Source organism: Corvus moneduloides, chromosome Z, assembly GCF_009650955.1.
Source record: "Corvus moneduloides isolate bCorMon1 chromosome Z, bCorMon1.pri, whole genome shotgun sequence".
Lineage (NCBI taxonomy): Eukaryota > Metazoa > Chordata > Aves > Passeriformes > Corvidae > Corvus > Corvus moneduloides.
The window spans coordinates 43,403,912-43,548,090 of NC_045511.1; the positions used below are offsets into that span (position 1 = coordinate 43,403,912).

Sequence of the window (144,179 nt, forward strand, 5' to 3'; positions counted from 1 at the left end):
CATAGATTCGCACATTGTTCAAGTCTACAAATGCACCACACTTGGGTCTGCAAGGCTGGTACTCAGTGCTTGCACTGGTAGCTAAAGGGCAGCTCTCAAAACCCGGAGCTGCTGCCCTTTCCCAGCACTGTGTGAAGGCAGTGCCATGTCTGTGATACTCTCCTAGCACTGCCTTCTCCTGAGAACTGCAGGCTACATAGCAGCACTGTCTGCATGTACATAGAACCAAACAAGAAGGGGCTATATTCTTTTGATACTCTCCAGTTACTCTGCTGATATGTCCTCAGAGAGCATTCTGCATCCTATTTCTGGAGGATTTAGAAATAATGGAAACTATAATGAAGTTGTGAGCTAAGCAAGCTCACAATGCAAACTGAGATAAGCACAGAAAATATATTCCTGGCCAAATAGAAATGATTTTATTGGAGGGCAGTAAGAAACAGGACACAGAATAGGTACGCTGGCTTTCAAAACTGGCACATGCAGTGTGACTACAGTCATTCTGCAGAACTCATACCACTTGGCACAGGACTGAACAACTGTACTAGTTTGAAAACAAACCAGCGGGAGGCACCAAGTCAGAATAACAATTTAATAGGGAAATTAAAAAAAAAAGGCAGAAAACACTGGTTCAAACTGACAGAGGATACAACCTGACACCCTGTTATAATACACTGCAACCCAGGATAACAAATAACTGTACAAGTTTCAGAACAAGGAACTTGATCAGTACACCTTCTCAGGGCTCCTCTTCATTCTTGCATAAAAAAATCACCTCCTAACCCCAAGTATCTTCTCCAGGATTTCAGGTGCTTTTTCAATTACATTAAATAGAGAAAATATCACTATTAGGAGGCAAAATATTACTGATTATAGAGTAGACAAATATGAACTGTTTGGATCAGTATCCAGATTAATTCCAAATAGAATATCTTTTGGGATTTGTCCCATTTCTCAGGGAATTTCACAACTTTTGGATAGCCTGGCTTTATTTGTCTTGCCTTAATTCATTTTTCCCCATGGCACAGTTGCTAAGTATTTCTGAAGGTGTTTGGCAGTTACTCTTGCCCATATTTTCAGTAGATTAAATTTGCAGCTCATTACACTGCTTGACAGGACCAGAGAATCAACCCCAAGGATATGCTGACAAAAAAAGCCCAGATGTGGTGTGTGTAATTTTTCATTCTTTCTTCCCCTTTTAGTTGTGAAGGAATTTTCACAGCTATACTAATTATGTTATCAACTTGATACAAGCTTCATAAAAGCACTTTTAGCCCTATCACCTGTAGCTCAGAGGAATCCTCTTTTTAAATCATACAAGAGACAGAAAGAAGATCAGATGAGAGATTGTACATGATTTCATCTACCACGTTGCACAGAGCAACCAAAATTGGCAATCCACAAAGAACGTAAGGTTTCTGGTGGGATTTCAGGCTATGCTGGACCCTTTCTTTTTTCCCATGCACTTCCATATAGATTAGATTAGGCCTTTGCTGTTCATGACATGCTGCTTTGGTGATGATTAGCACCACTACTCACTCTCAGAAGACCTTGTTATGTTTATGAGATTATGGGATCAATCAGAATGCAAAATGGGGATATGGACAGTGGGAGACATGAAGAGGACCCACATCTGCCAACCGCTGTCTCCTTGGGCAGTCAGTGGCTATTGAAGTAGTTTTACCTTAGGTGCTGCCACTTAATTTTCTAGGCGAAAACATTCACTGTGCTGGCAAACCATCCTAATGTATTTTTTTCTGGATAACAGCAGCAAGTATATTTGCTATTCTGTGCATAAATTTTGAGTTTGAAGTTTGCTTATACTTTTATAAAATGCAAGAAAACTTCTTTAAAATTATGTGGGAAAGGAGGACAATTACACAATTTATTACTATTTTCTGCTCCTCAGGATCATGCCACAGCTTCCCCACTATTTTTTTTTTGCTGGACCTGACTATGCACTTAGCATGCACACAAGCCAACCTAAGCCATTTCAGTGATCTTAATTACATGTGAACCTGCTCACAAAGGGCTTTCCCTGCTCTCCTTAGCCTGGTTTTGTCAAAATTATTCAGCCACCAGCTGCACCACAATTGGACAGCTTTGGTGAGTGGGACTCAGTCCTAGTGGTCCTCTTAGTCACTGCAGTGCCTTTTCTAAACAGTGTCAATGCTGAGAACAAAAGAGCACTACTTTCAGATCTGAACTGGCCTCCTGAGTGAAAGAACAACTTCACCTGTCGAGCTGTGAACACTTTGGTAAGTAGACACCTGATAGATGACATTTTCTCAGCCTGTCACAGGTAAGAATACTTTGAATGCTATGGGCAGTACATGCCAGGCACAAACACAAGGAAGCCATCAGTTTCTGTAAATGATCTTCCAAGCTGCAGGTGAGTCACTTCAGGTATCTCCTAGAGCTTGTGCTCCTTCACTTTCCAGACAGACTGCCAGTCCTCTGTGTTTAAGCATTCTTAAAAGATATTATTTACTATAAATACTGTAAAAGCTATGTTACTGACTCTAGATTGCTTGGGTTATTTTATAATCTTTATATATGACGATGGCACCAAAGCAGGCGATTCACATCCATTCAGCCTATTTAAATGTGATTAAAAAACATATATGCACGGTTATATATCTGCATCTTTGCCCTCACAGAATTCATTAATAAAGCTCTCAATAATTACGGTAATAAATTTGAACAAATTCCAGGGGCATTATAAATACATTATAAATACAATATACAAATACTGCTAGATTTTATTCCAGTGTACTTTGCTATATTTTTAAAATGCACTCAAGGAAATTCCTTGTTTTGATTAGGAAAAGAGAAAGAAAACTCTTTACTTGTGTTTTAGCTCTGCTTCCTTTTGCTTTATTGTAGTTCTGTAAAGTGTTTCTTTGGCATTTGACACATGAAGGTTTTTATTGATGCGTGGAAGTGGCTACCTGAAAACCGAGGCTAGACAAGAAGAAGAGAATAAAAGTAGGTTTTTATTTGAAGGGCCTTCAAAGGTACACCCTGGGCAGTCAAAAAGGCTACACCCAAGACAAACGCAGGGTCACTGGTTCTTCACACTTTTATATGTTTGGTCCATTTGCATATCCAATTGTTAACTTCAGCTAATAATGTAATTACCCCAAGTTTGCCCCTCTTCAGAGGCTTTCAGTTTACACATTTTGGGGCCTGGAACAATCGAGGTGTCCTTGAAGAGCAAGCCCAGAGAGGCTTTGTTATGCCTACCTAGCCTGAGAGAACAGAAGTTAACAGGCTATAAGAAACTTCAGAGTTACACACTAGGCAGTACAGGATTTGAAAAATATAAAAGTTAAAGCCTAAGGCATCATCATCACAATTTGGACACTTCTGTCATTGGAAGCTACTATGATCCCAAGTTGTTACGGAAAATAATTTCCTGATAAGAATTTTTAATGAAACATAACAAAGCAAACAGAATAAAAAGAAGTCTCTCAGAGAGGATTGCATTACAACAACAGAATTGTTTTTCAATATCAAAAACAACGTCTGCTCTCTTTATGTTCTCCTTAACATTGTGAAAATTTCATTTGATTTAGATTTGAGTACTAAATTACTTTTAGATTACTTCAGAAGTAGTTTTCAGCTTAAATGTGTCTGTATTTTGTGGCATAATTTATGACTATGTTTTCAGATATCATGGTTTTTATTAAGATCATTTTCCATTTCCTTTCTTTTATGAAAAAGGAAAGGTACTAAGTGATTACAGAAAAATTTATTCCTCCTTACATTTTTTTCTCTTAACATAAACACTCTATAAAGTAAATAGAGACATGCTATGAGACACTTCTATAAAATAACCTAAAATGATAAAAAATCATATAGTTTGGGCTTTACAGAATCAAAATAGTCAATAACTTAACATTTGCTGAAAATCAAGTTTGCCTCAGCACTCTCATACATGATACTGAAAGATACTTGCTTGTTTTCCTCCTATGTCATTTCAAATCAGGAAGGTAAAGGTGAGGAAAACAAACTTATAGAGCAGATGAAAAAGACTTCCTCTCAGAGGTCTGAGTAGCGCTTTAGGAGGAGATTCACACCACAGTCAGAAATCACCAAAATCCAATGGTGGGTGAGTGCAGGGGAAGGAAGTGCTCACACAGTTTACTGCTACTGTAGGAAGGTACCATAAAGGTACTGTAGGAAGGTACCATCCTCCTCCCTTGTCTGGAGTTCTAGCAGCAATCTAGCTCCACTGAGAAGCATGACAATGCCATTCTTGTCCTGAAGCTACTGGTAGATTCTCATGGATGTCAGAGATCCTGGGCATGTACAAAAAACCTTAAAGTGTACACATATATACATGTGTGTGTGAGTGTGTTTGCGTGTTTATATATATTTTTTATATATATATATATATATACATGTATGCATAAAAATTATATGCATCTGCTATCACAAGGTTATCTTGAGATCGTGGTGTGATGAGGGATGAATACTTCACCTTTTGTAAATCAATTGCATCATGGTTAACAGCGTGGCTACCCTCTTTCAAACTGGATCCCTTTCAAATTGTTTCAGCATGTGTTTTCCCTGACCCCAAGCCAAAAAAAGGCCCTGGATTTTAACTGTCTGAGTCCTTCAATCTTCAGTGAGGCCTGTCTTTACTTTAATTCCCCTAATATTAAGATACCAATAAGAAATGCAAGTACCCAAAGCATCACAGCAAAGTTACTGGTTTGTAAGTCTAGTGGTAAATGAACATAAGCATGTTTTCAGTCTCCCTCAAAGAATCGCAGCTTAAATCACCATGAAGATAGCACTGATGAGTTACAACATGGGAGCCCCAAAGGAAGCATTGTTTTTCAAAGTATTTAACTTAGGAGTCTCAGTCTCAGTCTTTCTTTTCCTAAAGCTCCTTTATCTCACCACACCACACAACAACCATTAGCCAGAATACTCTAACATTTTCTGACATAGTTCATGTACATCACTGAAAAACTTCATTTAATAGTAGTTCTGGAGATTTTTTTCCTTTAAGTCCAGTATGTAAGACATTGAGAATGCATCTTTCTAAAGTGACTATTACCTTCACCAAGTCATTTAGCTCACAGCTTGCCTTTCGATACATTCAAGACTGCATTTGTTCCCAACGATAGCATAAGATGTATGCTACTGTCAGAAGGCAACAGGTATGTTAAGGTATTTTAAGTAATAAAAGATAATTGTTAGTGTCCATACAATGTTATGTTAAGGGAAGGGAAGGTGTGGGAAGGGAAGGTGTGGGAAGGGAAGGTGTGGGAAGGTGTGGGAAGGTGTGGGAAGGGAAGGTGTGGGAAGGGAAGGTGTGGGAAGGTGTGGGAAGGTGTGGGAAGGTGTGGGAAGGTGTGGGAAGGTGTGGGAAGGGAAGGGAAGGGAAGGGAAGGGAAGGGAAGGGAAGGGAAGGGAAGGTGTGGGAAGGGAAGGGAAGGGAAGGGAAGGGAAGGGAAGGGAAGGGAAGGGAAGGGAAGGGAAGGGAAGGGAAGGGAAGGGAAGGGAAGGGAAGGGAAGGGAAGGTGTGGGAAGGGAAGGTGTGGGAAGGGAAGGGAAGGGAAGGGAAGGGAAGGGAAGGGAAGGGAAGGGAAGGGAAGGGAAGGGAAGGGAAGGGAAGGGAAGGGAAGGGAAGGGAAGGAAAGGGAAGGTGTGGGAAGGGAAGGGAAGGGAAGGGAAGGGAAGGGAAGGGAAGGGAAGGGAAGGGAAGGGAAGGGAAGGGAAGGGAAGGGAAGGGAAGGGAAGGGAAGGGAAGGGAAAGGAAGGGAAGGGAAGGTAAGGGAAGGTGTGAGAAGGGAAGGGAAGGGAAGGTGTGAGAAGGGAAGGGAAGGGAAGGAAAGGGAAGGGAAGGGAAGGTGTGGGAAGGGAAGGGAAGGGAAGGGAAGGGAAGGGAAGGGAAGGGAAGGGAAGGGAAGGGAAGGGAAGGGAAGGGAAGGGAAGGGAAGGGAAGGGAAGGGAAGGGAAGGGAAGGGAAGGGAAGGGAAGGGAAGGGAAGGGAAGGGAAGGGAAGGGAAGGGAAGGTGTGGGAAGGGAAGGGAAGGTGTGGGAAGGGAAGGGAAGGGAAGGGAAGGGAAGGGAAGGGAAGGAAGGGAAGGGAAGGGAAGGGAAGGGAAGGAAGGGAAGGGAAGGGAAGGGAAGGGAAGGTGTGGGAAGGGAAGGTGTGGGAAGGGAAGGTGTGGGAAGGGAAGGTGTGGGAAGGTGTGGGAAGGGAAGGGAAGGTGTGGGAAGGTGTGGGAAGGGAAGGGAAGGGAAGGGAAGGGAAGGGAAGGGAAGGGAAGGGAAGGGAAGGGAAGGGAAGAAAAAGGCTAGGCTGTGAAGGTAGAAATACACTAGCACAAATCCTATTGTCACTGTTTAGCATGTGGGTTTCATCCTATGTGAACATGGCAATTCTTAAATGTAGGACCTGGCAAGGCAATTACTGATGCAAATTTCTGTCACATTTGTTTATTGAGTCTTATGTCTGCCTTCTATTGTATGCAAGATTATATTTCACTGCACTGAGTCTGGGACCTCCATCTGCATTACAAAACACAACCAATTCACCCAGTTACAAGCATGCAATTAGAAGACACTGCTAAAAACTAGCACAGGCTTCATATACCTTTACTGTGAAAGCAAGAAAATACCAAATTTCTCACTTTCTTACAGCTTTGACCCACTAACTACCTTGTTACATATGCAGCTGCTGGAGTTCAACAGTCAGAATTGCAGATGGTCTTTCACAGATCTTTTGCATAGCATCTCTGTTTCAGGTGTTTTAGTCACCTCTTCCTTTTGGTCTTAAATTCAGAAATATGTTCAGCAACTGGGTCGTTATATCTTGACACAAGCACATTGATTGAAGATATTGTGACTAACACTTCTGCAAAATAAACACATGATCAAAAAAGTAATTTGGATTTACAATGTTTAGATATTTTTCTAATTTTCGGCATATTTCAGGGAGACAAACACAGATAGATAGTTGGAAGATAGGCAGCCACTGTTCAAATACATTTGTTTTCTGACAGCTGGACAAAAATGTCATTGCATGTGTTGGATAGCTTTTCTGAACTAAATTTGCACTGTAATACACAGAGCAGAAGGAGATGCTTACAAATTGTACAACTGGCATCTTTTTATACACAGGAAGGTCTGGAAACAAAACCATTTAATGGTTGCTTTTTTTGTATTTAAATATTCTTTCACAATGACCATTAAGTTCCCTGTTCTGAGTACCTTTTTAAACAGTCATAGTGTATCTTTATCTCTTTCTGCAAGCATATATGAATGTAATGTTTTATTTCTGTATCCAAGTTGTGACAGCCCTTGGCTTTCAATCCAATTAACTGAGTCACACTTTTATAAAACTCCAAGGAGAGAAAAATGTCAGCCCCATAAACTTAGAAATAACAGGATTGCACACTTTTCTTTCAACTATATTACTTACTTAATATTTTATGGTTTTGAAATGACAGAAAAAAAATTATTTTGAATTCCACTGGGTGTTATATTTAGGAAGAGATACATACATATAGCTTGTAGCAATTTTCCAAATATATGTGCCCTGTGTGTAAGGATTGAACAGATGAATATTTTTCATTTTACTTATCCTAACCATATGGTCTCTTTATGTAAAATAACAGGAAGAAACTAAAACTTTTTCTCATGTATCATTTAAGCAAAACGAGGGAAGGTTACTGAGTATTGGTATTCAAAGAAACCTAACAAAAGTGCCCAAGAACTATGTGAAAATCCTCTTTCTGGAAGTGAGGATGGTGGTCTGGGAAATGCAAGCTTCTTGCAAGTCCTTTAATTACATCGTGTTCAAAATCATAACCATTCCATTCTACTTACTCCTGAGGGCAGCAACACTGACTGTCACTAAGGGATATATACGAGTCCCATGCATTTCCAAAAAGAGACCATGTGAATGGGCAAGGATGTTTCGAAGATTTGGTAGTTTTCATTTGTTTAAAAGTCCTGCCTAATCCTAACATGGAGCAGTCTAGGTTTGGACAGAGGTGGCATTCAGCAAGAATGTACTCCAAAACAGGGATGTTCTATGCAAAATCATAACTAAATGCCTGCATGTGAAGCAGAAATTTGACATCAGAAATGCATTTTGAGAAAAGGGGAACTGAAGGAAATCCAAACCAAGGCATTACTGGATTTGGAGTAGAAGTTGATGAAAAGTAAAAAACAGAAACAAGCTACCAGGTGCAGAGCAGGAGAAATTAAAGGGGTACAGTGAAATCCATTCCATTGCAGATATTCATTTCAATAATCGAAAAAGGTGTTTTGGAAGACTCACCCTGGCCAAGTGCATCCCTTTTACCTGAATACTGACAGAAACAGAATAAGAAGCTGATTGTTAGCCTGACGTTACTAAAGCCTGATTCATGCTTTGGTCATCTTTGCAGTTTCTCTTGACAGTAATTTTCCTTTTTTCTTTTAATCCCTTTGCTATTAATTAATAACAGAAAGGAAAATTTTCTTTTTAAAATGTGTGGGTTTGTATAGAATCATTACCAACCTGTAGTTTTAGAAGTAAGCACAGCAAGGATTTCCCTGAAAGCTCCTGCATCTTTTCTATCCCTTCAGCATTTCAACTTTTTCTGATCTTATCATTTTGTATAATACTTCTAGTACACACAGGAAAAGATAGGATCTGCTGTTGGTTTGTTTTTCCTGAGGACAACTTCTGTAAGATCTCTCCTGATATGAAGCCATAAAGAAAAAATGGCAAGAAAATGAACACTACAGACAAGAGTTCTCTGGCACAAAAATAAGGTGTTTGGAAGAAAGAAATAACAGCTGAAAAGAGTGAAGGACTAAAAGAATATTCTCCTGGCACCACTTGAATTGACTTGACATTTGTCATGAGCCTTATAAGTAGAAAACCTATGTATTCAAGTACAGAAAGGGTGACGAAATGCAGTCTGTGGACTCAGCTTCATCTAGGACTGAAATGTGCTTTCAGAACCAGCACACCTGCATTTAAAAATAAGAAGTTTCTTCAGCCATTAAATAATGAATTCTTAAGGCATGCATCACATGGTTGTGCCTAAGTTCTTTCAAAGCCTAAAATCCAGTGTTTTCCTTTGCATGCCTTTCTGGACTGAAAAGTTAAAAGTTAAAATAACAACTCTGTAATAAAATTATTCAGGGAAGAGCACAATATATTTGATGCGTACTTCATGTACGTGAACTAACCCTTTTACTAGTTAACCTTGCTCTTCTTCTTTTAGATCTGTGGTAAGTTATAATACACCCAACAACAAAGGAGAAGAGGCTTAAACAACACAAGCTCTTTAAGATTTGCACGATATCATCCTGTGTGGACTGCGTTAACCATTTCTCTAGCACTCAGCTGTGTTGCAGTGGGGTGTCCTGCAACATGCATTAGACAGCGAGGCCTGTGGAAAGAAATAGGGAGCGTTTCTTGATAGAAGTTTCAGAGATCTTTATTTTCCAGCCACATGGCCGGGGACTGCCCTAAGACTCTGGAATCACTGGACAACCAGGGTCCTCCCCTGGCTGGGGAACACAAAATAACCAATGGGGAACAAGATTGACCAGGGAGTAGGGGAACCCTGTAGGCCGTGCCTCTACTCCAGGGTGCCCTCTCCCTGGACCCCACGCCAGGGGGAGGAACCCCAACACAGCTGGCTTTTGCGCCTATTCTCTCTATCAGTTGCCATATCTCTGTGCCATAGTTTTGCAGCTGCTCTTTAAAGAAGAATGATAGCTTTGTTTTTTTTTCCAGATCTAGACTGTATTGTTATTTCACTTTTGCAGAAATTGGCCTCTACTATACCTGTATTTAAGCTGCAAAATGTTATAAAGAGAGAGAGAATTTTTAAGGTAAGTGGCTCTGGACTCTACAAATGATAACAATGTGAAAATAAAAATGCCAAATTTGATTATGGATTTCTCCATGTATTCATGTCCTTGGAGTCTCATACAGTCACTAGACAACAGTGGATGCTCCTAATTAAGCAAGTTTTGACTGGCCGACCCAGTGGTCTACATGTGAAATGCTCTGTAACTCACGACCTCATACAATAAATTATAGTATATTTATTTCAGTGTGTTTAAGTATATGTATTCACTAAGGAATTAATAAAGGGAATAAAATTCTGGTTTGCTATTCCCAGGTACTTTGTGCACTAAAAGTTACTTCTAAGTCATTATTTTGCATGGTGTGTGAGCAAACAGCTAGAAGGCACTTATAGTTGCAAAGCAGAGATAACTAGCATGCTTTTGTGAGTGAAACACAACATGTAAATCTCTCTCATACACCTCAACCATCTCTTGGTTTACAGCCAGATCTGCAACACAGTGGCAGAAAGTATTGCATTTTCATTTCTGTAATAAAAGATGTTGATGCACAGCTGCTGATAAAAAGAAAAGGGGAATTTTTTGAAGGAACATTGTTCGATTTTTTTCAGTGGAACAGTGATTTTTCAGATTGCAGTGTAGAGCAACAAAACTAAGTGTTCATCTAAAAGTAGGTGTAGTGGATGTCTGATCTGGTCCAGGATGGTTAGCTCTTCATCAAGACCAGCAGGCTTGGTCAGTTGCTCTACTCCATGAAAAAGGAAAGAAAAGAAAAGTTTTTACTTTTCACCACAAAGCCATAAATTCTTGAGTCAGCATTTTCATGTCTGTGTCTTCTTGCAGATAATTTTTGGTATAACTTGATACAAATGTAGTTCTCATTTATGTATTTCAGTGAATGAGAAACTTCTTAAAACTAGGGAGGTAAAAACGTTAAATAGAACAACCAAGTATTAATACTGCCAACTTGCATGTAGATGTACAAGCATAGGTAACTCCACTTGGAGATCTGATATCCAATCAGAGGCACTGTTATTATTAAAGCAAATTAGAAGCTTTAAAACATAAGTAGCACATTTAATTTGGCTTCAGACTACATTTCCGTCATTTATTTTGACCACCTTTTCCTTAGGCTCTTTTTGCTGTTGAAAAGCTTAAAAAATGGAGAAAATTATTACTCTTATGTAGTAATCCAACATCAATGGAATTTTATCAGCTCTGGCAGAAGAATTTGGCAACAATACTTGGTCATATACCATAGAGGATTCTATTTTTCTGGCCTAATTGAAATGTAGACATTGCCTTGCCACTGTTTAAAATTCTGTGGGATATTCTGATAGACTGTGGGAGCTGGACCTGTTTAGTCTGGAGAAGAGAAGATTGAGAGATCTCATTAATGCATAGAAATATCTCAAAGGCAGGTGCCAAGAGGATGGTGCCAGACTCTTAGTGGTGTCCAGTGACAGAATGAGGAACAATGGCCATAAACTAAGCCAGAAGATGTTCCACCACAATGTGAGGAAGAACTTCCTGACAATGAGGGTGGCAGAGCATTGGAACAGGCTGCTCAGGAAGTCATGGAGTCTCCCTGTCTGGAAACATTCCAAACCCACCTGGATACATTCCTGTGTCACCTGGTCTAGGTCACCCTGTCTTGGCAGGGGGTTGGGATGATCTCCAGAGATTTCTCCCAACCCTAGCAATTCTGTGATTCACACATATCCACGGAATCTGCACAAGGTAATGCAGGACAAACTAGTTTACATCATCAGAGCTAATTTCATATTTGTTTTCTCGTTTTTGATCTCAAAATATTAAAATGCAGCAATAGTTTTTGTATTGATTAATAATAATTAAAGCAGCAGGAAAAAAACACCATAAAACTTATAATCTGGTTGTTTGAATGTAGAAGGTAAATCATATATTCTTAAGAGGAATGAGCTAATGGTCCATTCATTGTTAACTCTACCACTGAAAACAAAGAACATATTTAATAACCCAGCTTTCAGTTCCCATGTAACTACAAACTCCCCTTTACTTCAGAGAATATTTCGCTTTTTTGGAACTAGTCCAGAAGCCGTGGAAACCACGGACAGCTGTAATTCTGACAGTACATTCTGATTAATTTTGTTTTGTCCTGTTTTCTGGTCTCAGTTCTGCAACTTCTTGTTGCTGTGGGGATGATTGAAGCTATCTGCTTGTGTCAAGCACCAATGAACACAGTGGGCCACAGAAGTGCATCAGTTTATTTTAAACATGCCTTTTAATAGAGTATTTTCAAAGGGTGATTGAAATACTAGGAGTATCATCCTGCTTGCTCACTAAGTGAAATCACAGACAACAAGAACATATGGTTAGTTTTGGAGGGAAATATACCAGGGGGCTTTGCTCTTATTTTAGTACTACATGTAAACATGAGGGAATCAGAAGCTATAGTCTGGAAAAAGATTTGATTTTCAGGAAGCTTAGAATTATCAGTGTACTGGCAATATTTTTAAATAACTAGCATGTGATATGAGAGGTGTGATTAATGTTCAGAATACATTATGTCCCAAGGTATGCATTGTAACAACAATAGCTTTCATAGGTTGTTGGGATTTCTTTTATAATTTTATGATAGAAATATACAATTATGTAGAAAATTGCCTGAAATTTAGAGTGGTAATTAATTAGTAATAGGAAAAAGGCCAAATGTGATTTGAATTTGGAGATCAGATAATTAGACTGTATTTACATTTAGGTCTGTGCTTAATTTTAAAACATATAAAACCAATAATTTATAGTAAAAATAATAAAAACCAAAGAGGATTCATACACCAACTAGATTGAAAGCTTTATGAAAGATCAGGGGAAAATTGTAAAAATTGAAAGAGAGAAGATATTAGGAAGAAATTTTTTACTCTGAGGGTTGTGAGACACAGGAACAAGCTGCCCAGAGAAGCTGCAGATGCCCCAACTCTGGCAGTGCTCAAGGACAGGTTGGATAAGGCCTTGAGCAACCTGTGGAAGGTGTCCCTGCCCATGGCAGTGGGGCTGGGACTAGATGGTCTTTAAGGTCACTTCGAATGTCTTAACTTTCTATGATTCTATGATTCCATGTGACGACCTAGTTTGTCAAAAAGATGCTTGTACATCTAATTAGTGCTAATAAAAACTGCCTTAAGTTACTTTACATTACAGAAATTATTCTTATAAAGAAAATAATCTGTCATTTTTCATTTAAGCATATAATTTAGCATAATAGTGCCTGTCAAAGGCAAAGACACAGACCTGCCCATTTATTAGTGCACTGTGTACTTGAAGCACCATGTGCTCTGTCATGTTTTTTTTTCCTTTCTCTCATTGTATATTCTTTCAGTTTTGTTTTCTTTGTCATTTCGTCTGAGAGGTGGATTTAATTCCCAGTGACAGAAACAGAAGGACACTTCCTGATTTCTGAAGGAAGTGTCTAGGATCTCATTGTGTTTCCTCTGCCAGCTTACTCTTTTGACCTGCTAAGCCATAGGTCAACGTACACCCCAAATTTGCATTCTTTAATGACCTTCTTTATTCCTAAATTCTTCTTCTTCTGTCTTATAATTCCATTTTTAATGTGAAAACCAAACTAAATAGCTTGACTACTTCACTGTTTTGAGCTAAAAATCATGTTTTCATTTACTCCTCTTACCCAATCCATTGTTCATTTCTTTTTAAGAGAAATAATTTCAAGACTTCAAATATTTTATATGAACAAATCTTTCTTGACCCCATTAGCTTAACCAATGTCTTCTGTAAATGTATTTTTCTTTCCACTCAGACACTGCAATTTAAACTTTTCTTAGCTTTTAGTTTACTTTTCCTTTCTTTGTTTTACTTTCCCAAGCTGTGTTTTTTTCCCCCCTTCCATTTGAAATAATTAACTTTCATATTATTTTGAATAAGGCAGGTGTGGATATTGGATCTTCCCTCCTGTGGTTCCAAGGTACCAACTAGACATGAGCCGATGAGTAATGAATTACCTTGTTGCAAAATGTCAAAATTGTCTTAGAATGGATATTCCTTATACATTTTAAGCCGGCTAATTAAGGCTTTCCTAATCAGCATGAAAGGACACTTCATCAGGGGAAAAAACAGTTAACATCCCTTGGTCAAGTACATCTTGGAAGTAGTAAATGCAGTAAATCAAGATGTCGTTCTATGCCTATATATACATTGTTAACTTGGCAAAAGACTTAAGGTCCATGTACCCCTTAGCTGAATTATCTTCATTATAATACCAAAACTCACACCTACAGGTCGAAAAGACCCCTGTCCAGGTAAGGACCTTTCCCTTCGGCATAAGTCAGCTGTGGGAACTACTTGCATGGAAACTACTCGCATGGATACTAACCAACCATGATAGAAGGACTGTACTGGGAAAGTTACCAACCCTGAAATTCTGAATATAAATAATGGTGTAGAAAGTCCTGTTGGCATGTTTGAGTGATGGAAAATCACAGAGCACTTAGGCCTGAAAAAATCTGAAATAAATAATGTCTCTCTAGAGTGTGTAATTGTTGTCTTGTTGCATGCTGGGTAATGAATCCAGTTTTGCAGACAACAATGTTGTCAACAAAAGATGCAGCCCCAAGAAATCTCTTCTCTTTTCCATATTAGTCAAAGTAATTGGCAAGATAATTTTTAAACATGCTGCACTATTAGCATAGTAATGATAGTGCAACCCTGTCTATCTCACTGATTCTGTATTGCAGAAGAATGATCCACCCGTTGCACCTTCTCTGCACACCCTTTCTGCATGGAAAACAACAACTGCCTGTCGTGAGTCTGCCCCAGGAGGGGCTGTTCACTCCCTCTTGCTCTCTATGTCAGAGAAGTAAGACATTGCTGGACACAAAGCAGCCTCTTTTCATGCTGCTCTGTGACAGAAGGGAATCCATGAAGGACCTTGAGCTTCTTTTCTTTGAAAATGGAGAGCACTGTCCCATGCTACAACAAGTTTTCTGATAGTCCATTCTTATTTTCTTATGCATCTCCAAGTCCTAGGTATTAAGCAATTGCATAGGCTCAAAATCTAATGCTTTTGAGGGAAAATTGCTGGGGGAAGATGAGTTGATTCCTATAAAGTGGAAGAAATATGGGGCTTGAGTCTTAAATGGTCCCAAGGATTATTAATCTTGATGGCATTTTAGGAGAGAAGAGCAGCTCTTCCCCTTACCAAATTAATTTTAGGTCTCCTGTGCTATTTTTCAGGGTCAGTTTCAGATTCCCACAGCCTTAGATATAAAACTTCTAGTGCTGAATGTATTCATGAATTCATAATTGCATGCTGAAAATACTTTCTTCACGACTTCTAGACAGTTGCTTGGTATTAAGAAGCTTGGACTACCCACATATACAGGAGCAAATTTTGCCCTGCTGCCGTGTTGTACTGAAAAGCCCTACCTAATGTCCCTCCTGACAACTCCCAGCAAGTCACCGGAATCCATTCCCAGTTGCACCACCCTCTGAACGGCGGCCTACCACAGCCTCTTGTGCGCTGGTGACAGACAGCACTATCACAAATGGCAGTTCTGCAGCAGAGCTGCTTACCTCTCTGCAGCACGGTGCCCCGAGCCCTGACAATGTGCTGCATGCTCCCAGTGTACGGGGAAGACCATGCACCCATACATAGGATGGGTGAAGGACCAGTTTGCGTTTAGCCTTATCATTGCAGGAATCTTTAGGGGACTGGGAGGAGTAGCTCCATGTACCAGAGGAACCTGAACCAGGCCTGATCCCTGACAGCTCAGTTTTATCTCCCTAAACCATGTCTTAGAGTTCATGATACCCTTCTCCAAGCTTGAAATAAGTTCATCAAGAAACAGACATATTGTAAATCAAACAAACAAGCAAACATACAAGCAAGCTAATATTTTTACCTTCCTTCCTTCCTTGTTGCACCGTGCAGATGTTCATGACAAGCGCAATGTCCAAATGAACCTGCACCTTACATATTTAATTTTCTACCATCTTCTTTCTTACCTGTTGCAATAGGTACAATAGAGTATTCACAAAGAGGTTCTTTCCTAGCCAAGTAATACTAATGACCTACGCGCGTGCCGCAACTGAAATGACTACTTTCATGCTGCTCATGTATGTACAGACTCATGTGTTACAGAAGGGTGTGCTTCTGGCATGGATTTCTTTCCAGGTTTCTACTACACTTCTTAATAACTCAAGTGCCTGATACAACCACAAATCCTTTCTGGAGGCAACTTTTCTGAGAATAGGAAGATTTGTGTGGTGGCACACATGAAAACGAGCTGGTAGCAGAATTAGGTCCTGGGGAAAACCCTAAATCTATTCCTCCAGGTATAAAGGAGGTTTGTCATTTGGCAACCAGTTGGCTGAAGTAAATTATGTTCAGCAGCAATGCATGACCCAAAAAGAGAAAAAAACTTGGAGCAAGGCTGAATGAGGAAGGTAAAGGACTTGTGTCAGCTAAAAATGGAAAAAAAAAAAAAAAAAAGATGATAAAAAAGTTTTTTCCATTAACACCAAGAAAACAACAAAGAATGTGTACTTATGCAAATATGTACACATTTGGATTGGAAGAATTTCCTAATCAGCCTTTCCCAATGTAGTGTTTTTGCCAGCATTGGAGTGATTTTTGGAAAAGAATAAAACTTCCTGATTTTTTTGCGTTCAATTTGTCACCTCTTCTTCAGTTACACTGCTGAAAACAATGAGAGATCCAGAGGGGCAGGAAAAGTCAAACAAAAATACCAAATAGGAATCTCTCAAAAAAGAAGAGAGGAAGAACTGAATTAAGAATTAAAACTAAAACTATTAACTTTTCTTTTTAAAGAAAGTTGCACCCCTTTTTGATTCAACCCCATCAGAAATGTTTCTAAGTCACTATAATTTATATTGTTACAGAGAGAACCGTCTAAGGGGATATCAGCAGCAACAGCAAACATTCCCTAAGCCAGGATAACCAAAAATGGTACAGGTACGTCAAAAGGTGATGTATTTTTTTAAGCAGAAAAATGCAGAGCCTACTTCAGAAGTATTAGTGGGAAACAAAGAAACAAGCAAAGAACAACAACAACAACAATGAAACAGGTTAAAAAAAAAAAGGCAACGTCTGGTTGGGGAAGGAAATGCTTCTGGGGAAATGATAAGGCGCTGAAAAGGAGAAAGGAAACTGTGTTGCTTTATAAGTTTAAAAAGTCTAAATTTTGTACTCTTGAAGAAATATCTTTACAGAATGCCTTCTAGCTAGGTCTTTCAATCTCATTCTTTTCAAAGGTCATTCCTCATTATAATGTTAGATTTTATTTTAATCATACAGTAAAATTGTATGCATATGGAATACGTGAATAATAACTGTATTTTATTAAGATTACTTAGTGTAGCAGAAGCCATATCAATCATTTAGATAGGGAAATGTCACAGATGATATCTTTTCTTTTTCTCTCCACCATTGCTCAAAGTCCTGACATAAACCAACAGAATATGCTGAGTTGGAAGGGACCCACAAGGAACATCAAGTCCAACTCCTGGCCCTGCACAGGACCATCCCCAAGAGTACCACCAAGTGCCCAAGAGCATTGTCCAAATGCCTCTTGAACTCTTGTCAGGCTGGTGCTGTGACCAGTGCCCTGGGGAGCTGTTCCAGTGCCCAACCACCCTCCAGGTGAACAATGTTTTTCTAATATCCAAAACTGCCCTGACACAGCTTCAGGCCATTCCCTTGGGTCCTGTCACTGTCACCACAGAGGAGAGATCAGTGCCTGCCCCTCCTCTTCCCCTCACAAGGAAGTTGTAACTGCAGTGAGGTCTCCCCTCAGTCTCCTCTTCTCCAGGCTGAACAGACCAAGTGACCTCAGCCACTCCTCACACGGCTTCCCCTCAAGGCCCTTCACCATCCTCGTGCCCTCCTTTGGACACTCTCTAACAGCTCAGTGGCTTTTCTGTGTCGTGGCACCCAGACCTGTCCCCAGCACTCGAGGTGAGGCTGCCCCAGTGCAGAGCAGAGCGGGACAATCCCCTCCCTTGCCCGGCTGGTGATGCTGTGCCTGATGCCCCCCAGGACACAGGTGGCCCTCCTGGCTGCCAGGGCACTGCTGGCTCATGTTCAACTTGTCATCAAACAGGACCCCCAGGTCCCTTCTCACAATGTTGCTCTCCAGCATCTCATTCCCCTTTGTTCCTTCTCTCTGTACATCCAGGGTTGCCCCATCCCAGTTGCAGAATCTGGCACTTTTACTTTTTAAACTTCACACAGTTGGTAATTGCCCAGCCCTCTGATTTCTGGAGGTCTCTCTGCAGGGCCTCCCTGCCTTTTGGCGAGTCAACAGAGTCGACAGCTCCCAATTTAGTGTAATCAGGAAACTTAGTATCTCTTCGAGTCCTGCATCCAAAACATCCTAAGATGATTTCCACTTTTGAAGAGAACAGCCAAGTCAGGCTTAGAGCCACCTCAGATCATCTGATTTGCCATTTTGTTATAAGACAAGACCAATTTTTTTCCCCATCATTCCAGGTCAATTAAGTCCTTACTAACCTCATCTGGTGGCAACACCATTATGTCCCTATGCTTCTTTGTTGCATCTGTTAGAAAACTTTTCATATTATCGAATTTAATTTTTTTTCCAAGGCGATCTTGGTACAGTTTTATGCCCACCTTAGTAATGTTCCTATGACTGTTCTCACATTACTCCTCTTTTTTTCTCTACCAAAAAAAAAAAAATTACCAAATTATTCACGGTCTTCTTATTGGTCATGTTTTCTAGAACTCTGTTGCTCTGTTAGACTGCTCTAGACTCTTTGGCACTTAAAGTGTAGTGGCTCAGATGAGACTTCCTTAATAATGCACTATTTAAAGACCCCATTTTTGTTTTTGAAGAGAAATATTTTTACAAAAGAGTAACTCATATCCAGCCTGTCATTTATTGTAACCCTTCAGATCATTTCCTGCATAGCTGCTTCTCCACAAGTCTTCCTCATTTCAGAATTTGACTTTCTTGTTTTATATTGAAATTAATGCTAATTTCACAACAGTTTCTGGTGATCCTTCCTATTTAATAGTCTTGAAGTCACTGACTGGCAATCCCTTACAGGCGTCTAATCTATCTGTCTAGATGAATGAAATCCTCTCAATTTTTTGATATACACAGGATGTACTTTACTCTCACTTTGAATTTTTTTTGTTCTATTTTTCTCTGTCTTTGGCAGCTCCCCTCACATATGGGGGTTTCCAGCTTTGCTTTCTCATTCTGCAAAGGTTTGTGCAGCTTAAAAATTTGTATTACTGGGAAAGCTCTGTGCCAAATATCAAGCAATCTTTCTCATATCACAACAAATATTCTCACATGTAATAAAACCTCACATATTTCTCCCCTGCACAACTTAGAGGCCACATGTCCTTAAGATTTTTCCAGTCCTTTTTGGGACACCTCAGTTGCTCCATCAGAATATCCCAATTCCTGCTACATTGCATTCATGTCATATTACTATATAATCTCAGCTACAGCCATAGAAGACTTCTTTTTTAAATATTTTATTAATATAAATAATTTTTAATATTTTATTTTTTACCATTTGTGGAAAGTCGTGGTGCATTTCAGTGCATGCAAGTGTGTTTGTTATCTATTATTCCAGTTAGAAGAAAGATTCTTCCATTTTAACCTCCTTTACCTGACTAAGTTCCCTTTAACATTCATAAAACAGACTGCCTGTAGATGACAAGAAAATTCTCTGGAAGTAAAGCCTGGGAAATAATCGCAAATGATAAGAGGTTGTCTCGACAGTGTCGTAGCTTTTTGAAGGGAATAAACAAAAATACAAACAAACATTTTTCCAATTTGTGGTTTTCAGTTGATAAAGAGGAAATGCTAATCATTCTAATTTCTTCCTGCTGGGGAAGCAATGCATAAATAATCTATTAACATGCAAGGACCAACAGGGTTAAGCTGCTCAAACACTGCCATTGATTTCTTCTCTTTTCCCGTGTGCTTCCTGCTTCTCACTCAACTGGTACTAAGTAGCACTTCTTTGCAGTTATGCTGTAAAAGTTTGTTCCCCTGAGAATCTCTCAGAGCTTCTGCTGTTGAAACAATAATTACAAGGAGGTGAAGTATTTGACTAATCAGCAGCAGGAGTCTGTAGGGGTCCAAAGCTGAATGACAAATGCCAATATCCACTTAAGATTTGTTGGATCAACAAGCCAATATGATGAAACCGATCCATCATCTTGTCACCAATTTTCCTTGCAGTGTCAGAAGCCTGCCAATTTAAAAAAAAAACAACAACAAACTTGTAGTTCTTGTAATTACTGTACATCGCTCAGCAGTGATTGCAGGAACATGATAAATAGGATCTTTTGCTTTCCCTCTCCAGCACCTGATGTCTTGTGTTTTTACTTGTGGATTTTCTGAGGCTGCTGTGGATTCCAATCTAAATTTAGAGAGCAAAAAATGTACCATAAGTATGGATAGTTTGGATTTTAATCATCGTTCATTAAAGAAAGTTAAACTTCATGGCCAGTTTAGAGAAGCAGCAGGCAAAATATGGAGTGATATAATTCTAAGTACCAAACCGTGGGTTATTCCACTTCTTACTTTTCACTGGCAATGGTCCTGACCAAATTTTGTCTCAGTCTCAAAACACAGTCTCAGAACAGGACACAAATCAAAGCAAAACCAGACTTTTGGGAACTCTGTCATTCCATCACAGTGTTCCAGCTCCAAACCCAACAACAGAACACTGACACCTGCACAGTTGGAGTATAAATATTATTACAATAATAAAACAGCTAGACCCAGTGGTTAGACTTGGTAAAATCCTTGCTCAAGTTTAAGTGCACAAAATTTACCAGCCAGTAAAATCTATCCCTGGCAAAATCTGTGCTTTCCCCTTTTTTTTCCCTTAAAGAAATTGAGTGCCTTGGGACCACCATGCAAGAAAGCATTTCTTTGAATATTTGCTCGTTCTTTGCACTTTAAACTCCTGATGGATTTGTTCCTTAGGTCTGAAAGGCTAGATATTAGCAACATGAACATTGTAAAAAGAGGACTTTTCTATTTAGTAGGGTAAGACCTTTTTTTCAGATGCTATTAGATAGCATTAGTACAAGGCAGGAAGGAAAACAACATGTGGGTCATGTGATTGCTGTCAACTAAACAGCACATAAACAGCTACATACAGTCAACACCCACAGTTGTTAACTAATTGTTCCATAACATCCTCAGAGGAAATCTTCCATTCTGCAGCTTAATTTATCAACAGGTTAGTTTCAGCCTCCTTCATTAAAGGGTAGTGCTGCCTCTCTATACATAGTTCAAACTAAAAGTAGTTCAAAAGGAGAAAAGTGAGATGATAAAGGAGGCTGAATTTTTCACAAATGGAAATACCATTGTAAAACTGATTTTCTAAATATCGTTTTCCATTGGTATCCCAGACTTTGTGCAAGGACAGGTGGTATATGCATTTAAAACACATTCTTGGAGGACTGGAGTCCCTAATGCAATTGTGAGTAATGCTGCTGATGATTTGGTATTCTTCCTGATGTATTGAATTGAAACAGCTAAGCAATTGGAAATTATTCATTTTTTTATGTATTTATGTTCTGGCTGAATGGGAGTTTTAATGTAAGAATTACATTAAAATTCCTGCTGGCTAATAGGAATCCAAAACCAAGGAGTGGATTCTAGGTACTGGGTTTTTTGTCTTTTATCTGCTTAACAAGAAATTATCAAGTCAGCATAAAAGATTTCCTGCTCTCTTTCAAACATCTGAAAACCAAAGCAATAAGCAGGATTTTCTTTTAAATATGTAATAGTACATACATACATTCATTTAAATATCCACTATAAGCAGATGGTAGCCTTAGAAAGTCAGAAATCCTCCATTCTGAGCTCCTGATAGTTGTGTCATTGCTGCAAAGATGGTATCACAGCTGGATACTGGAAATTTTCTACTGTTTTCTGAACCTCTGCTTAAAAATTTCAAAAAGGAAACAAATAGGTAAAAAAAAAATCCATCTACTGAGGTATATGTTTACAGATTTTTTGCTTACTACTCAGCACATTTTAAGACAGCAAAAGAAAGAAAAGAAAGAAAATATTGCTAGTGCTTTACCATTTGTCTTGTTTCACAGGAACTATTGAATAGGATCACAGATGGAATAAATAAACACAGTTATAATTGAACTTAATAATATTTTGCCCCACTACAGTTACAGAGGCTTATGGATTTCATATTGAAGCTTAGATACAAGATTCCAAACTTTTCTCACTGGATTTAACCCTGCAATCAAATTTTGTAATACCTTCTCCTCAATTATCTTCTTAATTAATTATAAATAAGTACTTTAAAAATGTATGCTCTCTATATGCATGGAGACTTTGTATCATTAATAAAACCTACAGAATCAAACTTTCATTTTCAGTCTGTACCCTGAAGTCAAGTAGGACTTTTCTGCTTTTCAGTGTGTTTCCAAATATCACTTATAGATCTAACACTAGGGCAAGACATGAGCACAGCTGACACAAAGTACAAGGAGATAGTGTAGGGTTAAAAGTCAGTCATTAGCCTGGAGGAAGTCACACACCCAAGTACTAAAGCAGACAAGATCCCCATATTTCTTCACGGCAGTGCTGGTAGTCTGCTTTGCCAGCACACAGCTGTCAGTTCGCTTCTTTCCTCCCTAATGCACCAGCCTGTCCGAAACCATGGTGCATCACAGTTACATCTTAAATGCATGCTACCCTTTCATTTTCAGTGCTTCATTTTCATATAAAGCTTCTGTGTTCCTTTTCCTACCTCCCTTCCTTCCTCCCTGTTTTCCTTCCTTGAAGAAGAGCTGTTGCTACCACATTGCTTTTTGGCTGCTTCCTGGCTCCTCTGTGTAGGCAGCCATGGTGTGATTTTATGTGTAGCATGTTCCCAGGAGCATAGAGTGACTGGCATGGCCAGCAAAGGGCAGAGAAATTCCAGTAGGTTCAAATTCCAACCTGTGTCTTCCTTGCAGTTTTATTAAATAAATGCACTATGCTACAGTTGCATTTTGGGTGGGTAAAGGCATTGTCTTTCTAACTCAGTGAAAAGAAGAGAGTTTAGCAGTTAGCAGTGGAATGAACGGTGAAGTGCCCTGGCTGAGAGACAAGAACTAGCCTCTTGCTAACCTTGTGATGTAGAACTAGGAAATAAAATTCTTCTCCTACTGGTATTCCTAATTGTCTTACTGTTACTACAGGGACTAGCAGAATGGTTTTAAAGAACATGTTTTATTGTTGTTGTTCTTTGTAGTTTTTTAACCTAATTTTCAATAATGGTGTGTGGACACTTAGGCTGTTTACACTAATGTGTATTTAGCTTTTGTCCTATTGTGGCAATAGTAATGAATCTTCCCCATATATGTGACCCAGTAAGTCACATATTGGGCTTCAAAACTGGTGAGAACTTAAAATAATCCCAGTCTGTACCATGAGCCGTGAACTTTGCAGTGGAAATGGCAGCTCTGCTAAAAATTGTGTGACTCTGCAAGAGCCCACTACAGCAGTGCTTGTGTTGTACCTGAAACACAGTGTCTTGCTACCTTATTATTTGAAAACAGAGCGGCTCAATTGATTTATAGAAATACTGCTCAGTATTCTTGTCATCAAACCTGGCATATGTCAGTATGTTGCACCATGAACACTTTCCTTGCTTTTCCTTTTTCTTCCCCATTTTTTTAGCACTGATGTTACACTACTAAATGGCATTTCAAATAAATATGTGTCGTATAATTTAATTACTCAGCTGCGCACATGATTTTAAAATCTGATACAATGATACATGCATTAGCAACTGCATTAGTGGTGCTTACACCTAAATCTTATGGCAGAGCAGACACAGCAAAGTTTCACATTTGCTACTGTGTTTCTAACTCTTGAATGATGTCCTTATGTGAAATTAATTTTGCACAGTAGAGATAACTCTTCCACTACAGTTAAAAAGACAGTCACACTTATTTTTGAGGTATTTTTAGGACCTTAGTCCATTCAGCAATAATAAAAGCTAATAATGCTGGTAATATTACTGGGGTTTTTTTTGTTAGATGTTGTGGCTTTTTTTTAATTTGGTGGTGGGGAGTTGTTTGTTTGGTTTGGTTTAGTTTTTATTTTTAAAAGATTGTTTCTATTTGGAAAGGTTTATCTGATCTGACTTTCAAACGTGGGTTTAAAAAATATTTTCTGGTTGTTCAGCTTTAGAGCTGAAAAAGCTAGTAACAATGAATAATTTATTGAATGAAGTTAACAAGTGTTTCAGCTCACTGAATATTTAGATAAAAATACATTCCTCTTGAATATTCTCAGTATTTGAATTTACTCGTTGATTTAGTGTGGGCTCCCAGTAGTGTAATTTTTAATACTCAGATCCAAGTTATGTTACTTATAACTGATCAGATAGCATAATTTCACTTTGGGTTCTTTAAGCATGCATTGAAATGTTTTTCATGTGTACTGTTTTGTACACAAAATGCAAAATTAGCCCTTTGAGGCTTCAGCAACACATTTTGCTACTTTGGCTTACATTTCCCCAGTTCATAAGGATTAAGACCTTTACTGCAAGCTGAGCTTCTTAGAAAGTAAAGTAATGGTCATTACCAACCACAACTCAGGCTGAGAGTACTTAATGTGACACAGCTCTGAAGATTGTCAGCCCTCCAGCTTGGCAGGGACTGTGCATCTAGGTCCTCAGATGCCACAGCTACCAGCCTGATGCATCTGAATAAGCCACTTCCATTTTTCAGTCAATCCTACTGGAAGGACAGGGAAGGTAGTGACTGATGAGCATATTCTAGTCCATGTACTCTCTTTACACTGGGGACAGATAGAGATGAGAAAGATCCAAGTAATTTCACACAGCTTTCCAGGACTTGTCAGTCCCCAGTACTGCCTGCTTGTAGTAACTAGGAATACATTTCGTAGTATATTTTGCCTTCTTGGGTGGTGATGAGAATTTAGGTTGAGATTTTTTGTGTCAAGGCTCACCTTAATAAATGGAGATGTTATTCAAGCATGCTCCCAATTCACTAAGAAGATATTTTGCTGTTGCCTAAAGGACTGGGTGTAAACAGGACTTCCTCTGAGAACTGTGTTCCAGCTCGACCAGACTGCATCTTATCATTGAAAGCTGTATGATTGAGAAGAAAATGACTGTGAGTAAAAAATCATAGAGGTATAGCAAAGGAAACTAATCCCAAGGTTACCTGAGAAAATACAAATTTTACTTCTAATTTTTGTTTTGGAATATTCTTCTTTGTGAAATGAATGTTGCTTCAAATTTTACCAATGAAACAGTTTTATTAAAAAATACCTTAATAATAAAAACCATAGGCAGGTTGGTGAGATTCAGAGTAACACTTTGAACTGAAAAGATACAAACCCTTCAGCTTTGTAAAGTGTGGCATATGTTGTTCACTCTATAACAGATTAGTTCTAATTTTTTATCAGGAACATATTTTCCATTTATTTTAGTTCAAGGCAAGACATAGGTAGAAAAAGCTTCCTGCTTGCATGAAGATGGGTCTCTGAAGAATAAAAGTTGAATGCAAGGAAGAAATGGTGAATGGAGCTTTCAAATATTTTCTATTCATGTCCTTGTACACCTGCAGCTATGAGCAAAAAAAGCCCCAAATTGTATATTGTATAGTATGTACTATATATACCATATACCATATACTTAGCAGTAAAGTGGTTTTTTTCTATCAACTGCTTAGCAATCAGCTTTTCTTGAAAAAAAAGGAAAGAAACATGCTTGTATAGACACAGATCTGATGCAACAGTATATTACCTCTGGAAACAGGGTTAAGTCATAAAAGATATACTGCTTTGTAAGTAACATGCCTCATTCTATCCTACATTTTTTTTTTATTTCACTGACATATTTTGTTCTATTCAGTTTTACTGGTGAGAATTTAGAATAATTTTCATTGGTGACAATATTTCATCAAGTTTACAGTGGAGAAACTAGGATCAAAACATGAACCCTATTTTTATTGCATTTAGCAAAGAAGAATGGAAACAGAAATGCGAAAGATTTAGACAGATGAGTTAATAGTTTTTTGTAACTGCCAGGTAAGTTACCACACAACCATCAGTGGACTTCCCTTACCTTCAGCACAGGCCAGCAGAAGTCACTGCAGAGAAGACTGTTTATTGGGTCTCAGAGAATATGAGATTCTAGTTATTAAACACAGGCTGAAGTCAGAGTTTCAATCCTATGAAGTAGTGATTTGTTTTACTTGTTTGATATTTTCTTGGGGAGTTTGTGGAAGGTTTTTGTGTTCGGGGGGAGGACTGTCTGCATGCTTTTCCACTTTTGATCCTGCTTATTAGAATTCTTGTTCCCTAGATTTACAAGTATCACAAGTAAATGACATCTGGCCATCTCCCCACAGAAACTATCCCATGGGTCTCTGTGTATTGTATTGATTTCAGTTACTTTCACATAGTGTATGTGGATATGTGTGCCTAATTGTGAGAGTTTTGGACACAAAAAGTCCTCAGAATGCACAATTCTGGTAAAAAAAAAAAAAAGCCATTTTACTGTCATCTTCTTTCTTTCTTAGTATCTTTAACTTCCATATGTCTTTCACGATGCTCAGGATTCAGAATTCTGTGTGTATTTTAAAATATAAAAGGTACAAGGAATTTCAGCTCTTCAGGGAGCAAGAAAAATGCTATGGCTTTGTCCAGACTCTATCAAAAATATTGATGCTCACATCCCTTTGTGTTCCACCACCTTTTCAATGTGCAATTGTTTTCATGTCCCCAGAATAAATGTAGCTTGGCAGAAACAATATGATGTACTGAATTTTCTTCTAGGAAGGTTTTGTATCCTCCTGTCTTACCTTTGAACACAGAGACCCAGTTTTTGAGTCTGAGTGATTCACCTGGAAATACAGGTGTGTATACATTGCAAATGGAACTGCCTACCCTGTGACATAAACAGATACAGGTTATTGGAGGATGGACTCCAAACAAAATACCCTGATTTTGATGCTGCCTTCTAAAAACTTCTGTCAAACTACTTTTACAAGTAGTGACTCAAGGCTTTCATTCAGCTATTGCTCCTATGGCAACTTCTCTGATAATACATTTGCATTTTTCCTAGTATGGTGCTAGTTCTGGTGAACCAGAACACCGACATGTCAAAGTGACTTTCTACATTTCAGAGATATTTGATAGAGGTTGTATCAGCCTTCATGTTACCACCTTCCAGAGACTACCAGAAAAGCAGAAGAAACGTCAGAATGAAGAGTATTTATCAAGTCATTCCAAGTCAAGTTTTTGTGAAAATGAATTATTACTTGTGCCATGCCACCAATTCAAAATATCAATTAATTTTCAAGCATCAATAGCAAAGCAACTATCTGTAAATTCATCCTAACCCTGAGCATAGCAGGGAATAGGGAAAGACAGCAAACTTAATTGCTGCAATGCTGCACAGAGGGGGAAGGAATTCCTTCCTGGCCACTGGCATTGATTTGCTTGCTCCTTGGAAAACAGTTATGCTTATCTCCATCTTTTAACTTTAGTTTTTGTTACTGCCCATGCTAATAGTGCACATAATCTGATTCATTAAAGATCTAAAGAACCATACTTTTGGTGTTTCTTGTTGCATTAAATTTCATTACAAGTCATATACTCTCCCCATTCCCTTTACAGGGTTGCAAATATGTCATGGTGGTGATGGTTTTAAACTAAAACCAGGTCGATTAATATTAGATATAAGGAAGAAGTTTATTTAATGTGGGGTGGTAAAACAGTAGAACAGGTTTTACAGAACGGTGGTAGATGTCACATCCCTTGAACCATTCAAGATCAGATTGGGTGAGTCTCTGAGCAACTTGGTCTACTTGATGATGTCCTTATTCATCTCAGGGGAGCTGGACAAAATGACCTTTAAAGGTCCCTTTCAACACAAACATGATTCTATGGTTCTATGATAAGTGCATTTTACTAGAGAAGAGGTTTAACCTGCCTGTGTTTATTACTTTGTTTTTAACCAGGCTGTGAATATATCCTCTAAATCTCTAAGAGGATGTACAGAGTGATCATTTTTTTCACGTAATAAATATTTCTTTATTCCTTCTCTTTTTGATTTCCACTTAAAGCCGTTCTAACTATTGTCTCAGCAGAACCTGAACACAAGTCCTTAAAATCTTCAATCAAACATCCATTTTGACATGTCTTCGGAAAACAAGATACTAAGAAACACTCATAGTTCATAGCAACATGTCAAACATTTATGAGATTCATTACCTGGGAAGAGAAAATTCTAAAAAATCCTCTGTACTTATGTACAAATGCAGGAAGCAGGTAGAGGGGAAAGAGAGTATTACTAAGTGATTGTTTCTGGAGTGAAGATAAAGGTCACATTGTACATTTAAGAACACAAATCTGAGATACAGATGGGTGAAGACCTTAAAGCCCCAGTTAGGATGCAGTCATCTATGTTCTAGGTAAGAAATGGCACATAAAACACATAATAAACAATCATAGCAAAACCAAAACAGAAAAATGTTTGAAAATAAAATAGCACCATTTCAAAAGCCAGTCATTCAAACAGGGTTATTCCAGCATATAAGCACCAGTCTTAATTCTCCCCCTACCCTCCTCCATAAAGTAATAGTATCATTAATAGACAACTTGTTTTCAAGCACTTCCAACAGTTCCACTTGTAGCAGGGTCCCATTTAGCTTTCTCTAAATATACTGCTAATTGCATTACATCTCCACTGACAGTCTCTCAACCAGGCAATCAACAGCCAACGGCTTGAACTTCCCTGGAGTGTAACTCAGGAGTACCAAGCAGTTTTTCCAGGGAGAGAGGTGACACCAGCTATTTTATGCACTGTCCATTTATTGTTGGTTCTGTCATTCTCTGGTTTTGTTACTTAGACTCAAAATTTAACTCTAGTTCAGGAAAGTTTATGATAATTAACTGAAGATATTTTTGTAATTGCCATGATAACCAAACAAACTGTGTTCCATAAGGTTTTTAAACGTCTCTTAAATTCAGAATAATTTATTTTGTCTTTTAATGGCAAGATTTCCCTTTAAAAAACTACTAACAAAATGGTACACTCACAACTCCTTCACAAATATTGGTGACTGCTTCTTTAATAATTTATTTTCATCACTGCATCCAATATTATTGAATATGTTAATGCTTATGTAAACAGTGAACTTTTGTAATAGTTTTAATTTCCCTTAAAAACTTTAAGGAATCTATCTGTAGTATCTCTGATCAAAGTACTGCCTTTTCCCAGACATTATTTAATTCACATAGTGTGTTCATAAAACTTAATTACATTAGCATATTTTTTGTGGGTGGCCTTTTACAGTTCTTCTCTGAGCAGATTGCTATGGGCCTTTATACTGCTCTTTTTTTTTTTTTTTTTTTTAGTGTTTTAATGTTTAAAAGTCATACAGATATGATAACATCATGAAAAGATGATGGCATCACTGATAGCCCGAAAGAAAATCATTATAAATTGCAAAAAATAATGTAGCTAGGATTAGGCTGAAAAAATAATCAGGAGCCTACATAAAATCTGTTTTTGGGATATATAGCAATATCTGAGGTGTAATCTGTTGACGAGGACCAGCAATTTCAAGGAGTCCATGATCCTAATGCAGAAGACTTATTGGGTCTTCACACTTGTTTATCCCCTGTGTGACCTTATATACATCGCAGCAGCTCAACTTTAATAAGGAAGTTCTCCTTTTAAGTTCTTCTGCTTTGTGACTCCCATAGGTGGTTGATTTCCAAGAATCCTGAGTATTGAGAGAAGTCATAATTCAGCACTCTCATTCACTGTCAGCTGCTGTAGGCACATTCAGGTATTTCCAGGTCTCTATAGCTCAGAAATATTTTAGTCTTCAGGGCTGAGCTCTTAACCAGGCACATGAACTGAACTGCAGAAGTCCTTTTACTCCTGGCCAATCTCTTTATGCAGTGACAATCTTTCTGAGTACGCAGCTTTGCTCTGTCCTCTCACAGCTGGTGCTCACCTTCTTGCTCTCACACCTGTTACACAAGATTCCTTTGCAACTCCACTGCAAAACAACTCATGGTCTCGTCCAACAACACCACCTCTATTTGAAAACTGTCTTTGAAAGAATTTAAATACTGTAGTTTAACTTCTAGGAAAATATCCTTCTGTCTTCTACAAAAATTACTCTCAAGGCAGTCACCATCTTCTTATTTCACCTGAATTCAGCAGCTCCTACTAGGATTAAGGAGCTAAATATGACTGCAGATGGGAGAGTAAACTCTTAAGAGTGTCCAGAACACTAAATTTGTATTTTTACTTAACAGAAAGGATTGCAAAAGAGAACAAGCTAATAGCCCCAAGCACATCTTCACAGCCAACAGCTGCAAGCTACTCCTTCTGTGCATAATGGTTTGCAAAGACTGATTTTGTTTTATCAGCACACTGGAAATCCATTGTAATCTGCACAAATGGTGGAAAAATCTATATTTTTATGTAAAAATACTCAATTAACCTAACCCTCTTAAATACACGTTAGGAAAGAGAGCAGTTCTGAAAGTGATGGAAGAAGAAGCTTTCCTGTGAGGAAGTTCTTGTGTGTTATTAACTTGCCTTGTCTTTATAAAAATTGTCATATGACTGCATTTGGTGGAACTTTAATGAGCAGGTAGAAGAGCTCTTTAAACTGGCTCAGAAGAGACAGTTTCATCGTACACCCTTCACATGTTTTCAGCTGAGAGGCTGACCCTGAGGTTAGACTGTAGATGAGAAGGCTCTACATATGAAGAAGCTGGTAGGACATTCCTTTAACACCTGGCCAAGATTCAAGAGAAAAGAATGAAAATTAGCTGCATCTCTCAGGACAAATTCCATATGTACTGTGCTTAGGTCACAAGAAAAGGGTGCAAACCTAGAAACAAGTTCCTCAGGGAACGGGGCAAAAATGCCTCTATGGCATCTCATCATTGTATTTTAATAGTTGCCAAAAGGCCAATTCAGCTTTTAGCAAATGGCAGCACAGCTCTGAGGCTGAACTAAATTAGGGCTGTATCCTTACTTCCAGCAGCTAAGAATTACTAGAGCATAGAGAGTTATTGGCTATCTCCTCTTCTGCAGTAATTAAGGTGGAGAAATATTTCACAAGGAGTTTCTAAGGGATATTTCTTATGGACTACATCTGCTGGGTTAAAGAAGATGAGTTGTGGTATTTTATGGGTGTATTCCTAGTTTCAAAGTATAGGGAAATATGCTAAACTAGAATGTGTCACAGCCCTGCAATATTGAGCAAAACCAGGCATGAAGCATAGCTCAGATATCCCTTTTTCAGCAGTTCTGTTCCTTTCAGCAGAAAAAACAGACTATTCTTTATATGCAGCCCAGAGCCCAGTCCATTCAAGGACATAAGGAAAAACACATTTACCTTAAAGGTTCTCTATTTTGCTAGAACAACTAAAAGAATGCCAAGTAACACTATATATGCACCGCCTCAAATTAAGTGCCTTGGCAAGTTTGTTAATCATGCAATTCTGTGATTACTAGAAATGAAGTGTACATTAACATCCATCATTTTAATCCAATGCATGAAGCATATCTAGACACATACAGATGCTTCAGGAAGCCAAGCCATTTATTGCAAAATGAATTACACCCATCATAACACAAAAGAAAGAATTCTGAAAAGCTTAATTCCTCTAGGAAATACATTTGAAAAGAATAGCATGGGCTGAATGATGCAAGAGTGCACCACAGTCACAGTGTGTGGCTGTGTCAAGAACCCTTCAGCTCTATTTCATAGCTACAGGCACTACCTTACCCTTCAGCACAGAGGGCTAAATTTACATACCTACACTCATAGAAATATACTGGGCAGAACAGCAAAAGGGTGGACTAAGCACAAAGTGTGATGCTGAATCATAAAGACACAGTCAATTGAGATAAGATCTAATCAGAAAGGCTTTTGCAAGAAGGAAGAAGGCATCTTTACTTGTCCTCTGGAATTCAGTGCAATGGGAAAATTCAATCAAGAGTAAGCTGGTTATACATGTGGCCTCCCAAAAGAGAGACCTTTTTTGATAGGGTCTTAAACTTGGCTCTGAGTACAACAAAGGGATTCAAGCTGCTAAAGTACTACTAATGATCAAACATATGTGTGGGTGAGGGTCCGTAGTGACGTAGAGTCCCCAGAGAGGTGCAAAGGAGAGCCTCCTTATTGCAAAAACCTGGCCTTTTTTAAGCACGTAGCTGGTTAGCAGTTTACACAGTTTTGAGGCATAACAAATGTAATTCAGCCAACCACCATACACCACAATGTGAGCACGCGATGGTTATATAGCATGTTTTTCTACCCCTAAATCAGCTGTGTCTCTTTCCCACAGTCCTTTTCTACTTAGCTGAAGTAACAGGCCTGAGCCATGATTCTACAAAGGCAACAAGTACTTCATTTTATAAGGTTTTACCTATATGGAACACATATGGTTCATTTAACTATTAGTTTTCAACATGAGAAAATGCTGGCAGTTAAAATCATGAGTTCCTATACTGAGAATTAAAATAAATATGTTTACTGATTAATTTAGGTGCATACTTGTGAAAGGCAGTGGCAAGGGAAACCAAGTGACAGAATATAAAACTGAGGAGTGATGGAGGTAATTAACTAATCCAAGTCGCTAATGAAAGTAATAACATCTTATCCCTCAAGCACTCAACTCCAGGTTTGGCTGCTGCATCATAGAAAAGGAATATCAGAACATATTAGAAATTAGGAAGTTCTGACAGCAGGAAAAGATGTGCTTAGAGATACAGAAAAAATGCTGTAGAAGATAAATGTCAAAGAGAACTGAACTTTGGAAAAATTGAATGAGAAAGGACATATAAATTGATCGAAACATTCAAATGGTAGTATGTAAAAAGAAAAAGGATGCTCTGTTTCATTTTCTCATTCAATAATCATAAATCTTGAATGCAGCCAGACAATACTGTCTGTATTTAAAAATAATCAATTGCTTATTCCCAGCAACACTCAAATAGTTGACAGCACTCATTGCAAAGAGCACTACCAGAGTCAAAAACTTACCAAGTCAATGAAGAACTGAACTTGAGATGAAAAAATAGAGAAAAAATATTAAAGATTAAAACATCCAGCATAAAGTACAAAAATACTACTGCTCCCACTACCACTACTACTGCTACTACTGCTGATTACTGAGCATAGAAATGTTCCACTAATTATTAACATTACGAAGGGGATATGTTACAACTGTTTCTGAAACAATTGTTATTTTGCAGAAATTTTACACTGAATTATTTGGACCTTTGATTTCACACATTTAATACAAGTAGTATTTGTAAAAATTTCTGCTTCTGTTACTTCAATTTAACTGAAGAGAATAAAGCTCTTTTGGGATAATGGCCTAATGTGTTGATGTTTTCTATTGTGACGCTCTTCGTAGAACATCTTCCCTATCAGATACAACTGTATTTCACAAGTAGTTAAGTCCAAAACTGATGAAATTTTCATCATTATGATGATCCTTATGCTTAATCAGATTTTATACTTTGACAGTCTGTCCAAAGAGATAATTAGGATGAGAGAACTTCTTTGAATTTAATAAAGGCCCAGGCAAAACTAGAGATCTGGAGACCTTTTGCTGTCTGAAAAGGCAAAAAATTAGATGCATGAAAAGTTGTCACTATTTCCTTTCTAAAAACAGTCTTTCAGGGAGTCATAATTCTTCTTCTTACAACCTTCCTGGTTGTAAGGAGCAGGTAAAACCAAGATGATAGGTATGCATGACTTTCCCAAATCTGAATTAAATTATTATTCTGGATGCTTATTTTATGCCTATTCAGTAGATTGCTATTTATCTACCTTATTCATGAATTTTACTGGGGCTAGCTCTCTCTGCTTACTAATTTGTATGAGCCGATAAAACTTCCACAAAACTTGTGTGCGACTAGTCAGCATGGTTTCATTGTCTGCTGGAATGAAATGATCCTCTGAATTGTGTTTATATCACACTGATGATAGAGTAGGAAGTTAGATTGCAATAAGTGAATGGTTAATTGCTCACATTTGCTTTAAAACTTCTTGGGAAATGTGCTTAGCAATATAACCATTTACTTTGTGGATCTCCAAAAATTATGCTATTTATTATAACTTTAAAAAATAATACCACGGGGAATTAGAGATTAACCATCCCTAGCTAACTTTCTAAATTTTACATTTTAAGAAGTACATTATGTTTGAGATATTAAACAAGTCTCAGCAGGAAAACAACTAACATGTAGTCTAAAAAGTATTTTCAAAGGTTTACTTCCATGCTTGTGAGTGCAGAACTGAGTGATTCCAAAGGAAAAAGATAACACAAGAGGAAAAAGGGCAAAGTGGAGAGATTAAAAGATGACTGAAATTTAAATTAGGCCATTGAGAACAAGAGATCAATTTGATGCTCAACTATTTGTACACTTTGAGAACCTGAATTCCATCAATGGCAAAAATACTAACGTCTTAAAATTCTTAGTTCTTGTGCAACACAGAGCTAGGATGAATCTGATGTTCAGTATTATTTTTTTTTACAGACTGGGGCACTAAAGATATTCCAGTAATTTCAACCAATTTGTTTAGAAAGTGATATTGTAGTAAATAGTTACTAAGGTACTTGTAATGATAAATAAATTAAGTGTAGATTTTAGTTAGAAACTATTAAGAAACAACTTTTTGCTGAAACTTTGGAACTAATGAATTTAAGACTCTGTGATAACTGTTACACATAAATTAAAAAAAACCCAAACGTATTAATGTTAAGGAAGCATGGCTTTAAAACTAAAACATGTTACAAGATAATTTTCTATATTGCTTTTGTATTATTCTTGAAACTTGCTACATCCAAATTTCACAGATAGTGAACTTTTATTAAGTGTATTAACATGCAGTTAATACACGCTGTAATTTTTTTTTCTTTCAAGTTCAAATTAGATGGAAAATTAACATACTCTCCTCATAAAAGTGAGAGCTATGTAAGAATGAACTGCTTTTTAATACAGAAAGTATGATACATTTATATTCTAGTCAGCTTAGCAAATTTTTAATCTATTCAAGGTTGTTTTTACTACTAGAATTGTGTCTCTACTGAAGTACATCTTCAGGAAAAGACTAATATATCCTTGAACAACTCTTCATAAGGATCTGTCCTTGGGAGACCACATGCAGAGGTCTCTCAGCTCACCCACCAGCTCACAAGGACTCTGGCAGGACACAAACCTACATCTCAGATGTCTCTGCAGGTTGAAGCCAGCAATTGGAAGGTGACACTGTTATTGTTTCTGTTGTGATGAACATGACCTCATGACCCATAGAGTTTGATCCAAACTTCTAAATCCATGGCAAAAAAAGGAAAATGAGTGACAAAACTTTTTGTTGATTTCAATAGTCTGCACTGCTTAATATTTATGGTGATAATCTTTACAAAAATTCTTGACCTTCTAATTCTTAAAGAAAAATACATATTTGCCCCATATTGAATACATGATCAAGCAACATGCTCTAGCTAAGCAATTCCTAAAAAAAGCAATGTCTAGTCCTTTTCCCTACTGAGGACTTCAAATCTGTAAAAAAATTTCACCTAAATCGACAATGAGGAATCAATAAAAAAATTACTATCAAGTCTAAACCTTCACTGAAGATGCCCTTTAAAAAAAAATGCATTGCCTGAACTGATTTGATACATGATAAGACCGCAAGAAAAAAACATAAGGGAACATACTTATGGTTTCCAGTTTTGTTTTATTAACTTGAAAATTTGTATCATATGTATGCATTTCTGGAGCACACAGAACAGTAGAATTTGTATTTTTGTGTAATAATTAAAATATTTTATAAGAGTAGTGTTTTATTTAAACATCAATTTTTTTTTTTGGTATCCATTTATGTGCTGCCTGAGATCAAATTGCAATATAATACAGTAAATGCCAATAACACTCAATTACGTATGATGAACAGGTTAGTGAGGCTACTAATTTGTGACATTCCTTCCCTTTTTTGTTTTTTAAGGAAGTTAAGCAAATTAATCACAAAGATATAAACTCCTCCTCCTCAAGTAGCATTTTTGTTCACTAAATTAAGTAGCTAAAAAATCTTTAATAGTCTTGACAAATGACTGATCATCTCAAAAAACCTGAAAAATTTAGCTATGTTTTCCTTCTCTGCATGATTTTTTACTGTAAAATGTTATGAATTTACTGAAGGGACATGAAGCATTCCCATAGAACATTGGGCTAATCTATAAAACAGAAATTGGTAACGGGGACAGTTTCCATATGACCAGATGGGATTATTTTGTATTGCCTTCATGTAATACAAAATTATTTGTAGTTTACAAGGAATAGATAAAGAGTTCCAAAGTAATAGCTCCCAATAATTTCAAAAAGGGTCTCTAAAATACAACGTTTTAATTAATTATACAGATTTTTCTAAATCCTGGATGCTGACCAATGTACATGACACATCTCATCTTTATGGGAAGCCAGTAGTTTTAAATTATTCCAAAGATTAAAAAGGCATTCTCTGAAGAAACATGGGAAATTTATGTTGGCACCAGGTACTGCATGCAGTGCATTACTGAACAGAAGTAGTTGTTTATACTGGTCTACAAACCTGTAGAGGATTATGGCACAAAGCTCTGCTACTCATCTGTGTCATCTATCATATTTTGACAAAAAAAGTGCTCAGTTTTTAATTTATTTCTGTTCAGCCCACTTCTAGACTCTGTGGAGAACAAGTTTGACTCTCTAGATAAAGTTGGACCAAGTGAATGAAGCAGACAGTAAACACTTCTCAGTTATAAAAGTAAGGTATTTCCTGATACGGAGTACGAAAAGCTAGTGGTTAATCTCCATGCCCATTCCAGATAGCAATACACTCCTTCTCATCTCTATTTACTTGTCTTTGTGTGGCATGCTATTCTGATCGACTGCATAGAAGTAATGTCAGGCATTACACACACGGTTCCCCTGCTGCTTGACTTTAAATGACTTACACCTCCTTACTGAATGTGATGGCCTAGAAAAGAAGTCTTTGTATTAGCGCAGAAAAGGAATCATATAAAGTAATCTCTCTGCTCTGTGTTTCATATGAGATAATTTTTTTCTCCAAGACCTCTATGACACCACAAGTCAATGCAGATTAATGAAACAGAGATAAAAAAAAATCTGCTCTGGGAAATATTTCTATGATTGATTTTTGCTTTCTATAGACTTACCCATTAAAATGTATAAAACCCATAACCTGCAGATTTCCTCTTTTTAAACATCAGTTCTTGAGTGAAAAGAAGAAAGGACAGATTGCAAATTAAATCATAGATAAGCACTGTCATACTCTTGGAGTAATGTTCAACGTTGGATGAATTATCTCTTTAGATATACAAACTCAGTATCAGTTGATCCTTCTAAAATGTCCTCATGCCTCAACAAGACAAAAAAAAAGCAAGCTATGGCAAGTAAAATGACTGCAAAGCTAAAACAGTAGACACATCATTTGCAACCTACATGGCTCTGCATACAGAACGATTATACAGCATAGCAACAGAGAAAGTCACACAGCTGAAGTAGCAGGAATTGAATGCAAGTTGCCCACATCAGAGAAACCTGAGTAAAATGTCTGAAATTGATTTATATTAACAGAACAGCAATATCCATGGTATATCTTACACATCCACTGTAGCAAGTCTATCTGAGAAGACAATTATGCAGAATAAAATAGCCTAATCACCCAGTGCTGGTTACCTCCGGTAGAGATGAGCTCTGAAGTACTTTGACTGGCACAGTGGAAGACCTTGTCTATTATTCTCTGAGTACTGCTCTGTTTACTGTTCCTCAGAGGTCCTTAACTCTGTGTGCTGTTTCTCTGAACTCCATAGCACATGCTAGAAAAACTTCATTCAGGTCTGGAAATCAGTTTCTAAGTTTCATATAGGGATAACTAAGGCACTTTATCTGAGGTATCACTATGTTGTACTAAGGATTCTTGAGACAATGGTTTGACAAGGAACTTCTCCTAAGCAAATACCCAGAAGCCCAGTATTTTTTATTACATAAAGTGAAGAACTACTAACAGAAGTAGTAGAACTACTCGTGTCAACAGTGTTAAATGGATGCAATATAGGAAGAAGACAAGGACTGATCTCAACCCCCTCTTAAAAATTAGATACATTAGTGTCTTGGTTTGAGAAAAATTTGGAGAAAAATGTCTGGAATGAATGTCCCTCTGTTAGAAGGCAGATTTCAGCAGCGCACCCCCCCAACAGGTTCGGAAAGAAATTCCTTGGAGGAAAATGAAAAAAACCCAGTTATTTATTTAACAAACAGGGGGCACGCAGTCACCAAAAAAAGAGAATTAATAATATAATAATAAAACCACTCACTGTGGAGAAGAAACCTGGGTAGATTTCAGTCCTTTCTGTGGACGTGGTTCTGCCCTCTCTAGAGCTGGGGCTCAGCGTGGCCCCTTCCGGGCCACAGTGTGGGGCCTCCCGGTGATGTTGTTCTGGACCAGAGCAGAACAGTCCCAAGAGAAATTCTTGCCTCAGCTAGCAGGCTAGCTAAAAAGCAAAGAAGTTTAACTCTCCGTCTCTCTCCCGAGAAAAGGAGCCAAGAGCTGGGAAAAACAGCAGGAAGGTGCTTTCCTTGGCTCTGTAGCAGCAGGAATGCAGAGGACTGTATGTCCTTGAGCACAAACCGCTCTGAAAAATTCGCCTGCTTCTCTCCCCCCTCTCCTGAGAAACTGCTTAAAGACACAGGAAGGCACATGATTCATGTCTGGCATAGGGCAGATGATAGGGAATACAGTATCATACAGTCACCCTAGGACAATTAGCTTTTATTTTTAGGGGATGAGGAAGTAAATAACTGTAGAATATATTTACTGAAAATATTAATTAAAAGCCTAATATGCTTTCATATGGAAAACCTATACATTTAAGGAACATGACCATAATATCTTTCATGTTGAAGTCAGTCAGATAACAACTTCATATGCAGAAATTCCTAATTGATTTGACCATAAAATAAGCTTTTTCTTCAATAAAGAATGATGAAGAATCTGTATTTACATTTGCATATATATACATACTTTCACAAACATAAGGAAACGGAGAGCAAAAAAGGGAAAGAAGAAAAAAGACTTGGTAACTACCTCAATATGCATACAGATACCATCAGACTAATAATACAAAAATAAAAACTAAAAGAAAAATGCGAAGTTCTACAGAAATGGGCTGACCTGAAACCTGCACACAGCTCCTGCAAACAGCATGGAGCTCACTCCAGGTGCACTGCACAGTGAAGAAATAACATGCTGACACACCAAGGTAAGACCACTTGGGTCTTACTGAAGGGAAGAGAACACTAGACAACATCATGTCTTGCAAGCTTTATCTGCACAGATACATCCAGCCGCCTCTGCACAGATAAATAGTTCCAGTGAGGTGTGACACAAGCTGATAAACCAAAGTTTCCTTTGGTAGTTCTGCTTTCCTGTTGGTTCCCACTGAATGAAGAACACAGACTGTAACTAGTGCACCAACTTTGAATTTTGCTGAAAAGCAAATAGTTTTTAATACCACTAGCACAAGACTCACACAAGGGAAAAACAAATTGTTCTGGTCTGAAACTATCTACCTGTGCTAAAAAATAGAGTTCTCTGGTCATTGCAACCTTGAAGACCTGGGCAAAAGTCTTGATCTCAGTAGGTGGTGGTGTTTATCCCCAGCTGGCAACGAAGCACTCACTCTCTCCAGGTGGGATCAGGGAGAGAATTGAAAGGGTAATAGTAAGATAACTCATGGGTTGAGACTAGAACAGTTTAATAATTAAACTTAAAGTAATAATAACAATAATAATAATAATAGTGATGATGATGATAATAATAATAGTAATAATAATATGCTAACTACCAACAATTCAATGCCCAGCTAGTTCCTGTCCAACTTTCCCCCTAATTTACATGCTCAGCATGATGCCATATATCATGGAATATCCCCGTGGCCACTGGGGGTCAGCTGTCCTGGCTGTGACCCCTCCCATCTTGTGCCCTAAAGCCACCTTACTCGGCAGTGCAGCACGAGAAACAGAAACATCCTTGACTTAGTGTAAGCACTGCTCAGCAGCAACTAAGCCATCAGTGTGTTACCATTGTAATTCTCACCCTAAACCCAAAACACAGCACTGTACCTCCCAATAGAAGGAAAACTAACTCTAGCCCAGATGAAACCACGACAGTAGGGGACCACTGTATTATGCCATTATAAAAGTAATGTCTACGCTGTGTCTAATGTAGTTTTGAGTTTCACTTTGAAGACAATACTGTTGATAACCTTCTTCTCAGATGTGTGTAAGCACACACATGCATTTATATGTTGATCTTGTGTTATAATATGAAGGCACAGTTCTCTAGGAGGCTGTATTCCTTCTTCAAATACTGGATATCAGAGAAAGCCTATCATCTTTGCTGCCAAACCTAAACCTCTCAGGTGAGCACGGACTTTGTCCAAAAGCTGAAACAAAATTATTTTCATGTTTCCTGAGCAATTCCCAAGTGGACCTGTTCTTCAAGGTATGCTTTTAGGGAGGGAAGAAGATTCATCTCTATGTCAAGAAATTTATCATAAGATTGAACATATAAGGTTTGTGTAAGAGCATATGACTAAAGACACATTTTTTAAAGGATTTATTACTTGTGTGAACGATTCACAATCCTTAATTATCACTTGATACAGACAGAAGACAGAAAATCCTATCTGAGACTCAAGAAAATATGTAGTATTAATGTGTTAGGTTTTTTCGTCAATTTCTATGGTCTTTGCAACTTACTGCAAATAATCTTAGAGAAACACCATGCAGCCACTAAGCTTGTCTCCACACTGAAACTACAGCAAAGGTGCAAACATTAACTTAAGTTATACTTCTGGGTGCTGGTACAGACTACAACAAGCAAGGATCATCTATCACATCCATCACATCATTTTTGTTCCCAGAGAAAAACCTAAGAAATTCTTCAAAGCAAGCAATTTTGAGGTAACTGAAAGCAAAACAAATCCCAAAGCAAGTTCCACAACAATTATGTTAGATAAAAAAATCTAAATAAGTAAGAAAATGCAGTACATAGCTGTTCTCTTAATTCATTTAACATGCTAATAAAATGGAAATTTTAAGAGATTCAGTGATGAACAGTTTGTCCTGTGCAGAACTCTTCAAGGCTTGACCTTCAATCATCTAATTAAAGTCAGGAGGATATCACTGATGATAAGCATCATGTTTTCCATTTGCTGTGTATAGCATCTTTCATATAAGGATGTCAAAAAATCACAAACATCAGTTAATTGCTATTCTTACCAATTCTTTCACATACAGTTATTAGCATTATATTCTTATATAATTCAATATTTTATACACACTCTAAGTTACCTATAAGTACTCTAGGTTATTAATTTTATCACCATGCAACCTCAGTTAGCAAAATGCCACAGAATATATCTAACATTTTTAGATTACTGGAAGCATTAGTCAACACACTTTGAAAACTACTCTCAGGATTCCCAAATGCAGGTTTCAGGGGCTGAATTTGCCTTCTAGTGTAGTGGAGAAATGTTCAGAATCAGTGAATGGTTTCATTTGGAGAGTAAAATTATTTACCATTTGTATTTAAACACTAAATAGAATTTTCATCAATTCTCATGTTTACTGAACAATAACTAATTTTGCTTAAGGTTTGCAAAAGAGTTATGTGACTTCTTTTTCTCTGCTCACAAATCCATCGTACTTTTTCTGGGAGATTTCTTTTGTGCCCTTCCAAAATGAGTGCAGAGATCAGATTTCTATGTGCCTGGATTCCAGACTGACACCATAATCAGAGGACCTGGAAAAAGATAAGATTTCAGGAAAGTTATATCTTTATGAAATGGATATGATCCTGATTCAAGACACCAAATTAAGTCTGAATCTCTGCATTAACTAGAGTGTATGTTTCTGCTGGAGTCTCATATGCACACAAAATAGTTATATATCCCCATATCCAGTTGTCTCCTCTCCACCTCCAGAACTACCTTTTTGGTATCCAGATGTGATTGCTCTCCTTTTTCTTTTCCCTGTAACTACCTTCCACGCTATGCTCAGTACCAGTGACTGCTGTCCTTCACAAGAAACAAGGCCATACTATAACCCAGTTGTCCATTCTGCAGCATCATATGAAAGCTTGTCCTGTTTATCCCTCTTTTTGAACAAGTCTACGTAGAAACAATCATGCTCAGGACCATAGGTGCACCTCTTCACTTCTAAACTAACCATGTGGTTTGGGAAGGAGGCATCTTGACTGTGATCTTGCTGTTTCAAACAAACAGTGCCTCCCCCTATAGCAGGTTCAGATGGTTTGGATGAATATGGATTTTGGATGAAAAGGCTACATGCTGCCTTTGCAGGACCTAAAACTTTGTGATGTGTAAGCAATTCTGTGAACCTGCCATGAAATTCTGTCCACACCATTGAAAATGTCAATGTAGAGACACCACTGAAAATAAGCCCTGCATTAATATTTGTCTAAAACACCGAGACACTACTGCTAAGCCACATCTGATTTAGGCAAACACAGAACTCCATATTGTTTCATTAAAAAAAAAAAATAAACATACTAATACTAGTTTTAGAAATTTCAATGCTATGTCATTTCAATCAAAATGCATTTCAGATTCAGACAAAATTAGTTTATGCTGAGAAGAAAAATTTATTAACCTACAGAAAAAGAATTATGTTATTTCAGAACTTCATTCTGCTTGTGTAGGTCTAACAGTGGTAATTAAAGAGAGAATGAAAAAAACACAGCAAATGTACATGATATTGCATGTCAAAGCCAAACTTTTGAGCACACAGCTCTCCAACCCTGTAACTTTTCAACATCTCTACATACCAGTGAGACACATGGTTGAATGTATTTTGTGACTGATTAGGCAAGACAGTTTGCAACATCTTCTGCATGCTCTGATTCCTTTGGGTACCTTCTCACTTGCCTTCTTGCTGTTGTCATAGGCAATATAACTATTTAAGATGTAGCTTTTGCCCTATGGATTGCCAAGAGAAGATTTATAAACAGCCAGCTGTGAAAACAGAAAAGTCTGTATCAGATATTTATGATTTTAAGCTGGGAAAGGTGTTCTGCACTACTGCTGAAGTATTATTAGTGATTAGGGTACCATCAGGCCAGCAAATTCTGTAGCTATGTCCTCAACATATCTTTATTATCCCTCAAAGTAATTTACATGCAACAGGTACAGAATACAGCTCCAGAACTCTGGAGGTGAGCTCCTTCAAAATATGCTTTTTCCAACCACAGTTGGGTTGGGGACCATCCAAACACCCACCATCTCAAAGGGAAATGCTTTCTTTGAGATCTAAGACCCCAAAATATTCATATTATGAGAGAAAATTGCACTGTGTAACAGGACTAGCATTGAAGTTTCAACAAATATAGGCCTATATGCCTTCTTTGCTAGCTGATCTTACAAGGTCCTTGAAGACTGAATGAAACTTGGCACTCAGTGCAGCACTTGTCCCACATACTCTTTTGTAGTTGGCTTGAACTTTCACTGCCATGTAGTCCACGTAGGCTCACACTTGAAAAAAGTGTGGAGTCCATGAGGAAAGGTGAACTGCCCTGAGAATTTGTTTCTTGTTTCTATGAAAATACATTCAAGATGAAGGCTTGCTGTTTAACAAATACATTTGAACCCGACTTTATTTAAAGGGTTCATAGACAACTTATGCACCAGTGCAATTGACATCACAAAAAGTCAGGGACAGTATTTGTTTCATTTAAAGTTTAAAGTTTAAATTTAGCCTCTGTTAATTATTTTTTCCTAGTAAGAACAGAAATAAGCTGTGTTGTCTAAACTCATGTACAGCAGAGTGTTAAAAATTTTAAAGGCCATAATTACTCTACATTTGACTAATGGAGGGCATGCCAGCCTTTTAAATAGTTTAGTATTTGTGTCACTAAATATATTATCATTACAGTAAATCTGACTGCGTCTTATTTGGTTCTTCCAAAATGCCTGCTTTCCATACACAAACCACTGAAAATTTAAAGAGATTTGGAAAGGATTTGTGCAGCACAGAGCTGAGACCTTCTAATGGCTTTCCCTCCATATTGCATCCTACATTGACTAAAAACTTATTGTGGCTAGGGAAGAGGAGTCCATTTGTGGCTTACAGAGGACTGCAAAGATTCTCATTTTTCTGGTACAGAATATCATTGTTCTTTAATGTTTTAGGATGCAATATAGCACTGATGATATGGGAATAAGAGAAAATTATTTCATAGATCTGGCTGCAGATATTGATGCTATCACCTTTTCAGTTAATTATTGCCACTTAGCTAGGGATTAACAGATGATCAGGTGGGAAGACATGGCACATCTTACTGCTACCTCTGAAATGAATTTAAACTAACCTTTTCTACATTAACCAGCGCTACACTACCAATTACAGCATGGTATCTCTACGGGCTTTTAAAACTTCCAGTCAGATACAAGAACATCTCAGTTTTCTGCTTCAATTAACTGAAAACCAAAGATGCTAACAGAAAAACAAGAAGTGTCTGGTTCAACAGGCTTGTTCACACTGATGCAACTTTCACACAGGTATGTCAAAATTAAATCTCTAACAACCAAATGCAATTGATTTTCGGTGGTAAATTTTATCATTTAAGCTGATACAGTTTATGCAGTCAAACCAGTATAAACACAATTAAGAGTAACCCCATATATTTCAATAAAATGAGAAAAAGTAATTGTTGTAAAGCCAGTTTTTAGCTCAGATCTGAAGAAGCTTGGCATATATTTTGCAATTCTACATTCTGCTAAAAATGTTAATATTAACAGTTTGCCATATTTAACCCAGGTAAAAACTGAAGAAGGAAAAAGACTCATTGAATTTTGTTAGTCAAAGAAGTTGTGTTGATAGCAAGAGTGAAGAACTTACACAGTTCATGACAAGAATAAATTCAGCTATTCAGAAACTCTTGGAGAAGGAAAAACCTCCAAATGATTCATGCTCTTCTGTAAATGAAAGGTAGCACTGTTTTGCTTTTAGGGAGACACTAATTTCTTCTCTAAGATGCTCATTTGCTATGAAAATCACCAACAACTAAAAGTAGTTTCTCAGTACTTATGCCTATGTACTAGTCCATACAGAGTACTGTAGATTTGGCGATATTAGTGTTTTAATAAAAGAGAATATTAAAAAAAACCCCTACACTTTTTTTCATTTATTTCTCTAGCTCAACTTCTTTAAAAGCCTTTTTTGGTTTGTTTGTTTGCATGTGGATTCCTTTGTGATTCACGAGTATATGAATCAATTTCAAATCCAATGTAATTAAGTAAAGTGATCAAAGTGCAAGGCACAACTGGCCATTCTCAGCATTACAGCATGTACATCACATGTATGTTGATTACGTAACTGACTTTTCATCTGGGAAAGCCTTACAAATCAGAGCCATCTGTTTTCCTAATTTTTATGTAGCACCTGGTAGACCTCATACAGTTTCATGAGTATGCTAAGTATTTTAAATGTTCATTTGTTCTGTATGAATTTACAACGGAAGCTAAAAATTTCCTTATTCTTTGGTGACTGGATTGTTTCCTTGAGCTATCTGCGCTTAATTCTTGGACTTAGTCAGAAAGCTGTGGGTTAAAAAAAAAAAAAAAAAAAAAATTAGATGTTTAAATGTCTCACAGAATTACTAACTCCACCTGAATTGAGACAATTTTCTGAGCTGCAATTAAAGTCTCCATACTACTACTTCCCCGACATCACATTATGGTAATATAACGTAATATAAGTATCAGTAGCACAGAAGTGGTAGTTGGGATCTACATAGAAATCAATACTGGAACCCTGATATATATTTGTACACAGCCTGCCTTTCCTGTGGGTCTAAATGAAGGGTTGCAAAGACATAAAAAATAATCTGTTTAGTAGGAACTTCAGGAATGCAGCCATTTGGGGTTTGCTATTCTGTCACAAAGCCAACAGTTCCCTTTTCTTATGCACTTGTATTGCAGTGATTTTGGTCATAAATCCACACAGTAGTTTAGTACATTGCATGTGTAGTGCAGTAAAACAGATAACAAAAGAGGTGCTTGATGCTGTAAGGCTTATGGAGCCTTATTTGGGGAAGATTTCCAGTCTACTTTGCAAATTCTGTCCTTTGCTTTTGAGTTTTTGCTCTTGTTTGGAGAAGAACGAGGTGTACCTGTGAAGAGTAAGTACTCAAATTCAGCTGCATAGCAACAGAACCAGGCATACACTGGAGAAGATAATCCTGATATCTCAATCAAGAGGCATATGGCAGAAAAAAGAAAAAAAATAGATGGGAAAAGAAAAAAGTAAGTACTTGTGCCACTGGAATGAAGGCTAAATCAACATAAGCAAGTGTCCTTCTCAATTCCCCTGCTAAGTAACTATTATTCTATGAAATTTGTGGTGTTGTGTCGTTACAATTCCGTTCATGATCAGATACATAAAGAACTTGCATTCCCAGGAAATCAGTCTAAATATGATAAAAAAGGTAATGGCTGATGTTCTAGAGTGAAAAGTGATGGCCACCATCCAGCCCCTGGATTTATGTAGAGGACAAAGGATAAGAAGGAACAAACCAAGGACTTAATATTTTACGAGGCACATTCCATCTGCAGACAACAAATCACATGCTGAAGCATTGGACAAATTATTTCCTCCCTCATGTTTCTTGTCACCTTCAGCTGAAGAGCAGGAATAACACTGGCTGGCCTCCCAGGCACTTTGGTGAGGCAGACACACTGAGACCTGTTCCTCAAGGGATGCTCCCACACTAGGGCAAAACAGGTCCATGTAACAGCCCTTGATGGCAGCTTCTAGAAGAGCTTCAGCAAAGAAGTTGAACTGATGAGGTGGAGTTAGTGAATTACCAGTCATGTCCACAAGTTCTTCCACACAATTATGGAAAACTACTTAGAGGAACCCTATTTTTGCCTATCCTAGGGGAAGAGATTACTTATAAAAATATTAATTTTCCATTCTTCTTCTTCTTTTTTTTTTATTATTATTAATCATTCAGTGTACTAGCCTTTACAGAAACAAATCTATCACTGAAATGCGAAAAAAGCCCCCAAAATTACAAAAGACGCCTTCCTAAAGGAGCTCTGAGGATGAAATAAGATAGATACTTTTATGCATTTAAAAAATAATTCTACGGCTGGACCTCAGCAGTGTTGAATCAGATATACAAAACTTAATTGACACATTTTATAGATACATGTCTGTTACTTAAATAAAGAGTTGTATATTCCCTTTGCTCCAGTTTAAGGAATTAATAAGTCATGTTCATTTAACATAGATTATTTTATAAATTTCCCATTTCAAACCAGAAAATATGTAGGCAGAATGTGCTAGAAAATAAGGAATATCTACGCTTTTCACTATTGTCTGTAGCACTCCATTCTAAGAGCAAACATTCTACAATATAATACAACTTGGAGCACTACTCCACACTAAACAAAGATTTTGAGATACAAGATGAGAATTTCCAAACAAATCAAGCATTCATCTGCTATCATTTGACACAAGTGCCTACTGGAGAAGAGTTTTAGCCTTGTACAACATCTACGGCTATTATTCATCAATCTTCAGAAAACCCTATTTCTACATCACCCACACCTAGAGATCACAGCTGTAGGAGTACTCAATAGCCTGTCTTTGAGAGAAAAAAAGCCCCATATATTAAAACCAGGGTTAAATTTAATAAAACAAAGCCCTCTAACAGAAACTGTACATTTGTTTGGGCCAAATATTTTAGTTAAATTCACTTCCAGATATATATGTCATGTATACTCCTAAATTTCTATTTGTCCTGCAAAAACTTTTTTTCTGCCTAGACCAACTGTCACTGCTCTTCTGTGAAAGCAAATCATTAATGGCAGACAAGAAAGATCACTTGAAAGTTGATAATGTTAAAAATTCACTATTCCATGGGTAAGTCTTTGAGCAGATAATGCACCAAAAAGGCATCCATAATGTAATAGGCAGCTCTTTCTCATGGTGACAGAAAACCAGCCTATGCTCTCAACCATACGCAGCACTTCAGAGTACCACAGACAGAGAACAAAACCAGCTGCCCAGAAAACAGCCATTGAAACACAAGGAAGTATTGATGACTTGCTATGTCAGAAAATATGTTCCTTTGTCCTTGTAAACCTGACAGGAATGAAGGTGGGAAAAAAGAGGATAATTTATGTGGGCAACTAAGGCTCGAAATGTGCAGGAATTTGTTGCTTGACAAAAATGCTAGCCTTTACACAAGGTGTTTATTACCATTGCATCGAACTCAGCACAGAATTTGCTATCCTGTAAGATGGCTTTAAGGAAATGCCAAAATTTTAATGATCTTTTAAGTTCTATATGGTATTATTTATTTATTTATTTATTTATTAATAATGCACACAGGACTCTGAAAAACACATCTGCCATAGGGTTTGGCTGGTAGAAACCTACATTTGGAGCTGCTACAACTGACCCGTTGAGGTGTAGACACTGTCTTCAATTCAGCACCTGTCCTCAATTCAACCCCCACCTTCAGTATTCAGCTCAGATTTGCAGATACAGAAACAGCAGACCCACATATTTTCCTTTCTCATGGCACACCCTCCTTCAGCAGCATCACACATGGATGCTCTTTTGCGCAGCAGACACTTGGTTTGTTTCAGCAGTGAACTGCTTGAGCTTTAGATGGTCGGTTCCCATTACCTTTGCATTGTGCAGCCATGATAAAATCCTGTGTGGTGACAGTTCCTTGATTGCTCAAGCCAGGGGGATGACGTCCTTGAGTTTAGTAGGCACTGGATTTTGCCTCTGATGCTCATAAGCAATTCACACAGCCTGGATAGTGAAAAGCACTTTTATGGGGAAAGATAGGTTTATGAAGACAAAGGGATTCTCTACACAGATGCTGCTGCTGGGCAGAAGTGACCTAGGCTTAACAACTCATTTAAATAGTGGGTCTTTTCAGAAAAGCAGACTTAGTCTGTAGGGAGGTTTTCTTCATTAACTCACTTCATAATCCATTTCTTCCTTAATGAAGGGGAGAAAGAACACTTATTTCAGAGAAGATCTATTTCATCAAATGTATATTATTTGTTCTTGGCTTCTCCCTGATTGCAAAGTTACCATTAAAATGACTGAAATTATTTACAGCAAAGCACTCTGTCAGCCCACCCAATAAAGATCACCAACCTAAATTAACCATCCACAACAGAAAGGACTATTTCTGCCTACAGCTACAAAGCAGTCAAACAATGAAGAAAAGCATAATTAAATGCTTAGAAACAAAAAAGAACTTATAGTCCTATTATTGTACATTTCTGCCTTTTTGCATGCATTGTAAAAGTTAAGGATGAAACAGATTTTTTTTTTGTAAATGTAAGATTGTCATTAAAATGCATCAGATCACTATTAACATTTTAAAATCAAATTTCTATCATGACGTATAGCTAAATGTTTAGTATACCAATGTTCTTTTGCTAAGCTAAACTCCTTTGCATAGGCTGGAAGCTTACCCATTTAAATGAACTAAACACAAAACCCAGCTATGCTCAAGTCTAAAAAACAGAGTGCATTCATGGTCAGAACTAATTTTCTGGTCGGTAAACGAGTGGCTAAAACACAAATTGCTTCTTCCAAGTTAATTCTTTTCATGTTATTTGCACTTAAGAAATGCTCTCCTTCATCATCACCAGGGAGTATTCTGCTGTTCTCATGCAAAACAAAATTTGAGGCCATAGAAAAAAACCCCATCTATTATTAACTAGATATAAATTATTCCTAATCTACACACAGTGTTTAATCCCTGGTTCACAGAAATGCAAATTGTACTTCAGAAACAGTGTGTTAACAAGCCATTTGTCAGCAGCAGACAGGAGCACAAGCTCAATATAAAATATAGAACAAATGCTTCAAGCTCATTCCAAAGAACATGCAATTGAAGGTTGACCCTGAGCTGTACAGATGTGCAAGTTCACATTGTGAGTCTGTTCACCAGTTTAAGGGTGGGAGGAAAAAAAAATCTCTAAAATGTGTTTCTATCACAGTTCATACTTAGCCTCCTTATAAGCAGGAAATATATCCCTCTCATTGATTTACAGTCCTCCAGGAGGAATAAGGAAAAGAGAACAACCACTGAAGAAGCTGAAAGGCCTGTATGCTATTCTGCTACATTTTCCCCTAAATTTGCCAAAATAAATTACCAAAATCAAGGGCTTATAAATTTGTTTCCAAAAATGTAAATAATGCCAGAGGTAAAGAGATGTAATGGTAAAAAGCAGTAAAAAAAATTAGTTCCTGAAGACATCCTCTGCTTTCTGCCTGAAGAACCACATTTCAGAGAAGAAAAACATTTTTCTTGTATAAAGGTGTGCCTAGGAAAGGGTTTGTAGCTGCATCTTCCCAAGGGCTCTTGCTTCCCAAGAAGCAAACTGAACAGCTTGACTGATCCACTCACAGAATTCTTATGTGAAACACAGGAAAAATATTTTTAAAATAGTTGAAAAAAGTTCCTAAAAGCTTCACTCGAAAATGTGTTTTTTTCCCTCATGGAGTCAAACTGTGTAATTTCTGTGATATTCCATTGTCTCATCAAGTTTGAGAAAAAACTTCCCCAGCGTGGGAAGAGTTGAACACATGAAGACTACCTTCTAGGTAATGTCCTGTTCATTACAATTTGAACAGGAACAGGATTTTCCTTCCTTCTATTCATAGAAATAACACACCAAAAGGCGAGTAACTAGGAAAACTAGCTCCCTCATTAAAGATGCTGATGCCTCCTGCTGTTATTCCTACCTAGGTACTGTTTGAAGCTGGCTAAGTGTCACAGGAATAGCCAAGAATTTTCAGCTGCTATGATGAATGTAACTGTCTTGTAAAGGAAGCTGCACCAGATAATGGGATTAAAGCACACTATAGAATTAAGTGTATTCCATTAAATTCACCTCAGTCTGATCCCAGTAGTCCTGGCTTTATTGAATAGGAAAGGTGCCATTCCCAGACACCAGAAAAATTGTCAGCTCAGGACAATTGTCAGTCAAAATTTCTTGGAGCATTATAAGCACCTGGACTCTCTGGCTGTAGAAAGAGAGGCACAAAGTCCTCTGGCAGCAGACCAAAGGATGTCACTTGTCACCATGAGGGAAACAAAATTAACTGCATTGCATCTTACAGTGAGAATATTATAGCAGTTGAAATAAGCCATTCATTATTTAACAGCAGGAGATATTCCTAGGGTGAAGGTACATGTGCTGCCATACTCAAAGACAACTTTCCAGCAGTTCAGAAAAATAAAGCTACAATATACTGTTAGCAAGGACAGCATACAGGGCACAGAGCTCCCAGAAGAATTTAAGTAGTGCCAAAGATGCCCAAAACCTCCATTTTTCAAATCCATTAATACCAAGTAGACCAAAGAGTTTGCTTCTTGCTGAAGAATGAGATTTACCAACATGACATTGAAAGACAGAGGTTTGGTATCTTTTTTAACTTTCATCTTCCATAAAATATCTGCAGACTGTGACAGGAAAGAGACACAAATCATCAGCCTAAACTAGTCTTTGAGTACTGAAGAAAAGTTAAACTACAAAGAACTGTCTGGTGATGCAGGAGTTAATGGCAGTTCTCTTCCCCTTGTTTTGGAAACAAGAGGTAGTCCAGCAGATTTGAGTATCCTGGTTGTTTTTCCTGTCCTTAAAAGACAGGAAGAGGGGTCAGGAAGCCACAGATTATCTATTTAACTTTCATTGGCAGAAAACACTGAAAGAAATTAAGCATATATAAAATAATTAAATAATAATTAAGTAGCAGGAAATTAATTAATAAAGAACACGTGGCATCACATTAAATAATTTCCTCCTATGACATAGTAACATGTCTTGTAAATGGGGAAGTTTGTGACTATGTCATATATCTTAGCTTTAGGTCAGCTTTCGGCATTTATAAGATGCTTCCAAGCAAGCCACGGAAACATGGCCTATACAAAACTACTATAAAGCTGGCCCTGTTGAAAACCACATACAGTTGTTATCAGTGCTATCAGCAAGGGCTCAGTAAAAAAGAGTACCACACACCCCGTGCTAAAAACTTGCTTTATCAGCATAACTCTGATCATGAAAAACTGGACATGAAATTTGTCAGGGTGATGTGAGTTCACACATACTGGAAGACAAAGCTGATTTAGAAACTGGAGAAACACTTTGAATAATAATATTTAATTCAACAAGGAAATGTGCTGAGTATGTAATCTTGTAGTGAGGACTAATATGTCTGGAGCGAGGGTGGGACATGAGGGCATGGAGAGGTAGGTCTGTAGAAAAAGATCCAGTGGAAAACAACTTCAGGATGTAATTTCTAAGGAAAACACTTTCGACACAGAGGGAAATGTAAACAGGAATATTATCAGAAAGGCAAGTGAATACCTGTGCATTCCCATTCTGATCTGTATTACTAGTATCAAATCTGGGCCCTGACAGTTTCAGGTATTCTGAATCAATAAAATTACTGAGCCGTTGGAGAAACAAATCTATGAAATGGAGAAATATTTAACTCACTAGGATCTTTACAGAAGAGAACACTGAAGCAACAAAAAAAGCTTTAAATATTAAAAAATATTTGAAGAATGTTAAGCCAGAAATAAAAGAATGACTTATTATTTGTATCTTCTGGGAATGGACTAGGCTTATATTGCAAGTATTTAGACTAGAGACAGAGAAAAGATTTCTAACAGTGAGAATATCTAACAGCTGAAATGGCTTTACTAAGAAGATTTTTACATAACCTATTTTGAGCTAATGAGCTCTCAATCATTTAAAATCGGCCCAGAAAATGTACCCCTAGAATCTCCAGATACCTTTTAAATATCAGGCTTTTTACACAATAAATGCCTCAGCCTCTGATTTACTGCTGAAGATACTGTTATTATACTGCAAAAAGGAAGTTATCATACAAGTATCACTGCACCTGGGAGAGCTGTACACTCCTGTGTCCTTTGTGCTGTAGAGTCACAGCCTGCACAACACCATTCAGTGTAAGCCTACTACTGAGCATATGAAATTCATCATATGCGCTGTCCTGCCTCCATGAAGTGCATTCTTAGACCATATTCTAATTTACAACAACACTTTCTCTTGGCTTCTGAAAATTGGCTGACACAGAAATACACAATGTCACGTCAATGACAATTGCCGCTCCACAACTATTTCCACTGAAAACCAATTGAAGTTCAATTTCTTTTAGGGGGGAAAGCCAGGAGGAGCCAATTATCATTGCTTTAACACCACAGTTTCACCTCAGGCATCACTTAGGTTGCAAACAAAAACATTTCAGATCCTGCTTGCAACCTTCCTTCTGGTATGTGGCTTCAACTCTCAGTACCAGTACTATATAGAGGGAGGATTGCACTAAATACCCATCTTGATCATATCAGCAATTAAACAGATAACTGTGTATTTTAAATACTACAAATAAGAAACACATTCAAAATTTAATGCTGTTTGCTGTGTTTTGCAAACTATGTTGTAGCATTTTACTGAATTCTCCCTGTAGCAAATTACTAATGAACAAAATCACATTTTGTTACATTTTAGATCTAATTTCCTAACCTGGAAGAAATTTTGGCTCTTCTCTGTGTCAGGATGAGGGAATGTCAGTACCCTGTGAATGCTGTATTCACAACAGCTACTCCCACAAGTTTATGGGATTACATCCATCACTTGGCTTTTGCTAAAACCACAGGACTAAGAATACTTCTTAAGAAGTATTTTCAATTGTCTACTGACTGGCTCAGCTTCCTGCAATATCGGGGGTGTAGCTCTGAAAATCCCTAGCCAATGTGCTCCCTTGGTTTCAGTTCATTGGAATGTGTAAACAGTGGGCTCTGTTAGCAGAGCCAGTGTCATTTTCAGAGTCAGCTGAAGATGGAGGGACTACATTTTGACAAGAAGCTCAAAGGCAAATTAAGGGCACAGTGGCTGAAACAGAAAACTAGTTTTTGATCATTATGATTGATATGAAGCAAGCAATTCAAGTTTTTTTTAACGAAGTCATAATGGCACTATAATAGTGTTCAAGCCAAGTTCTCAATTTTACAGCTCAAATTGTGGCAATTGTGAAGCAGTGTATGTACTTCCCAGGAAGTAAGGAAAGATGGTATGTTATTTTCTTAGCAACTGAACTAATTGCTAACTAATCTAACGGATCTAATCCATCTATCTATCTTTCTGCTTCTCTCTTTGATTTCCAAAATTTGCTACAATGAAGTAACAGCAGGAGATTTTCCCCTTCTCCAAACTGGCCTGGTCAGGCCTTGAGGCAACAGTGATATTCAAAAGAAGTTTGGCTATAAATGTCAATGTGTATAGACTACAGACTTCCAACTTATGAAGCCCCGAGCTTTATCCTGAAAACAAATGTCTGATCTTCATACATATGGTGCCAACATTCTTTCAAGTTACTATTTTACCATTCCTCAGAATTAATTTGGCGAGGAGATTTTTAAAGTAGAACTGAAAGCAGCCATTACATCATGCCATTCCTGTTAATTTTCTTAAGAGGTTAACACAGGGACAAAGGCAAACAGAGAAAAGAAGCAGCAGAAATTTCTTACAGGGCATTTTTTCAAAGAAAAATTAACAGATGTTACACTATTTTTAACACCACAATTCACACCTTGGCTAAATGAAAGGATTATTTATCAAGAATTTTTCTATATATGTCAAACAATCACAACTTTCTTTAGCCGTACTTCCCTCTCCCTTTTGTTTACTATGTCTGTTGATTCAGCAACTTCACACCAAACAATGGCTATCTCTTTCAGTGACCATATAAAAAACCAAAACTCATGTAAAAAGTCAGAAATGCTCTATGTATGAACTGCAGAGGATTGTGGGTTTTGAACAACATTTTTAGATATTTAGGGGAAAAACCCCGTATATTTCAAAGTGTATATACGATGCTGGGAAAAAACCCCAGATCTGATCATTCGTCAGTGTGAAGGAGTAATTATTGTTCCTGTATGATGTAAGGGAAAGCAACAGATGTTACTGCAGCCAACATGCATGGACGAACAAGACATGTCACCAGCCTATGAGCCACCTCTGCGAATCCAAACACAACACTGATGTCTGGTGTCTTGCAGACCACTATGTCGGTGTAGCTCCATAGACTAAAACTGTGCTGTGAATACACTCTACATGGAGGAGTTTCCTGGGGTGTTTTCAGCCCCTCAGGACTTGTCCTGGTTTCAGCCTTGAGTAAACCTGCACTGGTGCATATTACCCTTGGCACCATGGTGAGTTAAGCACCATCAATGAAATGGTTGCTCTGACTTCTAAAACTGGGAAACTTCAGTAGGAAGACTGCAAAGGGGACTGTCTGCAAGTGGTTAAATACAGCGTAAATAGTCCATTGATAAAAACACTAAGGGGATTTTCTACCTCTGATTTCTTCAACATGTATTACTCCTACAGGTTTTCTAGTAAGACAGCTGTAATAGCATGACCAGTAAGAGAACCACAGTATCTGAATTTAGCAAAATATAACTCACCCCACCTGTATGTCCTCTGGAATCAGAGCTAAAATGACATACTGCACTCTCCACCTATTCAGCCTTTAAGAAATGAGCGGTCCAAATAAGGCCCTAATTAAAAGCTTCTAAAAGGGAGAATATCCAGATACGTAAGTCAAAGCAGAGAAAAATGGGAACTGATAGTGAGTCAATGAGAGCAAGAACTGAAAACACATATTCTTACTTTGATATTTCTGAAACTATTTTCTGTTTCAAGGGGATGAAGATGGTATTTGGAGCAGACTAGAATCAGGCAACCCAAGCTGGACAAGATGTTAACTGTCCTGCATTTCCTTGCACTGTTTCAGCAGACCATGAAGATTACACTTTGTATTTGTAGGAGTAATCAGTGGTCTTAATTTACCCAAATATTTCTGTTTTCACACTTTAGATGCCAGGGAGCAAGGATGTTCTGGGAAAATATGCCTCACATTTCTAGCTTTAACCTTCAGCAGCCTTCAAACCTGTATATCCAGCACTTTTTTTTGTGAACATGATGAATGATCCAGCAGTGATTCCAACTGTCTTACTAAGAATATGTTTATATGAGAGAACACAGGAGGCCTCTTTAGCATAATGACTCCAGTGAGAAAGAGAAGCTCGTGATGATCACCTCTCTGAGTGTGTTGCCAGTAAGCCAGAAAAATAAAGAAGAAACAATTTCTGTAGGGGCTTGTGATGTTCCTTTCTGGCCCCTGTTTGCAAGGCCTCAGAACTCATGAAAAATTTAAATGGCTCAGGAAGGCATGGCAATTCCAGTATGTGGGCTGTCAAGTTAATTTATGACTGTATAATTGGGTGATTGCTTTTCCTCTGGAAAGATGAAACAGCTGAGCCAAGAAAGATTGGTATCTACCACTTCCCATAAACATAGATATTTTTAGGGTATGAACAGAGACAGAAACAGAGAAGCATTAGTGCAGCAGCTCAGAAGTCTGCAATACTGTTTCACTGAATATACTTTCCAGATGCAGGACTATCATTACCCCAGACTCTCCGGTCCACATGGGAACTGCAGACGGGTTCAGAGTGACACTTTACCCCAGAGAGTTTCCAGCAGAATTCTGGCTATAGACAACACAAGCAGGCAGAATGCTTTCTGAGGAACTGAGGGAATAAAGGCTTTCTTATTCTAGCCTCAGTACTGGCTCTGAAACGGATGTGGTATATAGCCATGCCCCAAATAGTCAGGCTCCTTTTGTGCATGGGATACCAGCTGTGTGAAAATCCTAAGGGACTGCAGGAACCTATCCTTACTGAGATCTTAGCTGCATCTTTCAGAGAAGCTGGTATAAAGACAGCAGTCCTGTTTTGACTACAGACCCTAACTGGCTTGCTAGAGGTGTCAGAATCTGTCTCTTACTAACTGCCAATGTATCAGGTCAAATATAATGTATGAAATAATTCCCAATTCATTATACTAGTTGCCAGGGGCAATGGTTCCAAGGAAAATGGATGTACTTACTACTATTTTTACTGCAACACAGCTGCCTGTGTACAATTTCTAGGTGCACAGCATCCATTAATTTGATGAGCAAAGGCTCCATCTAAACTGTGATACCTGAGGGCATTTTGCAATTCCCAGCTCTGAGACCAGACATGAAGATCTCACGCTAGAATGAGTTCTACACAGTCAGTATTCCTGGTCTTCATCATAGTTTCTGCAGGAAGGAAATCCAGGAGAGTGAGGAGGGAGGGATCTGTGACGTATGCCAACACACTTCCCACTTCAGGTGACTGGGGTAAAAAGGATGGAGATGAAGATCTAACACAGAGCAGACTCTTAGACACAGCAAAAAAAGGTTAGATTTACCTTGGTACAATGACAGCAAGGAAGAAATGATACTTCATATCCTTCCAATAATAAATATACAGCCCTTGGATTTCACACCATCAATATTCTGAAAAACTCTTCTGAAGTATTTTGTCTGCAGAAATACCATTTGTTTGCATGATGTCTGGGCTTACAAAAATGCATACCTATGCATAGGATGCATATATACTCCATCAGTTATCAGCATTCAAATGATTTAGCAGTATCTGCCACCTCGGTTTTCCCTTGGATATTCTATGCCTGATTTTGGAACTTACTCCAGCTACCTGAGCAGGGAATCTCATACGTTGAAGGAACCCAGGATGACCAGTTGCTTCTTTATACAGTTTGCTACAGTTCTTGTGCAAACTCTTTTTGCGATCTTAAGAGATTTTAAGGCCATTTTAAAAGTTACACTGAAATTCAAAACAGGGTTTAAGGCCATTGTGATCCTTAAGTCTCTTACACATTCACAGCAAGGATGGAAATGTGTGAGTTTTTCTTTTGCATAAAAGATTTCAATCGTCATTCTGGTAACTAACCTGTGCAATTTAAACACTTACTTGCACAAGGGCGAATTACAGCCAAAACAAGAACCCTGTACTCCATGAAACATAAAAATAAACAAGCAAAACAACTCTGTTTATTCCACTCACTTTACTGTAAGTAAATCTGCTATGACCAGCAGGAAACTTTCCCCTCTGGACTACAGATCCCACAGAGCCTATATGTTAGCAAAATAAATGGGCTTGGCATTTCAGTGTTCTGCAGCAGCTAATAATATCTGGTAGGGATGGGCCAGGTACTGAAATTTCGCATCACTCAAACATTTCCTGAGCTCTTGAATGCTGCAACTAATTTCTTATGCAAAAGGCTATTCACTGTACCTCTCTGCACCTTGGACAGCTCTCGCACAAGGAACCCTTCTTCTCTTCAGCCATTCTAAATCTGATCCTCATGTTCTCTGGAGTATCTTAGTGAACTAACTTTGACAGATTTACATAGTTCATACTTGCTATTGCAGCTTGTACCTAATGTAATATTCCAGTAAAATGTGCAAACCGCTATGCCTTTTGAAATTAGTTGTTTTAAAATGCTTTAAAAAGACTAGTCATAATTATTTATGTAAAAACTCCAATAGACTACTCTGGGATTTGCTAATGAAAGACCAAATACTTAGACCTATGATTTCTAAATAGACTCTGCAGTGGGATCGACCACAGCTTCAAATTATTTTTATGTTTTCACTTGAACTGCAATACCTGTCACTAATACAAATTAAGCTATACCTTGTCAGCTTTTAGGGGCAGGTTTAAAAGCTTACATCTCAGCCTTTCAATATCCCTAATTTATAGCAGAGTTGAAGCTCACGTACAGATCTCACAATCCACAATCTCACAATCACATAATAAATAAATTAGATAATGTTGGAACCTTTAAATTAAAAAAAGGTTAAATAATATGAGTTCCCTTGGTGATTTTCAGGCCTGCACCACATCTTCCATAATACATCATTACAGCAAAAGCACTCTGCAGTATTGCAGATGCATTACAGTAATATTATTATGGGAGAGCTGCTGCTTTGAGATGCCTATTAAACAGGTTTCAAGACCACAGGAGCCTCCAAATGGTCAATAAATTGTACATTACCCAGGATTACTCAGTGAGCTATAGCAGAGCCATGTCACTTAAACAAAGCTGAAAATTGTCCATTCTCTTTCCAGGGAGTCAGCCATGCTGAAGAAATCAGAAGAAAGCCTTTACCTTGTCAAGGTGTTTGAGTGTAGCCTCTTTTGGCCATTAAAAACCCTGATATATATCCAGCATTTACCAAGTCCTCTTTTTTAAAATTTTCCTGTTACAGCAAAGCACAGATGTACTCATGGTATGTACTTACCAGAGACATAGTAGAAATGTCTTGTTTGTGCATTGTCTGCAAAATATCTCAGAAGGACATGCAGCAATGCTAGCAAAATTCTGGAGTATAAATTGGAAATTGTGAAAAATAGCAGACATCCATTCTCTGTTTCTGAGAAAATAACTACTAGGACATTTCTGCTTGTAGAAAAAAAACCCACTTTTAATCATCAGGCCAGCATAAGCTTTACAGAATACCATTAGGGGTCCATTTACATATTATTCTGAGAACTTAAGTTATAGGACTGAATTCAACATAGAGACAAGCTTTTTTTGAAGCACAAAACCCCAGTCTAGACATTTCTGGCAGTAAAAATCTGGAAGTATGTTAATTCTGAAAGCATGGGTGGGCAAGGAGTGAGTCCCTAGCACCAAATGTCATCACCGAAACATTGCCCTACTCTCCAGATTTCTAGAGTGATTCTCAAGAGAAAAATAAAAATTAAAATTTTACAATTGCCATTATTTTTTTGCACAAATTTGAATAACACCTGAAAAAAATTGTAAAGGCTAATGGGTAAAATGCTTAACACCAAGGTAAATCAGGATATCTATCATCATTATATGTACCAGTACCTGTCATCTACAGAATGCACAAATTGCACAAAGATGTCTCAGAATATAAATAATAAGAGTCCCCTTTTTGTATGGCCAAGAATATCAAAATTCCCTTTCCTCAGGCAAGAACTTGGCATATCAAGGCTCTTTAATCCACACTTAACTATGCATGAATTGGGATGCCAATTACTGCTCAATCAGTCTTGCGAAGTTTTTTCTGCACTTGAAAGCCTCTAACCCTTTCTTTCAGGCAAAGATGCACTAAATTACTTGTAAACCATGAAGGCCTGAATTTGTGTAGTTCATCAGAAATGGTGTGGGCTGCCAGGTAATCCTCTGTGTTACAGAAGAAACATTAATTTTACTTCCTTTCCGTTCTTACATGACAAGTTTATATTATGCTGCACAGAAGACAGTCAATACCAAAACAAAAAAGAAAGACATTTATCCTGCTTTTCTCTTCCACTGTTCTTCTAGTATGCCTTATTTGTAAATAAAGCTCTGAATTTCTTTATATGCCCTGAATCCCACCACTTGAAGCAGTTACATGTATTAGTCTTTCTAACAAATAATTAGAAGCAGCAGAAAAATTTTTACTGCTTTCTGTAGGCAAACCAACAATATCCTCATCAGCCTCCAGAAAACAGGTGAGAGACTTTGGCCAGCTAAATGTCACCGCTATAATTTGCCTCTGCAGTTAAATATGATTCCCAGAACACATTCAGAGAATATTGACTGGAAATACTGAGCATTACAAAATGTACTATTAATTCGTAATAACTATTTATGCCCATATATAATCTACTCATGCAATTTACACTGACTGTGGGATTGCATCTCTTTGCCTGGGCATGGACTGCACCAGAAAGCAGTAGGCCTGCAGGACACAGAGTAACTTTTCCCATCATCTCTCTAAACAAAGAGGAAATGTTCGCCCTCCTAATAGGGTTATGAATCTACACAAGTCATCTTGATCATTGTAAGATTTTTTTAGCTACCCATTTGTAACTTTTGTTCTATAGGAGTCCACACATACTGTTAGAAAATTAAAATGCAATGGAGTTGATGTCAAGGTTCTTGACTTATATGAATAACTGCTGTGGGACGCATTTTTGCTCCCTTGCAAAATGCAAAATGAATGGAAAAAGGGTGAATGATGGAATTGCTTTACAAAGCAAATGGTTGGTATCAACCAGTAACTTCTCAAAAGAAGGTACTCAAAAGTTTCTGCTCTTGAAGTTCCACTGTTTGTAGTGAAACACTTCTGATCAATAGTTAGAGATAAGACAGTACCCTGTGTTTGCACACATAATCTATGTCAAAAATTTGCTGTAGGAATCAATAGCAACTATGGGGGTTTAAAATGAGTTAGGTGGGTTTGGGTTTTTACATTGCTTTGTCATGGAAATTACAGTGAATATCCCTCATCTACCAGGCCAGAGGATTATAGATTTGGTCAAGCAAGATTTCCCCTCTATGAACCCATGCTAACTACTGACTAGTCATAACTGATTACCTTTTTTCCACCATGTGGCTGGAAATTTTTTCCAGATTATTTACTCCATCATCTTCCCAATCATCAAGGTAAGGTAAACTGATCTGTAATTACCAGTACCCTTCTTACCTTTTCCAAGATGGGAGAGACATTTGCTCTCTTCCAGCTCTCAAGCATCATTCCCAACTACCCTGGTCATTCGAATACAACTCAGAGTTTAAGCTATATGTCAGTGACAGCCATCAGAAATATTTTAATAAGATCATTCTGATTTCCTGAGAAAACACTGGGACAATTACAACACTATTACACTGTTTCCCACACTACCTTCTAAAAATGCTCCTGATTGTGGAATCTTGGTTGCAAAAGCAAATATTAAAAAATGCAGGGCCCTGGCCTGGTCTCATATGTTTGGAACTCCTCTCTGTACTCCAATGACATCACCTGCATTGTAGCTTTGTCACTAGCTTGCACTACAGGGGCAAAGATCCAAATTACTGGAGGGAAACGTCAAACTAATGGAAGAACTGTTAAGGACTGCTTTCTGCCTTGGAAACTGCCCATTAACTTCCCAGGTATTACACCTAAACCTCTACAGGACTGAGTCTGTTCTACACCATGTGCAGGTACTGAAGGGAACAGTGAATTCAGCGACATGTAGGAAAGTGTCTAACCGTGTGTTTCAGTTTTCATTCCTCCATAAGATATTCCGCACATTCTTATGCTGCCCACTCCATATGCCTGTTTGTTCAACCTATCTTGAATCCTTCAGTCTGCGTGAATCACAGATAAATGGCTTGCAGGAGCTACTGGAGCTTACTACTTGGATATTGTAACCTCCTTAGCAATCCAGAAAGCCTGAAACACAAATGAAGACCCTGTGTTACACAGTGGTCCCTCCAAGCATACCACAGCCAAGGGAAGGTCTTGGTGAGGTTAAATGGCTTGGGACATTAGTTACATCACTCTAGTTTTTGTGTATCCCTATGCATATTTCAGTGGAAATAAAGTTATATCATCTCACCCAAATAATGTCTTAGAGACCTGGAAATATTAACTTTACTCATTAATGTACACTTTCCACCAACCCAAGGATGTAGTTCAAGTACCTTTAATTCAATTCAAAATTTAATTACAAGTTAATTTCTTTCTGTATTTTACCAGTGTAAAAATACTAGTGTATCCTAGTGGGCTGATCTTTTTGCGCCCCTCTGAGCTCATCAACCAGTTACAGTTTCTCTTTAAGTTGTTTTGACCCTATTGCCCTTGCATGATCAACTTCTGCTAGTTACTCTGCTGTTAGATCTACTGAAGAGCCTGAAAATTATTAACTGCCAATTGTTAGCCTTTTCTATAAGGTTAACACTAATTAGCCCTAAAATAAGCAGCGAGTTATTGTAAATGATAAAGTCATCATTAACATTGATTACCTTGCTAATTAGTCATAGCAAAAAGTAGGCCAGCTGAGCAACAAATGACATTACTATGTCACTACAAAAAGCCATCACAATTAGACATAACCTGTTTTACTTTGCTTCAGCAAGGGCCAAAAACCAGATGGATTCAGTAACTGATGAATTATTAATATTTTTTACTGATTTCAATCAGAGGTCTAGCTAAGATACATTCTTTCCCTAGACACTCTTTAATCACAATTTTTTCTAAAGTACCCACTTTCCAAGGCAACTCTAATACAGCAAGGAGGGCTGTATATCTATTTCTGCAAAGGCAAGATCTCATAAAATGCATAAGTAGGCAGAAGCTGAAGGTGAGTTCACTAGACTCAGTTCTGAGATTCTAAGATTTAGACCATTTGGGGACTTTAAAATCCAGAAATAAAATCAACTTTAAAATCAACTTTAAAATCCAGAAATACTGAAGGTATTAAATTAAGAGTTCATTTTCTTGTTTTGTTTTATGCCTCATACCTTAAGAAAGATTATTTTATCTTCTTGACTATCATGCACATATCAACGTTCCCTGAAAACAAAACCTGGAAATTTCAAGAAACAACAATTCTACCCTGACGTTCCCAAAACTGAAATTTTCAATGACTTTGAGTCATACCACACACTTTATGTCTAATGAAAGAATAAGGATAACTTTGTTTACTTTTCTGTCCAATTTTACCAATTTACACTGACAAGGTATACCTATAAAAGTAAACACAGACAATCCAATTAAGTACCTAAAAACTTACTGATGCCACATAAGTTATCTCTGAACAAGGCTGACCGACAAAGGGTTTCAAGTTTAATATGCCCTGCCCAGCATTTTCAGTACAAACAATCAAAATCTACAGTGAAAACAACAACAGAAAGTTTGATTAACAAAATATAATATAGACCATGCTGCAAAACAAAAAACAAACCACCCAAACAAAAAAACCCCCAAACATAGAACTAATGGTTCTGCTCAAATACAGAAAAACAGACTGAAAACCCTAAGAAAAATATCCAGACCAGCTAGTCAAATCATACAGAAGGAAAGACTTCTTCAAGATTTTAAACATTTATCTTTCTCATCTTCATTAAATTTGAGTTGACCATGGAAACAGTTTATCAGTTGTATAAAGTTTAGCATTGAGCCTACTTTGCATAAACATGTTGAGATGAAGATGTAATTTCTGCAAACACCTGTATAAATCACTTCAGATGATGCAGGAAACACAATGATACAGAAAATATAAATGCAAATAGAAGATGAGGATTATAACAGATGAAGAAAATAGCCTAAGTTGTTATTTTCTTGAGTAATGACAAAACACCAAGCACAATGCACAAAGTGACTTCAAGTTATTTTCCATATTGACTTATTGACATACAATGACACTACAAATTTATAAGCAAAGCCTGCAAGAGCAGAACAACTACTTTTCACCATTTAGCACAAAATATTAGGATTCATAGCTAAGAGAAAGGAGAGATAATAAGAAAAACAGAAGGCAGGGGTGATGTATAGCTCTTAAAAGACAGTTTTGCTCAAAAAAAAGCACAGTCTAACTGATAAAAAACACGGAATAAACTGCAGACTGTGGCTTTTCCAATGTCATTAGTGTTAGCCATTAGATGTAGGGGGTCTTGTGGGGTTTTTCATTTGTTTGTTTGCATTTGGGGCTTTTTGGGAGTTTTTTGTTTGGTTCTATTTTGTATTTTTGTGTTTGTCTATAGGAAAGAGAGTAGTTAGCATGAAAAAAAGACAAAAAAAAAGTTTTCAAATATACTCCAGCTTCTTCAGAGAGAATATTTATGTTCCTGTACAAGCCATGTAAGCCGTATATATTTCACATATACTCTATGAAAAATGGCTGTTTACATAGAACTTCACAGAAAATTGTGGCATCTTACTAATCGGTTAAACTCTTTGAGGTATTTGGATGAAAGTTGTTATTTCATTGCCATGTTGATTAAAGCTTCACTCTGACCATATCATATCAGAAAACAGAAAACTAGAGTAAGCCAAGTCACAGAGATAAGTTTCAATGCCTAATATTTAGAAATTTTTAAAATATGTAGAAAAAGGAGAAAAAAATGCTCCTGACTCTCATGTTTACTGGTTACTGATTTTTAAAAGAAGAAACAAAATATGTTCTACAGAGTTTAGCTGTGTTCCCTGCAGTCTCAAGGAATATGATAGTATGAATTTTTATACCAAGTTGCTCCCTGATTTCTTCCCATTCAGGTAGTAGCTTTGTGTAGTTACCTTTAACCAACAACTACCATTTGCAATATTACGTTGAATAAGGATGAAAGTTGCAGCAATGATTTTACTTTGTGCGTTCTGGTTTTAATCTATAACCTCCTCCACTTTGTTTTCTCCCAAAAGCATAGATAGGGGGTACTGAGGGAATACTGAATATAATTCTTTCACATAAAGGTAATTAGATATCTCTGGATTCTGTTACCCTATCAAAGTATCTCTTAAATATAATGCTAAAATTTCACATTTGGATGGGTGCCCAGAAGTTAACGTAAAGTGTTTGACCAAAATATTGAAAGAGAATCTACATTTTTATTTCCTCATGCCCATGCTGAGAATCAATCCATTCTTTCTCACATTATAAATTTTTTTTCTCCTCTAAAAATTTCTTTCTAGATTCTGAATAATAATGAAACGAAGACTCAAACCTCCAGTTTCACAGCTAAATCAAAACTGTTGCAGTGGGAAGAGCAGGTGGGAGGAACAAAAAGAAGCCCCAAAGAATTTGTTGGTGTTTATGTGAAAACAAAACCTAGGAATCCATACTGGATTGCGAACCAGAGTCCATAGCTGAAATACAGTCATTTTGCACCTAAAATGTTGAAATACTGACCTGGAAAGCTTCATAGTACCAGATATGCGCAAACAGCAAATTTCATAAACCAGTTAATAACAATAGCCCATGTTCATATACCACTTTACACTGGGGTGCACAAACATTAACGAATTAATTTCATTAATACTCACCCAAAGTAGATCCTATTACACATAAGCATTAGAGATATAATTACATGAGTGAGGTGATTTTTCCCCTCTACTCTGCTCTGGTGAGACCACACCTGGAACATTGTATCCAGCTCTGGGGTTCTCAGCGCAGGAAGGACATGGACCTCTTGGAGCAAGTCCAGAGAGGTGACACCAAGATGATTAGAAGGATACAGCACCTCTCATGTGAGAAAATTATAAGAGAATTGTTTAGAGTGGAGAAGAGAAGGCTTTGGGGTGACCTAATTGCAGCTTTCCAGAACATGAAGGGAGCCTACAACACAGATGTGGAATGAAGCTATTTACAAGAAGATGTAGTGACTGGACAAAAAGTAATAACTTTAAATCGTAAGAGGGAAGGTTTAGATGATGTATAAGGAAGAAATTCTTTACTGTGACAGTAGTGAGTCACTGGCACAGGTTGTCCAGGGAAGATGTGGATGCTTCCTGCCTGGAAGTGTTCAAGGTCAGACTGGAGCTCTGAGCAAACAGATATAACGGAAGGTGTCCCTGTCCATGGCAGGGGGGGTGGATCAAAATGATCTTTAAAGCTCCTTCAGACCCAGACCATTCTATGATTCTCTGATTCTCTTATTTGATTTCTAAATTATCTTTAGCAACTAGCAGAAACTGCAGTTTATAAATGTCTATTCCATATTTTATGCTTTCAGTTAGCTAATATATTGTCACTGGTTGTTTAAATACTAAGTGACTCGTTACTTAGATAGTCTGAGAAGCATAGGAAACAAGACTTCTGATGTTCAAACTCCCTTTTATATCAGTCCTAACATATTCTCTGTGTGACATGATCATCAGCAAAATTTGTCAGCACAGACCAAAATTCTGAGATCAACTTGGAACTGTTGATCTCCATGTTATCCATGAATCATATGATTCTATGTTTTTCCTTTGCTCATTGTCATGGAATGGTTTGTAACGAATTTTGTGGCTGATGGCCATTTACAGTGCAAGCAAAGAAACTATCTTATGGCTACAAATATTAATTTGATTCTATTATTTTTCTGGAAGCATTTTGCTGTCCTCAGCTGTGACTCAATTCACTAGCAAAGTATGTAGACCAGAAAGGAAATACTCATCTCCCACCTGCCAGCCTATCTTATCTTTAAATTACATTAAAACATGAAGCCAAAATGAAAGGATTCCTAAATATACACTCTGTGCACTAGCCCTTTAAAGCTGAAACCATGGAAACTACTGGAAACTTCAACCTCATGTACGCCTGGTAAAAAAGACGAACAATTTTTTTGAGACAGACTTCCAAAAAGCATAGGAAAACATTTGGCCAGATGTCTTTCATTCTGGTGGGAATTTTATGTCCACAAATCTTAAGGCAGCAGATCATGAGAATCAGGGATGTTGAAGACATCACTACAACCTTCCTCATCCCAGGGTTTTTACTGTGCAGGGGAGGATGCACTAAGCAAAGCAGATTAGAAATATATCCAACAGGCAGGCAATAAAACAGAGATACCTGGCTGATGTCAATGACTCTCTCTGAAAGGATCCTTGGTGAGGAATGATGAGACAATAAAAGTAACCTGACACGCCATGAACATAGTCCCTGTTCTCCTCTGGTCACAGACAAAAAGAATGATGCAGAGAGATCTTCCACAATGTTTAGCAACAAAGCACAAAAGGCATATAACCAGATATAAACGCTGAAGATTGCTCATTTTAACCACATGCTGTGCAGAACCTCCACACACTGCCCTGTCAAAGGCTGGTAGTCAGAATCTAGTCCATCAAATTAAGGAGCAGGAGCTCTTTTCACAGAGCCTGGAGGCATATATGTGTACAGAATTAAGTTCATCTCTTGTCCTTTTAATGATGTAATTAGAACAGGAATACAGGAAGGTGAAGTAGTAGAAAAAGTTTCATAAAACTTTCATGCAATTTCTGGATATGTACAGACAATTGTTTATGCAGAAATGTTTCAGAATTGCGTGACACAATGCAGTATCAAAACTAATTATGAGTAGGCACATCTCATCCTTCAGCTTTTACTGATATGTAGAAATGTGGTTAATGGCACACAATGGGAGTAAAGGTACTCCACCATAGCAGAATTCCTCCCCTAGCTTACCATTTAAAAAGCAAGTGACAATGTCTAGACAGGTAACTCTGAAGTACAATTTGCAAATAATTTGTCCTCAAAGTGACAAAGCATCAAGAGACCTTTTCACCTCTAAAGGACAGCAGGCTAGTCTGCAAGCTGGAGTATTTCAAGTGCTGGCTCTTCAGTCTAAAAATTCCTTGGTAGACTGGTGTAAAGAAGCAGACAGTGCTAAAAAACTGATGAGGTGATATACTAGAATAATCAGGGAAAAGCACTATGCTACAGAGCCAAAAGGATGTTACAATTGCAATGTCATAGCAGCCTCAAGCTTCAGTCTTGAGTCCATTGTGCCAACAGCTACATTGACACACGGAAAAAAAAAAACCAAAACAAGTCAGTACCTACCTCAAATTGTTTACAACTTAGGAATAAGAGAAAAATCCTGTCCTACAGCTCAGTAGAATGATACAAAATTGCAATCTAAGCAGAGAGTTGAGTGTAGAAATGAATAAATTTACATGATCAAATCTGCTCCAGTTGAGACAGTAAAAGTGCAGACCTAGATTCAAAATATTGATATGAATATGCATTCCACTAAACTGGGCTATGGAGTTTCAGAAATAAACATTTTTATTTTAAACTTCAAGCAATTTCGCATGTATATTTGTGGGGGTCACGACTGGGGGATAAATGTGTTACCCACTGGCAGACTGCTTAATTTTATGAGGAAGTACATAAAAAACACAGGTCTGTTTCCCTTTATGTCCATTGTCCAAAAGGCTGTCCATCCTGACCAGGCCTTCAGCAGAGCACTGTAGATTTCAAATTACATTTAATTAAAATTCCACAATGATCTCTGATACCCGATGATAGTTTAGCACCAAAAGATGAGCTAGGTGAATAAAACTTCAATAATTTGGTAACCAAGTTGATTTTTTTCCTTCTCTTTTCAATGAAACACGAACAGCTGAAGTTGTACTCTGTTTTGCTTTTGAAGTTGTAGTTTTGTCCTTTCTATTACAATGATACAATGTCTTTTGTTTGGAGACGGGGAAAAACACTTTTAAACCTGTTTACTGTGATTGATGATAAACTGTCTTTGATTAATCTACGTGTATCAAAGGTCCTCTGACTGACAGAGCTGGAAAAAAAAATCATCCTTCTATGAATGATAGGTAGAGAATTTTCCATTCTTTTTCAAGGGAAAATGAAATTTCTCTTCAATTAATCTCTCTTAAAGCACCAAGAAACTGCCTGATTTCACTCTGACATTTCCCATCCAATATTACAGCTACTAAAGGACAATGTTTTCCTTGCTTGAATGAAAATCTCAGCAGAGTCAGCACATTTCTTTGAATCATTCAACCCCTGTGGTTTTTAAGTGGTGCCTGCAACTGTTACCTGCATGGGGATGAACTTCCCACTCCCTAACTCTTTGGAGAAACAAGTTGTTGACAGAAGCAAAGCCAGAATTGCAAAATCAGTTTGAATGTAAAAGATGTCTGTCTAAACTGAAATAAGTTTCTACTGCGCAGAAATCTTAGGATTGCAGTTTTGTATCATTCTACTCAACTGTAGGACAGAATTTTTCTCTTATTCCTAAGTTGCAAACAATTTGAGGTAGATATTGACTTGTTTTTTTTTTTCGTGTGTCAATGTAGCTCTTGGCACAATGGAGTCAAGATGGTATCTTCTATTCTGCTATAATGCTGGACTTGGTTGTGGAATGTGCACCACTTAACCCAGGAGGGAACTAAGTCTCAGAAAGATTTTATCGAGTTTTATACATCTCTACTGAGAACAGACCTCACTGTCCCAGTGCATTATGTGCACCTGTGTGGATGTATTTAACATTAAGCCTTTCAAATTCAGCTTCTTTCTTTTGGATCCCTGTGGGTATGTTTAGTTCACTTGAAGGATTGTAGTCTGGGTCTATATTGCTCCATTATATTTGAATTGTCTTCTTTCCTTCAGTGGTTTGGGGAAAATATCAATCTTGCCTTTTGCCATCTGAATCTCTGAGAGATTCTGGCCCCAGACTCTGTTTAAAACTGTAAGCCATCTGTGTAATTTAAAGACATATAAATCAAGCAAAAGAATCTCTTCAGCTAGATGAAAGCTTTCAACGATTATCAGAGAAAGGCGAAGATGACAATCACAGAGACCAGACGAAGTGTGAGTTCAGATTTAAAGGTGATTCACTGCTGACATCTGGGTTCTAAACCAGATACACTAAAAAAGCATCCTTAGATATACCCAGAAAAAGTCCCAAATGTTGTGTTTAATCTCATTAAATTTTCAGAATCCAGAGCAGTGCCTAGTTTGTTCTAAAAAGGTTTCACACCTCTTCAAACTGTAATCAGAAAACAGAATGCAGGTATTTTAATTGTCCCAGATTGTTGTTCCTGTATACATACGGCTACAAGTGTAAAGAGACTGGATTCAGTCTGGCTGTACCTTGCCTCCTTCCCAGTTTAGAGTTGTTATGGAAAGTAGCTTGTCTGGTGACTCCTCTGCTTCTTTGCAAAAACATCAGTGCTGATCTCTGTTCCTGAGACATGATTAGGAATTTCTGCAGTGCCTGTAGGAAGCTGTAAAAGGGTTATCCTTCTAGTTTACTTCATCAACCCAACAACATCACTGGCATTGTCCAGGGCACAAAAATCAAGACAGACTCCACAATGGAGGGCTTACAAGCTAAAGCTATGAAATAGGCTCTTATTTTCAACAAAAGGAAAAGAGTTTATGTCAAAACTTTCTGTGCAATTTTGACAACTTCATGTTAAAGCAAACACCACAAATAAGGATTCATGGTGCAGTGGGAAGGGGTTCTGAGCACCCATGGTTCATAATGACATTGTTAGGAGCTGCAAGGCTAGAGCACCAATTCAGTTGGCCATTAAATAAGAGTAAATCAGTAGAGGTTATGAAGGCTTTGCTGTTATTTTTCTGACAGGTAGTGCCATTGAAATGATGGAATTAGGGTACTGCAAAGAACACACAGCTCGGCCAAATAACTGCAGCTGTTCTGCACTGGGGTTTTTTATGTATTTATTTTTTTGCATATGACAAATTATTTGGCAACCAGGCATAGGAAGCCCATGCCATTTAAATTCATGTTGTTATGGATGAAGGGCCTTGTGGATACAAAAATACTGTTAGCAAGAAATTTTCCTGCTTCTTTCTAAGCCCGTGAGATACTTTTCTCTCTCACAAGGACAGTAGCAGAGTTCTATAAACTATGAACACCTGCGACCTTGCAGAGCTTTGCTTATGGTATAGTAGAAAAATATTTTGACAATGGATGCTTTAGGATTCTAGCCAATCACCCCAGGGGGTGGCTGATCCTTTTTCCAATTACATTATGAAGAAAAAAGTCTATAAAAGAGTTTGTAAAATAATTAAATAAATCAATCTCACTGCACAATTCCTGCCTGCTGGATCTCTTTCCTCCCTACGGCTGCGGGATACAGTAATAGGGCCTAATATTTGTCACAACCCCACAGTTCCATAGCTAGTCAGGAGTCTGTGTTATGAATGCTATGGCAATTCTCATCATGAACATGCACAACACTGGCAGTTCATGGCAGTTTTCCTTATAAAAGCTTTCCCCTAAATAGAAAAAGTTATCCTTTCTCTTTGTTTTGATGAACACATTGAACAAAATCAGATTAATCCCATCTCCACTGCAAGTCAGAAGAAATCCACTAGATCTGAGGTCTTACTGAGGTAATGTTCAGTGTACTATAGTCTGTGAAGGAATCAGACTGTAACACAATGTTCTTTAGAGGAATCAGCCCACAGAAGTTGGCCTTTATTAAGAATGGTTTTTGCCATGTTCTGTGTATAGAATTGATACTGGCTTCTATAAGACACAGTATGAACACATGTTCATACTGTGAACATTCAGAAGTTTTGTGTATTCTGCCAGAATTATAAGAACAGCATTATAGCCTCATTTCTAAATGACAGCTATATATAGTGTATACACACACACACACACACACACACACACACACACAAACCCTACTATAGTATATGTATGCAGTAATATACCAGTCACTGAATATATTTTCCACTGAAATTATTTAAAGGGAGGTTTGCAGCTCAACTGGATATGGCCTCTCAATTTCTTGAATTAAATTACAAGAAAAGCAAAGGAAACAAAATTTAGATATATACTGCATCACTATATTAAGTTCTCTCTGTCTTGCAGGAAAAATATTGCTCTGTGTGTGATAGTACAAAATACTTGATGGATACATAATACTGAAGGAAGCTGTTATTTTTCCATTACATGTACCTAGTAGTCAGTACAGTCATCTTTAAAATCTGTCTCCCACAGGAATAGGTGGAATATATAATGTTACAAACATGGAACAACCTTGCACTGCATTACTCATTTCTGAGGTTTAGATAAATTTTGAGTAAAAATTTGCACATGTTTAAGTAGATACTGATACATGTCTTTAAAGTTAAAATCAGAAGGATGCCTAGTATCTTTAGAGCTGAGGCAAGAGCAAGGGTGTGTAACAACATACTGAGAAAGCACACGAATACCATAATGAAAATATAAATTCTATTTAAGTGCTGCAGTGACGTGTACGTGAGTTGCTGAGACATCTGCATTTCTCATCCACTTCTAGTTACTTTTACTTCTATCCTTCCTATCCAGTTCTCTTCAGCCTACTTTGATTATTTTGAATTTGTGAGCTTCTAAAAGTAGCAATCCTGAACCAAAATTTGTCATGTAATCAAAGACACAGCACTCAGCGGAAAGGGATTCTCAAACTGCTACTGATGCCTGCATGTGTTGTCTACAGCCTGAAACCACCCCCACTAAAAAATTAATGTCTTAAAAGCAGCTCTACATAGAGGAGGAATTGCTAGGCAATCATAAAGTAGGAATGAAAAAATAAGGATGACTATAAGAAAGCTTAAAAAGTATTAGCAGGATAAAATTCTGTATCTGTCCCCAAAACAAAAAAAACACTTGTTGGAGTGAAAGCTCCTCTGGACCCAGGCCCAGAGGGAAGCCAAAGCACAGGGGTTGAATTAAAACCTTTGGACAAGCTGAGATACATGAAATCACACCAAAGTGAAATAGAATTACAGATTTTTAACTTTTAGTAGAAATATATGCTAAGTGCCTTAAACATTGAAGAGCTGCAGCAAAGAAATCTTAAACACAATTTTTACTGCAGCAGAGATACCTTTTCACAGAATTCTTTAGACAAAATATAGATAGAATTATACTGCTCACATTTTTAGATAGCATTCACAATAAGATAGTGTAAACAATAAGAACTGATGGAAACTATATATGCAAATCTGTGTAATACCTATGTAACACCTGTGTAAGACTTACAATTGTTAGAATTAGACCAGGATAGGTTAAGAAAAGGGAAACTAGAATCGTTTGTTAATCTTATTGGTCAATTAACAAATATAATCCACACTTCTGTAAGTTTAGGGAGGAAGAAGAAACTGTTTTCTACTTGCTATTTGCCTGCTGCTGCTGCTGCTGCTGCTGCTGCTGCTACTGCTTGGCCTTATCATGTAACCCCTTCGAACTCTACCTTCGGAAAGCTGTGAGACTATGAAATAAAGAACTTGGCAGAACAGCAGCCTCCTCTGCTCTTTCACCCTCGTCCGAATAGGAAGAGTATCCCATCAAAAGCTCAACAAACACCCACATTGTGTTGTATTCCTGAGAGCCTTGAGTGGCACTACTCTGTGTGCACGACAGCCCTACTGAAGTTTAACCAACTGTGGTTCACAGCAACAGGGGCTGTCCTTCATCTACATAACATCATTTTACTTTGTGAAAGTAATTGCACATTGTTTTCCCGCAAAGAATTTCTAAATTGGTTCCTGCTACCCCACCTTCTGTAACCTGTTTTGTTACCATAGGCAAGACAATCTCATGACATTATTTTCATTCAGGATGGATGCCATTCATTCATATTCCTCCCTTTTCTCCCTCCCTTTTCTCTCTCCCTTTCCCCCCTCCCTCCCTCCCTCCCTCCCTCCCTTCCTCCCTTCTTCCCTCCCTTCCTTCCTTCCGAATTCCTTCCGAATTCCTTCCCTCCTTCCGAATTCCTTCCTTCCTTCCGAATTCCTTCCTTCCGAATTCCTTCCTTCCTTCCGAATTCCTTCCTTCCTTCCTTCCTCCCTCCCTCCCTCCCTCCCTTCCTCATTTGGTCCCAGAAGCAAGAATATGAAGACATTTTTGGGGAAGACATGGAGAAAAAATGGCTCCTTTTCAGATTGTCTTTCCTGCACAATGAGGGAATGGAAAATGCATAGAACTTAACTGCTAAACAAACAATAACTGTGACAGAACAGCTCACAATTTGCCAATTTTGGGAAGAGCAAGCCTGTCAATTAAGAGGTGTTTTTGCTACCAACTGCTTCCCACTGTGGTTTGAGCCTCCTCTTGAGCTAGGACTGCAGCACAGTCAGTCTGATCATGTTCTAGCATGGTGTGTGTCTACTCTTCATAAATAATTTCATCCCGTATATGTATCACTGTTATTCACCTGCAGATCTTTTTAATGTCTACTATTGACAGTGAAAATGGGAAAGCAGAAAACGGCTGCTGGCACATGGAGATTGAAGAAAGATAAAATAAAAAAGAGAAAAATTTAGATTTATTTTACAAACCCATAGTTTGATCTGTTTTGCTGAGACTGACATGGGAACAAAGCATCAGTATAAAAAATTACAAGTATTTCTTCTAGGTTTCACTTCAAGAAAAGGTGCCTTAATCAATGGAAGTTTGTGTTATGTTTCATCTTCCCCAGGCAATCATATTTATAAGGCTTTCCTGTTTTATCTTCCCCAACAGTGTTAATATTACAGCACAGTTACATACAAACTGTTCACTTAATTCCACCTAGCCAATCTTTCCTCTGAGCTCACCGTAGACATCAGACATCCTGCACATATATGAAGAAAAAAAGAATGTATTAATCGCACCAATTTCAGTCATCTTAGAATTTAACAGTCCTTCCAGATTGTTCCGGTTTGGCCAAATTTAGAAATATATCCTCTGAGAGAAGGCACAACCACCCCTCCCCCCACCAGGTTCGGGAAAAAAAAAAAAATTTGCCTCGAAGGAAAGTGAAGAAGATAAAACTATTTATTTAACAAACACACGGGAAGGAAAATAATGTTAGATCGTAAAATCTTTCGCTGTAGAGGAAAAAACCTGGGAAAGTGTTCGAGTCCTCCCTTTGGTCTCCTCGGAGCTGGGGCTTGGGCCGGGGCCAGGCCCTCTGTGCCCGGTGGAAAGTCCTCCTGATGTGCTCTGATGTTACAGCAATCAAGCAGTCCAGTAGAAAAGGGAGAAAATCCGGAATTCCAGAGAAGGAAAAGCAAAGTCCAACTCTCAATCTCTCTCCGGAGAACAAGAAACTGAAAACAACTGGCCAAAAACTCACTGGGAAGCAGCAAGCCGGGTGCTTCCTCGCTCCCCTGCTCCAGCTGGGGAAAAAAAACCTGCTATCTTTTTGTGACCTTGAACAAGCAAAAACTGCTTTGAGAAAGTTTTGCTCAGTTTTTTTCCTTCCCCCTCTCAGGCTCAGTTTAGAGGCATAGAAAGGCACAAAAATTAATTTCTGGGCATAGGCAGCAATATGGGATACACATCGTAAGGTCACCCCAAGACACAGATAAAATTATCTAGAGGCTTTCTCAATAGTCAAAGGAGAGAAAAGCATCTCCTTATGGTCTGTTGCTGGTTTTAAATAACCCACTTTGATATAATTTCTACAATTTGTTTTCTGAAGTCAAAGGTTGCTTCTTGACAGAAACTGTCACTCTTTCCAGTACAAGATTTGACTCTTTTGAGGAGCTTAATTAAGGATAAGGAACACGAGATTTTTTTGTATATATATGTTTTCTTTTATCATATCCTTTTGACAGCAGTACTGAGAGCCTATGTTTGTATTAAAGAACTTACCAAAGATTCTCTTTTAATTTCTTTTGCTCTTCAATCAGGTATTGCTGTTGTCCTGTTTGTTTTCTGCTATGAACTACATGGTCCAAATTGAAATACTGTGCTACCTGTGGCAGGTTATTCTGGAAAAAAGTATTTTGTGTAAGTTTCTTTTAACTTTTTTTGTTGCTACATTCTCTTCAGTGTCAGGAACAGTACATAGCACTTTAAAAATAGTCTGGAGATTCATTTTAAGTACAACAGAAAATGAGGCTACCAGAGATTTTATTTCATTACTCTTATCTAGGATCCTACCAATCTGGATGAGTCATTATTTCCTTTAACTCCTCTCCTACTCTCTTATAATGCAAGTACAAGCATCAGGACACTATATGAGAAACCACATTCTATGGGCTGCTCATTTAAATGATTATTTTTTTAATTAGTATTTTTAAGATATCACATAACTTATATTTTAAGTGTAAGGATATATGAAGGGCCAAAAATTCACTTCTTCTCCCCCCTCAGTTCTTGAATGCAGAAAGCAAAGAAAGTTCTTAATGAAGCTCTTATTTCTGGTTCTGCCCCTCTAAAACTTTAAAAACGTAACTTAAAAAGACATATTTAGGCAACCAAATACTTAAATATGTGTTCCATTAATGAAAGTCTAACCTTAAAGTTAACCATATATTTGTACAATTTTGTGAATTAGGTTGGACACGAGAATTTCATGGAACAGGTTTTTTATTTAACTTAACAGAACTTTATTCTCTTGCATCTATTACCTCTTTGTTAGTAGTTCTTACATTAAAGGCCATGAGTGAATTGTGAATTATTCCACTGTGTTTGGTCTGCATCTTTACGGTTAATCTTCTATTGCATATAACTAAAAAAGCCATTTATTTCTGCCAAATCTCACAGTTTTCTCCTCTATATAAACTAGAACAATAAAACATGTATTTCCTTCCCCATAAAACTTCTCTTGTTTGCTGTATCTTTAGATTATCAAAGCAATAACATTTCTTAAGATGCAGAGATTTTGGCACATAGATCAGTGCTTTGAGACAAAATTTCAACATGTCATTCACACTGTTCTGTGTGTTTGCAAATTCTCTACAATTCTAAAATTGAAATGTGATCCAAACTTCATCACATTCAGTGATATGAGTGGTGTAGAGGTTTTTGATACATATTATTAGAATGGTCTTTGACATGGGGCTTAAAAGATAATATTAACCGAAGTTTTTCCTTCCTGTTCTTCTCCCTCCATCTTCCAATCTTTTTTTTTTCCTACAATGGTTTTAATAGATATAGAGATATATATCTAATAGATTAGATATAATCAAAAGAGGCAGGTAAATACATAGTTTCCCCTAGGTCCTGCAAATTGCACAACAGTAGCGTGGGGAAAGGAGGGGGAAGAGAGAGAGTGAGAGTGAGAGAGAGAGAGAGAGGGCACCAGGGAAAGATGTGACTGTTTGTACTCTTCATGCTTTTACAGGGAAGTTGAAAAAAAGTTGGCATGATGTTAATATATTTTTTTATTTAGAAAAGGAAGACTACTACATGTTTGTTTTCCACAGAGTAACCCCCAATTAAGAGTAACTAAAATATACTAGCAACAACCAGGGCAAACATAATAATCAAACTAAGACCAGGATTTAGTCCTCTCCCTGTCTTGCATAACTATATCCACGAAGTAACCCTTTTACTGACCTTTTGTTTCCTCATGCATGAACAAGGCAGCAAATCCCTCAGAAAAGAGAATACGTAGTATTTAAAAACAGCATACTTGCAATTAGCCTAATATGTCAGTCAAGATCTTTACTGGGTTTAGGGATGCCTGGCAATACAGGACTTTGGCATGCAACTGCTCCTGTGGCCACTACTCATTCTGCCAATTTGGAGAAGAAACCTGGATTTTCATCATAAAAAACTAATGTAGTAAGACAGACCTGACTTACAGAGGTGCTTTGAGGCTTTATTAACTGTCTGTGAATCTCCATCGATCCCAGCATAAAAAATGTATTCTCTGCAAGTCAGTGCTTTTCTGCTTGCATCTGTTTTGCTTTCTGGTTTCCTGGTGGGGTCTTTTGGTCACAGTAACTCATTCTGCTGGGTTTTTCTTACACACAAACTATGTCTCTTCTTGCTTAATACATCCAGGAGTACGATTAAAAGAATCAGATTACTTCTAGTATATCACCAACCTGGGAATAATTTACTGGACAAAAATAATACAGATTCAAAATAATACAGATTGAATGCTACCGCTTTATCACTCTTAAAATTAGAAGAAAAATAGAAAAGAAAGAAGAGTCTTTTCTGTAGAGCTCCTAAGTGATTCCTGCTAAGAGCTGTTTCATGTCATCAAGCACTGGATTAATACAAAAAAAGGTAATCTTAAAAAATTAGAATTCATACCTACACATAAAGTAGTTGAGCTAAGAATTCATCAAAAACATGCAATATTGTGAGAAATAACTCAAAATAACTTTACTTGATTTGCAATACATTTTTCAATTATGACTGCTCATTCTGTCAAAACAAGCATATAATTCAATATGTGCCAGGAATATTTCAAGTAATTTTGATCAAGATCTTCCCAATTTTCAGATATATACCAGGTATCTTAGAAAAGAACTCTCCATTAACAAATTCAGACAGAACTCTAAATCCTTGAGGAAAACCAGTATGTTTTCAAACTTATTTACATTTTGGGCTAACAGTAGAAGCATTTCCTGAAAAACTTATGTAACTACCCCATTCTTCTGCACCTTGTTCCTACTGATGTAAGAAGTGAATAAACTATCTAATTATTTTCCATTGCTGGACACATAAGAGGAATTTAAGTTAGAATTTCCAGTCTTCAAAACAGCTAAGATAAATCCCCCAAAAAGGCTTTAAGAATGAATCAGCTAGTGAGCTGGAAGACTTGAGGAGAGCCAGAAAGCCCAATAAAAAACTGAAACTGGTGTCAAATAAATTTTTTGTTGATGCCATTAGCTCCAAGAGAGACCATAGTACAACTTATCTGCAATTTGATTTGGGTTTTCTGACTATCAGCGATCAAGATCAGGGGTTTCTTTCTTGTGCATTCTCCACTTTCATATATGCCAAATAAAAACGCTACCTTTTACCTTTTCATGATAACCTTTCTGTATATACATGTGCTATATCTTGCCATCGAATTTTGGCATCATTTACTCATTTTGCTAAACATAGCTAAGCAAAAGCTGTAGCAATCAAATCCCTACGGTCAAGAAATGCAGAAAAGAATCAAACATTACTGTTAATATAGGCAATACAACAATTACATAACCTTCTCAATCAGTTATTTAGATGTTTGTTTATACAGTTTTTCTGCAAATATTTTGATTATCAGGGTTTGAACTATATAGACACAAGTATTCATGCTTAAAGACACATCAGTTGATAACCAAGACTGGACAAGCATGAAAACAATGGTCTCTATCACATAACTAGAGAAACACCTTCAAGACTTTGTGTTATCACAAGATTTTTACTTCCTTCCTTTTTGACCTTTGAAGATCAATAAATGTGTCGAACAAAAGATCTAGTAAGAAATTCTGAAGCGTTGTTGTTAACTTCTAGATATGATAAAGACTAATCTTTTACCCCAGTTCTCCATTTTTGTATTTTGGTTTGTGATCCAGGACATCATAGAAACGTAAGAGTCTGTGTTCATTTCAGGGAGAAGACATTTTTAATGTTTACAAGTTGATACCTCATCAACTAAATACCCAATTCCAGTAGAAGAAACAATAAATGTAAATATTTTTATTAATCTCAGTTGAAAGCTATCATTATCCTATTTTTTATTGCATATGCATAAATGGAAGGAGTGGTTAAGTAAATAATTTCTAAAAGATCTATTTTTTCTAAAAGAAAAAATCATTTTCTAAAAGAAACTCAACTTTCTTTTTAAGAAGTCATGCTGCTAACTTAACTCTTGTAATTTTCTCATTTTCTATTGCAGTGATTTTAAATATCTCTTAATCTGGACTGCCTAGTGTATCTGTCTTACTGAGTTATGATTCTTTGATCCAGCTACTAAACATTTTATAAAATAAATATGCAGAAAATACTTGAAATTCCTTCAAGATCTCTTAAACAATGGCTGTTTTAAAAAATTACTATGTATATTTTAATATTTTTGGACATAACATGATTCTATTATGTGATTCCATAGGAATCATTGGAATTAATTATTCTGTCTTGCTCAAGACTGACTTGAGAACAGCCTCCTATTTTTGGTCAGCTCCTATAAGACTTTCTAGAAGTGCTGTGATACCATTTTATCCCAGATTTTCCACATCATGCAAGCAAAGATTTTGTAAAGGGAAGAACATTAAAATGTTAGGTTTTGTGGCTTTTCCAGCTATTCTGTTCCAGTTCTCGCAATTCATCTTTCTCCATTCAGCCAGTAAAGACAAACCATTATTTTTTGCACACCAGGCTGTATTTTGTATTCAGATGAATAATTACTGATACAGATTTCTCTTTAGATTTTTTTTTTATCATATATATTTGCCATTGTTCTTAATTTTGGTTGAGTATCCAGATAAATGATGGAATGGTCAGAAGAGTTTTATTATACATATCACAGAAATACAGAACTTGGCATCAGGTTCAATTAAATAAATCCCAATGAAAAGATTCACATTTGTAATATTAATTCTAGGTTTAGTACTTTTTTTGTATATATATGTATATATATATATGTATATATATGTATATATGATTATACATATATACATTATTATACATATATACATATATACATGATTATACATATATACATATATACATGTATATACATGTATATATATGTATTATACGTATATATATGTATATATATATATTATGTATATATATACATATATATACGTATAATACATATATATACATATATACACATATATATACATATATATATGTATATATATTATTATTATATACATATATATATATAGATATATGTATATATGATTATTTTCAATAAACCAACAAAAATTACTCAAGAAAAAAGTCGGGAATTGAAATTGAAGAAATCAAACACCTCTGAAGTAAGACTTGGCAAATAAACAAATATTCCAGACGAGGTTTACTTCATTCATCCCATGTTCAGGTAAAGCACTCAGTGATTTAACCAGCAGTTTTACAGTAAGAACTTTTGTATTTTCATGTTTGAAGCTATCCTCTGACTTCTTAAAGTTTCTGCAAACATTGCTCCTTGATCTCCTACAATATTAAACATATCAGAGTATAGAATGATTATAGTTAAGGTATATAGAAAGAATCTGGCCTAGTACAAGAAGATTAAAAATAAAAGAAATAATTATTAATAAAATTATATGCCATAGTGCTAATTGTAAAAGCTGAAGTGCAGTTATGTCTAAAATTTAATGGCAGAGGCTTTAATTTTTTTTAATATAAGTTTAGTACCTACTTTACTTCATTGGGATTTGGACTGATCTTTATGTGTAAATATATGGATACATTCATAAACAATCACACACAGAATTACAGAATCACAGATCAACTAGTTTGGAAAAGACCTCTGAGATATTGAGCCCAACCTAAGACCTAACACCACCTTGTCAACTAGATTGTGGCACTGAATGCCACAATCCAGTCTTTTCCTAAAAACCTCCAGGGCTGGTGACTCCAACACCTCCTCGGGCAGCGTATTCCAATGCCCAACCACCCCTTCTGTGAAGAACTTGTTCCTTATGTCCAGCCTAAACTTCCCCTGGCGCTGCTAAAGACTGTGTCCTCTTGTCCCCTTGCTGGTTGTCTGGGAGAAGAAACTGACCCTTACCTGGCTACAACCTCCTTTCAAGCAGTTATAGAGTGATAAGGTCTCCCCTGAGCCTCCTTTTCTCCAGAATAAACATCCCACCTTCCTCAGCCTCTCCTTATAGGACTTGTGTTCCACATCCTTCAAGAGCTCCATTGCACTTCTCTGGACTCAATCCAGCACCTCAATATCCTGCCCAAACTGGGAGCCCCAGAACTGGACATAGAATTTAAGGTGCAGCCTCAGCAGAGCCCAGCACAGGGGGAGAATCACCTCCCTGGTCCTGCTGGCCACGCTACCGCTGATAGGCCAGGATGCCACTGGCCTTCTTGGTCATGTGGGCACACTGTCCAGCCTGATGCCCCTGGCTCATGATAAGCCTGCTACCAACCAGTACCCCCAGGTCCCTTTCTGCCTGGCCTCTGTCCAGCCACTCTGCCCCCAGCCTGTAGCACTGCAAGGGTTGTTGTGGCCAAAGTGCAGGACCCAGCACTTAGTCTGTATATTTACACTCTAATATAGTTGTTTATAGCAATAATATATTAACAGATTTCATCATGAAACAACTGTGGAGGAAACTGATAAATACATTACCATTACAGAACTAAAAACCTAAACTACAAAAATACATTTTTCTAGATGTGGCCTAGATTTAGAAGTTTTGAATGTTTAATACCAGTATTGTCTACAAATACGTAAAATGTGATTACTGTAATTTTAAAACATTTACATCTCTCTATATATGTAAGAGTATAACATCCTAGACGTCAGTACACACTGTTAACATTTGTGAACAACTGCTGTAGGGACTGAAACTAGTATGCTACCATGATACTCATATGGATTGGTCTATTTACATCACTTAAAAAGTAAAAAATGAATAAAATCTTTTTACAGACATAAGCCTACCAGAATTAAAAGAGCCATATATTTGATAGATGAGAAACTGACATTTCTGTCATTGTTTCTAGTCTGAATAATATGTTCATTTGGTAGAGTTGGGAATAAGGGATAAAGAAAATTAAGGGTGTAAAACCAAGAGGACACAAACTACCATCTGATTTTGAAAGATCATTCTCTACAAGGGACAATTTTGCTCTGCAAAACATGTACTTGTAGAAACTGTTCATAAGAAAACAGCTGGGAATCTAAGAATTGACATACACAATTTGCACTTTTAACTACCCAATCACACTAAAAGAAGCAATGAAAATAAAATAAAAATATTTTTATTAATATCAGTTGAAAGCTATCACTATTGTTCCTATTGTTTATTGTATATTCATAGATGTAAATACAGTGGTATTCTTTGTTAAGGAGAATGGAAAAGGCAATGCCCTATCAATTTTGAATTAAACAGAAATCCAGAAGTAAAATATTTTTCATTCAAGAAGTGTAAATTCAGGTTAATGCTGAGATTCTGATATCTATTATATACAGAAATACCTGAAACATCAAGAAAAATGGATTATTAGTGTTATTTTTTTCTTGCCTGGTGCTATTTCAGGGTTTGTTTGTTTGTTTGTTCTAAACTGTTATTTTTTTCACTTATATCTACGTATCTATCTGTCCCTATTGGTGGAAAGAGATTGGTTAAAACTAAGGGGGTGGAAACTCATTTTGGAGTATCTGCTGCCTTAATTTGTTTTAAACCAAGCCAGAAAGTTTATCAGATCTTAATCCCACATTGTTTTACAAGTCTGCAGGTATGCAGCCCAGGGGCAGAACAAATAATCTGGGAATTAGTTACATAGGCCTTTGATTTGTGTCTCCTTAGCAATCATAACTTCAACAATATCATCATGCATATCGAAGCTGCAAGTCAGAGGACTGGAAGATAAACCAGATAATAATTATCTACAGAATGAATGCTCATTTTTATAAAATTATTTTTCTTTGAGAGAATTTTTGTTCTGTATTTCTGTGCTGGTCTGTAAAGTAGAGAGGGAAGACCAGTATCACAGATGAAATTTTGCAACCATGCAGCAACCATCGAAAAAGGACACTATTTCAACTCCGGCTGTTATAAAACTTTTCCACCCTTTAAATCTCTGTACTAGGCAAAAGTATTGTTTCTAAATTAATGTATGTTCTGAACAAATAAAATGGAAGAATGTGTGCTTCACATATAACTTCTGTCAGCCCAGTGCAAATTGAAATGGGTACCTAGACTAAGGTATTGATTTTAAAATTCTGATTCTGGATGTTTCTAAATGAATAGGGAAAAGTTACTGCATTTTCCCCTATTTGCTACTAGGCACCACTGCTATTACATGAGTAAATTACCAGCAGTGCAATGGGGAAATCTCGATGCAGGCACCACCTGCACTCTCCTTTGGGTCTTCCAGTTTTTCAGTTGACAACTTTTCTATCCTATAATTACCATTTGGGAAGAATCAAGTATGAAAAACACCAGAGAACACAAAATTACTCCTGCTTGGAGAAAAGCTAACAATACAACACAGGTATTCTTTATTGCCACAGTATCCATAAAATTCTCTTTCTAAAGAAACTCTTGATTGTCAACATCAGTCTTTACTACTGACATGTATACATGAATTTATTTTTCTTTATGTTGATACAAACTCCTTCCTTGAATTTGTGGTGGAGGTAAAGACCACTTCACCTTACTTTGTGTCAGCTGTATATATACTGTATAAGTATCATTTTATTATCACAACTGATAGTAGACTTTGCAAAAGACTTCATTTTCTTGCAATTATGGAACCTGCTTTTGCCAGCTTCACTTTTTTTACTTTAGAATGACAGTGGACTGGTTGAAGGTTTAAACACAGCCTCTTGAGATATTTCCATTTTGTCTTCCAATTTTGCTGTATCACTTTCTTTGGGCATCAGTTCTGTGTTGGACCTGCCAGCTCAACCTACCAGATTCTTAACCAGAAAGGACAAGAAAGGCCTTTAGGCTGTATCTGCTGAACAGCCCAGAAATGTAAAATATGGTAAAGACTAGAACTTCATGAGTGTTCCCCCATGCTTTTTCTCTGTTCAAACATCTACTAAAACTACAGGTTCCTAGTTTGCAGCTGTTGCATGTTTTTGTGCTGAGAACGGGATGCAGGTGGTCTAATGCAGGCACAACTGCAATGGGAGCATCTTTCAGACTCCTTTAATAGACAACAGAAAGTAAAATGTTGTCTGGAATGAGATCTACCTGATTACTTTTAGATACCTGCATTACCATGACATGAACTGTGTTCAAAAGTATCTGACTGACCATAAAAGGAACACACATAATTTGATGTAAACACATATGCTGCAAACACACGATGAGTTTCACCACATGATTCACTATGCAGGATCTGATCTGTTCCTGTCCTCAACACCTTTTGTAAGTGAAGTCTAGCACACAACTCCAGATTTTAGGATTTATTTTCTAATTTTCTCCTGGAAACAAGGGATGATCAATATTTTTACTACAACTGAAATTCTTCACTGAAAATATTGTTGATAATCACTTTTTTTCTGCATGTCTTTTTTCTTCCATCTATAAAGACAATTTCTATGCTCTAATTTTAAAAAGCTTTTTCTAATGTGGTTTACAGATTAATAACTATACAAAATGCAAGACACCTATTTAGCTTATTATATATATTTATATTATTTCAGCTGTCCAAACGTCTTGTTCTAATTTTGAAAGTGTAATTTTGTATGCAATTTTCCCATCCTTTTAATTGGGACCTTAACCACTACCTGTAATTAGGTGGTTTATTTTAGACTTATAATTCTTAGCTGTCTCATCAAATCTGATGAAACAACTCCAATGTCTGAGTCACCATTTAGTTTTCCTATGCAATTCACAGACCTTATTCTCAGATCAAAGACCAAACTGTTAAGTTTGATCCTAAACAAAGATTCAGGACTGGCCTTCACATTAGTAAATTTCGTCTCTTGATGTGATGCTTCTTAATCCCAAAATATATATCTTAGGTTACAATGTAAGGCAAGCAAAAGTATGTATTCTTTTGTCTATCACCATCTTCATAAGCTGTCAAAGCAGGTGGGGCAGTGTGCCCTATCTCCTTCATGACTCATCCCTGATAATTCCCTCCAGAGGACATCTTTTGCTAATGGGCCATCAAGGCCTCACTGCATGACTCATAAATTACATCATCCCATCGAGAGATGCTCCACTCAGGGGGAGGAACTGAGCATTCCCACCTGGATATACTCTGAGGTTTGGAACACCAAAGCCAGCCTTTCCTACTGGATTCCCAGAGGACAAGAGCTTCTTAACCACCACTGGACCATCAGAGGAAGACCAGACCCTTCTACAGGTCACTACTTCAACAGAATCATATCTATCACTTCAGAAGGACTGCAGCCACCATTTAATCTGACTGCTACTGCCACTCTGACCAACAAGGTGTCAGGTTGTATCCTGACTGTCAGTTTAAGCCACTGTTTTTTGCCTTTATTTTTAATTTTCCAATTAAATTGTAGTTCTGAATTGGGAGTCTCCCACTGGTTTGTTTTCAAACTAATACAATATAGAGCACAATTTTCATCTTATACAAAGGAAGTCCCACACTGTACATACAACATACATACACAGAGATCTTTCTAGAAAGTACAGGTAACCCCTTGTCTGTATTTCCGAGTCTAGCCATTGTTTTTATTTTAGATTACAAGGCTTTGTTCAGAAAGCCAAACTGAGGGGGACTTTGTTGCATGCTGAAGTTCTTACAGTTTAACCCAACCTTTAATTCTTAACACACATTCTCTTTCTTCTCTAATACATGTGCAGCTCTGAACTCAGGTTACCTACTCTACTTCACAATGTTTTGAGGAACTGTCTTTTTCCCACAGCTATATGTGTCTTAATTGAAACTGGTAAGTCGAGCTTTCTTTATTTATACTCAGCTCTTCTTAAGGCGACACGTAGATAGGATTAAATCATGCTGTCAAAGAAAGATGTTGGTGTTTGATGGCTTTTAATATTCCTGTCCATACGAAGACAATAAATAAACGGCATCAATATTACCTATTCTTACTTCTTTAGCGGCTGTTTCAATAAAATCATATTTGTATTGTCAAGCATCCACAAGAACTGCTGGTACCAAATTTATTTGGTGATAATAAACTATTTTCAAGGATGCTTTTAAAAAGAATGTTAACAGTAAAAGCAACAGAAACTCTGAATGTATTTTATAAAACTTTTCAATGTATGAAACTAACAAAGATTGAGGAAAAGTATAAGAAAGAAGCACATCAGACCACAGGTATTTCCTAGGCCAAGATCAGCAATCCAGTAATCCAGTTAAGCAATAATCACCTTCCCAAGCCAAATATCCCATTCTCAAAATGCTTGCAAAATTCCCAAAACATCACTTTTTTCAAGGATGAAAAGGCAACTTCTAATAAATCTGTTCTCAACACTAAAAATAGTGGAGGAAGAATGACACCTTAAACACAATGCCTAAAGCAGGCTGGCAAGAATGTTAGTAAATTAGCTTCCAGACCCACTTCCTCTTCCCAATATTCTACTCAACACAATCTCTAGTTACAGAGAGTACTTCTAATCTCATTTACTCCAGGCTGACAGTACTGTAAATACAATCCAAGTGCCTTTGCCTTTTATAATGTTCCTGTAGCATTTCAAAAGCATTGGTGAAGAGGGATAAGAATAAGGGCCCTCTCTTTACTCTTGAATTCAATGTGAAGACTGCTGAGAATAAATGTGCTGTGTCTTCTACACAGGGTAATTTACAAAGGTGTGACAGGTGACATTATAAGATCTATCAATAGAATTATTTTAGCAATGCTGACTAAATTTCCTCTCAATTGCATAAAACATTTATGAATTAAAAGCAGCAGCAAGGCTGTGAGAACTACATCTATTATGTTGTTATAGATTTTCCCTCAGTACGACAGTACTGTCTGTGCTGTCTTATTGTCTCTAAAGAGAATTTTTTTCTTTAAACTGAAGTTTACTTCTGTTCCACTGAAAACTAAACTTGGGAGGTAAAATAAGCTGGAACGGGACAGTTTGCCAAGTTTTTCCATTGGAAAAAAGTGCTCTTTTCATCTTGATACATCAGACCATAGATACTTTCTCCAAGGGCATTTATTCCCTCAGCCTCAAGAAGGACCCACAGATAGACCGGCATTTTCCTACTTTATTTCCAGGACTGTTAGCAAACTACTGATACACTCCATGTTTCGCCATTTCTCTACTCATGGCAAATCTAATTCCTGATAGAAGCCCATGCCTTATTTTTATTTGTCATCCATGGGCTAGAGAGTAAGCATAGATGCCTAAGTTTCTCAACCTAAACTGAAACTCCCTGTTATGTCAGCAGAAAAAGCAAGGCAGAGTAACACCTTGTATTGTAAGCATGTTTAGTAGTTATCATTTATTAACTATCACATTGTCTCTTTCACTCTTGGTCAGTCAGGAAACTTCTCCCTTACATGTTATCACAATTTCTCTTTCTTCTCCTGTTGCATTATTCTCCTATCTGCACTGTTCCTTTCCCTGATTTTAATTTATTACTTTTTGTTCCTCTGCAGCTCTTTCATCACATTCATTTTCAAGAGGTCCCAAGACTAATAATTTGCTCTGTTCTGTCCACTGAAGTGTAATGCCAGTGATATAAGTCATGCTAACCTTTTACATGCCATCACAGAAATCTTGATGCAAGATGCAACTTAATGAGACTTGATATTCTTTCCCAGTAAGGGTCTTCCAGGCTATTCTTCAGGCTGAGCCACAAAGAAAATGTATTTACTAGTTAATCCTTACTTGCGCTTGGAAAATTCAGAACCTGTCAGCTAGAAACTTTCTGTTTGCTAACATACACTTTGATTCTGAAAAACACTGACAACTAAATAAGCACATTAAACCAGCTCAGTTGGGCCTTGCAACTGGAAAGGTGACATCACTGAACTGTGCTATTTTGAAGGCACTTACATCCCCAGTTTAAAAGCTAATGCTTCCTATATTGCATTTTTAAATTTGTTGCTTGCTTTCCCTTGAATGAGACTGCTTCACATGTACACAGAATTTTTTCTACCTTCAGGAGTACACAAAACATCTATCTCAAAATCCTGAGGGCTTTTCAGAGCTTCAACTTAAGAGTCAAGTTCAAGCCTAAAAACCATACTGCACTGGTGGCATCAGAGCAAAATTACCTACTTCATTTCAGGAAAATCCATATGAAGTATATTTACACACACTTCAGGGTAATGTATGCAGTGGAAAAGAGATTTGATGGGACATTTCCTTACCTTTTGTGCTATTTCTCAAAGGCTGGGATGGTATTCCAGGGAGATGCTATTTATAGAAAGGATGAACCTGGGGACTACTGAGCTACCGAACTATAACAGGGAGGTTATTTGGGACAGCCAGCATGGCTGCACCAAGGGCAAGTTCTGCTTGACCAATGCAGTGGCCTTTCTGTGATGAAGCGATTCCATCAGTGGACAGGGGAAGGGCTACAGATGTCATTTATCTGGCCTTCTGTAAAGCCTTTGACACATTCCTCTACAACATCTGTCTCTCTAAGTTGGAGAGAATATTTTATGGGTGGACTATCAGGTGAGTAAGGAATTGCCTGGATGGCTGCATTCAGAGAGTAGTGTTCAACAGCTCAGTGTCTGGATGGAGAGCCATGATGAATGGTGTCCCTCAGGGGACTGTATTGGTATCAGTATTGTTTGATATCTTCATCAGTGACACAGACAGGGGAACTGAGTGCAGCCTCAAATTTGGAGATGACATGAAGAGCCAATGGATGTGTTTGACACACCCAAGGGATGGGATTGGGATGCCATCCAGGGGGAGCTGCACAAACTGAAGGAGTGAGCCCATAGGTTCACTCCCCATGTTGAACATCTCATAAGGTTCAACAAGGCCAAGTGCAAGGTCCTGCCCCTGGGTCACAGCAACTCTCAGTATCAATAAAGGGTGGGGCATGAAGGTATTAAGAGCAGTCCTGCCAAGAAGGACTTGGGGATACTGGTGAATGGAAAACTGGAGATCAGCCAGCAATGTCTTCTCGCAGCCCAGAAAGCCAAACATACCCTGTTTCAAAAGAAATGTGGCCAGTAGGCCAAGGGCAGTGATTCTGCCCGTTTACTCCACTCTGGTGAGACCCCACCTGGAATACTGCATCCACCTCTGGGGTCCTGAGCACAAGACCAATATGGTCCTTTTGGTATGGACCCAGAGGAGGGCCACGACAATGATGAGAGGGCTGAATCACATCTCCTGTGAGGAAAGGCTGAGAGAGGTGAGGCTGTTCAGCCCGGCAAAGAAGGCTCCAGGGAGCCTTCCAATACTTAACAAGGGTGTAAAGAAAGATGGGGACAAACTTTTCAGTAGGGTCTACAGTGATAGGACAAAGGGTAATAGTTTTAAACTGCAAGAGGGTAGATTCAGACCAGATATAGGAAAGAAATTTTTTTATGATAATAGTGGTGACACACTGAAACAGGCTACCTGGAGAGCTGGTGGATGCCTCATGCCTGCAATCATTCAAGGTCAGGTTGGACAGGGCTCTGAGCAGCCTAACATGGATGAAGTTGTCCCTGCATATTTCAGGGATTTGGATTAGATGACCTTTTAAGAACCTTCCCAACCCAAGCCATTCTATTACTCTGTAACTTAAAAGTAAAAAAAAAGCACCAGAATATTTAACTAAACTCAGTTTGGGTCTTTTGGTATATCTTCCCCTAAAGCCCACAGAGAATATTCCCCTTAATATTCACCACAAGAAGCAGGGTTGCTTGAATTCTTTTCACTTCAAAAATATGGATTCAGTTATAAGGGGAACGGTAGGCACAAAGAGTTTTTATTTTCCTTGTGAGGTATTTTTCTAGAGCCATTTTCCTGAGCAGGTTGGACAAGGTTCAAAATTAATGCCAGCTGATAGTCCACAAGCACTGTCACTTTCTCTTACCTACAGAGACCTGACACCATTAAGTAAACACAGGACTTTGATCAAAAGGAATAGAATAATATTTATCACTACTGTATTGTTGCTGTTTAAAATACTTTGTCCTTCACAGCCATTCAGTGAGCAAAAAATCACTGAAAACTGCACAACTAGTCTCAACTTCTTCAGTTACTACTCCATTTTCACCCTCCCCCTTCACACTTTCGAGTGTGACCCTATCATGGAACAAAAGTTTGTCTGTATTGATTTATCCTCTTTCCCCAATCCCTGCTTTTTGTCATTGCCTTTAACCTATGAACATCAAACTGGTGTTTAAACATTGTCCAAGGAATCTGAAACTCAGTAAATACCCTTCTAATATGCCATTTGATTTTTTTAAGAATACAGACTATCACTCCTTGTGCAGGTATATATACATGTATTTTCCAGCATCAAATAAAAGCACATGACAAAACTAAAATCGGTGAATAAACAAAATTGAGACCCATGACACAGCATTCACTGCAAAACTTGAGGAACTCGGATCAAAGTGAAGGTGCTGTTAATGATGACTGTCATTTAACTTACTGGTCATCAAAAGCTCAAACTCTACATTACCCTCTGCACTGTTTCTGTGGAGTGCAAAGCCCTGGTCCACTTCCACAAAAATGGAAGAGTTTCAGTGCTCTTTGGGACTTGGCCTACAGTTCAAAGTAAAGTTTTATGGGTAGGTATACCCATAGATTTATAAAGCAGCAACATTAATAAGTGACTCATACACAGGCATTAACATATTTCTTTCATGAACATGCAAGCAAAATGCAAAACTAGTCCAGTAACACATGATGTCGAACTTCTACAACGCCCTAGTCAATCTCTCCTTGGAAAATGGCTTAATACAGGAAATACTTGCTCATTTCTGTTTAGCAGTCACAGCAAAAGAACAGTAAAACTAAGATTATTTCTGTTCTGCAGTGCTTTGCTGTTGCTTTTCTAAATGTTTTAAATAAACAGCTATCATTTAAAACTGAAAAGGTTTTGTAAATAATGATTACAATTACTGGCACACATTATTTGTTGAACTTCAGGGTCCATACTCAAGACTCAATTGGTAGTTAACCACATGTTGAATCATAAAGCAAAGCATGGTTCTCATCACAAACAGTTTACAACCTGAAGAGTAAAATAGACACAGAAGCCCAGAGTGATATGTAGTGTACAGTCATGGTAATCTCAAAATGACTGCCTATCTGCAGATACCAACATGTGTTACGTAATGGAGGGCAGAAAAGAGAATTGAAGAGACTTTCAGAAGATTGACTTCACCACACATTACAAAATACTCTCAATATAGAGTTTTTACATCCTATTTCTCTTCTATTGAAAACTGCTTATATGTGTTTATACCAAACAATCTTGTTACTTTAAGCCATATCATCTATGAGCTGTCAAAACTAGTCACACATTTTTCTAGTCTACATGTCTTACTCCTTAAATCCCAACAACCCGGCAACGCTAGGATATAGTGAGCAACATTTGTATGACCAGGTCTTCATTTAAGAAGTGCTTCTGAGTCAACATCACCTTTCCTTTGTGCTGCAGTCACTGCTTTTTAAGTAATGGTAACAAGGCCCACATGAATACCAGAGGACTGTGCAACCACACCTGAAAACTAAATCTCACCTTGTTGGGCAGGGACCAGCCTGGGCTGTTGTATTCCACAGTAGCGCAAGCCCCTCTGCCCGCCTCTGGAGCCCCCAACACAAGAATGACCTTGAGCTGCTGGAACAAGTCCAGAGGAGGGCCCCTAGGTTAATCCCAGGGCTGGAGCACCTCTCCCGGACTGAGACGAGAGCTGGGGCTGTTCAACCTGGAGAAGAGAAAGCTCCAGGGAGACCGTACCGCACCCTTCAGATGGGCCTTACAAGAAAATTGCAGGCACTTCTCACAAGGGCATGTAGTGACAAGGCAAGAGAAAATGGCCTTACGCTGAAAGAAGGCAGGTTTAGCCCAGACCTAAACAAGAAACTCTTTACTGCGAGGCACTGGCACAGGTTGCCTGAAGAAGGCGTGGGTGCCCCACACGTGGAAGCACTCAAGGCCAGGCTGGACGCGGCTCCGACCGGCCCGCTGTGCCGGGAGCAGCGTCGCGGCCGCGTTCGCGGCCCCAGGGCCGCTCCAGGCGAGGCCCTCCCGCAGTTCCGGGCCCCGGGCACGCGCGGGAGCGCAGCGTCCGCCCCGCCCCCTGCCCGCCGCCCGCGCTCAGAGCAGGGGCGCGCGCTGGGGCCGCCCCGCCCGGGCCCGCCCCCCGCCGGCTCAGGCCCCGCCCCCAATTTGCATAGACAGGACGCCCTCCCTCGGCTCGCGGCGGCTGCGGGCGGGCGGCGGCGGGCGCGGCACGGATGAGGCGCATGCGCGCGGTGGGCGGGCGCTGGGACAGCGGCGCGGCGCGGGGGGGGCGCGCGGCTCTCGGTGCCGCCGCCGGGAGCGGCGGGCGCGGCGGGGCCGCGGAGGCGGGCGGCGGGCGGCAGGGCTGGCGGGGCGAGTCGCGGGGGTCGCCGCAGCAGCTGGCGGAGCGGTACGCGGACCTGGCGGCCAGCCACAGCGAGGCGCTGCGGCAGCGGGAGGAGCGCGAGTGGCACAACGCGCGGCTGCGCCAGGAGAACGCGCGGCTGCGGCTGGAGAATCGCCGCCTGCGCCGCGAGAACCGCTGCCTCTTCCGACAGGCCCTGCTGGGGCCCGGCCCTGACAAGCCCCCCGCCGACCCGGGCGAGGAGGCGGAGGCCCTGCGCGCCCAGCTGGGGCGGCTGCAGGAAAAGCACCGCCGGGCCTTGCGGCACCTGCGGCGCTGCCGGGCCGCCGGCGGGCCCGAGGCCTCGGGAGCCGAGGACGGGGAGTTGGACGAGCTACTGCTGGAGGAGGACGATCAGCCGCTGGATAAGAAGAGCCTGGTGCCGGCCGTGTAGGCGGCCCCGGTGGAGGGGGCGGCGCCGGCCAGCGCTGCCGGCCCTCCCCGCCGCCACGGGGTAGGGGCGGGTCACCCCCTCCTTGCTCTCGGCTTTGACCGTCCTGCGGTGCGAGTGGGCTCTCCTCAGCTCCCTCGCTCGAAACGGGCCCTTCCCACGGAAAGGGTGGGGAAGGAGTTAAGGTTTTTTAATCCTTTTCCCAGATGTATACCCAGGAAGCGCTGACGGTGATCGAGGAGAACCAGGTTCATGTGGGAAACTGACGCTTGGAAGACGAGAGGAATCCCTCAAAGCGGCTGTTGTCATGGAGAAAAGAAGCGCGGTGAACAGAGCACTTGATCTCGTGTCATCCCACAGCACTGAACTGTGCTTCCTTTGGGGACCAGCTGTGGATCACCTTTTTTTTCTTGAGTTAGCGACTGTCGTGTAGGCTTCAAGAGCCATGGAGACTGACTAGTTCTTAGTAGTCGGTGTATGTTAGGCAGAGGAGTGGAGGAAGCTTGAAAGCTTTTGTCAGTGCTCCAGTAAAAGTTGATGATCATTTGAACTATGAATTGCCTTGGACACTTAACTGCAGAACACTATTTGTATTTTTAATGATGGACTTTGTTCACTATCACATGAATACTGATTTGAATTTCACATTTTCACACAAAACTGCAGCTAATCAATAAAATTACGATACACCAAATGATTGTCCTCAGTGTGAATTTTTAACGGAGTTTTTTTTGAAATGGTAGGTGAAGCGCCCTTCAGGTCATTGCAGTGTGCCTTCTCAAAGCCCAAAGAATTGTTGGGGTTTTTTTACTGTACCTTTATTATCTACTGTTTGGAAGGAAATTAGTTATTTCTCAGACCTGTGTTTCACTAGAAAATTTGCTGGTTGAAATAAACCCTTTTGAAGAACTGACAGGTTGGTTTTGTAATATTTCCTTATTTTTTATGTCAGTTATAGGCTGTCTAGTGCCTTCAGGTTTGAGATTGGTTTCTTAAAGCTTTAGAAGCCAAGATCTGTTTCAGCTCAAGTTGAAACTAATGTGAAAAGGTGAAATTCCATTATTTTCTACAAGTATCTTTATACTGAAAAGAGCTGTTTCTTCACGTTATGTCAGCATAACCCTCTGATCATAAGTGACTGTAGTGCTTGTTAAGTATGTGGATCTGCAGGCTCAAGTGCATTCTCCAAATGGAAAAACAATTTGGACAGTACGGTCAATATCTCCTAATGAAAAAGTGTGGGTGGTGATGTCTGGTTGTGGTTTTTGTTTTGTAAACTTAAGTATTCTCAGAAAATACTAGCTAAATGCTCAAGAACTACAGTACCTAAAATACCATCAGGATTGTCTTGCCTTAATAGCAGTTTCCAGTAAAGTACGAATACCCAAGTGATGTACAGATTCTGTCGAAGTAGGACAAGATAGGACTCTGTTAAGATACAATGCTAGAAAAATGTAACTCTGTCAGGCATCCTTTTCAAAAGTTGCAGGTATTGGCACATAGAAAAGAGGAGAGATCCTGGGCTTTTCTGATAGGATATGCAATTCTTTTTAACTAAACTTCTGTGACACTTGCATTAAATGGACTTCTGCAAGAGTACTACATTCTTTGGAAGCTTGAATAAAGGATTCTTTACTTTTATATAAATCTTGATAGATAAACAAAACGGCAGGTTACAGAGAGAAAAATATTTCAGTAAGATTCAAATTAATATAAAAAGCCAGAGAAAAGATTTGGAATATTTATTCAAATTGCTGCTTCCATGTGGACTGCAGGAAATAATCCCTTGATTCAGTTAAGCTGCAAAAGTTTCATTTAACTATTTAACCAGTTACCTGATCTGGTTATTGTAAATTTGGTTTTGAGAACAAAATACAAATTTAGGAAATTCCTTTAGTGAGATGGTGCAAAAAGCAGTACTTCACTACAGTGTCCCCCACGTAATGGTTCACAAGTGATGGCTTTCCTTCATGGCACACTTGCATGATCCTTGTCTATAGGAAGTTACATATACTGAGACTTACAGAAAAAGTGTATTTTTTGGGCTATAACTGTTCAAGCATCCCATCCGGATTTGTCTATGGATTAGTTCTAATAGTAGCTTGATACCACAAGCATGTTCAGCCAAAACCCTTAGAACTGATGGTTGGTAGAAAACACAGAGTTTGGAACTGCCTGACACACTACAGCATCTACACATCTGAAGTGCTGGGAGAGGTGGTACTACTGCTGTGTGAAGAGCTTTTACCTTACTTTACTTTTGGTTAAGGTCTGTTTTATTTTCTGTTGTTCTGCTTTGTGTTCAATAAGCAGTCAAATCTTGAAGGTCCAGACCTCACTTCTTACTCCCAAATTTTGTCTGTAATTCTCTTCATCACCTTCTGGACTAGGTTAAGTATTTTTCCTTTGTTTTAGTTGTCGTGGTAGTGTCTCCATGTTTCAGTGCCTTGCAGTGTTGAGCCTTTCTTCCTCTGGGCTGAGTGAATGCTGCTTCGCTGGATTTGGTAGAGAGTGCATGAGAGAACAGAACTAGTACAATATTGTCTCTGCGTCCCTCTCGGTGATGTACCCACTCGGCACGGCCAGCTCTGGACGCAGCAGGCTGCGGGGCCAGCCTCCGGAAACTGGGAGGCCAGAGGTCTGGCTCGTGGGTCCTTCTACGGGACCAAGGCAACAAAGGCAGGTGGTGGAAGAAGGAGGCAGGCTCAGTTCTGGGTGAAATCCGGAAGGTTTATTGTGCCCTCCAACAGGAGACTTCGCCTACCGGGGGTGCCCAGCGGAGAGCAACCCGGAAGGCTAGCACAGGAGGTTTTATGGAGGGGTGGCGACAAGGGAGGGATCACAAAAACAACCAATCAGAGAAGGGGAGGGTGTGGTAAACAAGGTGAAGGGCACGCAAGGGAACCAATCTTGGGAAAGTAAGGGAGGGACTCTCTCCCCAAGACCAATCACTCGACCCCCCCGGCCAGGACTTCCTAGAAGCTTGGGAGGAGTGCCAGAGCGACTGGCGGGGTTCTGGGAGGAGACAAAGCTAGCACATAGGGCAATTATCATGAAACTGGGAAGGCGCCAACTGGGATGTTACAATAATACAAAATCTAAGGGGAGACCCAGACCAAACCAAACCGAACACACTCCCACACAATATACTGAAAAAGAAGAACCCAGAACAATGCTATCCTATTGTCCTTTTGTTTTATAATTTCTGTTCTTTGCTTCAAAATAAATTGAGTTGTATACTGAAATTTTCAAAACTCTGAATTTCAAAGTCATGGTTTTTGTCATGTTTTTGATTCTAGATTTTAAGTACCTATCTCTCTGCATAGTTACCTGAAAAAAGGAAAACTTTTTTTTTAAATTTGCTAACGGCAAATTTAATATATTTTGTTTTACACTGAATTAGAATTTTATATGGGTGTGATTTTGTATACAGGTAAGTTTTTTTATTAGAAAATAGATTGAATATAGGTTTGGATTTGGGGTTTGTGTTTTGTTCAGTATTGTTTGTTTCTTTCTCCACATAAATACATAGAAACATAGCAATATATAAAATATGTATTAGGCAATAATATCTTTTCATTACTTTGCAGTGTTTAAAATATCAGTACTTTCTCAACTTTCTTTGACATACATAAATTCACAGAGGCAAACAGAAGCAAAAATGTTGTAGTCTTTCACTTCATTGCTAACAACGAAGTGAAAGACTACAACAGAACTATTTTCTTTTATTCCTTAAGAAAGTGTTCAGTCTTAGCTGTAGACTTTTCTTACGCTTCTGGTCTGTACATCATATTAAGAAATTATGATGAAATGTATAGTTAAAAAAGTTATATGTGTGGAAGCTATATTAAAAATACATTTAAGACTTCTGGGGCCATGTGTGAATTTGATTCTTGAATTACTTTAAAACATGCATATGAACAGAATGGCTCAGTGTTAGTGCTATATTTCACATACATTCTATTGCTCTTTTGAGACCTAATTTAAGTTTCATTAAATATTGCACTCTGAAGGAGTTCTTTGTCCACTGTGTTCATCTCCTTGAATGTGCTAGGGCCTCACAGTGCTGTATCTGCCCACAGAGAATAATGAAATAAATTAAATATCTTTGTATGATAAACTAACGCCATTCAGAATAGTTTAATTTGGCTACTTTCCTACCAAGGCAGTCATCTGTTACTCTTCCCTCTCCATCTATCTCACTGTGTTCAGTATCCCCTGTTGTGTTTGTTCAGTTCAGTAAAGATATTTGCAAGATGTATAGAAAGTCCTCTGTTCCTAATTTGCATGTGATTTAAAGTAGTGATTTAAAGCTGCATTTTTAGTGTTCACAAATTAGTAAGATCTTTCCTGTATATTTTTAAGTGATAACTGGTATCTGCAATGTAATATTGGGAAGTTTAGGTGTAGCTGCCCTTGAAACATTGTTCAGTAAAATATCCAAATAGCCCTTACTGCCACATCACTTCCAAAATAAAACCCTCTATCATTCAGAGAATAATAGCAGCATCTGATTATAAAGCTCTTTCTAAAAAAGCTTGCCACTGGTATTATTTCATGACTTTCAAGGCCAGTTGTTTGCTCTTTGTGCTGCCAAGAGTCTTTGTGCAGTCAGAATGTAGTTGTAGCAGAAAAGAAGATAAAACGCATTACATTTAGAGAACATAAAGAGGCTATTTAGATATAGCTATATAGGAGGGACTATGTTATAAATCTGGGAAAATGCCAAATCAGTTGGATAATCCAGAGAGAGAGAACATTTTCGGAGAGATAATTACTGTGGAAAGATGTGACCATCAAACAACAGCTAATGGAATTACTATATTCATGTATATTGATGTATTTTTAATGAATAAAAATATTGAATGCAAATTTGGATAGAGTAAAAGATTTGCACTGAGGAAAAATTCAACTGTGTCATGCACTGACATGTCTTTGAAGTGAGGGCAAGCTTTGGAGAGCTGCTCTACAAACAATCCTTAGCCCCTGATGAGATTATTAGCAGTGGTGCTCATTAAGGTTAATTTATTTCATGTGGAAGTTTGTGAGGGCCAGAAGACTGAGCATGTCCATTGTATAAATGCTGCAGAATTTTCAATGACCTCAGGTGCTTCCCATAGTTGTTTGCAATTTATCACCTAGATTAGCACAACTCTTAAGCACCCTGTGTAGTATTGGTTCATAATAGGGAAATGAGCTACAATCAGCCAGCAGCATCCAGGTGCTGTGCTTTGACAAACTCACTTCTAAGTGCCTGACCCAGCCTAATCCTGATTAGTGTGTAAGTGCTCAGGGCATACCCAGAGGTGAGGTGATTGCAAAGTGATGACTGCCTACAGAAATTATATGGGCTACTGAAATAACTGTGTTTGTTCCTGAATTGTAAATACTTAGCTGTGTCTGGCTTTTTTCTTCCTTATTAAGTTTGCAATAGTTTTTCTATGCTGTGGTCAGAATCATCTCTGTGGGTGTTCGTTAATTGTTTTCTCATCTTGAAGATAGTCAAACCATTCTGCTTAGCTACAGAAAGCTTCAATCCCAGCTGAGGTTCTATGACCTGTAATTTTGAATTTTTATTATTTCTTTTCCTTCAGAAGTGATGGATTTTTATTTTTTTTTAATTGTCAAAAATCTTACCTTGCTTTTACACTTTGAGGGAGTTTTGCTGCACTTCACTGGTGAGGAAGAAATTATTCAGGGTGGATGCTGTAAAATCATTTAAAATCAGAGCAGTATACTTGAAATGTTTTGCCAAACACTTTAAAAGTCCGTAAGTAAGGTGCAAAAAAAAAAGCAGAAGTTTTCAAAGAAATCCTATGGAAGATTTTTGTTGTCTTTGCATTTAATTTTTTTTAGTGATGCAAGAACTATCACTTCAGCAACTGTTAAGTACTGTATTACTTTGCATGGTAAACATGAGTGACTGGATCTACTGTAGGGCTCAGGTACATAAAATCTAAAATAAGGCACTAAAAACACCACAGGTGCTCAAAAATTTAAAGGTAAGTTTTTTACTACCTAAAGCAGACCCAAAAGGCTCTCTTCATTTGTCAGAGAAAGATTTTGCCTATTTTACTTTTTAAAAGTCTCTGTTTATTGTGAAAGAAACAGCTGCAAAACCAGTGTAAAAGTCAAATGTGACCCTGAGTCTTGTATTCCAGTGCTGAAAAAGGCACTAGCAATTGGAGTGTGCATGAAAAGCTGCTGATCTCCTGGATATGCGTAGATGTGCTTGGATAAATTTTAGTAGTCTTTGGCTTGGAGAACATGCGCACAGGGGATGAAGAGGAGGGCTTCAGGTGTCAGTCATTGTTGTTGCTAGCCTTGTTTTGGTACCAGAGAGGCTTTTGTTTGTGTTTTGCCTGAAAGAGTTTTATTTCAGCTTTTAGCTGAAGAAGCTTTTGTGCCCTCAGCGGATGTTTCTCTGTCTCCTCAGTAGCTGCTGCTTAGGGCAAAATGAAGAATCTTGCAAGATCTATTGCCCGCCACTTAAGAGACTATAAGAGTGGCTAGAAAGAGACTGAATATATCTGGTTAAAGAACAGACAGGAGCACTGCTGACCATATGGGCAAGAAGCCCTTGTTGCACTGACGATTGCCATGTAAAGGATGCTAATAAAAATGCTAGACTCCACAAAAACGGTAAAGGAAAATCTTGCAGTGGTGCAGCAAAGTTGCGTACAAGCTCTTACAGGAAAGGGAAATGTGTTTATTTCCAAAAATTAAATCAAAATTAGGTTTACCCATTCACATTCATCCTTTCATAAGGAAAAACTCATAAGGACTGAGATACGTGCATCTGGCAGCCTAGCCCCAAAACACATACAACATTTTTTCTGTCTCCACTCAGCCCTTACATGAATTCTTGGGTGAGACATAGGGCAGAAAATACCATCTTACAAGTCTGCTTCTCCAGTGTTTTCAGGTTGGCTAGCATTTACTAACTTTTTATATAGTTTTTTTGTGCCCTTTATGAGCTGGCTGTAAGTAGTGTTTCCATTCCACCCCAGTAAATTATCAAGGCTTTGTCTCCTGGCCTAAGCAGCCTGAGAAAGTGCACACAGGCATATGGTGGGGTCTCTATGACCCGGTAGTGTAGGTGCCATTCTTACCGCTCTTCTGCAATTTGTTCCTTTTATTTGTTCCCCCACCCAGTGACGTAATGACTAAGGCACAGACTCAGACCACCAAGGAATCTGAGACATTTAAAGAAATGAGCTGGTTCTATACACTTCTTCCAGAGCCAGTATTTCCTTACATGGTATTTTTCACTAAGCAACCTATCACACATTGCCATGTCAGTAACACACTTTCTTAATGCTCTTATATGGGGGTGATCATGAGCCTTTCAGGTGTCTGTCAGTTTTGGGCAGGCTCCTCTCTGCAGGGCTCTGCCGTGTGGCATCTCCTCCCACCAAGGTCAGGCAGAGACCAGCTTCTCTGTGCTGCCGTGGCGTTCTGCAGGCTCAGCCCACCGTCTGCAGCTCAATTCTATCCTATCTTTCCCCACAACCCAGAGACTTACCCCCCTCTACCACACAGAACCATCCTGACTTTTCTGTTACAGATCTCTAGAGCAGATTCCAATGTGCCCTGGACTGCTCTGTTTTTGAATGGATTGGCACAAAGAGCACTTTTCAACTGCATTCAGGACTGCATTTGAAGCTAAATTAATGCCTGTTCTCAAATGCAGGGAACCGCATTGAACGGATGCACTCAACTCTCAAACTACAATCACATGAGTTTTATTTCTGTACTTTGTACATTAAATTTTACCAGGAGCTTGAAGTTTTCCCTTTCTGTATGCCAAGCAGCACTGTAATCTCAGAGAAACTGAATATATCATTGTGTTAACCTGTGCTTACTGCCAAATAGGATTGGAAGTCTTTATGTTTCCCCACGTGTTAAGCTATTCTGAGCAGCTTGTTCAGTACCAGTTCACAAAGCAGTTCTCAGGCGTTAGACACAATGTAAAATATAGGCAAGCTGCTGTTTTATTAGGAAAACACAGCTGAGGAGTCTCACACAACAACTTAAAGCTTAGAGAGCTTATTCAAGATGTGGCTTTGGTACTTGGCATAAAGAAATTTCAATTCATTATCTCACTTTCTAAGAGCTTGCTCAGCTTTGACAGTGGGAAACAGTGTCTCTGAGATAGAAAGGAAACATTTTGCTGATCTGCCTAAATGATTAATTTACTGATAACAGAAGCCTCAGTTCAGTGGGTATAAGGGAGCTGGACTCTCAGACTTTCCTACAGAGAGCTCCTGCACAGCGGTTTCTAATGGTGCTACCTGTTAATTCATGTTAATTAATTTCTATATTTTCTTCCCCCCCCACCTTCATAGTTCCTACCTTTAATTCTCTTTTAACAATCCTATTTTAAAGTAAGTTGATTTTCATCCGTCATTTTTAATTGTAGGGAATTTTTAACTTGTTTTGCTCTTTAGAACTGTTAAGAAAAGAGGTTCACAATACAGATGGGTTCAGTTGATTCAGGGAATCAACTCTTAACTTTTAAAAGATTTCCATATACTGTGTGAGTATACTGAAAAAATAAAGGTGATTTTTAGGATAGGAGAGATGTTACCCTGAGGGTGTTGACTGACAAAGCCTACACACTGGTTTTCTTAACATTATTTGTAAATAAAGTCCTTACTATCACTACTGATTCCTCAGAAAGAAAAAGGTGAGCTTCTGATGTGGAATTTGAAAATGTGTAATTCTGTCTGTAAGGGAACAACTAGCCAAAATACTGTCATTGTGCACTCTTTGCAATAAAAAGAAATAAAACAGAGACCAGGAAAGCTGCCAGTTTTTCTGCATAAAACTGTGTGAGTTAAGCTATAATGTGTATATGTAGCTTTAACTCATGATAAAGTTTGATCATGAACACATGATCTCGAGTCTCTGCAATCACTTTATGAACTTACCTAATTTTTTTCCTCTTTAGGCAGAGGTATGAAAACTGTCCTTTTCGTGCTATCTCTTTTCAGTGACATGATTGTTCAGTACATTTATGCAGTCTCAGACTTTTTTCACTAACACATTTCTTTTCAAAGCAGGAATTTTAGTAATTTAGATAGGAGCTGTCCAAATAAGAAATTTCTTTTTAGCTACTAGCATAAATTTTGTGAAATGAAATTCAGGTCATGATGCAGCTTATTAGGAATCTCATTTAACTGAATCTATGAGGGTTGTATGGTTGCAAAGTTATGACAACTGCAAGCTTCAGTGATGCTGGCTCACTAGAAAATTTGTTGGACATGCATTTAGAATAATCTTCTCTGGAATGTTAAGTACATTATACAGTGCTTTTTGATTGAAATGGCTCACAAACTTTCTGGAATACAGAAGGTATTAGAGAAAGTTGTTTGTACAGCTGAATTTTTTGAAAAACAATGTGCACCAATGTGGAAGATAATGAAATAGTGTGGTTCAGTAATCACTGATTGAGCTGAGTCATGACCATTAAAAGCAAGAGTGAGGTTAAGTTCAGCACATCAGTTAAACACAGTTAACTAAGATGTTGCAGAGCAGTGGACATTTCTCCTTAGCTGCCTCATTCTTTTTTCTGAGTAATCCTTCATAATTTGAAGAAAAGGTTAAATGCCATGTAGTGAAGCTGTGCACCACTGCAGATCTGGAGACTGTGCCATTTTTATAAGATCTGTAGGAGACAGCTTTTCACCTGCAAGTTCACAACTTGGCAACTTTTACCAGATAACTGAGTGAGAGTACACATTAATACATATTAATATTAGTACATATTAATGTTACTGGGAGTACATATTAATAATATGAGGAAAAATAGTGGAGGGTACTAGAAGGTGGATAAGGGCTGTGTAGTTTTGTATCTTTGCAATGGTGGTAGGAGTACATGCATGTGTGTATGTGAATGCATACACATACAGACTCTAATCTTTATATGGAATTTTTTATATAACAGCTTTTCTGAATACACACCCAAATACACACCAAGTTACGGGATCGAAATATTCTCTCTGCATGGCTGTCTTCTAGGATTTCTGATTCCACTTCTATTTCAGTGTGCTACAGCTTTCAGGAGCCAGGAGCATATGCTTGCTTGTGTTCAGATTTCTATGAAGGTCGTGGTGGCAAAATAGGTTTTGTGAGCCTGTCCTTCCTCCATCCCCACTGGTTATCACCAGTACTTAAAGCAAAGATCTGAAGGCATCCAAAGACAATGGTGGAGTCCAGACAAAAGATTTCATAGATGAGTATTTCTTTACTCTATGCTTCCCACCTGGAGATTCACTGAATTCTTATTTCCTTTTCTCCCAAGGATGCTGGGGATGGCACATTCTCATATCAGCATGATTTGATTAATTTTCTAGGGATTAAATTGTTTTAAGATTTTATGTCTGTAGTTATACTCTGCTCAGCTTGGAAATTTTTTGCTTTATTTCTCATTTTTTTCCTTCTTGCTATGCACCTGTTGCTGACTATTGATTCTTTTAGATACTGCTAATGTTTTGGGAGACAGGGAAAAAGTTATTTATTCATACAACAGTCTTTTGGAAGCCAGCGTAAGTACTGGCCTGCGAAAAGCAAATAAAATTTGACCCTTCTGAAGTGATGGTATTATACTGATAGTTTGTGTTTGTTTTGCAAAAGAATAATCACTAAAATGAGTTCTACTTGCCCTAAAGCTGGGGATTAAAGGTGACAAAGCTGCATAATCTGGATTTGCCTTAAATGTGTCATAAATCTGGGAACTATAAAGAATGCAATTTCTTAATATCTGGGTAAGTCTATGTTACAGCTGAAAAGTGGAGATCAGGGTGCCTAGATAACAGGTTGCCCATAACCGATTTTTGTGCTAGGTTTCAAGTTTCAATTAAACTTTAAAAATTATAAAATAAAATATGCAAAATACTCTAAAAATTTTACAGATTGATGTATTTAATTTTCCCACGCTTTTAATCTGTATTCAGCTATAAAATTGATGTGCATGGCTGCCAATCTATTCCAGATAGACATTCCTCATTCTGTTGCCGATTTCATTCCTTACTGAAAAGTAGTCCTTAAATACTCCCCAAGTGAAGATTTGTTGCCATCATGGAAACACGGTATTCCTTTTTCAGCTGTGGTAGTCCTGTTTTACCCTAGAAATTGAAACCTACATGTCCTTAACATTAAACTGTTTTTGTGCTTGCTGAGTGATGTATCTCATCAGGTTCTACGGACTTGTGAGCCTTCAGGTTCCTCAGATGGACTTGAACCTGCTCCTCTCCTAGAGTGGGTCATTCTACATTCTCCCAGTATCTGCCTTGGCCTTCAGCAAGTTATTAAATCTACCCTACCAGTGTAGGGGTTCTTCATAAATCTGTTCTGCTAAAATAGTAACTGGCATTATTGGTTAAGAGAAGAAGGGCACTCATGGTGGAATCATAATTTTTTAAAATGCTGATGCCTAACACTCAAAAATGTAAGAGATAGTCCCTGTCCCTGAGTTAGGTGACAAGTTCTGTTGGTATTTCTGTGAAAAAACAGTGCAGTTTGGACTAAAGCAAATAAAAATCAGGGTAACAGTTTTGCATTTTGTCAGTCAGGAATCCCATGTCTTTTGTGTTTTCCATAAAGAATGGTTTTCTTATTTTTCTGCATGCTTCTAACAAATAGCTCTATCTTAACTGATTTGGAAATAATTTGCCTGAAAATCTCACTCATTCAGTTCTACAGAAAATATATTTTTATTGTGTTTAGTAAATAAAAACACCTAATCATTATTGAAATGCTGCTTGCATTTTAGCTTCATGGAAGTGAGATTGGATTTATAATGAAACCCATCTTCATGGTATGTCTTACAAGTGGAAACTCTGTCTGTAACAGAAGCAGTAATAGTGTTTTTCTCATTATATTGTTTCACTGAACTGAGATCTACCATGCAAGAACATGACAATAAAATCAATCTGAATTGGTACTCTGTAGAGCTTAATAGCAAATGGTTTTGGGAAAAATTATAAGAGGTCATCAAATTCAATGTGGTATTTCTTCCATCATACTTGATCAACTTCTAGTTGTTAGTGTTTCAGAGAGTTTTGAGGTGACTGTAGAGTATGGGGAAAGTTATACTATACTGAAGGAATAGAAGAATGAACAGTGAATGAACAGTGCAGGAAAAAAATGAAGACATGGGAAAGAGGTGATAAAAGTAAGTAATAACTTGTTGAATCATTTACATTACAAACTGGAAAGAAATTAGTGAAATTACAGACTGGGGCTTGAGGAGGATGTTCAGTAAGGAGATGAGAAGGGGAAATGAGCACAAAGGAATAGGTAAATTAAAAAATGCAAGCAGTATTAAAGTGTAAAATTTTATAAGCAGTGAAAAATTGTGAGGCAGGGTAACATCTTGAAAAAGAGTTAGTGGGGAAAGCTGCAAGATACATATTTTTTTTCTATTGAGTAAATTAAAGTGCTGTAAGATGATATAGAAAAAATCCCAAAGTGTGTAAAATGACCCATTTGATTGAGACAGTGTGGCTTTACCATCTTACTGGTTCTGCAACGCTGCTAAAGGGGCTCTTTGTCATCAGAGCTGGAGACAACTATGCTGAAATCTGAATATGTAGGCTGATAACCTTAATGAATAACTTCTACCAGGAACAGTCCTATGAAAGTCAGCTGAGATAATTGTTGTGTGAGGCTCTATATTGTGTAAGGATAATGCAGTGTGACTTATTAATCTAAAAAATATCTGGTGACAGGAGCAGAACAGTCAAATCAATATGGAACTGAAGATTATTCCCAAGAAATTTAGTTGTCACTGGTGACGAAGTAGCTAATCTAGATAGTTGCTGTGAACATGACAGCTGTGGTAATAAATGACTGAATATTCGCTGAACTGTTGTTTATACATGGAATCATGTTTTACAGTGATAGAAGTCTAGTCACTATAAACCCTGAATAAAGGTACATGTGTGAAAGAAGAGGACTGAAAACTGCACTTAATAAAATGTAGTTGTGCGACTATTTGCTTGCCTCAACAGCCTGAGGATGGCTGTGCCATAACACCCACATCCCCTTCCCTGATGTCAGACTTCACTTGCTGGAGGACCACTAGCAAGGGACCAGGCTGCAAGTCACAGGAGGTGCACTTTGCTACTCAGTGGGAGATGCGCTGCGTGTGCCATGTTGTCGTGGGCATGCGCATGTCCAGCAGTAGTTGGTATGGAGCAGAGCAGGTGCCAAGGGCTATCTGCAGTTCTGGGCATTCAGCCAGCTCTGTGTTAGCCCATTTCCTTTTGAGCAGTGGATATTCCCGTGACTGCTCATGGCAGGAGTGAGCCAGCAACTAATAACAGTGGTGGTACATTGTTGCTGAGAAATATCATATGGTGAGGAATTTCACAATGAAGGGTGTTAATGGAGCCAGGTCCATTTGTGAGCCAGCTCTGATATGCTGGGCATTTCCATGGCATTTCCTCACATAAGTGGGCAGGAAGAGCTGTCATTGGTTCTCCTGTGCACAAAGTGAATATGTTAAATGTCAAGCACTCTGCAAAGACACCTCTCCCTGCTTTGCCACCCTGATGTCAGTCAGGCTTTCATGGACATCTGTTCACAGGCTCTTTTTGTGTAGGAACATAATTGTGTCAGATGTTAGTGTATGGGAAATATAGACTAATAAATTCTGATACATGGTAATAAACTTAATTTTTATAAATTTATATGTGCTTATGAGCTTGAGACAATCAAGGTAAAGTTACATGGGAATGAATACCCTAGTGAAGACCCGATAGAGATCTCAGTGTCTGAATCTGATCTTTTTTTTTTAAGATGGAAAGGAAAGCATTTGAGAACATACATGATACAACATTTTTAAAAGAGACTTATTTGATAAATAGAAGTGGCAATTATTATTTTTGTATTAAGCAATAAGCATTCTTATGTTTTTTTCCCTTCAGATGCAAAAAGCACTGACATGATGGAGCTGGGATTTTTAAATGAACAGCATGGATCAATTAAAATGCTTGTAGTGATGGAAGATGACCATTTGCATTGATGTTGAGGTGAAGTATATTGCAGAGATATTTCACGGGAAATCTTTTGAATGCCATCACAGTGTTTATCCTTCACAATTCAGCATATATTTTTGCTAACTCATTACTTTGAAAGAAGTACTTGATCCCAAAATTTCAAAGCTGAATAAGAAAGATAGGCGATAATAACTGAAGAAAACCCCTTTTAAAATTTTTTTTATTTTTTTTCCCTCCCTTCTTCATAGTTTAAATTGGTAGTATTTGGGGGTGGCAAGGGGACATTGTTTCTAGCTGAGTGTCCTACAAAGTCATGGTGGGAATGATCACTTTTCTGTGTGTGCCTATGTTCTGTATCTTTTTCTGATTTTACTCACTTTGAGACAGGCTATTCTTTTTTTTAATCTAGGGCAATTTCAGTCATCCAGTTTTCAAAAGCAAACTTTCAAAAAGCTTCTTTGGAAGTGAGCTGCAGTAGTGAGGTCAGAAAAATTGATCAGGGACAGGTAAAGGGACAGAAACTTTTTAACCAGGTGCTGTTGACAAGGGAAAATGTCATTGGGAATGTATCCAAGCTCAGCAGATCAGAGAGAGGTTCAGTTAGAACTGTTGATTAGTCCAGTCCATTGCATGAAAATATACAACTCTAAAGGTATATAGTTATATGTATTCACTACCAGAGTAATCTACTTATATATATATATACATATCTGTGTATATAAGGATATGAATGTGTGTGTATATATATATGTGTGTGTGTGTGTGTATGTATAAATTTGACTGTAGAGCAGACATCCAGAATAGCTTGTCTACTTAATTTAAACTATACAAATCTATTGCGGTTGAGAAGGCAAAAAGAGGGGGGAGAATCTTTCATGACAGCTAATGTTAGGGATTTTTTTCCTGAAGTTCTAACTGAATATGTAGTAACCAGAAGACTAAGCCTGAAAATATTTACTGGACACTTCTGTGATCCATTAGTTTGACTTAAACAACTCAATAGTACTTCCAGTTGCACTGCTTGCAGCCAAAAATTACTTTTTTTTTTTTAGAAAAAAAGAGTAAAAGCTTCCCCCCCCCTTCCCTTGTATTTTCATGATTTAGAGGCCTGTACCTTAAGCACAATTCAGTAACTCAAATTAAGTAATCATGAAAAATGCCTCTCCCTTAAAATTTTTTATACTAAGTGTACAATTAAAGGAAATTTTTCTTGGCTTCAGAACCCATCTGGGAGATCATTTGCTTCCTCCAAAACCCCATATTCCACTACTGGTCTTCTCAATCAAGTAAAAGTATAATTGCTTTAATGTCCTAAGTGTCTCTCCTGCATAGGGTGAAGAAAAGGAGCAAATTTGCATTTACTGATTAAGGATGGATTTATGAGCTTCTTCCACAGCCTGTATGCACTCCAAAGAAGACAGGTTTTGCCTGATTACTCAGATTCCTTTTCTTGGTATAAACATGGTTACTTCAAAATTACAGAGACATGTTAGATTGGTGGGGAAGCAAAGGGCAATATTTCATTTCAGGGTGTGTTAATGCATTTAGTATTGTATTTTTGAAACTGAAACAAAACATTCTGATATCTCAGAAATGTGATAGATATTTCCAGTCAGAATTCTTTGATTTCTTTTTCTTAAGAGATGTTGCTCTGAATTAGAACAAAAATGTTTGATTTTGTTTTGCTTTACAAGGTTTCCCATGAACTAACATTTTACAGAAGAGCTCTGTGACACAGATCTAAATGTATGGTTCTCTTATGCTCCATGTAAATCTTGCAGGTACTGTTTAAATCAAAATCTGGCTTTGTTTAGCAACCTATGTTTTACTTTCTTCACATAAACATAGACACCAAGTATAGAGTGAAACTCCTCTGAGTATGAAGCTATGTGGAAAAAAACATTGTTCTGTTTTGTATTTTACTGCATAGTAGGTGTAGTTTTATTTAATAAAACTTTAATAATTCTGTTCCCATGAAATTCAAATATGTCATCGTTAGAAAACTGTCAAAATACTCTTGATTGTAGGATCTCTCAGTTATCATGCATCTCCTCTAAATTAGTTTCTTCTGAGAAATGCAAAGGCTAAGTCTTTTAACTGTGTTGTGTGTTAATTTTCATTTGTTTTTAAAAAGTCTTCTAACTGGCTTTTACCTACCACAGTGTTTTACATTTTAGCTGGTTTTGAGGGCTTTGAAATAGAAATCTACTGAAAAATACCTAAGTCTTCTGGAGGATGTGAAGCTGCTGAAAATACCTGAAAAGGATTTTTTAAATCTCAGAAGCTTATCTGAGTTACCAAGAGGCTTTGTGTTTGTAGAGAGAGAATGGTCTGTGCCTAGGAGCTCACATGGAGAAAATTGTGGTTTGTTTTACTGTCGTAGCTGCTTCATCTGAAAATTGTGACAGGAGCCCAGTGTGATCATCAGAAGTACTGATGATGGCCCTGCAGACCAGAATAAGCTATTTTTAATATTCTCTTACTGATGAAAGCAATCTGTAGGTTTCAGGGAATACTCTTCTCATGAAACAAATCAGTGAAAGCATTGATTTGATGCAGGTGGGCTTCGCTGCTGGGTCAGTAAAATGTATTTACTAGTATTAAAAGAATACAGGTTTGTTTTTTTTTTTTTTTTTCTTCTCAGGTGTTTGTAACAACTTTATAGTGTCATGAGAGAAAAAAAATATCTTTTTCATTACACTTACAATATATTATTTGAAATTTTGGACTGAGAACGTACCTAATGACTGTTCAAGCTAAGATTAATATCTTGGGTGAACAGTCCTCTCATGAAACAAACAGAAGTATGAGTGTAGGGATACACCAAACATTCCATAATTAATTACAGGCAGCAGAGACTGTAGAGGAAGGCTGAAGGTGTACTTTCACGATCATCTGGTTGCATTGTATGCGATTTAAACAGCTCTGCCTTCCTCAGAATGTCTTCTAAAACACCCCTGACTGGTCATCCAGGTTTTAGTAAGGGGTCACGCAACAGAGTGTATGTTTCAAGAGGGAAATAGTAGATTCTCTTTCTTCAAACAAAACAGTCAGTGGTGTCAGTCTGAGCTTTTTTTCTGTCAAGATGTGTCTCCACATGCTGAAACCTGATATCTTAGTTTTGCTTAAAGTATGTGCTTTAAACTAAAGCAGTTGGGGGAAAAAACCCAATAGTAATTCATGATGGTCAACAGAAAGCCTTCTAATAGCCAGTTTCAGGAAGAACTCTGCTAGATGTTCTTTGTTTCTCTTAAAATGAGTGTTTTGTCCCGACTGATGATATAATTTTTTTGAAAGGTAATTTTCATTAACCCTAGACGTGCACCATGATGACTCATTTTCTATAAGCATGCTGTTATTTGGAGTTTTCTCTCATTCTGTGTCAAATTAGGCAGAGAATATGAAGTTAATGTATGTTAAGTGCTTAAGGCATATTCCAATTCAGTATTAACAAAGATTGTAACACTTCCAAAAAACATTTAGGGTACCACTTTCAGTCATTTTCATTTTAAATTAATGGCAAGAGTTTCTTAAAAAATGTACATAGTCTCAATTGAGGAACTAATCAAGAAACTTCATGATATATGTAGAGCAAGCATTGGAATAGAAACAGAAGTGGTTTATGTTCCAGTCCACAAATATGTGCTAGATGTGTGCATGTGCCTCTACAAAGGTAAAGGGGGGACTTTATGTGCATTATCTATGTCATGGGCTGATTTTGTAAGATGCTGAACATGGGAAAAACAGAAGTGTTTTGAGAAGTCCATGGACATTAAAGACATATTTAATGATTGCAGGCATAAGAGAGGTCAAGTGAATGTATTTAAGGTTGAAGATGTCACAGAGGAAGCGTTGAAAGAACTTTATTTCAAGGAGGAAGAGTATGTCTCAGATTATGGAAGATCTTGCTTAAAAAGAACTCACAGTGATGTTAGTACTCATAAAAATCTGTCAGCAAGACAAATAATAAGAATATTAGTGGCTCTAGTTTATTGTGTAATCATGTAGTGTGAATGCATTATGTTTAACTGCTGCTCAAAGGCTAAAGCTTTCTGTTGTGCACAAGGCTTGACAACACCCACACTCTCTTTAAAATTCACTTTTGTTTCAAACTGAGATCCTAAGTGCGGCATGAGCGTTTGTCAGACTGTATTTATTGAGGTGAAAAAAGTCAATGAAAAATCAGTGTGACCTTCCAAAGTGTCTAAATGCCTTTCAGCCTCACTGCCAACAGGATAAGTCTCTTACCTTCTTTTGAAAATCAATTATTTTACTAGTTGCAATCATGTCTTCTGAAGACAAATGGGAAAAGTCAATGGGAAATGTACTGCTAAAAACCCAGAGAACAAAATACAGATTAAGCTATTAATGTACAACCAAAACCAAATATATTTTAAAATGCTTTTTCTAATTTATGAGAAGCAGCTAATTGGTTACTTTATTTTTAGTCATAGCCACATGACTAGTTCTATGCTAGAGTAGCTAAGTAGAGTCAATGGACTATATCAGGGTTTGTGTCCAGTAAAAATTAATGTATTATTACTATTGAGGAGCAGTCTGGTTGTCTGTAAACACTTGCAGGGTTTAAGTGTAAAAATTTAACAGCCCATTCAAAATATTTTGAGTTTCTGTAGAAGCCTTTGTGCTGTCTTTAATTTTACTATTTAATTATAAAAATGTCTTATAATAGTTTTAGCAACACTCCAGTTGTACAAAAAATAGCACCTAGAAGAGCCAGATTTCTCTGTAAGCAATGGCTTGTATGCTACTGAGCAATCTCCACCATTAGGGGTTCATAGCAATATTTGTTGTGTTCCTGAATGCAGGTTACTCAGAATGATGAATGTAATGGTAATGGGTTGATTTTTGAAGACTTAATCAATAACCAAATTTATTTCAATGAACATTTTTCCATGTGGCAAAAATTAAAGTCTAGCAGACACTCAATCTTGGTTTTCAATACTGTCATCCTATTTATGGCAGAAAGTTCAATATGTAGAAATATTAACATCCTGATTGGAAAATGTGTTTTATTTTGGTAACACATTGAATTTTTGAAACCAATAATGTCCCTGAACATGGCTAATTACTGCCAGTAACCTCTAGTTAGACTGTCATGGTAAAGGGGAAGAAAAGCCAATGGTACAATTTGCAGTTAACAGCCATTATTTATAGTGTTACTATAGCAAAACTTTTTGTTTGTTTATTTATTTGAAATAAGGCATTTATTAGTACCGTAATTCATAATACTACTGATAGATTCTTTTTAAAGTTATAGCACTCAGTAAAAATAGGTGGGCAAGCGCACTGTACACTTATTTTATTCTTTTTTTTTCTTGATTAAAAGGATTTCCTCTTCAGGTAGGGGAAAAGCACTATGCTTTATCCTGCTGAGAATACCAGTAAATAGGATAAATGCAATGGAGATTGGTGGCATGAATTCTCATTTACTGTTCCATGGACTGATACAGCAACATTTTGAATAGATTATATCCTGCTTTTTACTCATCGCTACTTAGAATGGCTATGGGGAAGTAGAGGATTTATGCAGCTTTTCCCACTGAAAAACCCATCCATAAAGATCTTAAGATTGAGCCTGTCTTTATAAACATCTACTCTGTCTGCAAACAGCATTTAAATAGATGAAATATAATTGTCAGTGGTTCGAGTTTCATTTACTGATGTTGGAAGGTAAGGTCAGCTTGTGTCTTTCTGCTCACCAGTGTGTGCCTTCATTTCTCTATCAAAATACATACTTTCTGAAAAAGTTGTTGCCACTTAACCATGTTACTGCAGCACTTGAGTACAAGGAACTTGTACATGAGACAAGCCCTGTGCTAGAGATTATGGGGATCTGTAGCTTGCAATTGAGCAGAACAAAAAATTTGTCAAGTTTGTCCATATTAGTCTTTCAATTACTGATGAGTACCGTAAGGAAAGCTGACAAGTCTGTCTCTGTGAGGATCATGCTTAGACAGTGTTTAGAATATCCTAAAACATAATGATTCTTGTGTATGCAAAAAGCCAAGTGGTGGAACTAGGGGATTTTTTTTTATTAAAATGTGATTGAATATCTCCCTCTGTATCTCATTCATACTTAAAAATTACATACCATTATTTCAGTGAGGTCATGCTTTTCCGTAGGTGTGGCTCAGGACCAGTTGATGTTACCTATCAATGCCTTAGGTTGGATTGCTTTTAAATTGTTTCCAAAGGCAGAGAAAAATAGGTATTAAGAGAGGGAAAAAGGATAAGAAAGGAAAAAGGTAAAGAAAACATATATGAAAGATAGTTTAATATATTCAGTTTAGATAAAAGTTCAGAGATGTGAAACTACTAAGGAGACTGGCCCTAGTAGCACTGTTTACTTCCTAATTATGTATTTTGCATGGAAATGACAGGAAAACAACTTAGATGAGATGAAAGCAAGAGCAGTTTATACTTATAGCTACAGGAGAGATCACAGAGCAGCAGAGCAACAAGCTCTGCTGATGTGAGCTCTGCCCAAATGGTTCGGTTTTGCTTTTTATATATAGCCTTAGGGTAAACACTGTGCTTCACCAAACCTGTCAGATAAACAGGAGGTGGTAAATAACAGCAATTTAAATACTTCAGGTAAGGAAGCTCCAGACAGTATATCCTTTTGCAAATATTCCTTTTACAAATAATCCACAAATTTGTTAATTAAATGGTGCTGACTGCCAAGGCCATTAGCTGCAAATGTTTTTTAACTAATGACTGCAAAGACCTATGAGGCTATAACTATTTTACTTCCATATTTTCTCCTTTGAGACTTAGAATCTAACATCATTTTTCTCTTATATGTCTAAAGTACAGTAGAAGGGCCACAGATCCCTGCTCATGACTCCTAGACTCAGTCACTCCTTGGACTGTGCTGTCACATCATCTGGTCTTGTCTTTGGGTTTTATAATCCTGTGTGGTCATTCGTTGCTGCTTGTTCCGAGCTTCCTTTCCCCCCTCCCCAAGACAAGCCAGGACTTGCCTCTGCCATGTGCTCCTTTGTTCCAAGCGCGGACAAAGCCAAATGTAACTCAGACTCTTTAGCAGTGTCTCATTGGCCGGTCACCCCGGGTCCGCCCCCAGTCCTCCCCTTTCCCCTTCTCCGAGTAAAAGAAGGACCCGAGAAGGGGCCCGCCCTCTTCGGCTTGCATCCCTTCTGCAAACATCTGTGTGTCTCTGTCTCGTATTGAAAGCAGGACTATAGCTTAAGCTGAGACCTATATTTCTCCCTCTTTGCTTCTGCTGGTGGTATCAGCTTTGCAGCTACCATTTGCCGCTTTCAGAGCTACTGAAATGCCCGTGCTACCTCTCTAGGCTGCCCGAGGCTTTCTAAGGCATTGAACTACGAGCACTAGCTGGTAAAAAGCTGTGAGTATTTTCTGCAATCATTAGGCCAAGCACTTGTTCCCTTTTCTTCTTCCACATCCCCCAAAACATTCAGTATCATGCCTAACCAACCTAATGGCCTTCTGTGCTGGAATGGCTACATCAGTAAACAAAGGAAGGACTATGGGTGTCATGTTACTTCTGTAAAGTCTTTGACACAGTCCCCCACAACATTCCTCTCTGAATTGGAGAGAGATGAATTTGATGAGAGTACTGGTAGATGGATAAGAAAGTAGTTGTACAGTGATATCCAGAGATCGTAGTGGTTAGTCTCAGAGTCCTGATGGACATCAGTGACAAGTGGTGGCCTGAGGAGTCTCTGTTGGGACAAATGTTATTTAATATTTTCATTAATGGTAGAGATGAAGGCATCGAGTGCATCCTCAGCAAATTTGCAGATGATCCCAAGCTGAGTAGTGCTGTTGACAGTCCCGAAGGAGGGGGATGCCATCCAGAGAGACCTGGACAAGCTCAAGAGGTGGATCCATGAGAATCTCATAAGGTTTAACAAGATCAAATGCAAGGTGCTGCACTTGGGTTGGGGCAACCCCCAGTATCAACAAAGGCTGGGGGATGAACAGATTGAGAGCAGCCCTGTGAGAAGGACTTGGGGGTGCTGGTCAGAGACTGCTGCCTTCAGCAGCACCTACATACTGGACTTGCATCTAACATAAACAGAGCAACCTAGTCCCTGTGCTTTTTTTTTTTTCTTTTTTCCTGAGAGTTTTTCTAACTTCTGGTTTGGGATCCTGTTTTCATTTTGGAGGCCTCCACATGCAGATAAATACATCCCACTAAAACTGGTGTACCTTAAATCCCTTGGACTCCAAGGCACACCCTAAGTGCATTATTTTATCGAAGGTATGGTACCTTTTATAGGAAACTTACCTGCCTGAAGGTTTAGGAGAGCAGTACGTACACATGCAACATTCTGCAGTCCCTTTTGGGATACTGGAACTTCTGTTTGCACACATTTTAATTAGGGGACCTATTCAGCCTGGATATCAGCTCTCCTCGATGTTGCTGACATATCTCTCCAGCCCAACAGACACCAGAGATTTAAACAGAGATAGACAAGAACCTTGGGAATGTGCTCCCAGTCACAATGTCTAGCCCCAGCCCTCTGCCAGCCAGGCCAAAAGCATTGGCATGCCAAGAGGCTTCCAGTGGAAGCTGGCAGCAGAGTTTCAGTCTGACCTGCAGCTCCCCATCTCAAAGGTTTCTGGGGATTGTACCTTGGTTTTCAGCAGCCAAGCAGGATGTAGGAGTCAAGCCATGGCACCATCTTCCATCCTGAAACTATGACAGTTTGATTTAGATGAGTTCAGAGCAGGAACAATTTACTGCTATAGCAGAGACTACATACCATCAGCATGACAGCCTCTGCTGGTGTGGGCTCTGCCCAAATGGGACAGTAATGGGGTTTATATACCTTTAAGGTGCACAATCTGTTCTTCATCACAACCTGTTAGCTAAGCAGGAGGTGGTAAATAATGACAGCGACTGAAGTCCTTTATAAAAGGAGTCTCCAGACACTGCATTGTTTTACAGATCATCCATTACTTTGTTAATTAAATGGTGCTGACTGGCACAATCTTTAGCTGCAAGTCTTAACTGCGAGTCTTGCAAAGGCCTGTGAGGCATTAACTTTTACTTCCATGTATTATTACTGCTGTTCAACAAGGAGAGGTAGTCTTGCAAGACACAAGTTTTGCCAACATCTTATTTATATGGATGTTACCAGAAATCAAGTGATACCAGATACCAAATACCAGAAATCAACTGATCTAACTCTTACAGCTCTGCTGATATTAGTGGAACTGCATGGACTCACAAGACAAATGGGTTTTCAACCAGTTCATATATGTTTTAAAAGCAGCTGCCTTTGCAATTTTGTTTTCAGAAGTAGATACCAAAGTGTCATTGCTGCTTTCATGAATGAAGGTGTTTATCAAAGTATTAGATATCTAGATTTCTTGTCTTTGCAGTAAGTTGAATGACAATATTGAAACTGGATTTATATTCTCTATGTGTACATATCAATCAGGCAGTTTACAAAGATTGCTGTGGTGGCGTGTTTAAAAGACTGATGAATCAGCTTAGTTTTATAATCTAACAAAAAAAGCTTTACTAAATTAATTCATTAGCAACATGAACTTAGAAATGATCAGTTCTTACACAGTATTAATCATCATAACTACATATACAAAGAAGTGTCTTCACACTAATGACCCGAGAGAGTTACGAGGATGCACTAGCAAGGGACTAATGGCATATATTTAGGACTGCTGGCTGGAGTAAATGGTGGCTCTTGGTCATGGATGTGACAATGATTGGCCTGATCAGCTGTTGGACGGGAGAAGCCAGACTCAGCTGTCTCTTTGTCCTCTTTTTTTCTCTCTAGCTTTCTTTGCTGAGGCCAGATGAGTTTAGGTTATTAAGCCTTGCTTGAAACAGGGTCTTTGCTAATCTTGTTTTCTTTTGTCATGCTAGTTAATCATTGTCTGTGTAGAGAGTTGCCATGCCAGTACATAGTCCCGCCTGTTTATCTTGTCCTTTGTCTGGCAACTTTTTTTCCTGGATGTCTTGTCTGGGGAGCTGAACTCATATTTCCCACTTCAGTAATCACATTGCTCATATAATTATTCAAAACTGTGTTTGGCTGTGCCATTACTGCATTAGAAAATACTTGCATGTTGTTGTTAGTTTTACTATTTTAGTACCTTTATACTGGTATTCAAAGTAAGTTTAATCCTTTTGGGTACATTTATAATTTACTGGTGTCCCAAACCTCTGCTTTACCACTTTCACTTTTCCAGCTGGTTTGCTATTATCTATCCTGCCACAGAGTACTTGCAAGCAGTTACAGCTGCGCACAGAGTATTAAGACAATGCATAGCCCAACAAAATAAGTTTTGCTCACATATCAAGGTCATGATTGTTGCTACAGGAAGCTCTTGGCTTCACCTATCATGTCTATCTGCATGGTCTATGTGGCCAGGAGTTGAGGAGGCCATATTCTCCTGAGTGTTGCACAAGGAAAGAAATCTTTCATGGATATTCCAGCACTTTGGAAATAGCTATGCTTTAAATATTCTCTTACTATTGCTTTGTCTCTTCCCTGACCTCCATGAAGAAAATCAGAAAGAGTTAAAAGAACTTTCCACAGCTGTAATACATGTTAATGAGTTATCTCATTACTGCCACATTTACTAGGATTTTCCACTGAAACAGAGTTTGTTTCATTTTAGTTTTTTTCCCCAAACATTATTGTGATTTTATTTTTTTTGAGTGCAGTTTGATAGTGCTCTGTTAAGGGCAGCAATTTTACTAATAGGAAATAGATAGGAAATATGCCTTTTGGAGAAGACGTAAAGGAGTTAACCGCAGTTGTCAACCATGGAATTATAGCACATCTGGGACAACCCCTGATCAGTACAATGGGTCACCTTCAACCCAGTGGTGAGTTGGCCTCTCCTTGAATAGGCCAGAGGACTTACTCTGATGAAAGAAGGTCAATAAAAATGCATTTACAACTGAAATGGCAACCTGAAAGTAGGTAAGAAAATCTTTCAAAACATAACGATAAATGAAGTTGAGTAGGAGGAGAATCAATAGGAAAAAGTAAGCTGTAGACTGCCATGTGGTCTAACTTTACAATATTTTATATATATATATGTGTATGTGTGTGTATGTGTATGTATGTATGTATATACACACACATACATATTTTTTTTAAAGCATTAGGTAGAAACCATTATGTTACCTGGAAATCCAAACACTAATGTTAAAGAGATGACAAGATAATGATGCTTGGAGGAGTTAAAATGCAACACAGGCTTATTTAGTATTAAAAGTGTAAAGTCATACCGAAGCAATGAGGAGACTACACAGAAAGATTTGGGTGTTTTGTGAGAAAGGTTTCCTCCTGCTTCATAAATAGAAAAAAGACTAAAATAAAATTTATTTCAAAAGCATGAAAAATCCTTCTGTAAATTCATCTTCTGTTTGAGATTTTTAAGAGTTTAATAGCAATAATGGGATCAAAGTTGATCTGACGCTGAGTACTCCTGGAGTGCCACAGTTATTTACTAAAAAGGATTCTTTTTACTTCAAAGCACTCCCTCCATGTATTCCAAGTTTGTTCTTATTGCAAATATTATTAATACAATGTAGGCCAGATAATTTTGTAAGAAAAATAGAAAGTAATGAATTATAAGTAGACCAGAGGGGTCCTTTTACCAGACTATCAGAGTTCCATCTGACTCTCTATCACTCCTGCAAAACTGTATATTGTCTCAAGAATTTGTTGCTGAAACCATACTCACTAAACCAATCAGATTGTAAAACACAGGTGGACTTAGATTACTTCAAAAACAACATGTGCATGCATTTTATTGTACCTCACAGTGGGCGGTATCCATAGGAAAGTGCGTTTGCAGATACTAATTGTTCTAACAAGAAAAACCTCCTAGAACTATTCAGGCTTTGAGGCTTTTGTCTTTCCACTGCATATCTTGTGCAAGAGAGCTTCATTCCGGGTATTCAGTATCAATAATGGAGTTTTCTATTTCAAGGTTTCTGAAATTTTTATTTGATACAGTATATTGCTTAATAACTTCTTTAGCCCTCAGGTTCCACTGTTATTAATTTCATTTATTGTCAGCTACTCTACATATTTTTTCTTACTTCTTGAGATAAAAAACTGATGTAAAAATGTTCCAGTGTAATTAATTATGGAGAGTGAGCGATAAAACTCCAATTCTTTCTTACATTCTTTCCTATGTGGGTGAATTCATGCCAGAGCACACTAGAAACAAGCTTAGTTTTGTTTGGCTAACACTGAATATCCATTCTTTCAAGAATAGATACAGTATTCATCCTGATGCAAAGAGGTGGCTTCTAACACCTCAATGAAGTAATCTATCTTCACCAAGCCATGACCTCTCCATGAGAACCATCTGCCTCAAGGTTAACAAAAGACCAATAAGACCTAAAGGGAAAAGGTTAAAATGTTTTATTAATTTTTTGCCTTTTGCTTGTCATGAAGAGGACGAAAGAAGTAAAATGCATTTACTTTACTATCATTCATTAAATGTTATGCTTTTTATGGAGAGTTTGTGTGTCTATGTCCGGTATCTTGTCTGTGAACGTGACTTCAATGGACATCCAAAAAATGTATTTACAAGGTTCAAGTAAAAAGGTTTCCTTTATTTTTGTCTCCATAAATAATTTGACTTTACCTTTTAATTTTTAATTTTTTAAAATTTTCTTAATATTGGCAGCATTTCAGTTGATAAAACTATTATCAAAATAGATGGGCTTACTGTTGCAATTCCTGAATGGAATATTAACTGAATAAATGCGACAGAAGAAGCTGGCAAGCTGCAAAGAGCAGAAGATAGATATAGAAGGAGCCCAGGTCCCTTAGTGTTGACATCTCTTTGCCTTATGAAAGTAAGAAAGAATTGTGTGTGGTGTTCAGAGGTGACTAGTGAAGTATTTGAACATATTTTCTCAGTGATGTCTACTTTATATTGTAATGACCACATGGGTGTCATGGAACTCAGTCTTAATTTTTACAGATGTAACCAGGATAAGAAGGAAGTTCTTGGGCTTGTTTTTTGCTCCACCCTCTTCACAATATTGGCTAAAGCACAATGCAGGTTTTTTCTCTGGCCACACAGGTGTCTTCTCTCTTCAAAGCCCATTCTCTGTGTGACACAGTTCTTGGTTAGTGAGTAGAGTAGCAGCAGAATAAATGATTCTATATGTGTGATGAACTAAGGACAAAATACAAAATTAATCCAAGAGCATGAAAAATTATCAATTAAGGGTTCTCATTAGCTATGTATGGTGCCCTAATTGACCTTTTTGACTGCATAATCTCAAGTGATAATTGTTTGTGGCACTGGCAGATTCCTCTGTGAATATTATCTTTTAGTTAATGCCAGAAACTGATTTAATTCCTTTTAAACCTCCTTTCTACAAAGCAGTTCCTTCTTGCCTCTTTTAAGTGTAAACAGAATGCTTTGATTTTGTTAAAAAATAATCAGTAAATAAAATAATAAAGTCACTGATTTAATCCGTGACTACAGATAAAGGAAAATCCTGAAGAGTCTTGTCTTACTCCTTGAACATTGTGTGATCTTGTCTTAGGATGGGGTTTTAAGTGAAATCCTACTCTTATATTGGTCTGTGAGTTCGACAACTTTGCTCTCTGTAGAATCAAAATTTCTTTGGGAATGTGTTACATAGTTCTTAGTTAAGTATATGTTATTCAAATAGTATAAGAAGCAAAGGAAGAAGCAAGGAAGCAAAAGGAATGTGGAAGATTCCATTTAAGGTTCTACAACACCATAACCTTAGAAGATTCCGTAAGGTTCTACAACATTGCCTGATCTGTGGGTGAGTGGTGTGAAGAAAAACTCTCCTGTTAAAATTGAAAGACAATAAGCATGAATTTTCTATACAATTTCAAAATGCAATTGGAAAACTACTGATTAACAACTGCAAAGATGCAGTTCTAAGGTGTGTAGATAGTGTTCGTGCTGTAACACTGTTACAGTCAAATTACCTTATTACTACATTCAGAAAGAACAGATGAATCTACTTCACTCCCATCTAGATTGGAGTCCAGCAGCTTCCAGTGTATAAAATAGTTTGCTGTATTTTTTTTTTCAAATTTTGTTTTATTTTTGGCCTTCTTTTTACTTCTATCCTGCTAGGAAGCAGACATACACTACTTTATCAGAAATGTTCTTCTCATTATTTCTAATGTAAACCTGGATATTTGAAAAATTATAGGAATGAGAAACTAAACTCATGAGATTCCAGCCAAGTTTTACCAGTCTGAGAGGCTGCTCCATAAATTTTATTATTTGTGAGTATGTAAATTGTTTCTCATGCCTCACATCTCTCTGTGAGTTCACTTCTTTCCTTTGGAAATTGAGTTAACATCAAACTTCAGAGTAAAACACAGTTGTAGCCACCACTCTTGTTTGTTACTTCCCCATCCATGTGAAACTGAAATAAACCCCTCTTATCAAAAGTTTACCAGACACCATTTTCTTTGTTCTTGTATCCTCAGCATGGCAAAAAAGAGGCAGCCTTTTGTTAATGACAGGGTGCTAACTGTATGTAGGGGACTCTCACATATATGTAGATTCAAAGAGAGATACAAAAAATACAGAAAATAAAAACTTATGGTAAATTATTGCCCTGGTCATTATGGTTTCTTGTCATGTCATACATAATTGATAATTCACACCCAGTGGGCTGAAATAGTTTCTGAAAAGGGATTACCCTTTTCTGATGGAGGAAGAAAAGCTGTTACCTTCCTGAACAATCTGGAAGCATGAATTTGCAGGGTTTAAATGGAAATCTGACTGACCTAGGGAAAATGTGTAATAATGGATGGAAATGTCACTTCCATCTCTTAAGTGAAGTCTTATTAATACAAAGAAATGCTCTTCATTTGAATTCCTAGTCTATTATTTTGTGGGTAATTTGGAAAAAAAAGAATTTACTTCTACAAACATTACTGCGTTCAGGTTTGGTGACCCAGCAAGTCCTTCATGTATCTGCAGTGTTGAAGACCTAATATTGGGGCTTTTTCTTGACAATTTTGACTTCCAATTTTCCTGCCAGGTGCTGATTTAAACCTGTTCACAGATTGCAGGCGGACATCACATCACAATTGCTTCATCTTAATTTCATAATAACCCTCTGCCTGCCTGTCATTCATAGCAGGAGGAGAGAAAATGGCTGTCCACAGCAGCTTGCCTTTGTGGAATGGTCTTTTGAAACTAGCTTGGCCATACCACTTAGATAACTATAAATAATTGAATTAGCTGCAGTCTAGTAAAGAGATGAGATCAATTGAGCATTTCTTTATAATTGTATCTTAAAAATGAAACCTCTAAATTTGGGAATGTTTCTTACTATTTAGATGTAATTAGCGCCTGTAGAAAGTTTTATATTTAACAGAAATACAGAAAAAGATTACCACAATATCCCATTTGTCTTTGTAACATTAGGTGGTTTTGTACAGGTCTTCAACAAAGTTGTTAATTGTAAACTTTCAAGGTCATAGAACTTTGCAAGGCTTTATGAGACAGCTGTTGGCACAGTGAGGCCCAGATTCTGCAGTCAATGTAAACTGCAACCAGTAGTTCTCAGCAACTTAGCAGCTGGTTTGATCTGCTGAGAGTGTTGGGCTGCTACTTCTGCTGAAAGCAGAACAGACACCTAAGTGTATAATTCCTCATTTGCTGTGTGAGCTGCAGTACTTGCAAAGAAAATAGACTAATTTTATGGAGAATTCTCTGACAGCTGTGTTTGTGATAGATCATCCATCCATCCATCCATCCGTCCATCCATCCGTCTCTCTGCTGGTGTTTGCTCTTCCCAATACTGACCAGAGAAAATGACCTTTGACCCTATGAGATTAGACTCATATGGTAAAATTTCCCTTCACTTCTTAAGTTTACAAAGGAAATTGAAGCAAAAGTGATCATGAAAATCATTGACTGAAAAAGTTTTCTTTTTAAAACAATAAAAATATTTAATTTCATACACACAAAAAATCTTATGAAGGTTCAAGGTTTCATTTTGTGTTCCAATGTTCAATGTGTAACTCAAAACATTTCAGAATAAAATATCAAAATATTTTACCTAAATGGGTCAAACCAAAATGCTTCAGCATGTCAGAACTTTTTTTCCTGTTCTTTTTCATGCTTTTATTTCTGAATGATGAGTATAACCCAAATGAAAATCATTTCAGATAAGTACCTCTTAAGACTTTGAACTAGTGCCTTGGGATTTCAGTTTTGAGCTGTGTGAAGTAGAATTCAAGAGTGGTTGTTTTGATGCCAGAAATTGTAGAGGACATTCAGAGGACATTCAAAGCCTAATCCTGTTGGGAGGTAAATTTTGATTTGTTTTAATAAGAGATCTATTTAAGACCTTGATGCCAACAGTTCATCGCAATTTCTTTCCTCCCTTTGTCTGGTGGTACAGAATCTAGGTCCAAGCCACGGTTTTGTGTTGCTTTAATTTTTTTTTTTTTTTTCTGGCCTGAATTTTTGCAGTCCTGCTTTTCACATGCACACCACCCTTATTTGAGTAATATTTTATCAGTGTGTCCCATTATGATTTATTACATCAACAGATCATTGGAGTGACAGCTGGCTCTGATGATGCATGATCTAATACATCATAAAAACAACATCTCACTGCGATTATGCATTACGTAAGATTAATAGATAAAATCCCTCCTTTTTTATTAGCTGTAAAGGGGGCTGTTAATAAGTCCTGCAATGGCATTAGTATAAGAATATTAGAATAAAGTCAGATAGTATTTCTAGTTTTAACTTCTATTTTCACTCTTGAACACAGAATGGAGCGATGTACGTGAGAATCATTTTAACTGTAGCTGCAACAAGTAAGGGAAATTCAAAGCAAGCCCATCCTTTACACAAAATGCAATACTTCCCAGTGTTATTCAGTACAAAGTTTCTCAAAATCATCCTGTTCCCTCTTGCAAAATGAAGGTATTTCCACATGCAGCCCAGTTAAAATTGTGAGAAGTCAATAGTCAATGGAAAGTATTTCATGGCCCTTAGTATGCTTATAGTCAGTCATAGAAGAAAGCAGAGAGATGTCTGAGAACCACTGTAAAAGGTCTCTAAGAAATCATTTACAGATAGTCTCCAAATTTGCAAGATGCTGTGCACTTGATTGAGTGGGCAGATGCATTAGTTTACTGCTGCTAACCAACTCAGATTTACTTATATTTAATAAAGCCATTTAAAAAAAAAAAAAAAAAAAAGGACGAAACCCACAAACAAACATGTAGAAGAAATTTTTTTCCTCAACACTAGTGGAATAGATCAATTTCTTGACTTTTTAGTCTCTGTGATATAGGAAGTAGGGAGCTAATAAAGTCACAAGAGAGAGATTGCTTAAAAATTTTTAGGTACAGGAGAAATACACATACTTAAAAGCTTACCTGGAAGATTGTCATCTCTCCTAGCTACAGACAGGAATCTGTATGTATGTTTACATTGTGATGTAAGACAAAAAACATGGTAATGCAGATTATTAGAGTGGGCCTCAATTACTACATTTTTAAGTTCACCTGCAGAAAATCCTCTATTGTAACAACTAAACTGCTTCATGTAAAAAAACAAGAGGGATTGATCTTCTTAGAGTCTTCAAAATACCTAGCAGGCTTTTCTTCCCTATTTTTTCCTAGTGTTGCAGCTGTCATGATTTCACTCCAGCTAGCAGCCAAACCCCAGCAGCTGCCTGGACACTCTTCTACCAGCAGGTCTGGGGAGAGAATCAGAAGTGTAAAAGCCAGAAAACTCATGGACTGAGATAAAGACAGTTTAATAGGGACACCAAAAGCCATGCACACAAGCAAAGCAAGGAATTCATTCACTGCTTCCCACGGGCAGGCAGGTGTTCAGCCATCTCCAGGAGATCTCCTCACCACACATAGGAAGCGACTCAGGAAGACAAATGTCATCACTTCAAAATCTCCTCCTTCTTCCCCCCCTTATATACCGAGCATGATGCCATGTGGTCTGGAATACCCCTTTGGTCAACAGGAATCAGCTGCTAGAGCTGTGTCTCCTCCCAGTTACCTCATCCCTCTTGCCACTGTGGCCGTGCAAAAAGCCAAAAAAGCTTTGGCTCTATATAAGCCCTGCTCAACAATAACAAAAACTTCTCTGTATTATCAATCCTGTGTTCAGTGCAAATCCAAAACACAACCCTACACTGACTACTGTGGAGAAAATTTACTCTACCCCAGCCAAAACCAGTACCTCACCCAAGTATAAAGTCACTGGAGAGGAGATCATACTACTTCAACTGAAAGTGAGAAGGAGAACTTTTTTCTCCATATGAAGCTCAGAGGTCTTTTCCAAATTTTTCCAAAGGCTGACAAAGTATTTCTGTCAAAGTAAACATATTTATGAGTTGTTTTTAGCTGATTTAGTCTGAACTATATTTAATTCCTTTTATCTGTTTCACATAGCTATGGTTACAACCAAAACCAGAGCACTTCTAATAATTTGCTATCAACCAGAAAAAGGATTTGGGATCAGGATAAGGTTGGCTTTCTGGGCTGTGAGTGCACATGGCTGGTTCAGCCTCTCACCCACCAGTACCTCCTCGATGGGGCTTCTCTTGATCCATTCTCCAGCTGGATCTATTCTCTGTGCTTGTGCTTGGAATTACCCCAACCCAGGTGCAGCACCTCGCACTTGACCTTGCTGAACTTCATGATGTTTTCACATCTCAAGCCTGTCAAAGTCCCTCTCAATGACATTTCTCCTCTCCAGTGCATCGACTGCACCACTCAGTTTGGTGCTCTGCAAACGTGCTGAGGGGCTGTTGATCCCACTGTCTGTGTCACCACCAAAGATGTCAAACAGATGTAAACCAGGCAGTAATGTAGTAGTGGACCCAGATGTAATTCCAGGCCTCTGTGCAAACTGCATTGCATCATCCTTTCTGGATGCCTTTGCAAAACTCTGATGGGAATTCCAAGAGCAGAATGAACAGAATCAGCAATCTGGCCAAATTGTAGAAGGGATTTTTCTTAGTTTCTGGTGAGGTAAAAGAGATCCCTGACTGAAATTTGCTGGCACATCATTCAATCTGCCTACATTAAGTCTTAGCTATCATGTGCTGTTCCAAAGATGCAGTTTTTGGCTTCTCTGAAATATTGGTGCATCTAGAGCTTTGCTGCCTTAGTTAATGGAAGGAACAGCTTTATGGAAATATGCAACTCTCATCCCACACTAAAAAACATGCCGGTAAAAGATGTGGCAATATTTTTTGTTAATGAAAATATGTACTTTCACTCAAAAAGCATATCTGGACTGTTGACGCATTTCAGTGAAATCTCATCTCTTTCTGAAAAATTCAAACCTTCATTTCAAGTTGCTTTTCTTTCTCACAAAACTTGGGGGTAGATTAGTTCTGAAACTTTTCTATGTTTCACTGTCAAAGATATTTTAAGAAATTTCCAATGTTTCCAAAATTAATCTGTTTTCAATTTAAACATTTTTTAAGAGAAACCCATTTTTGAAATTTTTTTTTCAATCCCAAACTGATATTTTCCCGTGGTTTTTTTGTTCCACAGGAAAAAAACAGAAAACAGAAAACAGAAAAATATATATTTTTTAAATGGCAGTTCAACAACTGAAAACATAAGCTTGGAAAATCACAAAAAGAAAATGTGCATGCCTTTTCTAAGAGCAAGACCTATTAACACCTGCAAAAAGTTAAGTTAAATGTCATGCCAGGTGGTTTCTTAGTTGAATTCAAGCAAGCCTGAATAGCTTTCTGAAACTACCATTGGTATTCAGTCCAAATTTGATGACTTCTTTTGGGGCATTTTTGTGAGGTCACCTTCTGTATCTTACTGCAAGTAAAATTATGTTGTTCCTATAGATTCATATGGCCTTAAAAATCTGTAAGATTAATGCAGCCCACAATAAAAATGTAGAATTAGACTGGGGATGGTTAAAGCACTTTTATTTTTCAGTAAAAACCTATCATTTCAAGTGAGAACATTTGGTAGGGCCTCCTTTTCTCTGAGATCTGGTGGCAGGTGTCAGATTAATCCGCAAACCATTTCTCTTAGCAGATCCCATTCACTTGTGATGTTATTTGGCGTTAGGTTTCAAAATCAAGTGACTCTTCTCCTGCTTTCCCCTCACACAGAGGCACCAGATGAAGATGAGTAATACATTTTTCATTCATATAGCAAAGACTGTTAAATAAAAGGGCTCTTTATTACATTCTAAAACCAAATGCATCAGCCTTGTCCCACTCAAGCAGCCAGGAAGACAGACCTGTGCTTTTAGTAGAGTGTGTGTATAAATTGCCATGCAGCAGGATGCTTTAATGCACTTCAAGTCACCCAAAATACAAGTGCAGAAGTGCTTTTTTTCTTTCTCCTGTCCCTTTACCCCTTCCTCCATTCCTGTTTTGTTTTCTCTTCTCCTCCCCCCTTTTAGCTGTCCCTCCTGCCCTCCCCTCTTGCCCCCTTCCTTCCTCTTTGAAAGCCTATTAAGACCTTTTGTTCCAAAAGCTCTGATTGGTCAAACATGCATACTGACCCCTTCTTTGCTTTATTTCCTGTTTTAATTGAGTGTCAAAGGTCATATATTGCTATTAGAGCAAGACATGAGTGGCAGCAGGGGTCAGGGACTCTGTGGCTTTCTATTAGAGCCATAAAACCAAAATTGAATGATAATTTCACCTGCTGTAACCCCAATTTTTCCAAGATGTGATAGACATTGACCTTAGTGTTTGACTGGTATTGACTATGTAAACTGCAGCCAGCCTAATTCTGCTTACTAAACAATAAATGTGCCCTTTTTGGCCAGGATGGGAAATAGAACAATAAAACATACACACAGAAGATTCAAGCAAACAGACTAATCAAGGTGACATAAAATGATAAAATAATGCCTCACTGGGGAGGTCAGATCCTTTCTTTGGCTGGTATTCTCCCCCAGTTACTTCTTCTACCAATTTTCAATTTCTTCTTTTTGGCAGAACATCCTATATCCATCTCCAAGTGTTGAGACACATGCAGTAAATCTTTAACTGCTGGAGAAGTCCCATCTATGCCACTTGGAAAGTTTGTGGATCTCAAGGGGAGGAGGTTGTTTTCTTTTTTGAGTATGTATTGGAAAAAGTGGGAAAAGTGTTTAATTTTTTTAAAGAAAACATTTTATTAAGTGCAGGAACATTTCTGAAATCCTTCCTGATCAAAAAATAAAATGAATAAGATAAAGGCTATCTAACATAAAAAGTGAGTACTTGATACTAAGTTGTTAAAATACTTGTATCCTTTTATCATTAATATTTAACTTGGGTTTTGCAAACAGGTTCACACACTGCCTACATGAGATGAGGTACTTCCTTTTATCTGGTCTTTTTTCCAGGTCCACAATAAGGAAATGTAGTTATTTGCTGGTTTATATCTTGAGGATCAATTTTATATATATAGGGTAGCTGGTGTAAATCTGTGATGTTTAATTTCAAATTCATTGATAATTACTATAAGAGAACTTCAGAAGGTGCTGAGTTTCATTCTCTTTTGAACATTCTATTTATGTCTCTGAGAGAGATCCACAGAAAAGTATATTTAGTAAAATAATCCATTTGTCTAACAAATTATCCTAAAGTTTGAGAAAACTTCTAAGGCTGTTATCAATCACAACTTTTTACTTGTTCTACCCAGAAATACCCTAAAGAATATGTTTGCCCAGACTGTAGATTTTAAATCAGATTATGCAAAACAATACCAGCGACATCTGTAAGCTTTGCCATAGCAACAGTGAGAAACTCCTGTGGGTCAGAAAGGAGGACAGCCGTCTTTCATTTCCTATTGATGTCAGTATCCATGGAAACCCCTTTTAATAGTATCTGCATCAGGCTGAGGAAACAGGTAAGCTCTTTTCTAAAAGGGGGTGCATTAAACCAATTCTTTGCAAGGTCAGCTCTTCAAAGCCTTGAGGAAGAAGAACCCCTCAGTGGAGAGAGACGGACTACTGTAAATCCTGTTTCTTTGCTAAGAACTCAGAGAATCACATTAGCATTCTTGAACATGGACAGATAAAAGTAAAGCCTAGGATGTTATACCCCTGAGAACTCACTTGCTTCACTAGGAGAATATACAAAGGATGTGATTACGTGAACTGAGAGATTAATTACGAACAAAATTCAGTGGGGAGAGACTGACACGGGCACATGCACTGTATGTTAAAAAATAAAAAAAAAAGGCTGAACTGCAGGAACGCCATATGGCAAGTGCCCATAAACTAAGAATATGTACACAGGAATATTATTCACATGGTAGCATTTTAAAATATCTGTAAACTCAGCGCTTTATGGATAAGTGGTTTGGAGGAAACAGTGCTGCCACCCTCTCCCAACTGGGCTATTTGAGTGGGAAACAAAAGTTATCATATTTCTAAATCATCATGGTGGCAAGCCATCCCTGTCTCCCACCTTTGATTTCCACAACAATTTCCACAACAATTAGCACATACACGATTTTGAGTTACAAAAGGTTACAACTTTGTTATTTTAATTCACAAATAAGGACTGTCACACCCTATGGTACCAGGAAGCAGTTTCTGATTATTTTTAAGCCCTAAATATTATATAAAATCAAAGGGAAAAAACCAAACCCAAAATAAACCCCTACAAACTGGAGAAGAACACAGAAAAAAAACCCCCAAACCTGAAAATTCAAACCAGATTGTATTTGAAGTAATTTTACATTAAATTCCTTGATTTGGGACTACATCCCATAGGATAAATTTTATCATATTACAATAAGAAAAGTAATCTTCCACAGCAGTTACTACATAGTAGTTAATTGCATAATGTGGCTATGAATGTGCCATTGTGCTAAAACTTTCCCTTTTTTTGTCAGACACACTTGCATGATTGATCTCTTAATCTCTTTTCTCACTGAAAGAAGAAGAAAAAAAGAATTCTCCTAATGGTTCAATACTTTGTGGAAAAGGAAAAAATACATAGATTGTACAGTCCATATGACCCGCAGCCTGCCAAGGAAGCAACTTGAGGCCTAATTAATGAAGGATTCATGCTATTAGAGAGAACTTGTGGTTTAAATCAGAAAGATTTCTATACACATGATTACAAGACAAACCCAGGATATGTTCTAAGGAAACTTAACAAGTGCAAATTAGACCTTCCTTGTAAAACCAGGAACACCATGAGCTGTGATAAATTTAACAAAAAAGTAAGGTTATTGCAGGAAAACTTTTAAATATGCTTTCTGTCTGAATGTATACATAACCAAAATATTTAAAATCACTGAGTCACACAGAATAATTCAGGGCAGCAGGGGCCTCAGCAGAGACCTCTGGAGGTCATCTAATCCAATGCCCTGCTCAAAACAGGGCTCATTCAGAGACATGTCTGGTTAAGTCTTAACATTTCCAGTATGGGACACCCTACAACCTCTCTGGGCAAATTTTTTCACTATTTCACTGCCCTCATGGTACTTTTGGTTTGCCTTATCAGGCTTTCCCATGTTCCAAACTTTGAGACTGATGCTCCTTCCTATCACGAAACACCTCCTTTGTCTTGTCTTTTCCCACCAGGTAGTGTCAGAAAGCCATGAGGTCTCTTCTTACCCTTCTCTTCCCCACGATCAACCAGCCCAGCACCCTTCAATTCCCTTCATGCATCCAAGGCTCCAGACCTGGACCCTGCACTCCTGGTGCCAAGCAGCAGGGCAGGATCTGTGCCTGTCCCTGCTGCTGTCCCTGTGCTGGTGCAAACTGGGATGTGAGTCAGCAGCAGTTTTGCTGCCAAGGAACACTGCTGCCTTTGGGCAGCCTGCTGCCCCTCAAGGTCCCAGGGCAATCCTGCAGAGCTGCTGTTTGCGTCAATGGTGGTAGCCACTAACTGTAGTGGTTGAGTAGCCCAGCACTTGACACAATTTTCCACCAGCTTTACTATCCACTTATCCATCCCCATATCTCACCAAACTGGTCAGAAGGAAACTACAGGTTGATGTATTAAAAATTTTGTCCAAATCAATGCGTGTATCATCCACTGCCCTCTCCTTGTGCTGGTTATTTCATCCCAGGAAGCAATCAGGGAGGTTGGGCAGGATTTGCCCTTGGTAAACCCAGTATCTCCCTTGCCCTTCATATGTGTAGACATGGTTTCAAGGGAATTTGCTCTTTTCCCTTCAAGAACCAGGTTGAGGGCAATGGTCTGTAAGTTGCCTTGTTCCATCCTCTCTTCAATTTTCTTCAATAAGGATGACGCGTTTTCTTTTTTTCTTTCTGATTCCAAAGGCTTCTGTAAGTTTAATTGGCCTGAGTTCTCCCTATCTCAATCCTCCATCCTCTGGGTTACTGCTTCCTTTGTTCAAGCTCCAAAAATCATCAGTCCTGAAAACCGAAGCTGTAATTCTGTTTTGTTAAATTCTCTTAGACCCTTAATCTTCAAAGTCTCTTGGTCACTCCAGCCAAAGCTGCTCTTGATCTTCATCCATTCCACCACTTCTTTCTTTTCTGTGAGTAACAGACAAGACAAGTCCAACAAAGCATCACCTCTAGTCTGTTGATTGATCACTCGCATCATGAAATTGCCTGGAGCTGCCAGAAAATTGTATTGTTTGTGCATGGCTGTACTGTTCTTTCTTAAGATATGTCAGCATCTGCACCTACTTTTATAAGTGGACAGAAATTTCAGATTTGTTGTGTTCACTGCTAAAAAATCAAAGGAAAAAGATATCTCCACTGAGCCTTAAAACAAGAAATTGATATTTCAAAAAGGTATAGGAGAATGAAGGAAAAATAAAACCCTTATTCTGCTTCATCCTCTTCTTCTAGTTCCTAAAACCAGACTGATTTGCTAAAACAGGTGTGAGTTAGACACCAGGGCTAGTACCAGCCAATACCAACTCTGAGCAAGAGTGTAAGCCCTTGAGGTCACACTCTTGGAAAAACTAGACTGAAGATTGTTGGGAGGGATCTTGATTCTGGAGAGAAACTGCCTTTGAGAAATAATCTGGAATTTTAGAAAGAAGCACAAGGTTTTTTTTCATTACTTTCATAAATGAGAGGTGAATAACCTAGACTTTGAGATCCAGGAAATTGCGAATCAATTAGCAAATATATATATTACAGACACAGATGTTCTGGAAAGTTTTGTCAGATTTAAGCATGTGCATGTGAACAGTGCACTTACATGTAAGAGAGGAGTAAGGAAACACTGTATACATTTTATAGATAACCTGGACATGTAGATAATGTTTCTTATTCTTTGTTGTAGCCAGACATGTTTGGAAAATGGCTGAAGCAATATATGAAAGTTAGGTTGTGTTTGTGTGTGTGCATACATTCCTTTGCTTTTTTGTACTCAAGTTCAGAATAGAAGATCTAAGGTTACTACTGGCCTTTAAAAATCTTTGTCTGAAAGTAAAGACTGAGACTTGTTTCCCTAGGAAAGAAGAACTGCTTGTGTTTATGCCCACAGGATGCAGATTTTACTTTATTTTTTACTCATTCTGCAAAGTCTTTTGACTTCTAAAATGAAAGTACAAGGGCAAAATGACATAATACACTTTAAAAAGTCCTTCACTAAATTGCAGTGCAAGCCTGCCTTTCAGAGATCTTTGGACACACTTCTATTTCTCCAATGCAAAACAGTAGCCTCAGCAGTAGCCAAAATACACATTGCTAGGAGACTGTTCTACTGAAAGTAAAGCCATTGCAGTATTGTAACACATCAATGTAAAATATTCACCAAGAACTGCTTCTGTCTGCACAAATGATCTTCTAAGACTGCTTTGTGAAAGGCTAGTTAAATTGTCATTGCACCATGCAATAGTATTCCACTAGCCTAAGACTGAATATCATACTAGCAGTCAAAATGTTTGTTCTTCATAGTGGAGTAGCACCAGAAAACCAGGTAGGCTTTTGCCCGTATGACCACAATTTTAACAATTTCAAATTGCAATGTTAAAAAAATTTGATGAAAAAATGTATTCTTTCTCATTTCTGTACTCTAGAAAAGCTCAGTTCAAGGATCCTTTGTGAAGAAGGTGTCATGCCTGTGGCAGTGCAATGTTTTATTGTATTTTTGTATGTTCTTTGTACCCCTAATGGTTCATCCCTATCTCCCCCACTTCGATTCCCAGTTGGTTTGCCCCAGATTCAAGCTGCTCCCCCGGCGCTCCCAATATGGTTATCCCTTCCCTTTGTTCTGGCTCCTTCCCTGCCAATCGCTGGAGCTAGCCTACGACGTGGTCAGTAGTGGTCACTGCGAGACATGCTCCTCAGGGTCTGCTGCCTTTGTCTATGACACTATGTTGGATATGAATGTGAAGATGGACAGCTGCAGAGCAAGGCTGATCTGAGCTAGTCCTTAGTTTTCCTGAGCTAAAGAACTATTCAGGACCTGGCGGCCTCTGAATACAGGCAGAAATGTGAAGCAGTACACTTTAAACTTGTCCATCTATCTGTAATAATAGCTTTAGGCTTTTTCAGTCCCCTTGCTCTTCCTTTCAGAAATGACTTCATGATTTATGACGTATATAATTTAAGTTCTTGGACAGTCACAGTTTCCATTAATAAGTTTACATACTTCTTAATTTGTAGAAATTTCAGCTTATTAGAACATGGTCCTTCTTCATGCCTTCTACCTGTACTCTAGACAAAGTTTGGCACTTATAGCCAAAGATCCATCTGTTTCTCACAACACTGGGTATTTTTACAGAAAATACCACTCTTGCTAAGCAGCTATTCTTAAAGAGAGGAGTAAATTAAAGGAAACAAAAAAAAATATCAAAAAGCAGGATTGGTTCTAATGCTTTGTAGCATCATTTTCTTACTCTTTTGATACTAAATTCCCAGGGTTTTTACAGAAAAATTTATGCTGGAAAACAATATTAGCAAAAATTAAGTGGGACAGCAAACCAACAGTGACATAGTTTGTCACTTCCTTCTAGAGCTGAGTTCAGCAGAAGGAGGAAGCACGTACCTTAACTTGGGATGGGAAGGGAAGGGACTAAAAAGGGGAGAAAAAAATGCAAATTTCCTTGATTTATAGGGGAAGATCAAAAGCCACTACAGACAAAAAATAATATAGTACAAATGAAGTAGACTTAATGCACAGAACCTTTATAAGGCTGTTTTGCCTTAGCACTAGTGTTAGCTATTTCTTTTCTTGTGTCACAGTGTTAAGGGTCTTCTCATTGAACTGAAAGAAATATGATTCAGTTTTCTCCCAAAATTCCATCGTTTTCAGTACTTCCTGGCAGACTGTACTGGTCCCTTTCATGTACAGTAGCTTTAAGAAAACTGAGGTGCTCTTGAGGCATACTATACAATTTTTTTTTTTTCCCCACTGGAAAGTGTTAAGAAACCTAAAGAGATTAAAGAGATAAACCCATTCATATTGGGTCTATTTTTATTGCACAGATGAAAGCAATACGTAATAAATGGTATAATTGTAGTTCTGTTACTTTTAAATAGGACATGAAACTCTTTGCCATCAAATTTGTACGCTTAATGAAACTAAACCATGTACTGAACAATTGTGCTGTTTTTTACCAATTTATTTCTAATTTATAGGCATTTTTTAATTACATCCAGGGCCTCTTTTTATACTGTCTAACATTAAAAAATACTGTGAAAATTAAATGAGCAGCATTTTTATCTGTTCTGTTCAAACCACAGATGCTAGATTTGATTTTATTTCTCACATTGAGATTGAAATTCTATTTTAATATGCAGAACTACAGTCTGGGGAATCATAAAATGCAGAGTGTTTTCATTAGATGATGGGTCTGCACCTCTAGTTAACAGGAAAGCTGATTCATCAAACAGCAGTGATGAAGATACTGGGGCTAAAAAAGCCAATTGCCCTCAAAAAGGAAAAAAGGATATACCTCTTTTGCACTGTGTAATTGTTTGCTTTTGTGTTTAACTCTGCCAAAAAAAAATTTTACTTTAAAAGTGCAGCCATTTTTTTTTTTTTTTATCAAGGTAATGACAAGGTTGAAGCATGTATTTTTCATTCATTTACAGACTATTAGTTATGGAATTTTAAGGGTCTGGGGTTTTCTTTTTGAGTGGTCACTCACTTTGGTGTTTCTCTCAAAGCCTTCGTAATTTATAGGTTACCTTTGTTTGAATAGTTTATTGCTGCTAAAAATGTGATAAGTGGAGTAAAAAACATAAATCAAGTAAAGCCTGCAGAGAACCACAGGTACAAAATTATTCCTGCATTTAGTGGGTAGTATTTTAGCAAAGCACTTTAAATACGAATTAGGTAATGTTCTTGGCTTCACACTTCCATGAGATAGACAAGTTAACTGGCTTGGTGCAATGTTGCATTCCTGTACCAGTGGCACTGACTACATTCTTTGGTAAGTGTTTGGTTGGCATTTCTTGGAGTGTGGTGACGTAAAATAATCAGCTGGAGCTGTCTCTTGCTTTTTGTATGAATTCCCATCTTTGTCAGGACACACAAGGTGCTGATCCTTGTGCTTTTAAACTGGGGGCACATTTCTTCTTTCTGTCAGAATATCTTAGCATGGCCATTGTAGAGAGAGGTTTAAAAGCATTCCCAAGGGAATGCACCTTAATTGCTGAATAACAAACAATAGCAAAAGAAACAAAAATCCAAGATGGTAAAAGTATCCCATACAGAATGATGCTTTTGCATTATATATAAATATATACATGTATATATATATATTTACATTTAATCTCTGTTAGCCTCTAGATGTTCCCTGCAAAATGCTAGATGGTTCTCAATCTCTGGTTATGGTTCATTCCAGTAGCCATTGCAGAACTCTGTTTTTCAGGTGTGACTTCTAAAGAGCTGCTCAAAACTACATTTCTGTTTAACAATCCAGTGTGTGTCTTTTGGTGCTGCAAAAAGGTATAATGGATCTTCAAGACAGAGCTGATTCTCATCTATGATTAATTTGATCCAGAAATGCATAGCAGCCTGTTTTAAGTGGCTGCTCATGGTGTCGAGACCAGGGAGCACTGCAATATCCAGAAATAGTGTTTATTGTAATCTGTTGTAGTCGCTAGATTTAGGTTAGCAGGCTGCAGCTTTCCTGAGAGCTCAGTGGGGAAGCTTAGGGCAGTGCGACCATGGTCACACTGCCGTAGTCCATTTTGGACGGCCCCGCGGTTCTTGCTCTGGCAGCTAGCAGCACTACAACCAGTGATGGCAAAGGAGGCGAGAAGAGTCTCCCATGAGGTTGTGAGAAGACTTTAATCACATCTTGTCCCAGCGACCCTCAGAGGCAGAGAGACCTTGTGGTCGGGGTGCAGGAGTCTTTTTCTTAGGGGCAGTCCCTGGGTGGGGTTGGGGTACAGGAACCAATAGGGAGAACCCGAGGGCATGGCCAGGGCTAAGGGCAGGGGAGAGCAGGAGGGGGAACATGGCATCACAAAAGCAGCGGGTTAACAGATCACCACAGTAATCTTATGTCCATCAGTAAGGAAACTGGTTTCATGTGCACACTTCACAGTGCAAACGAGTGCTCTGATGTCCTGTAGGGGTTTTGTTACATGTGTGGGAGCAAAGGTCCTTAATTCATGCCCCTGAGAAATACTCATTGATGTAGTGAGCATATAATTCTTTCTGGTGAATTGTCCGTCCATTACTCTGTCACTCAGCTGCCCTTTTTCCATATGTATTCCTATTGCTTTTTACTTTCTCACAGGCCAGGTCCACCCTTTCACCAAAGGATAACACATTCCATCTTTTTGTGTGTATTTCTGTTGAAGCACTTAGAGATGGGAGGCAAAGGCTGACTTAGATCTTTCCAGGTTTTATGCTGATGGGTTTTTGGTTGGTTGGTTGGTTTGGACTTTTGTCCAGATGGATGCAATTACACAAGGAACTATTGTAGGGGCTGTGTCTGATTAATATCTGCTCTGCCTCAGGATCAAAACAGGAAAACATGGTCTCCCTTGCAGCTTTACATTTCTATATCTTTGTTCTCTCATGTGCCATTTAGCCATCTTTAGACCTTCCCAATAAGCCTGTTCCTTCCTTCCAAGAGCTCCTGTGCTCAGACTCCCATTTCCATTTCCTTATCTTATTTCTTGTGGGATGTCTGAAGAGTTATTTTCAAGAAACAATCTTTAAAGTTTTTTTGTTTTTTTTTTTTAAGAATAGCAATGTATAGTACAACATAAAATAAAAATACTTTACTTGCAATTTAGATTCAGAAATAAGGCTTATAATACCAGGCTGAAAAGTTGATTCTGTATGACTACAAAAAAATAATCACTGCCAGTATTTTAGAGTTTATTGTGAGTATTATTACTGCTTCTGATTTTTGGTTATCAAATGGAAGTATTTGAGTTGCTGCAAATGAAAATATTTGCATTAGCAATTAATCTGCAAGTGTAATAAAATTAATATTTGCTTCTAAGGTTCTTCTTTTTTCTTCTCATTTTAAAATTTAAAAATAAAATCTATGAACACAAGATTCGGAAAATACTGAGACTAAGACTGGTTTCTTAAAGCTTTTCTGCTGCTCACCACTGACCTTCATGAATTTTTCTTGGTGAGTTGTACATTTCAGCCACATGAATGAAAGAAGAGTCGTTGGTCTGCTATAACCAGAAGATTTTTATGTCTGAGGACCTCCCAGCTCTTGGCTGGTCACATGTTCTTTAGAACATGTGAATACTGGTATTATTGGTATGCTCAGTCTCTGGAAAGTACCCAGCTGGACACACACAGCTACAAATTGCTGAACATACAGATTAAAGAAATATTTCATACTATAAGCAAAAGAGATTTGGCAGTTTTGCTATTAGAATTTTGGTGAGATGTCTTCACCCAGCAAATAGTGAAAATGCTGTAAACAGACAAACAAACAAACAAATCTGATGTTTTCTTGAAGTTAAGTCCAGTGCAGCAAAGTGAGGGATGTGTAGGGAGACAGTGAAGATATGTGAGCAGGAATCAGAGGAGCCTGGTGTCTACTTACGGGGATTATGAGAATGCTTTGTATCACAGCTCATACATTGATGCCTTTATTCTGATGTTCCTCCTATAAACTGCTCAGAGCCTTCTCGTGACAGGAGCATCTCTCACACGGGACTTCGACTTTTGATACCACTGGAGCATAACACAAAGGTGTGACTTGGTAAAGAGTGATTCCTCTCTACTCATACCATTTTGTAAGTCCCCAAAGCCCTCTGAGGTCTTCTTATGTCTGAGGAGAACACGGGAAATAGGGAACCTGTACCTCCTGTTCAGGAAAGTGAATCCAGTACTACTTCCCAGACTGTAGAAACAGCTGTTGGGCGTGACCAGCAGGTGACTACACTGAGTTCATAGCAATGAGCAGGAGAGCTGATGTGACTGAGGAGCAGCTGAGCCCACTCTTGACAGATCAGCTTCAGCCACATTCCCTGGCCCAGCTGATGGACAATCACAGAGATTACAAAAGGCTATTGTCACCTCCTGCCTTGCGTCCCCCTCTGGATTTGGCAATTCTTTGGCTTTTCAAGGCAGTAAAATGGTAATCTGAAATTGATGGAGGTTGACGGGCTGTTGTTGTGTGTGTCGGCCATGATCTACAGTGATGCTGCGGTTATGGGGAGAAGAACTCTGTCATGTGAGCTGACACAACTGGAGAAGTTTTTATAAATCTCATGACCTGGAAAATTACAAAAAAATAAAAAAGTCTTTACTGCATTTTTAATTGTTGATGTGCTTTTGTATTCATTTTGCTATTTTTTCCATGACAATTAATATTTGTGTTAAAGCACATTTTTACACAGTGCTATCAATAACCTTGGTATCAGATGAAATGGAAATGAAAAGAAGTCTCTTCCTTCCACTGGAAACATGGTAGGGCATCATTAATTCATTCTAATGACAGGGACATCAATTGCAGAATACTGATTTTTAGCAGTCCACAAGCAAGGGGACAAGCACAATACAAAAGAGTCAAGGATAATGTATAATGAATGTATAATTAAACTTTTTTGGTTTAGTTGACAAATGTAATTTGATTTAAATTATTTATCATAGTAATGCACTTAGTAGTAGATTCATAAGCTCTCTGCAGTATGATTTGTAAAAGCAGAACTACACATTGCAATTAAAACCAATTGTACTAAATGTGATACTTCATCCACATACAGTGCTACATATATACCGCTAATGCATAAAACGTTGCCTGTAGAATGTTGCACTATATTGCGTAGAGTTTAAATTTCTGTTTTCCATATTTTGCAATTTTCATACAACATTTCTGCCATACTCTAGCATTATTTTTGCCTTCCTTTGTTTTGCCTACCTCAAAACTTACAGTGAATCCATAAAAGCCTTTTAAGCTCTCTTTACCAATGGGGCTAAGTCACTTTGGAGCACATTTTCTGTCTGCTTTAGTTGTTTCTAAGTCACTAAAGAGCCTTCAACATCTTACCTTTTTTTCATCAGGTGCAATGGCAATAGCAACTAAGAAAAGGGAATTAAAAATCTGTTGAATACAATGAAAAATGTACAGAACTATGTGTGCATAAGTACCAAATTTGCAGTTATGCCAGATAATTGAACTGGGAGGTTCCATGGACTTTAAAATAAGTAGGTATTTAGGTGTAAGTAACTTAATATATTAACTACAAAAAGCAGGGCACCAATGGCCGGTGAGAAACTATGTGCCAATGATAATACACTGGAGAAATAGTTTAACTCTAGGCAGCATACTTATTGTGGAAGTTAATGCTCATTACAGCACTGCTACGTGCCATGGAAGCTTATGGTTCTTGCTCCTTTTTAATCTTGTTCCACTTACCCTGAGCCACAGATGTTTCTTTTTTCCTAGGGTATAATCCAGGGAGTCCAACATTTTGTTCAGAATTTCTGTTTTAAAAGCATAGGAAGCATACTAATAACAGCATTTTTTTTTCCCTTCTTCTAATATAGTGAAAGCCTAAAATCTGTAACTTTTTTTTTTTACATGAGAAGTGGATATACAAAAATAATTCTGAAGTTTCTAGTTCCGGTTGTTTATGAAACAGGGACTAGGACCTGGAGCAGCATAGAGGCACTGCTGTAATTTATGATGTGGCAGCTGGGAGCTAGGGGGGCCTATTTATTTGCCTACAGGACCCTAAATTGCAATCATTACCAAAATAAGACTTTCCACTTTTTTCTCTGTGGGATTTTTATATAGGTATTAGTACTTTATGGTCAATTAATAACAGTGGAGTTCTTAGAAATTATTTAAATACAAATCTCTTGTATGAATCTAGGTGAGACTGACCAGTAACCAATTATGTTTTACATAAATGATACTGCAGGTGATGCCTTTCAGTGATATTTTCATGTGTAAAAGTGCTGCTGATTGAAATCTGTGGGACAAAAATAAGAATTACTTGGAAATCAATAGGGAACTAGAGAACACAGTATTTCCAAGAACTGACTAAATTAAAAACAAATTTTTGCTCAGCTATCCTTTAGACATCTAGGGAGATCAAATATAATTTAAAAATAATAAAAAACAATTTTGGAAGACTGTATATTTGGCACCTAAAAATCTATATTCTAATGGAAATTCACTGCAGGAGATTCTTTTTCTTTCCTGAAAATACCAGAAAATATGCTGTAGAGTGTTTTGATAAAAAGTCCTTATGCTGGGAAAATCAAAGCACAAGAATCTAGGGACAAAGAATACTGTGTGGTGTAATGAATTTAATAAAAAGGAAATCCAGACCAATATGACTAATTTGTCCCCTTGATCTATATAATCAAATTTTACAGGTGTTCACTGCAGCATACATAGCACTGAAGTAACTCCCAGTGTGCTTTTGTAGTTGTCTCAGAGTAGAGGTAAAACCACCTTTATTGCTAATCAACACACGTAAGGCTTGGAAACAGTAAAGAGAGCTGCTAACACTTAGCTTAGAGAATAGACAAAGAAAACAAAGAAAAAGAATCCAATTATTTTATATTTGTTTTGCTAAATGGTTTTTCTGTCAAGGACTGTGGAGAAGAAACCTTTCTTTCTTTCTCCTGCTTTTTAAACTTGTCTCTGTCCTGTAAGGCTGGGAGCAGACAGTACCATATGATAAGTTATCCATTGCTGCTGAGATTTCTGCCAACAACCTCCTACTACAAATATCAACAAAGTGCAGCCTAGGCTTTGTCTGCATATGATTTAAAATAACAAGGACAATAAAAAAAGTCCCCCAATTTTTTTCAGTTGTCTTGTAGACAGTAATTGTTCCATTTCTTTACCTTGAAACTGATCCTCCAGCTGAGGAAAATGTCACCTTCCTCTGCCCCCAAAATTCTTTGGAATTTTTTGTATTCTCAAAACCACAGCTGCAAACATAGTTCAAAGAGCAGAAGTGCTACAGCCCTCAGGTTTTCTGTGGTTGCTGAACTTTTGGATTCTGCAATGTGCCCCAAACACCCCACCAAGCCCCAAAGGGCACAGAGGATGGTCCACACCTCTCAATGAGGACTCTGATCTCTTCAGTATCACTTCTTTGGACCATCAGTGTATACTGTGGCAGCAAAGCACACAGAGCAGCCACAACAGAAATTGAAATCCTTTACCTGCCAAGGTTTTACTCTTCAGGTTTGCTGCAGTGCAAAATCTGGGACATATGGAAGCGGTTCATCTCATGGGAATATGAAGATTTGGACAGTTTGATTAAGAGCACCTTAATTGAATGGAGCCGCAATGAGTTTTGGGCAGGCAGGTGACTAGTCTTGGGTGGGCAGCAAACAGGTCTGGAGGCAGGACTGGCAACTGTGTCACCAGCACTGCTTGAAAACTCATGGGAAAACCTTCTCAGTAAATCTGTCCAACACAGAGCTTTTCTGAGCTCCTCCTTTATTACCTCACTGTTCAGACTCTGAAGGGGCTGACTCATATTTTTCAGTGTCACTGAAAATGAGGGAAATGAGGTCTTGTGAAAGTGGTGCAGTGTTAAAGATAGACAGTAAGGCACTGTTTTCCTTTAAAAATGAGTGCTCATAACTATGCAACTATCTTAAGGCATATCTTATCCTATTTATCGCTCGAAAAAGTAAAATACAATTTTAGATAAGTGATTATAGATTTTCAGAATTATTTCAAAGGCTGTTTGAGAGAGATATGTGCATCAGGTAAAAATAAGATGTTACAGATACATGACTATTCTTAGATGTGTAGGAAAACCTTACTTTTGTTGTGGATTTTTATTCTCTCAGTCTGTATTTCTCAGCCTCCAGGATATGCAGATATTTCTGCACCAAGATGGTAAGGAACCTAATTGGTGCAAACTATGTCTGCAGGCCAGTTTTTACATAAAGATTGTTTTAGTTTTATACTCACGTTTAACCTTCTCTTTATGCACATTTTCCCCAAAGTGGTTCTTCCAGTCACACTACACTCCCATCAGAATTTTTTCATGCTGTAACTAAAGTTGCTGGTAGTCATTAAGATGAATCCAAGTTATGGTTTCATTTGCCTCTCTCTTATTTGGAGTTTCTGAGGTCCTTGAAGTGTAGCTAGGTGGGTCATCTCACAGAATGTAAACAAAAATTATTTATGGGTGTCACAGTGACTACTGAAATGTGTTTCTCTGTTATCAGTGCCATTTTGCCTGCACTAATTATGCATTTTGCATAAATCTATAGCTTGACAGCTGTGCCTTATGCCTCATATTTTGTGGATTAAAACTATCTGCACTTGATATTGGAGGCAGAAGAGGCTGATTATTTTACAGGGTCAGGCTTTATATTATTCAACCTGCAGCTTGAATGTAGCTTTTCTCTGTGGGTAAGCAACAAATACAGGTGAATTTGGTGGGGCTTAAAGCCTTTGGAAAGAAATTATGTCAACATATATAACACGCTTAGCATTATACACCTTCTCCCACTGCGGAATCAAAGTGAGACTTTGGCTACATAAAACATATCTTATAAGTTTTACATGGCTCTATTTCAGTGGAACACTAATTTTATTTTTGGCTGTAGCTCTGTGATTGAAGGCGATGTGAAAAAGACTGGCTTAATGCCCAGTATTAGATTTTTGCTTAAATACTTTGCTGAATTAGGGAACAGGTGTCCCTGAGACATTCTGTGGAGCTTCTCAATTCCACAATAGCCCTAAATAAATGCATTCAATCACAAAGACAATTTTTAATATTGTACGCTATGTAGCATTAGACTTGCCATTTTTATATATGCATTATTGCTGAGATATAGTTGCTGTGGGAGGTGTAATTTAGAATTTTCCAACCCTTGCACATTCAAAAATCCCTGTCACAGCATTACAGTAATATGTTTGCAGTAATATTTCCTTATTTATCCAAGAACTGTACTATATATTACTTTATAGAAGTATCTCGGTTTTTGAGACAGAACTTCAGGAGGAAGCACTCCGGAGTGAGTGTCTCCTCCAAATGGAAAAGGGCCTCCCCTTTTCCTCCGTCAATGAGACTAGAGGGTCACAAGGAGTGAAAGTGGGAAAAAGAAACCAAACTGTTTATTAACACACAAACAAAACAGAGTAGAACAGGAGTAAAAAACCCCTCAAAATACAACAAATTCCCGGAGAGGGAACAGACACGCGGGCTCGGACTGGCTGGGGCCACCCTGCGGGCCTGCCGGGGCCACCTGCAGGCTCCCCGGACCGGCGAGGAGGGAAGGGAGACAGTGAGGCAAGGGAAGGGAAAAAGAACAAGAAAAAAAGCCCAGCAGAACCTTTTCC

The 144,179-nt window shown here is 38.0% G+C and overlaps 1 protein-coding gene and 1 long non-coding RNA gene across 2 annotated transcripts; one reads left to right on the forward strand and one right to left on the reverse strand.

Annotated features, from left to right (window-relative positions):
* Positions 1–40,552: 40,552 nt before the first annotated feature.
* Positions 40,553–92,734, reverse strand: LOC116438415. Its single transcript, XR_004237727.1, has 3 exons — positions 92,199–92,734; positions 42,800–42,986; positions 40,553–41,755 (listed from the first exon to the last, which is right to left on the reverse strand). It is a non-coding gene; the product is annotated as an uncharacterized LOC116438415 (long non-coding RNA).
* A 183-nt stretch (positions 92,735–92,917) lies between these two features.
* Positions 92,918–94,172, forward strand: TUSC1 (tumor suppressor candidate 1). Its single transcript, XM_032097242.1, has 2 exons — positions 92,918–93,541; positions 93,685–94,172. The coding sequence occupies exon 1, from the start codon at positions 92,918–92,920 to the stop codon at positions 93,479–93,481; it is 564 nt and encodes a 187-aa protein (XP_031953133.1). The 3' UTR covers positions 93,482–93,541; positions 93,685–94,172.
* Positions 94,173–144,179: the final 50,007 nt, after the last annotated feature.

Bases quoted from the DNA above. Each gene is read 5' to 3' on its own strand.
- TUSC1 (XM_032097242.1), top strand. From the start codon at position 92,918: ATGAGGCGCATGCGCGCGGTGGGCGGGCGCTGGGACAGCGGCGCGGCG.